General features: G+C 43.4%; 1 protein-coding gene and 1 long non-coding RNA gene across 9 annotated transcripts; both read left to right on the top strand.

Moving 5' to 3' along the window:
* Window positions 1–40896: 40896 nt before the first annotated feature.
* LOC115471837 (dimethylaniline monooxygenase [N-oxide-forming] 5-like) lies at window positions 40897–133132 on the top strand. Of its 8 annotated transcripts, XM_030205696.1 has the most exons (10): window positions 40897–41022; window positions 64666–64670; window positions 84409–84579; window positions 95521–95709; window positions 102567–102729; window positions 104171–104313; window positions 111736–111935; window positions 113886–114241; window positions 122427–122499; window positions 132023–133132. In XM_030205696.1, the coding sequence occupies exons 3-10, from the start codon at window positions 84439–84441 to the stop codon at window positions 132372–132374; spliced, it is 1617 nt and encodes a 538-aa protein (XP_030061556.1). In that variant the 5' UTR covers window positions 40897–41022; window positions 64666–64670; window positions 84409–84438; the 3' UTR covers window positions 132375–133132. The 8 variants fall into 8 exon arrangements, with proteins under 8 accessions (XP_030061556.1, XP_030061557.1, XP_030061553.1 ...); XM_030205697.1 differs by lacking the exon at window positions 64666–64670 and having other exon boundaries at window positions 40897–41005; window positions 84406–84579; XM_030205693.1 differs by lacking the exons at window positions 40897–41022; window positions 64666–64670 and adding an exon at window positions 41036–41319 and having other exon boundaries at window positions 84406–84579.
* Window positions 133133–134152: 1020 nt separating this feature from the next.
* LOC115472327 lies at window positions 134153–136696 on the top strand. The gene is made up of 2 exons (XR_003942505.1): window positions 134153–135912; window positions 136364–136696. It is a non-coding gene; the product is annotated as an uncharacterized LOC115472327 (long non-coding RNA).
* The last annotated feature ends 7483 nt before the right edge of the window (window positions 136697–144179 follow it).

Below are 144179 nucleotides of genomic sequence, written 5' to 3'. Positions count from 1 at the left end.
CCATTATGTAGGTGGTAAGGACTCACGCACTAAGCAAATGCTAATTGGTTAGCATACAGCAATGTAGCTGTGCTAACCAATTAGTGCACAACAAGCTCACTCTCTGCTCCCAGACAAGTCCACACCACACAAAAAAAATGTTTTATATTTTAGAGTTTGAGTAGCATACACACATCCTGAAATTTCCACAGGATGCTTCAGGGTGCCCTACGGTATGCAATTGTTTTGCTTCAGTAAGCACGTGTTACTTAAAGGAGGGTAATATAATGTAATGCATCTCGCCAACTCCCACTATTAGTGGTTTAAAGCGGGTAACAAAATGTCAGAAAACAGTAAAAGAGAAAAAAAATTACAATAAATCTACTGAGCTAGAAAATGTTTAAACAAATAAGTTTTAAGATTCTTGAAAAATTGCTAATAATTGAAAGAGCTTCGAAGTGTAATAGGAAGAGTAAATCAAAACTGAGGAGCCTGATAGAAAAAAAGACATCTCTAAAATTTTCTTATATTTAACTCCTAAAAGAGATGGCATTAGCAAATGCAAAGGGTCTCTAGAATTAGAAGAGCCACAGACATTGGGAAATTAGATTAAATTTAAAAGGTAGTCTGGAGCTAAACCATCAAACATATAAAAAAACAAGCTACCTTGAAAAGGACTCTACAATGAATGGTAAGCCAATGCAAAGATGTCAGAGCAGCAGTTGAACTATCATGTCTCTTAAGTCCCAAAACAAGTTTAGCTCATGTGTTCTTTAACAATTGCAATTTAGACTTGAATTTAACAGAAATAGAAGCATATAGAATGTTACAGTAATCGAGATGACTCAGAACACATGCCTGAACCAGGGTGGCAAAAGTGAGCTATCAAAATATCATCTAATGTGGCGAAGCCGACGTAATTTAAAAAAAATTGAGTTAAGTGATTTACTTGTGGTTCCATTGTAAGTGAGAAATCAAGTATAATTCCAAGAATCTTAGAAGTCAAATCACATCTCAACAGAAGCTCTTCAGATCACCTTTCTTAGCTAACCACAATAATTTGGTTTTATCAGCATTTAACTTAAAACCATGAACTGAGCTATGATATTCAACCAACTCAGTACATTAAACTACCTTAGACGTCACTGGAGGCTGTTACAGAAAGGACCACTATGATAGTGACGTTTGCACTTGAACTGGACCGAAATAATATATTCAAATTGTTTTTCAGCCATATCAAAGATAGCTTTCTAGGAGCAAGAATTCAAATGTTCCCAGACCTTTCTAGGGATACACAAAAGAGAAGGAAGGAATTTTTACAATTGAAATTAAGACTCCTAAACATAGGTGGAACCTTTCTTCTCATGTATCCCTGTAGATGTGTCGTTTCGTTAAATTCCTCTAATTATATGTTTTTTGAACCTAGTAAACTATTAGAATTTATCCAGTCTAAGGAGTAGAATAAGACTTTCTGTTATGAAGTACTATGTATCGGCTGCATCTTTTGAGGAAACCCTTCCGTTTCTTTCTTTTTTTCTCTTTTTCCTTATATTTCAAATGTATTTGAATTTTATTTACTTAGAGCTTGGATCTAATTGTGGACAAAAATTAATAAGGTTTCTCTTATGATAGAATTACTTTAGGTTTTTTCTGAATTCCTTTATGTTTATGTTATTACATGAATGTATCTTAAAATTCATAAATAAAAAAATAAAAAAAAACTACCTTAGAGGTAGTATCAGACCAGTTCTCACTAACTGGAACCAGAAGTAACATATCATCTGCATATGAATAAAGCAGCAACAGGATTTGAACCAGGCTTCTCTGGTTATCAACCCAGTATTCTAACTACTAGGCTACTCCTCCACGCCAAACATTTTCTTTACTTAGGTTTAGATTTTGCTCACACCTTTTTCAGTAGTAGCTCACGGTGAGTTACATTCAGGTACACTGGGTATTTCTCTGTCCCTGGAAGGCTCACAATCTAAGTTTGAACCTGAGGCAATGTAGGGTTAAGTGATTTGCCCAAGATCACAAGGAGCAGCAGTGGGATTTGAACTGGTCACTTCTGGATGTCAAGACTGGTGCTCTAACCACTAAGCCACTCCTCCACTCCACCATATTTTCTTCTCTTCTAGAGTAAACTGCTTCTTTTCTTTCTTTGCATGGGAAACTTGGACTAGAATGTTCCACTGCTGAGATCAGCTCAAGAATCATCATTCTTTTATTCTGTCCCATTCTATTGCACAAGGACCACAAAAAGTGGAAAGGACACAGAGATCCCACGGGGCGGATAAAATAAAAAAACAAGGAGTGGGAACTGGATCAGGCTCTTCCGGTACTATGTAAGCCACAATGAGCCTACAAATATGTGGGAAAATGTGGGATACAAATGTAACAACTAACTAAATAAATAAATAAAAACAGACTCAGGACGCCGAAATGGAATTATAGATGTTCAGCCGACTCAACACAGTACTATGTTTTGGCACATGCTGGCCTGCCTCAGGAGTCTTGATGCGTATACTTCATAAAGTGAAAATACTTACCTGTTGCAGGTATTCTCCAAGGACAGCAGGCTGATTGTTCTCACGTGTGGGTCGACATCCACGTCCAAAGCCACATCTGGATGGCTTCCTGACACAGAGGGCAAGATCCGGTGCCCCCCTGCTTGTTGGTGTAATACATGGCAACCTGATTGTCCGTCTGAATCAAAATGGTTTGGTTGGACAGCCAATCTTTGAAAGCCTTTAGAGTGTTCCAGATCGCTCGCAATTCCAGGAGATTGATCTAAAGACCTTTTTCCTGAAAGGACCAGGCTCCATGGGTGTGAAGATCATTTACATGAGCTCCCCATCCCAGGAAGGATGCATCCGTCATCAGCACTTTTTGTGACTGAGGAATTTGGAATGGACATCCCAAGGTCAAGTTGGATCGAATTGTCCACCACTGAAGGGAATTCCGAAAGTTGGTGGACAGTTGGATCACATCCTCTAGACTCCCCGCAGCTTGAAACCACTGGGAAGTTAGGGTCCATTGAGCTGATCTCATGTGTAGATGTGCCATGGGAGTTACATGAACTGTGGAGGCCATGTGCCCCAGAAGTCTCAACATCTGCCGAGCCATGATCTGTTGAGACGCTCGAACTATGGACAGTAGGGACAGGAGGTTGTCTGCCCTTGCCTCGGGAAAATAAGCTTGAGCTGTCTTTCTGTTCAACAGAGCCCCAATGAATTCTGATTCTTGTACTGGGGTGAGATGGGACTTGGGGTAATTGATCACGAAGCCCAGTAGCTCTAGCACCTGAATAGTCATTCGCATGGACTGTAGAGCACTTGCCTCCGAGGTGCTCTTCACTAGCCAATCGTTGAGATAAGGGAAAATGTGCACTCCCAGTCTGCGTACCTCCAGGCACTTTGTGAACACTCTGGGCGCAGACGCCAGAACAAAGGGCAGTACACAGTATTGAAAGTGTTGTGTTCCCCATCGAAATCTTAGATACTTCCTGTAAGCTGGAAGTATTGGGATGTGTGTGTAAGCATCCTTTAAGTCCAGAGAGCACAGCCAATTGTTCTCCTGAATCATGGGAAGAAGGGTGCCCAGGGAAACCATCCTGAACTTTTCTCGGACAAGGATTTTGTTTAGGGCCCTTAGGTCTAGGATGGGACGCATCCCCCCTGTCTTTTTCTGCACAAGGAAGTACCTGGAATAGAATCCCAGCCCTTCTTCCCCTGGTGGAAGGTTATGAGAGGCCACCTTTGGTGAAAAAATATCAACCTCCTCCCAACCGGCAAGTTGTCTGGTATGGACACTTTTACTGAGGCTATGCTTAACTGGAGCCAGTCAAAAGCCCATCCCTTGTGGCAGCACGGGCCTTAGACACACGCTGTTGACGAGAACAAGCGCGCTGGGATTGAGCCTGTGCAGGCTGCTGAGAAGCAGGAGTGTACCTACGCCTAGGATAGGAATAGGCAGCACTCCTCTTCCCTCCAAAAAACCTCCTAGATGAGGAGGCAGTAGCAGAAGACGCTCAGTGGGAGAGAGAATCCATAGCATCATTATGCTTCTTGATCTGATCAACAAGATCCTCTACATTTTCACCAAAAAGGTTGTCCCCCCAGGAAGGAACATCCGCCATTTGCTGCTGGACCGAATGATCCAGGTCAGAGACACGCCGCCATGAGAGTCTGAGCATCACTATACCTTGAGCAGCGATCCTGGATGCTACATCAAAAGTGTCAAACATACCCCTGGCCAGGAATTTTCGACACGCCTTCTGCTGCCTGACCACCTGGCGAAAAGGCTCGGCCTGCTCCAGAGAGAGTGCATCAACCAAGCTAGACAGTTGCCTTATCGAGTCCCGCAAGTGAACGCTCGTGAAGAGCTGATATGATTGAATCTTGACGGCGAACATAGTGGCCTGATACGTCTTTCTCCCAAAAGAGTCAAGAGTCCTAGCTTCTCTGCCTGGGGGTGCTGAAGCATAGTCTCTAGTACTCCTGGCTCTCTTGAGGGCGGAATCCACCACCCTAGAATTATGGAGTAACTGAGACCTCATCAATCCAGGTTCACCGTGGATCTGATACTGGGATTCAGCTTTTTTCGGGATCACAGAGCCAGACAGAGGGGCTGACCAGTTTTGCATAAGGACTTCTTTCAGTACCTTATGCAGAGGGACTGTCACAGCCTCTTTAAGTGGAGAAGAATAGTCCAAGACTTTGAGCATCTCAGTCCTGGGCTCATCCTCAACCTCCACAGGGAAAGGAATAGCCGTAGTCATTTCCCGGACAAAAGAGGAAAAGGAAAGACTCTCCGGTGAAGATAGTCTCCTCTCTGGTGGAGGGGAAGGTTCAGAGGGAATCCCATAAGACTCATCAGAAGAAAAGTACCTGGGATCTTCCTCTGATTCCCACGAACGCTTCTGCTCAGTATCAGATAAAACCTCCTGTAAGGTACTCTGACACTGAACCTGCCTCGACGCCGAGGAACGATGTCCTCGATGGCGATGTTGAGAGGCTGACACCTGCTTGGACTGCGGCAAAGCTCCCTCCACTGACGTCGAAGAGGAGTCGACCTGGGTGGCAGCTGACGCTGATACCGCAGGCGGCATCGCAGTCGGGGACCTCACCGCAGGAGAAGGGCCAGGCACAGCTGCAGCAGACGGTACAGAAGGCGCAAGCACCCTTGACACCGAAGCTGTCTGACATAGCAGTCCCTCCAGAAGTTCTGGAAACAAGGCCCGGATGCGCTCGTCGAGAGTCGCCATAGGAGAAGGCTGAGGTGTTGGTGGAACAGGCGGTGTCAGAATCTGTGGAGGTTCGGGAGCAGGTACCGGGCTGCTAGAAGACCGACGCATCGGCACCTCCTGTATAGAGGAAGAGCGATCCTCTCGGTGCTGATGCTTCTCGGGTGCCGACTCTCTCAACGCCCCAGAGCTTCCGGCACCGTGCAATGAAGGAGAATGATGATGTGCTTCTTCGCCTTCGCTCGACGCCCGTCGAGACTTCTCAGTCACGATGAGGAGGACATGGAATCCCCATGTCTCCTCGGGGCCGGGGCCGGGTCCGACGATGGTCGGTCCCGGGGGGGGGGCCTGCATAACAGGAGGCCTCGAGGCAGGTGGAGACCCACTCGATGCCTCACTGCTCCCAGTGCAATTGGTCTACCAGCAGCCATTACCTCTGCTCCCGACATTGATGCTTCTTTCAATGTCGCCGCCACCGACCTCGGTACCAATGTCAACATCGAAGGACCGGATGAAGCCCCAAAATGTTTCTCTCATTGGGCTTCTCGAGACACTTGGGTCCGTTTCTTCATATGAAGACACAGACTACAAGCGGCTGGGCTATGGTCGGGCCCAAGGCACTGGATACACCAGGCGTGGGTATCGGTACCTGAGATGGTCCACCGAGTACACCGAGTACAATGTTTGAAGCCGCTGGGTGTCTTCGATGACATGGAAGGAAAAACAGCTTCGGCGAAATCAAATGACGTGATTGTGCCAAAAAAGGGAAGGCACAAAAAGGGAGAAACCCAACCACGCGGCCTAAAGACCGACCGCGTCGAAAAGAAAGTAAACTTAAAAACTGGGGAAAAAATACTAAAAGAAACCATGGGTAGTATTTGTTTTTTAAGAAAATGACTAATAAACAGGAGAAATAGAAAAAATAGTCATTAAACTCTCGTTCATAGGCCAAAAACGAGGAGAGCAGCAAAATCCTGTCACCTCGTTGTGGACAAAAAAAGACCTAAGGGGACACACTCGCGCGACAGGCGGGAAGTCATCGGCACATGTGCAGTGCACACTGTTTGCGCACCAGAAGACTCTGGCAAAACATTTGTTAGTTTTACTGGGAAAAATTTGCCGTTTCATGGGCCGACGCAGATTTCGACCCACATGTGAGAACAAGCAGCCTGCTTGTCCTCGGAGAATCACATTTATTTTTGATGATGCATCTTGTGAAAAGAAATCAAGCTGGTCTTTAGAAAGGCCGTTGGTGAAAGAAACAATTGTTGAGTAGCACATAAAATACCAATATCGTCGGTATTTTACATGCTACTCAACAATTGTTTCTTTCACCAATGGTCTTTCTAAAGAGCAGCTTGAGTTCTTTTCACAAGATACATCATCAATGATAAATGTGATTATCAAGTATATGCATCAAGATTCCTGAGAGGAAATCCGCCAAAAAAGCGGAGAACTCAAACGCCCCACGGTAAAAACAATAGTCTAAAAAAAGTGGGAGAGCAACCAAGGATACCAGAAACTGGAGGATGTTCGGTAATAAACAACTTTATTAATAATTTGAAGACTCGACACAACGTCGTGTTTCGGCTGTCAGGCCTGCATCAGGAGTCTATAAAAACATACATATATAAAACAATAGAAAAGACAAAATATAGTGCACACAAATAAGTTAAAACAATGAATATGCAAATTATATGAACTTATAAACTATAAAAATATATGTGTAACGATTCAGTCAGGGGATTTAAAAATACACACAAAAGATAAATAATAAACTGATGAGAATAATGTACTATATGTAAAATGGTGATGCAATAATGTATTTAGAAAGCAAAAACCATACAGATGTTATATAAATAAAAACATATATGCACACATATATATAAATGTATGTTTTTATAGACTTCTGATGCAGGCCTGATGGCCGAAACACGACGTTGTGTCGAGTCTTCAAATTATTAATAAAGTTGTTTATTACCGAACATCCTCCAGTTTCTGGTATCCTTGGTCGCTCTCCCACTTTTTTTACACTCAAGATTCCTGAGGCAGACACACTTGTGCCAAAACATGGTACTGTGTCGAGTCAGCTTAAATAAACATCTATAATTCCATTTCGGCATCCTGAGTCTGTTTTTGAAGAGCCTGATCCAGTTCCCACTCCTTGTTTTTTGATTCCATTCTCCTGCACACCAGCTTCTTCATAGTCTATGGGAATCTAAACCAATCCCTATACGCACTTATTGGTGAAGAAGGCAAGGCTGTGACACTCTGTACCAAGTAACATTTTTGTACTTTGTCAGTAAGAGGTCTTATATATTTAATACTGAAAAATGTAGTATAGATACAGTTAGAAAATAGAATTGATTTAGAGGATGAGTAATTGTGGACAACTAGGATATGATAAGCAGCAGTATGATACTTTAAAGGGCAACAGACAAAAAAATACTGAAATGGAAATGTGGAAGAAGGACTGAAAAACAAAATTAATGTTGGGAGGAGAGAATTTGAAATGAGGGCTAGAAATGAATTGCTGTACCCCCTGGATAACCTCTTAGAGATCAAAATAACCAGGATCTTGCAGTGTCAGTGTTTAATATTTAAGTGCCAAAGAAGGATATTGTTAAAATCTAGAACTCTGCTTCACTAATTTTAAGTCTGTATACTGCTAAGCCTTACATAATCAGAATTTGTTTTTAGAATTTTCAAAGTACACAGTGTCCATCTGTACTTAGAAAAGCAGATGGTTGAAGGCTCAAGAGAGTTTTCAATTATCATGAACATATTTGAATATTCTTTTTAAATTCTAAACCCCGTTTACTAAAGCTTAGCTCGAGTTATCTGCAGCAGGGCTCCTAAATCCCTTTTGAGTTTCCGTTTAAGAGCTATAACTAATACTAAATCTTGTCTGACTATTCTTGGCTCCAGAATGTTAAAATATAAAGTCCTAAACAGACCAGCATCAAATAGTAATTCCTATATAAAGAGTGGAAGACAGACTCAGAGAAACTCAGCTTTAATGAAACAATCCTATGCTAGCTTCTACACACTGACTATTATGTGACCTGCCGTCTAAGTGGCATTTACCGTAAATAACATAACTCACATATGTATATGTTTTCTTCCTTTCCAATAGCAAACACAGCTATAAACTATAACAGTTACTATGTCCCACCAAAAAACAGCAGTGGGGAATGCAATAATTAAAGCAATATAATATCTATAAAGCCCCTTAACATAAGGAGATTGTGAAGTCTTTATTTATTTATAGCATTTCTATCCCACATTAGCCCAAGCCAAACTCAGGTTCAATGTGGCTTATAATATACACATAAAAGAAAATAAATAAAATAGAGTTACATTTAAAGAATATATCATAAAAATATTATATAAGACGTGATGGGGTAAATTCAGTGGGACATCAGGAAAAAGTGAAATATAAGGAACTAAGGGCCCTGTTTACTAAGCTGCGCTGTAGGTTTGTTAATTTTTTAGCGCATGCTAATGATAGAGACATCCATTATATTCCTATGGGTGTCTCTAGCATTAGTGCATGCTAATTTTTAGCATGCACAAAAAAGTTTGCGCGCCTACAGCACAGCTTAGTCAGGGCCGCCGAGAGACTGGGCTGGGCCCGGGCCCCCCCCCCCCACCGCTCCCCCTTCACCCCCCAAGGTCGCCGCCACCGCCGCCGCTCTCCCCTACACCCCCCCCCCAAGTTTGTCGCCGCTCCCCCTCCACCTGCCTCTCTCTGTCCGCCACCGGGCCGGGCCTCCTGCATTGAAATCACAGTGCCTCTCACCTCCGTGTGAAAGCGCTGCAGGCAGCAGGGCAGCAGATCACCTCCCTTCGGCCCTCCTTCCCTCCTCGTGTCCCGCCCTCGCGGAAGTTACAGCAGACGAGGGTGGGACACAGGGAGGGAAGGAGGCCCGAAGGGAGGCGATCTGCTGCCCTGCTGCCTGCAGCGCTTTCACACGGAGGTGAGAGGCGCTGTGATTTCAATGCAGGGGGCCTGGCCCGGTAGCAGACGGTCAACAACGGAGGGCGGGTGGGACTGTGATGCCAGGCCCCCCTTGGAGGCCCAGACCCGGGGAATTTTGTCCCCCCCTGCCCCCCCCCTTGGCGGCTATGAGCTTAGTAAACAGAGCCCTTAATAACATTCAGCACTGAGTTCTAACATTGTTGAAGATTGAGCTAAAGAACTAAGTTTTCAACAAATTACAAAATAACCCATAATCACTAGTATATCTAATTTGTTTAGGAAGAGAATTCCAGACTTTGGTGCATTGATAAGAAAAGTTAGCATTGTGGATTGTTTTGTAAGATACATTTCTGCAGCTGGGGAAATGTAAAATGAGATATTCTCTGGATGACATGGAAGCATTGCATGGACGTAAATCAATGAGTTCACTCATAGAGGATGGTGACATACCAAATAAAATTTGATATGGCCAATGCACATAGCTTGAATGAAATTCTGCTCTTTATAGGTAACCAGTGTAAAATATGAAGGAGTAGGGTAGCTTTTTGCAAAGCGCGGTGATTTACAAAATAGATGGGCAGCCGTGTTTTCAACAGTTTGTAATTTTTTAAGAAGGCCACATTTAATTCCAGCATAATTAATTTTCTATCTGTAGCTCAAAAACTGCTCAACTTCACTCTGAAGTTTCAGGTATCTGTGTCAATGGCTCAAATGTTCCCGCTGTCAGCTAATGCAACCTGTTGATGTCACTGCTTTTCTCTCAATATATAGTCATTCATTCATGGCTAATGCCACATAGATAACAGGACACACAGTCAGTGTGTAGCTGTCAGAATGACATTGCTTCAATTAAACTGAGTTTCTCTGAGCCTCTGTTTCATTTTTCATGTAAAAGTTACTATTTGGAGTTGGCTTATTAGGATGTTATATATTGACATTCTAATATTCATTATTGTCCTGTATTTTTGGATTGTTGGTAGGGGTCTTTTTGGCCTTAGACATATTTGTGTAATATACTGGGTTACCACCTTATTCGGTTGCTTTGTCTATATTGCAGCCAAGATACAGAAACCTCTATAATCTTTTTACCAAATAAATGACTTTAAAAAAAACTTTAATATATAATATAGTTGTGATGAGTGCTCAGTTTTTGGTGCATTACACAGACCAGAGTTTTGTCTTTTGTAATATCACCAATCCACCGTCGTAGCACCATTGTCTGTCCCTACCTCCCTAAGCTGTTGTTATCTTATCTCATTATTCACTAGCTGAATTTTCTATTCATTCTAGAATGTTATAATTTGTAAACAGTTCGCTTATCTTTAATTGCTGTACTATTCTTGGTACAGTGATATGCTGCTCCCGGTCCAAGATCAATACAGTATAACGCTTTTCAGTATTAAAATTCCCTCATTCCATTATGAGTCTCCATTGTGACTCATTCTCTGTGACTTTGTGATTCTTTTGTCCTGATGTCTTATAATCCACAAATTTAATTTCTTATGTTCCCGGTCCAGGTTTCGCCATAAATTGACGTCCTCAGGAAAACTTATATTTTGACTAACCAGTGATGGAACTCAATTCCAACCGAGGCAACAAGTGAACTGTCTGTGTAATGCACCAAAAACTGAGCACTCATCACAACTATATTATATAGTAAAATTTTATTAACTCATTTAGGGGTTGTTCTACTAAGGTGCGCCGAAAAGTGGCCTGCGCTGATGTACACGCACGTACTGGATGTGCACAGGTTCATTTTCAGTGCACCTGCAAAAACGGTCATTTTTTTTGGCCAAAGATAAAAGTGCTGCAAAATGAAAATTAGCACACGTCCATTTTGGGCCTGAGACCTTACCGCCACCCATTGACTTCGCAGTAGGGTCTCATACGTTAACCGGGTGGTAATTGTCAGCACACATACAATGCTAATTACCGCCTGGTTAGTGCCATGTGCCAGAACTTTCTGGCATGCGTAAAAATGAAATTACCACCCGGACCACGCAGTAGCCGGGTGGTAGTTCCGAACTGGCATGCATTGGGCGCACATAGGCACCTACGCAGCTTAGTAAAAGGGCCCATGTTTGGTAAAAAGGAGTGGCCTAGTGGTTAGGGTGGTGGACTTTGGTCCTGGGGAACTGAGGAACTGAGTTCAATTCCCAGCACAGGCAGCTCCTTGTGACTCTGGGCAAGTCACTTAACCCTCCATTGCCTGCCGCATTGAGCCTGCCATGAGTGGGAAAACGCAGGGTACAAATGTAACAAAAGATAAAAAAAATAAAATACATGGCTGCAGCTTAGACATACTTATCCAGACTCTACAAACAGTGCACAAATTTCCCACGCTATCCTGAGATGTGTGTGCAACTAAATTGGCTAATGATCCAATTAGTGCCAATAATTGTACGCTATCAATTATAGGTGTAAATTGGCAACACTTTGGTTTTGCACGTGCATCTTGCTAGGTGTTATTCTCTAAAGATCCATGCACAGATCTTATAGTGTGCAACTCAAAAAGAGGTGTGGCTATGGGAGGGGCATTGGAGGGTCAGTGACATTCACAAAGATGCACGCACTATTACTGAATGTGGGGATCCACTCCTAACTTACACGCTAGGATTTACACCGGGTTTTCAGTTGGTATAATTCCTCACACCCAAAATTTGGCACAGAAATCAGCTTTAAATACCTATGTGACATAAATGCACAGGAGATAAGTCTCTTTCAAGTGAAAGGAAGTTCTGGAATGAGGAGGCATAGGATGAAAAGAGATAGACTCAGATGAAACCTGCGGAAATACTTCTTCAAAGAAAGAGTGGTGAATTCATGGAATGGCCTCCTCGTGTAGGTGGGCAAGACAAAAACAGTATCTGAATTCAAGAAAGCTTGGGACAAGTACCTAGGATCTCTACGGGAAAGTAGGTGGCATAGATAGGTCATATGGTCTTTTCCTGTCTTCATTTTTCTCTGTTTCTATGATTGTAACCACAGAAAGACAGTACTGTATATCAAATGCATAGGATCTAACTTTTCAAAATGATTGGGGATGCTATACCAATGGAAATGATCCCTTCCTGGACACAGTCAGGGAATTTGCTCATTATTGGGGGTGCTTAAGCACCCACAGAGCTGGTAGCTATGATCAAATCCCACCTCCTTTCCCTTTTCCCTTTGTGCAAACCAGCTAAGTTAGGAGTAGTCTTGGGGCATAGTTTGGGTAGAGCGTCTACTTAGTCAGTTAGCAATGATATTCAGTCTGCAAACCAGCTAAGTAAGCAGATAAATTTAGAACAGCAAAAAGGCTGTCCTAACTTTATCCGCCAAGTTATCCAGTCACCAGTCTGAATATCAGCTGGTGCCCAGTTAACTTCCAGGTTACTACACTAACCCAGATATTCAATGCCAGAGGCCGGACATGCCTTGGCATTAAATATCCAAGGTTAATTCAGCCCATGGCCTACAGCTGTGGGCTGAATATCGGCCCCTAGTGTTTTGTCTTCAAAGGTGGTCTGTCAAACCAAATAAACTAAACTGAAGCTCAATCATTTCCATATTGTGTAATCCAAAACAAACAGCAAAGCAGTCTTACATGCAGCTCTGTGGACCATCGGGACATGCCCGTTGTTTGGGTCATCACCAGTCTTCAATTTATTGCTTGTGTAAATTGAAAATGTTTTGTCTTCTGTCTTTTAATTTAAATAAAACGTGAAGGTGAGAGCACCACAGCCAATAACAATCTGATCTTAATCAGACCATTTATGTCAAGTAGAACTAAATATTAACTTTGTACAAGGCAAAAGGTTACTGAACGTAGGTATCATCGATGCAATCTTTGTCTTTCAAAGCCATTCCTAGTACACCCCTCTCCCCTCCCCACTCCCACACATGGACATGGCTACAGAGAGGGAGAGGGAGACACACACACACACGTGTGTGCACAAACACACATGCACAGGCACACATGCACACACAGACATACATACTGCACATACACAGACATAGACACACATACACACACACATATACACACACACACATGCACACAGACACAGATATACAAACACACACACATGCACACAAACATGCGTGCTCACAAACACACATTTTCACACACACACAATACACATATGCACACACACACTCATGCACACACACACACAGATGCACACACATGTGCACACACACATGTGCATACACACACACACACACACATGCACACACACATGTACACACAGATACACTCACACAGACACACACTCACACACACATACAGACAGACACACACACACACACACACACACATGCATGCAGATATATGGATGTTAAATGAGTATCCTTTTTAAAGGAAGCTCACTTTCTATGCATTATCAACATCTCAGAGGTTTGCCTTATTGTACTTGTAAGTATTGAAATGTTGGCGGTAAATATTCAGCTACTGGTGTTATGCTCATATAGTCAATGCAAGCCATGTCTGGGCACCAGCACTGAATATCCAGGTTTATGTAGCCAGCTATCTGTTATCCAGTCGTGTGATATTCAGCATTATGGAGCCCTTTTACAAAGGCTAATGAACGGGTAGCGCATGCCCAATCAGCACTCCCACTGGGGTAGTGTGTGTGCCTGGCGGTAATTCCGAGTTTGGTGCACGACGAATCCCGTGGTAGAAAATAATTTTCTATATTTACCGCGGAGGGCATTCCTTTGGTGACCGGCACGCAGCGTGCCCATGTTGGTGTGTGCTGCATGGTTACCGTGTGGGTAGCACATGAGCCCTTACTGCTAGGTCAGTGGGTGGTGGTAAGGGCTCAGGCTGTATATAGGTGCGCGCTAGTTTTAATATTAGCACACACCCATTTCCCAGCCCATTAAAAAATAGCCTTTTTCCCAGCCACGGTAAAAAATGGCCCAGTGCGCACCTAAAAGACGTGCCCACACTACCGCAGACCAAATTTTTACCCCGGCTTTGTAAAAGGACCCCTTAACTACCTAAGTGAAACCAGATAAAGACAGGACTGTGTTTTATGTGGTCCAATTTGTCTGGTTAGCTTGGGTGGTTAAGTGCTGATTAGTGGCACTTAACTGCATAAGTACCAACTCCTCCCCCGGAACACTCACAAAATAGCCAGTTTTTCAGTTTAGCAGTTAGTGCTTATATTCAACTCAGTCATGCAGCCAGACAGCCAATTCTCCCCCTCCCCCCTCCCCAACGACTCCAGCCTCCGCCCTCCGCCCTCAGCTCCTAAAAATATAAATACCTAAGCTGGCAGGAATACCAAGCCTTGTCAGCCAAAGAACTTTCCTGCCTGAGTCCCACCTACAGCAGCCCTTACTCAGCAGATGAACTTTGCCGCTAATGCTGGCTCTCCCGTGCATGCTCAGTTAGACCACAGCTAAGCAGGCGCAAGAGAGCCAGCATTAGCGGCGAAGAGCGCCTACTGAATAAGGGCTGCTGCAGACATGACTCACGCAGGCTTTGGCTGGTGGGGCTTGGCCAGACAGGAAAGCAAAAGGGTCCTGAGCCAAAAGAGAAGAGGCCCAGCCCCCCCCCCCCCCCCCCATGGCTACGCCACTGATTCAACTCCACCAACTGGTTAAATGCCACTGAATATACTACAAATCGTTTTTATAGTACTACTAAATATCTGGGGCAATGGAGGGTTAAGTGACTTGCCCAAGGTCACAAGGAGCTGCAGTGGGAATCAAACCCAGGTCACCAGCCTGCTTATTTTCGAACGAGAAGGTCAGCATCTTCCGACACAAATCGGGAGATGGCCGGCCTTCTCCTAAAGCCGGCCAAATCGGTATAATCGAAAGCTGATTTTGGCTGGCTTCAACTGCTTTCCGTCGCAGGGCCAGCCAAAGTTCAAGGGGGCGTGTCGGCAGGGTAGCGAAGGCGGGATGGGGGCGTCATTAAGAGATGGCCAGCCTCGGCCGATAATGGAAAAAAGAAGGCTGGCCCTGATGAGCATTTGGCCTTCTTTACTTGGTCCCTTTTTGTTCATGACCAAGCCTTAAAAAGGTGCCCCAACTGACTAGATGACAACCGGAGGGAATGGGGGATGACCTCCCCTTACTCCCCCAGTGGTCATCAACCCCCTCCCACCCAAAAAAAAAACAACATTTTTTTGCCAGCCTCTATGCCAGCCTCAAATGTCATACCCAGCTCCATGACAGCACTATGCAGGTCCCTGGAGCAGTTTTAGTGGGTACTGCAGTGCACTTCAGGCAGGCGGACCCAGGCCCATACCCCCCTATCTGTTACACGTGTGGTGGTAAATGGGAGCCCTCCAACCCCCCCCCCCAAAACCCAGTGTACCCACATCTAGGTGCCCCCCTTCACCCATAAGGGCTATGGTAGTGGTGTACAGTTGTGGGTAGTGGGTTTTGGGGGGATTTGGGGGGGGGGGCTCAGCACACAAGGTAAGGGAGCTGTGTACCTGGGATCATTTTGTGAAGTCCACTGCAGTGCCCCCTAGGGTGCCCAATTGCTGTCCTGGCATGTCAGGGGGATCAGTGCACTACAAATGCTGGCTCCTCCCCGACCAAATGCCTTGGATTTGGCTGGGTTTGAGATGACCACCATTAGTTTCCATTATCGGCAAAAACCAATGGCAGCCATCTCTAACGCCGGTGCTCTCTAAGAGATTTGGCCAGCCCCAACCATATTATCGAAACAAAAGATGGCCGGCCATCTTGTTTCAATAATACAGTTGGGTATGCCGCTTGACGGGGCCGGCGTTAGAGATGGCCGGCCCTGTTCGATTATGGCCCTCCAGGATCACTAGGCATTAGGCTACTCCTCCTATCAGTGCACAAGCAATTTAACAGGGCTAAAGTCTCTCCAGGCCAGTTCAATTGCTTTGAATAGTTACCCCTTTGAGTTTCTGACTTGTGTCATTGTCTCACAAAGTGCATCAGAGATTGCAATGCATGTGTGGTTGCCAGTTGATGACAGTTATTTTTAGGGAAAATAGGTTCTGACAGAGGAATGTTTTTGAGGGAAAAATGTAAGCTGCATGTCATTATGCCATTTCATTTCACAGTTATGATGTGCTAATCATTCCATTTTCAAATATATATTGTTGTATTTTTACAGAGCACTACATTATTTCTATAACATAACTACTCTATGAGTAGTATGTGCTGAATAAGTTAACTGCTTTCTAAAACACGTTAGAGCATGGAAAAACAACATAATGGCACAAAACAAAATGTCATTAGTTTTTGGTATCAGATGGAAAATGACACAAAAGAATATAACTAATGTTGTTGATATTTAAAGTACATTCACATCCCCAATCATTTTTCTTCTGGCTCAGGTAAAAAACTGGTTCCCTAGTGTGGGGAAGAAGTCAGCTCTGTGGTTCCAGGCAGATGTTTCTAGACATGTGAATAATACCATTTGTAATATCACAACCATTAGAGTACTGTTGGATTATAGTGATAGAATGTAATATGAATTATGAAACTGGATAACTCAGAGCCGCCGAGATACTAAGCCGGGCCCGGGGCAGGGCCACCAGCAGTGCCGGGCTTGGGGCAGGGATGCTGCCCCCCCACCATGATCACCGCCAGCCCCCCAGGATCACCCCCCCGGCTGCAACTGCAAATACCTTGGCTGGTGGGGATGCTGCTTCCCCCCCCCCCATGATCACCGCCAGCCCCCCAGGATCACCCCCCCCCCCCCCCCCGGCTGCAACTGCAAATACCTTGGCTGGTGGGGATCCCAAGGTCTTCCTTCAGTGCTGCTCTTCACTTCCCCCGTGGCTGCTTTTTCTCTCACGTTGCGCATGTTCGGTTGCCAGAGCCTGGGGGGAACCTCCCCAGCCGAACCAGAGGCCCTGGCCCGAAGTCCTGCAGTGTCTGCTCCTCCCCAGCCTCCAAGGGGGGCCCAGCACTGGAGTTTTCTCTCTCCTGCTCTTGTCAGAATGCAATCACCCGGGTCCCGACAGGAGCAGGAGAGAGAGAAAACCCCCGGCCCCGGGCCCCCCTTTGAGACCCGGGGCCGGGGAATTTTACCCCCCCCCCCCCCTTGGTGTCCCTGGGTTAAATTGTCTTCTGCTGAGAAATAGCAACTTAAGGATTTTCCTGGGTAATGGTTCAAAGTATAAACATCAGTTTATTGTTGGGTGAAAGTTGCTACTTGCTCTTGCTATTTGGAAATATTGTAGAGAATCTAATGTATAAAAAAGGTGGTTTGGCCAGGCTTGGATGTTTCTGCCTCTTTTTATTGTTGAATTTTTGCTGACTCCTGCTGAGATCATCATGAGTTGCCTATATACGATGGTCTGCCCCAGGTTAAGCAGGTTGCCACCTGGCACAGGGTGAACCAAAGGGGTCATTTTTTGAGGCACTTCTTAGAGAGCAACTGGAAGGTATGGGGTAAAATTACATTGGCTATCCATAAGAATATTATGACAAATGTTGCAGTGAGGGTGGGGGTCGTGGGGTGAATTTAATAATCTTTGTGCCAGCTTTCTGTGTTTTTGAATTCTTATGCTACATGGATCTATATTGTGGAGTGGAGGAGGAGCCTAGTGGTTAATGCAGCAGACTTTGATCCTGGGTAACTGGATTCAATTCGCACTGCAGCTCCTTGTGACTCTGGGCAAGTCACTTAACCCTTCATTGGCCAGGTACAAAATAAGCACCTGTATATAATATGTAAACTGCTTTGATTGCAACCACGGAAAGTCCCATCTCCCCTTAGCGGTAACAGGGGTAGATGCCAAGTCATGCACTAGAAACACTATGTTATTGTATTCTTTTGCTCATCAATATATTATTTTACTTAGAAGAGTTACCTTCAAAAGCTAATCAAAAAATGTTTTGTTAGTCCAATAAAAAAGGTATCATCTTATTTTCTTTTCTTTTTTGTTTTGTTTTATTTTATTTCTATTGATTACCTTTAAAAGTGGACTAACACGGCTACCACATCACTCTACTTATTTTACTTAGATATTGGAAATCACTTTGGGGCATTTGCTTGCAGAAGGCAGTCTATAAATACAAGAATAAATATCAAACATCATGAAAGTGCATCATACCACCCTGTCTAAAATAGAACATTCTAGAACCTCAAAGTCAATCATAATACCTTGTATACTTTATTTTTGACTTAGCTACTGAAATGCCCCACCAGAGATGTTTTGTTTAGAGAGGGTCAGTGCTTTTTTTGTGCCGGTACGCAACGGTACGGCGTACCGGCACCTTTTTTTTTTTTTTGCTCCCCCCGCCCCGTGAGTCCATTTCCGGCCGCTGCTGCTTCTCCTGTTGAGCAGCAGCGGCCGCTACACAAAGAAAAAGATTTTTTTAAAAATTGAAACCTGGCTGAAACGCGGCACCCCGGCACTGTAGACAGCCATTAGCCATTGGCTGTTGCCCCGCAGCCGCTCCTCCTCTTGCCTCTACGTCACTGCGCTCCTCCGGGGTCTTCCTCCAGGGGCAGTGACGTAGAGGCAAGAGGAGGAGCGGTTGCGGGGCAACAGCCAATGCCTAATGGCTGTCTGTCTACAGTGCCGGGGTGCCGCGTTTCAGCCAGGTTTCAATTTTTTTTCAATCTTCTTTTTCTTTGTGTAGCGGCCGCTGCTGCTCAACAACAGGAGAAGCAGCAGCGGCCGGAAATAGGGGCTGGTGCCGCGTGCGTCGCGTCTTCGCGCCGTTCGCGTCAAACTTGGCAGGGAGAGGGAATCCAACAGAGGGAAGGATTGGGGAGAGAGAGAAAGAGGGAAAACAACAGAGGGAAGGATTGGGGAGAGAGAGAAAGAGGGAAAACAACAGAGGGAAGGATTGGGGAGAGAGAGAAAGAGGGAAAACAACAGAGGGAAGGATTGGGGGGAGAGAGAGAAAGAGGGAAACCAACAGAGGGAAGGATTGGGGAGAGAGAGAAAGAGGGAAAACAACAGAGGGAAGGATTGGGGAGAGAGAGGGAATCCAACAGAGGGAAGGATTGGGGAGAGAGAGAAAGAGGGAAAACAACAGAGGGAAGGATTGGGGAGAGAGAGAAAGAGGGAAAACAACAGAGGGAAGGATTTGGGAGAGAGAGGGAAAACAACAGAGGGAAGGATTGGGGGAGAGAGAGAAAGAGGGAAACCAACAGAGGGAAGGATTGGGGAGAGAGGGAAACCAACAGAGGGAAGGATTGGAGAAAGAGGGAAAACAACAGAGGGAAGGATTGGGGAGAGAGAGGGAAAACAACAGAGGGAAGGATTGGGGAGAGAGAGAAAGAGGGAAAACAACAGAGGGAAGGATTTGGGAGAGAGAGGGAAAACAACAGAGGGAAGGATTGGGGGGAGAGAGAGAAAGAGGGAAACCAACAGAGGGAAGGATTGGGGAGAGAGAGAAAGAGGGAAAACAACAGAGGGAAGGATTGGGGAGAGAGAGAAAGAGGGAAACCAACAGAGGGAAGGATTTGGGAGAGAGAGGGAAAACAACAGAGGGAAGGATTGGGGGAGAGAGAGAAAGAGGGAAACCAACAGAGGGAAGGATTGGGGGAGAGAGAGAAAGAGGGAAACCAACAGAGGGAAGGATTGGAGAAAGAGGGAAAACAACAGAGGGAAGGATTGGGGAGAGAGAGGGAAAACAACAGAGGGAAGGATTGGGGAGAGAGAGAAAGAGGGAAAACAACAGAGGGAAGGATTTGGGAGAGAGAGGGAAAACAACAGAGGGAAGGATTGGTGAAAGAGGGAAACCAACAGAGGGAAGGATTGGGGGGAGAGAGAGAAAGAGGGAAACCAACAGAGGGAAGGATTGGGGAGAGAGAGAAAGAGGGAAAACAACAGAGGGAAGGATTGGGGAGAGAGAGAAAGAGGGAAAACAACAGAGGGAAGGATTGGGGAGAGAGAGGGAAAACAACAGAGGGAAGGATTGGGGAGAGAGAGGGAAAACAATAGAGGGAAGGATTGGGGAGAGAGAGAAAGAGGGAAAACAACAGAGGGAAGGATTTGGGAGAGAGAGGGAAAACAACAGAGGGAAGGATTGGGGGGGAGAGAGAAAGAGGGAAACCAACAGAGGGAAGGATTGGGGGAGAGAGAGAAAGAGGGAAACCAACAGAGGGAAGGATTGGGGAGAGAGGGAAACCAACAGAGGGAAGGATTGGAGAAAGAGGGAAAACAACAGAGGGAAGGATTGGGGAGAGAGAGAAAGGGAAAACAACAGGGAAGGATTGGGGAGAGAGAGGGAAAAACAGATGGAAGGATGGGGAGAGAGGGAAAAACAGATGGAAGGATTGGGGAGAGAGGGAAAAACAGATGGAAGAATTGGGGAAAGAGAGAGGGAAAACAGATGGAAGGATGGGGAGAGAGAGGGGGAAAACAGATGGAAGGATGGGGAGAGAGAGAGGGAAGATGCTGGATGGAAGAATGCAGAAAGAAATAGGGGAGACACTGGAAGGATGGGGAGAGAAAGCAGAGCTGCTGGATGGAAAAGGGGAATAGAGAAAGACTGGAGAATAAGAGGAAGGGGCATGGGGAGAACAAGGGTGAGGAAAAGATGAAAAGCCACAGGTAGATGAAGGACATTAAAGAATGGATAGTAAGAATGAATTAAATCTGGACAGAGAGAGAGCCTGAAAAATATTGAAGAAAGCAAAGAAAAAGGAGACAAAAATGACAAATGGCACAGAAGAGTTAAGCGAAAAGAAAAGAAAGCAGAATCACAGACTGGGACCAATATGGAAAGAAAAACAGTCACCAGACAACAAAGGTAGAAAAAAATCATTTATTTTCATTTTAGTGTTTGTAATTATGTCCAATTTGAGAATTTACATTGGCTGTCTTATTTTGCACTGGGTATACTGGAGCTGTAAGAGCTTACAGAGATTATTTATAATGAAAAAAATCACGTTATTTTTTTCTCCTATAGTACTATAATATTTTCAATGATGTCTGTTTATATGCGCCATGGCTGGTATAGGGGGTGTGGTTAATGTGGGTGTGGCTATCATAGGGGTGGAGCCATATGTGGTGACCCCGCCCATAATGAGTACCGGCACCTTTTTTTCTACAAAAAAAGCACTGGAGAGGGTTAATCATTGCAGGCACCCAGGTCTCCTTTATCTGTTTGCATACAGCAGACCCTGTTGTATATTTTATTTTTGACTTAGCTACATAAATTCCCCACTAGAGATGTTTTCTTTTGTTTAGAGAGAGTTAATCATTGCAGGCACCCAGGTCTCTTTTATCTGTTTGCATACAGCAGACCCTCACAGGATGTTACATTTATCAGTCACACAGCATTACAAAAGACAGATGTGGATATTTGAGACCAACATTCGGCTGGATGGCAGGACAAAGTTAATCAGATAATTTTACCCAGTTCATTTTTATTCAGATATTAAGCATGGATGTGTTTGGGCTAAATACCAAATCTAAAGGTAGCCAGAAACAGTTGTCCAGTTCACCTTAGGATGACTGTTTGGCTGACCAATGCCATTAGGGCAACTTCAACAAGGAAGTCTTACATATTGTACCACAGAAATTACCCCTGAATTGTCTTTTTAAAATTGTGTAATTTTTTTTTGAGGGGGGGGGGGGGGAAGGGCAGAATAATTTGCTCAGTGAACAGGGGTGTTTGAAAATTTAGTTTGTCCAGTGAACTTCCAAAGACAGCTAGAAAAAAACTTGTAATAAAGACCTTTTGGTGTCGGTCAGTTTGTGCTGTCAAACTACCAGCTAGACTTTATTTTAAGGGGTAGCAATGTACACAGTGAAGAGACCCCTTATCTTTAGCAGCACCAGTTGGTGACTAGTGTCTACAAATTAAAGGCCTCTTTAATCAAGCCGCGCTATCGGCTCCTGGTGCGATAATGCCGACAAAGCCCATTCACTTTGAATAGGCTTCGTCGGCATCGCCATGGGAGAACCACTAACATGGCTTGATAAAAGAGGCCCTAAATCTTATATAAATCCACTCAGAATATAGGTAACCAATACTGTAATATTCCTTGTATGGAGATAAAGAGTGAGTTCAACACTTTGCAGTAATATTTGAGTCACAGCTATTTAACACATGTTTAATAGTGCAAACCCTATTAGTCTTGATGGGGTCTTTATAACTGTGAGGGTAACTTTATAAAAATAAAATCTATGTGTGAAGGGCAAGAAGGCACCTGTCTGTAGCCTATGCAATAAAGACACAGAGGTGCCTTCTTGATGGAAGGCAAAATGAACTATGGAAGTCAGCCCCTACCACACTCTTTTCTTTTATACCACTAGAATGAAAGCCTACAAAGGATTCTGGACAAAGTCTTGTCTCGGCATTGTTTCTTGCTTAACTGTAAAAAGCATCTCCGCCTACCCGCTAACCACATATGCTCCCCTCTGCCTTCATTTTCTCTTCCTGATCATAATCACTTTCACAAGTACACACCAAAATGTGCACGGTTGGTTTGTAAATTTCACACATATAAAAGAGTGCATGCAAAGTTAAATTAATGCATATCATCCTATGAACTAATGGGCATAAAAGTTGATTTTGCACATAAAAATGTTTACAGGCACTAAGAAGTTCTTAAACTGGAAAAAGTTTGGGATAAACTGAAAACAATGTCCCTATAAATGGTCAAAATGATCAAAAATGATTCAAATGTGAACTCAAATATTTTTCATGCACATCTCTGGTGCGCGCTACTGGGGCCTACCCTCCATGGAGGCTTTCACACCCAAAATCCAAGTACACATTAAGTGATGAAGTTTAGTCCCTAATTTTATAAAAGTCGCCAAAAATTGCATGTGCCAAATTTGGTGCACTATTTAATTGAATAATAAGCCAATTAGTGCCAATAATTGGCTTTTAACAAGTAATCATTGGCAATAATTATATTTAATTGGTATTTACGCTCAGTCCAAAAAAGGGGGGCATGGAAATGGAAGGGTCATGGGTGTTTTGGGGTGGAGCATAGCCATGGTTTTCAGTTCAATGTGCAACTGGGGCAATGCTCCGGGTATTTGTACCACATTTTCATTGGTGCAAATGGTGGGACCTAAATTTATGCATGACTCCTGCGCTTATGTGGTATTCTATAAACCAGGCCTAACTTTAAGCATGACTTATAGAATAGCACTTTTCTCGGTGACAATTTTTTAGGTGCCATATATAGAATTCATTCCCAAATGAGCATGTTAAGGGGCTTTTGATGCACACAAACAATAGCACATTAAGCATAATACTTTGATGTGCATGTTAAGAAGTTCTGTCAGTACAAGCGATAAAATACTTGTTTATCTTAAGTAAATTTTTATTTTATTTTTGTTACATTTGTACCCCGCGCTTTCCCACTCATGGCAGGCTCAATGCGGCTTACATGGGGCAATGGAGGGTTAAGTGACTTGCCCAGAGTCACAAGGAGCTGCCTGTGCCTGAAGTGGGAATTGAACTCAGTTCCTCAGTTCCCCAGGACCAAAGTCCACCACCCTAACCACTAGGCCACTCCTCCACTCAAAGGAGGGAGTATCATATGATTAGGTTTTACAGAGCCCACATGAAATCTATCTACTTATCATTTCTATAGCGCTACAAGGCATACGCAGCGCTGTACACTATACACAGAAGACAGTCCCTGCTCAAAGAGCTTATAATCTAGATAAGACAGGTAAACAGACAGAACAATTAAGGGTAAGGGAATAAAGAGGTGAGGATAAAGGAGAGGGTAAGTGAGTTAGGAGTCAAAAGCAGTGGTAAAGAGGTGGGCTTTGAGTTTGGACTTGAAAACAGTTAAAGACGGGGCTAGACGTACAGGCTAGGGAAGTCTATACCAGGCGTGAGGTGCAGCGAGATAAAAGGAACGGGGTCTTGAATTAGCAGTAGAGGAGAAAGGGATGGATAAGAGAGATTTATCAACAGAACAGAGTACTCGAGGGGGAACGTAGGGGGAGACAAGAGTGGAGAAGTACTGGGGAGCGGCAGAGTGAATGCACTTATAGGTCAATAGGAGAAGTTTGAATAGAATACGGAAACAGATAGGGAGCCAGTGAAGTGACTTAAGGAGAGGGCTAATGTGGGCATAGCGACTTTGGTGGAAAATGAGTTGCACAGCAGAGTTTTGAAATAGTGTGTCATATTGCTTATATGCAATCCCAAGGATTCTATATATTATGCCAAGATTTCCATACGGAAATCAAAGCGTATTCCATAACAATGTGCATAAGCTAATTGGTTAACAAGCTAATCAGCGCTGATAATTGGAAGTTAACAACCATCAGCACTAATTGGCATTAATTAGAATTTACACGCACTGCTTTCTTTTTTTTTTTTTTAATGTTTTTATTATGAAGAGAAACAAACCATACAAGAGTATAAGGAAAGCACATATTACCAAAGGTACAGACAGCAAAATCAATTTCCATATTCCAAATACACAAATGCAAAACTGTGGTATACATTGGTAAATACCTCTTACTGTAAACAAACCTAACCAGTTTGGCATCTTTGGGGAATTCTTATCCGGAGTGCGTGCTCTCTATAGCAGGCCTACAGCCCAGATTTTGATCAATGGTATCTTGTCTCAATCTGGCACTGCTTTCTAAGCACTGTGGTTTTACATGGTGTAATTGGCCATGACCAAATTTAGTCTCATGGAAAGGCACTCGGTGTATTCTATAAACAGCATGGAAATTTAGGCTTATTCTATAAAGTATGTCAAAATGAAGGCATACTTCATAGAATACACTTAAGTGAATTTCATTTCAGTGCTGAATTTTTTGATGTGATCAAGTCCAATATTTTGGGGGAACAGTAAATGGCATTGGACCAGGTGTTCAATTTTTGCCATGCACTGAAGTCTTCAGATGCCCCATGCCAACTGGCCAAAAAAGAATGGACTTTTTAGTACAGAGAATTTTCCCACATACACAGTGAAGGAGCCGCTGTAAAACTTCCTCCCAGCACAAAAGGACAAAAGGCCTCTAAGGCTTGACCCAGTCTCCCCTGCTGAGAAACAATTAGGGATATTCAGTAGCCTGATCCCTTCCCCCACCCTGGAGAACAAGGAACCTCCATTAGTCCCTCTCAGGTCAACCTAACAGACTGAGCCAGTTCTGATTTAGCCAAATTGGATGTATGGAAATGTAGTTCCGATTATACAAGAGATATCAATAGGACAATCAGAACTACATCTACATGCGTATGAAAGGGCAAAACCAGGATCAGCCTGTTCAATTGAGAAATAGAAGCTAGTTGTACAGTACTGACCTTCACCAAATCTACTCTTTCTAGATTCCCTGGCCAGGCTACATATTCTTCAGAAAGGTGTAAATCAAACAAGGCAGTTGTTTTTCTCATTAGCACTATACTTCTCTGTAGCTGTGTTCTGCGGTGCTGCAATCTTAGCTCTGTGGGGCCCAGTCAGATTGTTCTGCTTTGTACCCTTGCTAGTGGAGGGGCCTGCATTGCTGTTTTATACGTAAGAACATAACCTAAGACCAATGGTAGGGTTACCATATGGCTCCAGAAAAAGGAGGACATATGGATCCAGTCCGGGTTTTGCTTCCATTGAAAGCAATGGAAGTAAAACCCAGACTGGCTCAATCTTCTGGATCCATTTGGTAACCCTAACCAGTGGTCCATCTAGCCCACTATCCTGTTTCTAGCAGTGGCCAGTCCAGGTCACAAGTACCTGACAGAAACCCAAATAATAGCAACATTCCATGCTACCAATTCTGGGGACTGCTTCCCCATGTCTGTCTCAATAGCAGACTATGGACTTTTCCTCCAGGAACTTGTCCAAACCTTTTATAAACCCAGATACGCTAACCGCTGTTACTACATCCTCCAGCATAGAGTTCCAGAGCTTAACTATTTGTTGGTGAAAAAATATTTCCTCCTATTCGTTTTAAATGTATTTCCATGTAACTTCCTTGAGTGTCCTCTAGTCTTTGTACTTTTGGAATAAGTAAAAAATCAGTTCATGTCCTCTAGTCTTTGTACTTTTGGAATAAGTAAAAAATCAGTTCTACTTGTTCTACACCATTCAGGATTTTGTAGACCGCAATCATATCTCTCATCATTTGTCTATTTTCCAAGCTGAAAAGCCCTAACCTCTTTAGCCTTTCCTCATACAAAAGGAGTTCAATCCCCTTTATCATTTTGGTCACCCTTCTTTGACCCTTTTCTAATTCTGCTATATCTTTTTTGAGATACGGCAGCTAGAACTGAACGCAAAACTCAAGGTGTGGTTGCACCATGGAGCGATACAGAGGCATTATAGTATTTTCAGTCTTATTCACCATCCCTTTTCTAATAATTCCTAGCATCCTGTAGACCTGGATCCAGATAATTCTGTGCTCCTCTCGTGCTCTGGAGGAAAGGTATGGATGACAGTATCTATTGCTCCTGTAGGGCCTGACCCAGACTGGTCAAGCCAGCCTTGTTACTGTGTTTCTCTCCAGAGCTCTGGCAGAGACACTAGAAGGGTAAGTCAACCAGGTCCAAATTGACTGTTGTGCATATGCTACTATCTCCAAGTGAGTAGGGTTGGAATAAATCAGCCATCAACTGTTTTCTTTTGTGGCCTCAGAGGGAGAGAGAAAAGCAGAATCAAAGGCATGACTACTGGTGATGTGGCCTGTGCATCTGCAGAGAGTCATCAGGTCAGCATGAGTGATTCCTGATCACAGCACAGCGTTGCTCCCTTTCATCAACGTTCATGCTACGACCTGCCTCATAATGCATCAGGATAGTGTTGTCAGAAATCTGGACTTGCTTAAAATCTTCCTACTGGAACTCTTCAATGTAGCAGCTCTTCCAATTGGCCTTGGGATTTAAGCTTAACATTTGCATGGGCCATTTACTGGCACAATAGCACACTAGGAATTTTTTTCCAGGGAGTCTGTTTGGCCTACTTTTTTCTGAACTTCTCATTTAGATTTCCTGTCTAGTATTTTGTCAGACCCTTGATCTCATTGGACTCCTGGCTCTGGATCCTGAACCAGTTGATTAGATCCTTTGATTGGGTCTTCCCAAATTTGGCTTGTGTCAGGTACTTTCAAAGCATGAAGTTTGTCAAGGGAACTTGCATATACTTCACCAGCAATGTGCTGGTGAAGTATATGCAAGTTCCCTTGACAAAGGGAGGCACCGCGAAACATGTTCCTGTCGGGACAAAGCATTCACCAGCTGTTTAATGGAATGCTGACAAGTGAGATCTAAGCAATGCAGGACAGCTGAATCCACAGCATGAGCTACAGATAATAAAGCAGCAGGGGGTTTTTCAGCCAGATAAGTCTAAACATTGATCCTGCTTGACAAGTATAAACATTGTTTCTGCACGGGTTTAAGCTCTGTATATAAGCTACAAATGATAGTGCATAAAAATTTACAAAAAAATGATATGAACCAAAGCAGAATTTTTTGTTATATAAGCACAGTTGAAATATGGATTAATTTATTGTAGAACACTTATTTTGAGGTGATTGACAGCATTATCCGTGGTTGGGGGTAGTCGATGATTATAACTGAGTCACTAAAGCTGAGGCTTTAAGGAAGCACAAAAAAGAAGTGCCTGTGTGACAGTATGAGACATCCCCTCATTAAAGCATAAATAAGTGTGAGCTGCTCCACTGTCAGTTTGTTGTGTATGGTTCAAATTATAAGTGGTGGAGGGTTGCCATTTTTTGTTATATTTTTTGATTATTTTTTAAAGGGATATAGCCAATGTGTAGCCAATATGCTACATTTTTTGCAGGCATGAATAAACATCTGGATAAAGGTAAGCCAGTTGATATAAAGTCTAATTTTATATAGAAGATAGAGATCAGAATTGAGGTGCCCAGGTTAGGATGTGCTTAGTTTTGGTGGTGTTAAAGAAAAGGATCTGCCAATGCAAAGCCCTTCTTAAATCATCTACAGGAGTAATTCTGTATTTGCTGGTGTAGGCAACTAGAGTAGCCATTTTTTTTCCAAATATACACATAAAAAAAATAAATAAATAGCATGGACCTGGTAGCTTACATATATAACTGCCCCATTTTACAAACCCACATGTGTAACAGCTACCAATTAAGAAGAGAAGCCACAATTTTAACTTGGGTTCATTTTGGAGGAGGAAATAAACTACATGGGATAAAAGAAGAATGACTCAATCTCTCATGTAAAGCTCTGGCGAAAACAAATATTTTTTAAAAATCTATGCATGTAAAGCTCATCAGGGAAATGTCCTCCCATACTCATGTATTCAATTTATTAAAGGGTGAATATATGTGAACATTTTGATCCCACCCAAGCCTTGTCCTAAGCATGTGCCTTTGAAATCTCTGCATGGTAAGGATCTCCATGTGAAAGTAATGGCTTTCTGAAATCAATATTTAAGCATGTGTGTGATGTAAATGCTACTTTATATAATGACCATGGTGTATCTGAATTTTCAGAAAGCATTTTCCAAAGTCCCTCATGAAAGAATCTCAAGGAAATTAAAAAGTCATGGGATAGGAGGGGATATTCTCTTGTGGATTGGGAGCTGGTTAAAAGACATAGGAACATAAGAATAACCATACTGGGTCAGACCAATGGTCCATTTAGCCTAGTATCCTGCTTCCAAAAGTGGCCAATCCATTTCACAAGTACCAGTCAGAAACCCAAATAGAAGCAACATTCCATACTACTAATCCCAGGGCAAGCAGTGGCTTCCCCCCTATCTCAATACCAGATATGAACTTTTCATCCAGGAAGTTGTCCAAACCTTTTTTAAACCCAGATACACTAACCGCTTTTACTACATTCACTGGCAACGAGTTCCAGAGCTTAACTATTCTTTAAGTGAAAAAATATTTCTTCCTATTTGTTTTAAAAGTATTTCCACATAATTTCATTGAGTATCCCGTAGTCTTTGTACTTTTTGAAAGACTATAATATCGATTCACCTGTACCCATTCTACACCATGCGGGATTTTGTAGACCTCAATCATATCCCCCTCAGCTGTCTCTTTTCCAAGATGAAGAGCCCTAGTCTTTCTTCAGATAAGGGAGTTCCATTCCCTTTGTCATTTTGGTTGCTCTTCTTTGAATCTTTTCTAATTCCGCTATATTTATTTTAGATACAGTGACTAGAATTGAACTCAATATTCAAGGTGAGGTTGCACCATGGAGTGAAACAGAGGCATTATAATATTCTTGATCTTATGCTGCATCTCTTTCCTAATAATTCCTAACATCCTATTTGCTTTTTTTTTTGCTGCTGCCGCACACTGGGCAGAAGATTTGAGCGTATTGTCTGCAATGACACCTAAATATTTTTCTTGGGTGCTGTCTCCTAAGGTGGAGCCTAGCATCAGGTAACTATGATTTGGATTATTCTTCCCAATGTGCATCACTTTGCATTTGTCTACATTAAATGTTATCTGCCATTTGGATGCCCAGTCTTCCAATTTCTTAAGGTCTTCCTGCAATTGTTTACAGTCCACATGTGTTTTGACAACTTTGATTTTGTGTCATCTGCAAATTTAATCACCTCACTTGTCATTCTGGTTTTCAGATCATTTATAAATATGTTAAATAGCACTGGTTCCAGGACAGATCGCTGCGGCACTGCACTGTTCACTCTCCTCCATTGAGAAAAATTATCATTTAACCCTTCCCTCTATTTTCTGTCTGATAACCAATTCCTAATCCACAACAGAACAGTCTCTCATGAGGAACTTTGTCAAAAGCATTGTGAAAATCTAGATGTACTACCTCAACAGGCTCAGCGAGTTTTTCCATAGAGATATGCATTAGTTTGAAATGACATTTTTCATGTTGTTTCATGTTGTTTTTCACAGAGTCCAAGACAAAAAAAAAAACCCAGGAGATAAACCTCTGCAAAAACAACAAGTGAAAAAAAACAGCAGGAAAGTTGGTCCAAGGAAGAAGGAACATCCAATAAAGCTTAAAAAATGTTACTGAAGAAAGACCCGGCTTGGCCAAGTTTTGGCAATTGCCTGCATCAGGGCATCAGATTCTTCAAAGTACAATAAATTAATCAGATACACAGGAAAAACTCGTTTTTCGAAGTAACAGTCCCATCACTTATAGTCATTGTTGAGAAAGAGTGTTTATGACTAACGATATTGCTCCTGTGATGAAAAATATTTTCAAAAGAAATGAACAATATGAATATTCACACAGGAAACAGCGAAGGGACTCAAAAAGCAAGACTGGACAAATCTCTTGAATACCGAGTTTATTTAACAATCTATAGACTCGACACGGCCATGTTTCAGTCTACGGGCCTGCTTCAGGAGTCTCTCAATGCTGTTAACGTAGCATATGTCTCAACTCAGGTTAGGATTGTAGAATCAATCAGTACTGGTTGCGGGTCTTGGCGAGAAGATAAAATAGCCGCTGTTACTTACTGAACTGTAATACTCAGGAAAAATAATCAACAATTCGCAGGACTGGCCCGCAAAGTGTCTCCGGTCTGAAAAGAGAAAACGGTCGTGTCAAGTCTATAGTCAAGAGTACTGTCCAGTCTTACTTTTTTTGAGTCATCTTCTCTGTTTCCTGTCTGATTGCAAGCCTGCAAGGGTTTTTGTTCTGTGAATATATCAAAATGAGAATTCCCCATAAACAAAGCAGGAAACAGTCCGAAATGAAACTTTTTAGATTGCACACCCATAGTTCTCCACTCCTATAAGACCCATGTACAGCCCAGCTGCAGAGCTAAATAGTACCCCCTAGTGATGAGGGAGTACCTTTCTAATATCAAGTGCAGGTGGGGTCCTTTCTGAAGGTGCATCAAGGCAGGATAGTCATTACATCAGGGAAGCTTTGGTACCAGATTGGGAAGGAAAGGGGGCAATGTGCTAGAGGTACACTGATATGCCCCTCTGGCTTGGTGCCCCATTCTACTGCTCATCTTATTCAACCCCTTCTGACAGCCTTTGTTATAAGTATTTCTTTCCAATAATTGTAAAAGTAATTGGAAAAACTTCATGGATTTATTGACTCAATGCAAATTATTATTCAGATTAAGAAGCTGGACACAATTAAGGGGGGGGGGGGGGTCATCTGATAAAGTATATGTTGACTATGGAGGCCTTTAAAGATAGGCTGTACAATTATTAAAACAGGACAGTTTCATCCTAATTAACCAAGAATAGTTTGGGGAGTCAGACAGTGTACTGCTTGCAGAGAAGCCTCATACATTTAAAACAAGAAACACAGATATTGGCAGGTTGTACTGTGGAAGTACTTTTTGCTTATATTTCAGAGTAAGAGGAGAAGAGGATTGGCAAGATCTGGAATCATTTATTACTTTACACATCAGGATTGATTGCTTTCTGGAAGAAAGTTGTAAGGAAAAAGTAGAAGAACATTTCACAATAGAGGCAGCTTTTTGGCATTTTTCAAGGCGGTATTCCTGACTTTGTACATTGACTTGATTTCCCAATCTGTGTGCATTCCCAGTGAAAACCTGCTCAGACAAAAACATGTCGAAAGGCTGCAGGACCTTTGTACTGTGTGGCAGGTCCAGCCCTGCCAATCAGCCACTGTGTTTTTCAAACTTGGCCCCAATTTTTGTCCCTGGTTTTTGACCCCTACTGACTTATGCAAATGAGGCCCCACAATGATTCTTTGCACATGACCCTGCACCCCACCCCCCAATTCTTCCATAGGCCACCCCGGTCATGTAGAAAATTTTCAAAAGGAAAAGCTTCTGTTTGTATTAAAAATTCCCGGTGGATATTTCATGTATTCTCTGTTAGAACATTGAGTTTACTCTAAAAACAGCGTATTTTTATAAGTATCACTTCAAGGAAACTCTTTAATTAATGTTTCATTTTTAAATTGTTTTCATTCTTTTAAGTAAGCAATCCCATGAAGCAAATATTTCTTGCCTTAACCATGTACAGCTGATTTTAGAGAAGGCAATTTGAAAGGGCATTTTCAAGAAGAAAGCAGGGTTTTATCCAAGAAATCTGCTTTTATAAAGTTGCAGTATTCATAGTGGGTAAAAGTCACGTGGCCACTTTCACTTGCATTCACGAGTGGCATTCCAGACTAAAGCCTAGGTAGAGTTTTCATTTATGTGTATTTTCATAGACATATGTTTGCTTTGAAAATGTGGAAAAGGAAGTTCCTGTCAAGTCTCAATGTTGGTAGACAATTGCTGAGTGTCCTGGAAGAGACTTGTTTGTTATGTTCTCTTTTTTATGTTTTATGGCCAGCTCTGCCAGTTACTTTAGATTTTTTTTAAATTAATATTACGAAAGTCATGTCTGTTGCACATATGCAGAACTATCCGGCTTTTCAGTGCCTAGAATATATCTTCCTTATTTAGTTAGTTAGTTATTTGAAAGGCTTATATACCACTATCTGAATGCTCATTCAATGAAGACAGAAACACAAGAAAACAAACATACACATGTGTAAGTCATTGAACCGATTATCCTACAAACAAAGAGATCAGTCAAAACAGGAACATTCTTATGTTACAGTGACTTTAACTGCTTATTTCCCAAAAGTTTTCATTCTGCTGGAAACAGGAACGCTTTGCATTTCTTAATAAAATCTATCAAATACAATCCACTTCTTATCTCTAATGGAATTTTATTCTAAAGGCCTGATGCTATCACAGAAAAAGCTCTGCCGCTCCAGCATTGAAGATGCACCTGCAAACCACAAATTCAAACCACCTTCAAAAATTGTCTCTTTGTCACCTATGGCAACTATGAAATCTCTTGTGACCTGGCTTCGCTACTGTTGTAAACAGGATACTGGATTAGATGGACCATTGGTCTGACCCAGTATGGCTATTCTTATGCTCTTAACTGTTCATCAATATCCTGTTTCCAGTGATTTCCTGCTGTCTACAGCCAGGGATAAGCAACAGCTTTTCCCAAATCTACCTGGTTAATAACAGTTTATGCATGTTCCTCTGGGAATTTGTCCAAACCTTTTTCAAATCCAGCTATGCTAACTGCTTTTATAACAACCTCCGGCAATGAATTCCAGAGCTTAATTGTGTGTTAAATGAAAAAATATATATTCTCCACTTTTTTAAAAATATACTACTTAGTTACTTCATGACATATCTCCTGGTCTTTTTGCTGTTTGAAAAAGTAAACCACTCTGAGTTTACCTTTGCCCTCCATTCATGATTTTATAGACCTTTTTCATATCATCCCTCAGCCATCTCCTCTCCAAGTTGAAGTGCCCTAACCACCTTGGCCTTTTCTCATAGGGGAGCCATTTTATATTGTGGAACTGGGAAAGTTAAACTTATATCTTTAAAAGAAATGCAAAAAATTGTCTTATTTGCAAATGCTGTCTTAGCAGACCTAGGGGAAGGCCAATAAGCACAAATAGAAATGTTTTTTAAAGACCTTTGTCTATATTGACAAAGAAAGGCTATTTGATAAGAGAGATTAAAAGTAGGTCTGAACTGACCAGTATTTGTGATAGATGTCTTCTTTTAGAAAGGTAAAACATATTCTGTAGAAAAACAAGTAATAAATGTCAGTCTGTTATTAAAAATAGTTGAGAAATGCTATGTAGGTTTTCCATCGACCTATGTCCTTATACTTAAGACTTTTAACATACTTGCTTAGATCAAGTTCAACCTTCTAAAAGAGATGTTTTGCTGATACTATGGAAGCCTGTATAGATGAAACAATTAATTCATTTGTGTTTAAGGGGTATAAATGTAAGCACTGGAAAGTCATACTTCAGGGAGGCTTAGAAGGAGAGAGAGCTTTCTCTCAGTCTTCCCTCCTTATTGCAATAAGATATATTATGCTGCTCTAATAAAGAGACCAATTTTACTGATCCTGTGTGGGACAGGTGCGGTCCATGGTGCGACTGCACCTCAAATATTGTGTTCAGTTCTGGTCACTGCATCTCAAAAAAGATATAGTGGAATTAGAAAAGGTACAGAGAAGGTGACGAAAATGAAAAAGGGATGGGTGACTTCCCTATGAAGAAAGGCTGAAACGGCTAGGGCTCTTCAGCTTGGAGAAAAGACGGCTGAGGGGAGATATGATAGAGGTCTATAAAATAATGAGTGGAGTAGAATGGGTAGACATGAATTGTTTGTTTACTCTCAAAAAACACTAGGACTAGGGGGCATAAGATGAAGCTACGAAGTAGTAAATTTAATACAAATTGGAGTAAAGTTTTCTTCACTCAATGTTTAATTAAACTCTGGAATTCATTGCCAGAGAATGTGGTAAAGGCGGTTAGGTTAGCAGGGTTTACAAAAGGTCTTGACAGCTTCCTAAAGGAAAAGTCCATAGACCATTATTAAATTGACTTGGGGAAAATACACAGCTTATTTCTGGGAAAAGCAGCATCTTGCCAGGTATTTGTGACCTGGATTGGCCACTGTTGGAAACAGAATGCTGGGCTTGATGGACCTTTGGTCTGTCCCAGTGTGGCAATACTTATGTATTTATGACAATATATTTTATTTTCTCAAATATGTGTACACCTTCTACAATATCTTTTATCATGGGGGATTGGAGAGGTTTAGATAGGGATTGGAAACTGGTAAAAAATATATCTTATGTTATAGAAGTCATGTTGATTGTTGTCTTATTCACTATAGTTGCAAATTGTGCTGCAGAGTGTGCTGGAAAAAGAGCTACTATTTTATCACATAGGTGATACCTATATGTAACACCCAACGGGATAAGAGATGCTACAGTTATTTCTTTATTCAGACCTATTGACTGTTATTCTGATATTATACTAGACTGAATTTTGTTTGACTTCTGAGGCAGGCACTTTTTGCGTTAAAACACAGGACTACGTTTAGTCTTTTTCAGTCATACCTACAAGAGAGTACTTTTTGTTTTATTGTCATTAAAGTTATACTCCATTGAGCTGGAATTTCATTGGTCATCCCCCAATTTCTTTTTTCCTGGTTGGTGTGCTTGGGGGCCCTCCTCTTTTTTTTATAGTCTGTACATGTGGAACACAGAGAAACAATTAACAGGTTAGGATACTGACTTTTTATGCTTAAATGTTCTTCATGATTATGCTGTAATGTGGAACTTCGAGTATGTTTGGATTCTATTGTTTAATAAAAAGATTTAAACATACCTTTTATCATTTTAATCATCCTTCTCTATGTCTTTTCTAGTTCCATTATCAGGCTTATTTTTGAAAGAGAAGGGCGCCCATCTTTTGACACAAATCGGAAGATGGGTGTCCTTCTCCCAGGGTCACCCAAATCGGCATAATCGAAAGCCAGTTTTGGGCATGCTCAACTGCTTTCCATCGCGGGGACGACCAAAGTTCACAGGGGCGTGTCGGAAGCATAGCGAAAGCGGGACTGGGATGTGCTTAACACATGGGCATCCTTGGCCGATAATGGAAAAAAGAAGGGCGTCCCTGACGAACACTTGGCCGACTTTACTTGGTCCTTTTTTTTTTTTATGACCAAGTCACAAAAATGTGCCCTAAATGACCAGCCTGCTTATTTTTCGAAGGAGAAGGCAAATCGGGAGATGGCCGGCCTTCTCCTAATGCCGGCCAAATCGATATAATCAAAAGCCGATTTTGGCAGGCTTCAACTGCTTTCCATCGCAGGGCCAGCCAAAGTTCAAGGGGGCGTGTTGGCAGTGTACCGAAGGTGGGACCGGGGCGTGGTTAACACATGGCCGGCCTCGGCCGATAATGGAAAAAAGAAGGCCGGCCCTGACGAGCATTTGGCCGACTTTACTTGGTCCCTTTTTGTTCACGACCAAACCTCGAAAAGGTGGCCGAACTGACCAGATGGCCACCGGAGGGAATCGGGGATCACCTCCCTGCAGTGCACTTCAGGCAGGCGGACCCAGGCCCATCCCCCCCTACCTGCTATACTTGTGGTGGTAAATGTGAGCCCTCCAAAACCCACCAGAAACCCACTGTACCCACATCTAGGTGCCCCCTTCATCCCTAAGGGCTATGATAGTGGTGTACAGTTGTGGGGAGTGGGTTTTGGGGGGGGGGTTGGGGGGCTCAGCACACAAGGTAATGGAGCTATGCACCTGGGAGCTTTTTCTGAAGTCCACTGCAGTGCCCCCTAGGGTGCCTAGTTGGTGTCGTGGCATGTGAGGGGGACCAGTGCACTAAGAATGCTGGCTCCTCCCACGACCAAATGGCTTGGATTTGGTCGTTTCTGAGATGGGCGTCCTCGGTTTCCATTATCACAAAAAATCAGGAACGACCATCTCTAAGGTCGACTTAAATGTTGAGATTTGGGCGTCCCCGACTGTATTATTGAAATGAAATATGGCTGCCCATCTTGTTTCGATAATACGGGTTTCCCCACCCCTTTCTCCAGGCTCCAGCAATAACTCTGCAACAAAAAGACTTTTTTTTTTCCAGGAAGGACCTCCTTCACCACTCCAACCAGCAGCCTCCATCAAAGCTCCAGCAACAACTCTGCAACAGAAAGACTTTTTTTCCAGCAAGGACCTCCTTTACCACTCCAACCAGCAGCCTCTATCAAAGTGAGTTACTATTAATCCAGTCTAATTAATAATTCAGACTTTCTAACAATATTTATATTTGTGGCACATTTCCTTTGTGTGAAATCCTTAAAAACTGCTTTTTAACATTATTGCATTACCTATATTGTAAATAAACATTTTAAAGGTAAATATCTGGTCTTTATGTTCTAAGCACAAGGCCTTAAACATACAGTGCAGGTTAATGTAATTCTCCAAATTTATCCTTTCATATCCCTTCCATTTTTTTTTACAATGGAAAGTTGCAGGTACAACTGACTATAAAATAATCTATGAACCCCAAGACACATACTGCACAACCAATCTACAACTGATGTTTTGACAAATGTTTTCTTCTGCTCTGAAACCTTTTGCCCATTCCCTCTGGAAAAAAAAAACAGGGTAGTGGTGTACCAAACTGAAAAAGGAATTTACACTACACTCTGAAGGGATGCAGTGTTTACAAAGTTGACTCTACATACATTTCAAACGTAGGACTCAACCGAGGATTATGTATCATATTCTAAGATACTGAACACAACAAAATGACTACACTACCAAAGCCGCACTACCAATTCTCGGTGCAGCAAATGAGAGAAAGTCCACTCAATTCCTATGGGCTTCCTCTCATTTGCTGCATGGGAATCGCTAGCATGGTTTTGTAAAAGAAGAACTAAACCACTACACTTATAAAGAAGGGTCAAAAAGAAGTGACAAGGAGTTAAGGGGGTCTTTTACTATGCGTCGGTAAGCCCAATGCGGGCTTACAGCTCACTAAATTGGAAGTACCGCCAGGCTACCGCAGCAGTCTGGCAGTAGTTCCCACCCCCAGCACGCACCATTTCCGGTGCTACAAAACTATTTAAAATTTTGTAGTGCCGGTGTTTCCCCAATGGTAATTGGGCAGTGCCGCACACTGCCTGGTTATGCTGAGTTAGCATAACCAGGCCACACTGTTGAAATGGCCATACGGCATGTGCTTCACTTGCCATATGGCCATTTCTTTTTTAAAAAACAGCCTTTTACCTGCTAAAAGAATAATTTATTTTTTCTGGTATATCAACAGTGACTGAAAATCCCCAAATCAGTCCCTTCCCTGTTTCTTTCCTGGAAGAAGGCAGAAACCCTCCCCCCTCAACTTATCATCCATAGCATTTGCCCCCTTCCCTCCAAGGGCTCTTACACTTCCCTTTTCCCCAACCCCCTCCCCTCCACTTCCTCATTCTCTCGAAGAATGTCTCTCTCCCCTTCCTCCCTGTCTTTCCTTCCATTCCCCTCCCCAGGGTCCAGTCTACCTTAGTGTCTCCCCTCATATTCCTCCTCCCCATTTTGTCTGCCACTTCTCCATGCCTTTTTTCCCTACCTGCTCTTATTAGATTGTAAGCTCTTTGAGCAGGGACTATCTTTCTTCTATGTTTGTGCAGCGCTGCGTATGCCTTGTAGCGCTATAGAAATGCTAAATTGTAGTAGTAGTAGTAGTAGTATTCTTCTTGGCAGCTTCCTCGGACTCCAACTCCCAGTTCACATGAACCTTCTCAGATAGGCCCACTTGAGATCCCTCCTTTTCCTCTTTTCTGGACACTGCCGGGGAGAGTGAGATGATGATGAGAGACGAGTCAGAGCCAGATGAGACGATGAGTCTTTGTGCCCGGGGGGGAGAGAAACATTTTAAAAGTCGGTTGGATCCTGCCTCCCTCGCCCTTCTATTAGTAAAATTTGACCAATAGGAGGGCGAGGGGAAAAACACACCAACCTGTGGGCCCTGGTCGCTACTCGGTGACTTTTGAAAAATTCCCAAGGGGGCGATTCCACACTTTCCTGCGCACATGGCAACTCTGGTTATAACTGCCATTACCCAGGCAACAGGTTGTCAGCTGGGGCCACATGACCCTCCAAAGCCAATCAGGCACAAGTGCATGGAATGTTTACTGTTTTTTCACTCATGGACCCTTAGCAAAATTGCCATCTTTAAACTCATTTTTTTATTGATTTCAATGGGAAAAGTACTTTTCTTCACACAACATAGTCAAAATTATACAAAATTTAAATAAAAATCACACAGATGCCCAAGTCATGTAGAGTACAATCTAGACCATGTTTTAAATTTTAAAAATCACTTTCTGTTATCATCTTACACAATTTCACTCAAAAACCAACACTGAAATTTAACAAAGCTTTCCAAACTTTCAGCAAGGGTTAAATTAATTTTACGCTTGTGGGTGTCACCATTGGATTCCAAAAATCTGCATCCTAAACGGCGTTAGGCACTCTGTACGTAGAATAACAAAAATAACCGTTAAAAATAAATTTTAAAACTCTTAAACACCCAAGCCCATCTAAAGAGGACACCCCGACCATAAAAAGAAGATTTTAGATTTTCCAAAGCCCAAACATTTACCACCAAAAATGACCCCCCAAAAATTAAATTTAATTAACCTGAGGTCAGAGACATAAGTACATAAGTACATGCCATACTGGGAAAAGATCAAAGGTCCATAGAGCCCAGCATCCTGTCCCCGGCAGCGGCCAATTCAGGTCAAGGGCACCTGGCAAGCTACTCAAACGTACAAACATTTTATACAAGTTATTTCCGAAATTGTGGATTTTTCCCAAGTCCATTTAGTAGCGGTCTATGGAATTGTCCTTTAGGAAACCGTCCAACCCCTTTTTAAACTCTGTCAAGCTAACCGCCTTCACTACATTCTCCGGCAACGAATTTCTGAGTTTAATTACGCGTTGGGTGAAGAAAACTTTTCTCCTATTTGTTTTAAATTTACTACACTGTAGTTTCATAGCATGCCCCCTAGTCCTGATATTTTTGGAAAGCATGAACAGACGCTTCACATCCACCTGTTCCACTTCACTCATTATTTTATATACCTCTATCATGTCTCACCTCAGCCGTCTCTTCTCCAAACTGAAAAGCCCTAGCCTCCTTAGTCTTTCTTCATAGGGAAGTCATCCCATCCCCACTATCATTTTTGTCGCCCTTCGCTGCACCTTTTCCAGTTTTACTTTTGTCTAGAGATCCTCTTCAGGCTGTCCCTGTCCATCCCTGATTCTCTCTGGTGGTCATCTGGTCATTTCAGGCACCTTTTTGTGCCTTAGTCGTAAGAAAAACAGGTCCAGGTGAAAACGTCCAAGTGTTCGTCAGGAACGTCCTTGTTTTTTTCAATTATGGGTCAATGACGTCCAAATGTTAGGCACGCCCAAGTCCTGCCTTCGCTATGCCTCCGACATGCCCCCTTGAACTTTGGCTGTCCTTGCGACGGAATGCAGTTGGAGACGTCCTAAATCGAGTTTTGATTATACCGATTTGGACGTCTCTGGGAGAAGGACGTCCATCTTCCGATTTATGTCGAAAGATGGACGTCCTTCTCTTTCGAAAATGAGCCCAAAAGTCCTCCAAAATTGGGTAAAATTTTATTATTAACACCCCTTTACAATTTGCTGAAAACCCGGACCATTTGTGGTACACTGAAAATGAATACCTTTGTACTGGTTGCAGATCCAGCTTCTTGTATTAGTAGTTGTATAATAAGCTTGTGCAGTTTATTAATGAAGGGGAAATTTTCTTGGATCTCACAAAATGTACTTCCATACAGCTTAAAACTTTCTACTTAGTAATTTACAACTTTCTAGTTATTAGAAAAAAGCAACCAAGCCCATAGTACATCACAGTTAACATGGGATGATTCAGCAGGACAATATATTGGAGTCTGATTTATCTCATGCACTTTCAGTGGCAGCCTCAAGGGGGTGTTATTTTCAGGCACAGTAAAAAATTTCCCTGCCTCTAGGAAAGGGGTGGGGGGGAGGGAAAATGACTTGTACAAGGCCACAAGAGTACCAGTGGAATTTGAACCCTGGCTTGCTATGGGTCTCACCCAGTCTTATGGTCTAACCACAAGGCTACTCTTTTACTCTTTGCTTAATAAATTATCCATTTAATTGGATGAACACATTAATATTTAATCCACAAACTGCTCACAAAAAATGTGTGAATTTGTGTTTCTCTTAATGCCGTAAAATTCAAAAAGCAAAAACCCAGCAAAATTTAGAAAGGTTCTGAAGAGATCTGAGGGGGTAGAGAACATCCTCCCCTTCTCTGACTTCTTAAGGCCAGCTGTATTTGCTGTTAAAACAAAAACAGCTCCAGAGCCTGATTTATGGCTGGTATAGCCTTCCCCTCCCTCCCTCCCTCCTTCCCTCCTCCTCCCCCCCCCCCCCCCCAATTCATTACAATCATAGGCCAGTAAGGATACATTTTTGGAAACCATTCAGAGTTCTTCCTATTGGTTTAGCAGTAACTGACTTGCTGGAAGTGAAGTACATGAAATAAGATTTTCTGAGGACAGGGTATGCGCATTCAGAGAAGCCAGCCCAGAACAAACTTAGGCAAGTGCCCTACTGTGGTATGAGACAGATACAGCTCTGAGATTCTTATTGCATAATGAGTTACTGAACAATATCAGTTTCATTTTTTTTTCTTTGTTGTGGAATATGAAACACTGTATTTCTCTCCTTTTCTGCAAGTGGGATGAGTTTTTAAAGCTTGAAAATACAGCGGAAGTCCATAAGAATTGAGCCAGAAGAATCATTTTCTATTAATATGGAACAGTGACAAGAACAGAACGACTTACCTTGGTGACAGAAAACTACTACAAGGAGAAATTGTGCATTTCTTTCTCAGTGAATGGAAAAATAATCAGGTGAAATCTACTTCAAGAAAGTGGATTCCATTTACACTTCTATAAAATAGATTCTTCAACAGATTTTCACGTTGGATTGGAGCCATGTAAATTCTTGAAGCTTTCTTCCATAAGTACAAAATGGGGAGGGTTGGGTGCTATATATACTGTAGAGTACCATGTACTATAGCCTTCTATACATGACAAAATTAAGGAGAAGTCAGTACTGTATGATAAACTTCAGTATAGTATTATATAGGAAGAGAGAGATGTTACATATTATCAACTACTATATACTTATGTACAATATAGCGTTGAGTAGGAAGGGGGCAGAATACTACATGACATATACTTTGGTATAGTATTGTACGGGCAGGGATGGGTGATGTGTACTAATATAAAAATATAGTAAACAGTAGTCCATAATATATATTACCCATCCTTCTCCAAAGTTTATGTCAAAACGAATTGTCACGCTCTAATCAATTTGACATATACTTTGATATAGCATTGTATAGGGAAGGGTGGGTAATGTACTAGAGACTACAGTACAGTATATGTAAGTTATCCCTCCTAGTGCAGTACAGTACTGAACTGCATGTTATACATTATTCTAACCTGTATAATTAGACTATACTCTACAATACTATATTGAACTATATGTCATGCATGAACATTAAGGAGGGGTCAGAATACTGTATAATATATACTTTGACATAGTATTGTATGGGTGATAAATAATATAGACTAATCCCCCCCCCCCCCAACCCCGACAATATTCAAAACTGTTTAACCGGTCAGGAATGGCTCCTGGCCGGTTAAATAGGGTTTAAGCGCCAAACCGCAAATATTCAGCAGGAGATAACCGGTTATCTCTTGCTGAATATTCCGCTAACTGGCTATATCACGTGATATAGCCAGTTAGGTGAGGATATTTAGCACCTAACCGGTTATGTTGAGCGGTCAAAACAAGCTTCTTAAATAGCTAAAAAGTTAACTGGTTATATCAGTGTAGCCAGTTAACTTTTTAGCAACCAAAATAAACCCGGATATTCAATGGCAGTCATTGTATAGGGCAAACACGCTGCCCACTGCTGGCAGAATATTGGGCCCTAATATGTACTACCCATTTCCAAATAAATACTTGCAGCTGTGCACATTATGGCAGACTGCTTGTTTGAGATGTAGATGCTGTTACTCTGAAGGAGAAATTGCTGATCTGCTGTGTGGAAATAATATGGCTAATAGGGGAGAGTTGGTTTACAACCCCTACTGGTGTTACCCTAATGCAGCCTTGGTGTGAAACGTGGCCATGTTGGGGTTATTTTTAAATAAATATTTGCTGTGTGACCTTCATCTGGCCTAATGTTCTTTGGCCTAATATGTACTATACTTTTATACAGAGCAGTGATTAGGGAGGGGTCAGAGTATTGTGTCACACGTATTTAATATAGTATTGTATAGGGAGGATCAGGTGATATAATGAATAATGTATACTATATCCTTCTACACAGGAGGAGTCACAGTGTGGTACGACATATACTTCAGTGTACTTTTGTTTGGAGATGGAGGAGTTCTATATACTGTAGTATAGGCCAGTGCTACTGCTTATTCATTGTAGAGCTCCTGAAAATCCATTTGTCTAGGTGGTCCCTGAGGACTTTGAAAACCACTGCTACAGATTACTGTGTACTATAAATTTCTATACAGCATATTGTGATTAAATAGGGCTTTGAATATTATATAATGCATACTTCTCTACAACAGTGGCCCTCAACCTGGAGTCCTTTTACTAAGCCATGGTAAAAAGTGGCCTGCGGCAGTATAGGTGCGTGTTTTGGGCGTGCGCTGGGCCAGTTTTTAATGCATCTGCAAAAAAGGGCTTTTTGATAGGAAAAGGGCATGCGGTAAAACTGAAACCAGCATGCGTCCAAAACCAGTCTGAGCCCTTAATGCCACCCATTGATCTAGTGGTAAGGGCTCACGTGGTACACGTGCAGTGACTGGTCGGCACGCGCCAACTGCTGATTACCTCCAGAAATGGCACTCATGGGAGGAAATAAATAAAAAATCAGCCAGGCATTACGGGCGCATGCCAAATCTGAAATTACCACTAGGGGGCACACTGGGCTGGCTGTAGTCTAGTTTTGGCACACGCTGCACATGCGTAGAGCCTACTGTGGCTTGGTAAGAGGGCCCCCCTGTTTGTTGGTCCACCTTGGTGTGTTCCCGAGATATATTAGGGATGTTACAAACAATTTGTCAGGTCTGCGCTTTCTTTAGCAACCATCTGTGCCTGCAAACTGAGGAGCCCCCGGGGCACAGAGAGCAAGGAACCAGCGAGGCGCTGACACCCCCCAGCGGCGTGCACCCGGGGCGGACCGCCCCACCGCCCCCCCCTTCCTACGCCACTGGGTTTTAGATACATTGGAGGTGGGGCAATACATGAAGAAGCAAAAGGCTATACTGTAATGATGGCCTACATCTCTCTTTGGCAGGATAGAGGATCTTTGGTGAGAAATTCAGTCAATATATTTCCAAATATTTAAGCTAGAGGGTTGGGGTGGCAAACAGAACCAGGTGAGTTCAAGAAGTCATCAGTAGCAAAAACAAGACTTGGACAACAGTGGGGAAAACAATAAATTTAAAGCATTTTAGCAAATCATTTATCAGCAATCAAGCAGAAGGGGAAACTAGGCAAAAAGCTATGAAAAAAGGTGAGAGCGTCAATAAACTATAGCTGGAAAGTAATGAGCACAAATGCTCGCAGTCTGAGCAACAAAATGCAGGATCTTCAAGCCCTGATGTTAGAGGCAGACTTAGATCTTGTTGTTATCAGAGAGATATAGTTTAATGCCTCCCATGCAACCATACTTGGCTATAACCCAGTGGCATTCCTAGGGGGGGCTGACACCCGGGGCAGATCGCCAATGCACCCTGCCCCCTCCGGGAGCAGCGCGCCCCCCCTCTGGCGAAGGAAACCCCCCCTGGGTGCACGCCGCTGGGGGGGGGTGCCACGCGCCTGTCCGCTTTGTTTGTTTCCATGCTCCCTCTGCCCCAGAACAGGAAGTAACCTGTTCCGGGGCAGAGGGAACACAGAACGAACCTAGCGGACAGGTGTGCAGCACCTCCCCAGCGGCGTGCACCCGGGGCGGACCGCACCCACCGCCCCCCCCCCCTAGGAACGCCACTGCTATAACCTCTTTAGGAAGGATAGAGCTGGCTGAAAAGGTAGCACTGTACGTGAAAAACAACATAAAGGCAGCTGAAATTCAGGGCAACTTCGGAAAGGAGGAAATGATATGGATTATCTTGGAGAGCGAAGATGGAACTTGTTGTCTTCAGACCTCCGACACAAGCAGAAAATCTGGACAAAGATCTAGTTATAGATATCCAAAGACTGGGCATGAAAGGTGAGATTGGGGTGTTCCATCTGCAGAATCGGAGAGAAGTAGATTGGTAGTGGATGCCTTTCAAAGTACCTTCCTCAGGCAAATTGTGATAGAACTCACCAAAGAGTCAACGCTGGATTTCATTCTCACAAATAGGGAAAATGTGTCTAAAGTCCGGGTGGGTGCTCCCCTAGGCAGAAGTGATCATACATCATATGGTTTGATATAGGAGCTAAAGAAGAGTGTAGACACACAAAACTCAAAGTCCTGGATTTCAAACATGCTTACTGTAGTAAAATGAGACAGTACTTGAGGAAAGAACTATCAGAATGGGAGGATATAAGAAGTGGAAAGTCAATGGCCCAAGCTGAGAGGAGCAATAAAAATGACAAGGGATCTTTTTGTAAGGAAAGTAAACAAAAGCAAGAGGAAAAGGAACCTAAATGTTTTACCAAACAAGTGTCTGAAAGAATAATGGCAAAACGGGTCGTATCTATGAAGTACAGAAGAACACAGAAAAGAATACTGCATAAAACTCAAAGTGAAGAGAGAAATATAGCTGGCATAAGTGCAAGCAGAAGAAAAACAACTAGAGGCATAAAAAGAGGTGACAAGACTTTTTCAGGTACATTGGGGAAAGAAGGAAGGCTAGAAATGGAATTGGAAGCTGCTGAGAACAGATAAGTGGAGAATGATGAGGAAAAGGTGGCCATACTAAACAAATACTTTCACAAGAGAAAATCCTAGAGAAGGACTTCTGTTGGTTGACAAATACATATATGGGAGTGGAGTAGATATTGCATAACATTGACATTCACACATCAGTCAGTCTATTACCCTTCAAATCCTAATATATTTAAATAACACAACAACACTTTATTTGGAATAAAATTTGGCTGCAGCTTTATTCACCACATAGCAATATAAAACTCAATTCCACAACTTAACCTTTCCTTAACAACATACAAATCCTTTATCACCCTGTTAAACTTCCCAGAGCGATTTAATAGTGCTAAGCCATTCGGTAACGAAACTGGCTCAAACTTTCCCCACATTACCCCCTTTAACCCATGTGACTTACGGTGCCGTCAAGCCACATTTTACTCGTGGTGGTTCCGCCCACGAGTTATTTTCCATCCAATATCGTTAACAAATATTCACTTAACCGCCTCTGGTGCCTCTTTATTCCCATAGAACAGGCCCAATCACCTACAAGCTGCTACTGATCTCCCATCCTCCACCTCCACTCCCTCCCACCCCTCCCCTTGTAAAACCCATATCTAACTAAACCTTCTCCTTAAAATTAAAACACCTACCACCAAAATGGGTGGGCAGGGAGGGATCAAAAACCTTAAACCTTATCCACCCTCACCCACTCCTACCCACCCACCTAATAATTCTAAACTGCCAAAACCTTTTTCCACATCTATTCCACTCTATATTTCCACCAATCCTCATCACCCTTAACTAGCCAATCACCTTTCTTCACCTTCTTGCTAGCCTGCCTAAACCTTACCATTCACCTAGTCACTCTTCCCCCCTCCCACCCTTACTTTCCATATCACCTTCTCCTTTCCATACCTTTACTGCCCTCAACCTCAATGTTATTACCCCCCCCCCCCCCACACACACACACACAGTTTAGACTGTGAGGGTCTCCCTATTCATGGAAGAAAGTGTTTATGAAAAACTGGAAAAACTGAAAGTGGAAAAAGCATGAACCGGATAAGATACATCCAAGGCTACTGAAGGAGCTCAAAGAGGTTCTGGTGGGCCCTCTTAAAGATTTCTATAATAGATCCTTGGAGACAGGGGGGGTTCCATGGAATTTGAGATGGGCAGATATTTTCCTCTCCATAATAATGGTGAAAGAGAAGAAGTAGAAAGCTACAGAACAGTAGGCCTTACTTTGGTGGCAGGAACAATTATGGAGGCGCTGCTGAAGTACAATTCCTAGAATCCAGTGGCTTATAAGATTTGTGGAAACATGGTTTTACCAAAGGAATATTGGGGTCAATGTACAGACTGCAGGAGGCAGCCCAGCTAACTCTCACAGTTGGCAGTGAGACTACATATTCAATGGGTGTTTCCGGTGACCAGCATTGAAAATCCAGTTAATTTTTATTTTTGGCCAGTTTAAACTATGATAAAATTAGAAGAACAGTGGGAAAAAACTTAGAGGAGCAGCTGCTAAGGCCAAAAATTTACATCGGGCATGGTTGCTGTTCAAAAATACCATCCTGGAAGCCTAGGCCAAATATATTCTGTCTATTAAAAAAGGAGGAAGAAAGACCAAATGACAGCAGGTATGGTTAAAAAGTGAGGTGAAGAAAGTTATTAGAGCTAAAAGAAAATCCTTCAGAACATGGAAGAAGGATCCAACTAAAAATAATAGGAAACTACATTAAGAATGGCAAATCAAATGCAAAGTGCTGATAAGGAAGGCAAAGAGAGACTTTGAAAAGAAGATTGCGTTGGAGGGAAAAATATATAGTAAAAACATTTTTAGGTATATTAAAAGCAAGAAGCTGGCAAAAGAATCGGTTGGACTGCTAGATGACCTAGGGGTAAAAGGGGCACTCAGGGAAGACAAGGCCATAGCAGAGAGATTAAATGAATTCTTTGCTTCTATCTTCACTGAGGAAGATGTGGGAGAGATACTGGTGACAAAAATGGTATTCAGTGCTGATGAGTCAGAGAAACTGAATCAAATCTCTGTAAATCTGGAAGGTATAATGGGGCAATTTGACAAATTGAAGAGTAGCAAATCACCAGGACCAGATGATATACATCCCAGAGTATTGATAGAATTGAAAAATGAACTTGCAGAACTATTGTTAGTAATATGTAATTTATCTTTAAAATCAAGCATGGTATTAGAAGATTGGAGGGTGGCCAATGTAACGCCAATTTTTTAAAAGGGTTCCAGAGGTGATCTGGGAAATTAGAGACCAGTGAACTTGATGTCAGTGCTGGGAAAAATGGTAGAGACTATTATAAAGAACAAAATTACAGAGCATATTCAAAAGCATGGATTAATGGAGCCAACATGGATTTAGAGAAGGGAACTCTTGCCTCACCAATCTATTACATTTCTTTGAAAGGGTGAATGAACATGTGCATAAAGGTGAGCCAATCAATATTGTGTGTCTGGATTTTCAAAAGGCATTTGACAAAATACCTCATGAAAGACTCCAGGGGAAATTGAGTAGAGAGATGTGGTAGCCTTGTTAGTCCACTTTTAAAGGTGATCAATAGAAATAAAATAAAACAAAGAAAAGAAAATAAGATGATACTTTTTTTTATTGGACTAACAGTACATTTTTTGATTAGCTTTCGAAGGTAACCCTTCTTCATCGGATCAGAAATCAAAAATAGTGACGGAATTCAAGAATGCATGGGATAAACATATAGGAACACTATATAATAAAGGATAGAATCCAATTAAAGCAAAACTTAAATGACCTCATAACTGGAATGAGCTTTGGTGAAAGCTTCAGAGGTTGGGAAGTGGGAAGTTTGACCAATGCTGGGCAGACTGCTATGATCTGGGTCCTGTAAATGACAAAAACAGATCAGGATCAAGGCTGGAGACTGGTGCTGGCCAAACTTCTATAGTTTGTGCCCCAAAATTAGCAAGGAGAGACAGAGATTAAGTATGCCAGTGTTAAATCATGGAACCTGTGTTGAGTGCCAGATTCAACTCTGGCCACCTTGTTGAGCGGACTAGATGGACCGTGCAGGCCTTTATCTGCTGACATTTATTATGTTACTATGTTCTCTCTGTACAGTATAATTAGCAGAGTGACTTGAAGTGAGTGCTGCTTGGCATCTTTCTGTACAACATACTTTTGTTATAGATGGGATAGAGTGCTATGTAATATATACTTCTGTGTAGTCCAGGGGAAGTTTTCAGCTGAGGAATGGGACTCAGCTTTGGTCCAACCCAGTATGGTGGTTCTTATGTTCTTAGTTCAGGCAGTTGCTGTATTTATATGATAAGCCTTAAAATTTGGAGGAGAAATGGAACAGAGTGCTGAATGTATCATGTATGTTTTGGGGGTGGGGGGAGTGGGGAGGGGGGTTGACCCTGTAATTTTGTCCTGTTTCTTTGGGCCTCCAATTTAATCAGAACCAGGCCATCTTCTACTACAGCACCATCGACCTTCTTTAATATCTACCTAGGATATTTCACCTCTCCTACCTCAACCTAACTTTCTCAGTCTTAGCCAAGGGTCGCAATCCAGACTGCTTCCAGAACCTGTTAATATTGATGCTAAAGCCTGGTCACTGAAAATTCCCTGCCCCTCTCTTCTCCCTGCAGTAAAAGCATGGCATCGGAGGTAACCCTGGCCAGCCTGGGACTGAGAGTCAAATACAGGTTTTCAGCATAGCAGTGCATATGACTCAAACAAATGGGTGCCCCTACAGGACTTACTTGGAAAAAAAAAAAGCTTTTAGACTATAAACCATTAACTTAAAAAACTGAAAAAAGTTATCAGGAAGGAGAAAGACAAGGATCTTGCCAGGTACTTGTGACTCGGATTGGCCACTCTTGGAAACAGGACACTGAGCATGATGGACCTTTGGTCTGTCTCACTATGGCAACCCTTATGTTCTTATGAAACGTGATCACTGTGTCCCAAAAAACAATTTTGAAGGCGTTAGGAATTCCTTTAGCATGCAACAATCTATTACTGTTTCTAATGTCAAAATAACATACCAAAAACATCATCTGGTGCATAAATCTGCACTTAACTTGTATATCCTTCAAGATGACTGAGAATTCTCCAAAAATTAACTGAGAAAATGGATGCTAACAGGACAGAAATCTTTTTTTTTTTGGGGGGGGGAGGTAATCTATAAAGTAAGCACCAATTAAATAAATTTGCTGATGACACAAAGTTATTCAAAGTTGTTAAGTCCCGGGAGGATTGTGAAAAATTACAAGCGGACCTTACGAGACTGGGAGACTGGGCGTCTAAATGGCAGATGACGTTTAATGTGAGCAAGTGCAAAGTGATGCATGTGGGGAAGAGGAACCCGAATTATAGCCACATCATGCAAGGTTCCACGTTAGGAGTCACGGACCAAGAAAGGGATCTAGGTGTCGTCGTTCATGATACGTTGAAACCTTCCACTCAGTGTGCTGCTGCGGCTAAGAAAGCAAATAGAATGTTAGGTATTATTAGGAAAGGAATGGAAAACAAAAATGAGGATGTTATAATGCCTTTGTATTGCTCCATGGTGCGACCGCACCTCGAATATTGTGTTCAATTCTGGTCGCCGCATCTCAAAAAAGATATAGTGGAATTAGAAAAGGTGCAGAGAAGGGCGACAAAAATGATAAAGGGGATGGGACGACTTCCCTATGAGGAAAGGCTAAAGAGGCTAGGGCTCTTCAGCTTGGAGAAAAGGTGGTTGAGAGGAGATATGATAGAGGTCTATAAAATAATAAGTGAACGAGTAGATGTGAAGTGTCTGTTCACACTTTCCAAAAATACTAGGACTAGGGGGCATGAGATGAAGCTACAATGTAGTAAATTTAAAATGAATAGGAGAAAATATTTCTTCATTCAACATGTAATTAAATTCTGGAATTAATTGCCAGAGAATGTGGTAAAGGCGGTTAGCTTAGCGGAGTTTAAAAAAGGTTTGGACAGCTTCCTAAAGGAAAAGTCCATAGACCGTTATTAAATGGACTTGGGGATAATCCACTATTTCTGGGATAAGCAATATAAAATGTTTTGTACATTTTTGGTATCTTGCTGGGTATTTGTGACCTGGATTGGCCACTGTTGGAAACAGGATGCTGGGCTCAATAGACCTTTGGTCTTTCCTAGTATGGCAATACCTATGTACTTATGTAACTACAATTGTAGAATAAACAACATAGGCAATTGGTCTGAATGCAGATGTTTTCTAAATGTGCCAATGAATTCTCCCCTCCACCTCCCAGTGAACATTTAAGGTTCTTCTATACCTACTATTTTGGCAGGCCTTGAAACTTTTGGGGTTTGATTCAGATCAAAGCTCCCATGAAGACGGAGCTAGCAAAAAAAACGTTTTCTCATAATTGAGCGCCCTAGAAAAATGAGGCATAACCATTCTGTGGTCTTGTATCAATCTGAGTGTTCTGGCTAGAACATAAGGAATGGTCATTGCACTTAAATAGACAGGCTGTTGTTCATTATACGCTTTGTGTGAAAGGCTGAGAACTTTAAATTTTATCCAGCACTCAACGGGCAACCAGTGATAAAATCTATAAAGTGGAGAGATGTGGTTACTCTTAGGTAAACCTGCATAGACACCATTCCTATAATCTAATCAACAGTCAAGGAGTGCAAGCAATAAAGTGTGTAAAGATGCTTCGTCAAAAAGGTATCTGATGACTGGAATTTGCCTCAAAATTAAAAAAAAAACAAACTCTTTTTTAAGAACTGTCCATATGTCCTTGAAACTTAGTCAAACAACAAGTCCCAATGTTCCAGGACACAACCTTCTCTTAAGGTGACATGTTAGCTCTGCAGTGTTTTGTCTGGTGACAACCAAAAGGAAACAAGCAATAATTGCCTTGGTATTCTCATCCAGGCTAGTATGGAGAAAAGGAAATAGTGATATAGAATGCCAGGAATAAGTCTTCCGAAACTTCCAGCTGAAGCTACTCAGCTTCATTCAAGGTCAACAGTCTCATGCTCATTTTTCATTAATAAGAAGTCTGTCCAACACAACTAAAAACACAGCTCAGTCTTCTCTGAACAGCCCCTTGCAGTGTTAATCCACACAGTGGCCTGCCAATTCTGTACAAAAGAAAAAGACAAGAAAATACAGATCTATTAATTTTATGTTGCTTATCCTAAAAATAAACATAAAAAGACCAAACAAATATTACCAAGAAGTTATCTCCATCATGAGAGAGGCACTTAAAATACTGCAAGGTGGGACACCTAGGTTTGGGAGCATCTATCTATAATGTAATCATGCTAGTTGGCTTGGGGACCTCACAGATGTCAGTGGCTGCAAATTACTCCATGACTCGTGGACATGCTCTTGGGGTGACCAGGAGAAGGAGGAGTACACATAGGTGGTACTTTACTTAAGGAGGAGTTTGTGTCCCACTATCATGTAGAGCTTTCAAGGGCCCACAGCTTGGGTCTTGAGGGATGTTTCACAGGGCAGCATACCTTACTTGGACTTCACAATGGTATAGACAATCAGTGTGGGCTCTGAGCCAGGAGAGGCCATCCATTTGGATAACAACTTGTGCTCTCACAGCCCTCTGTGGTCAGTGCACTGACCTCCTTGAATACTCCTTTGTCAGGTACATGTGTGTTATAGGGGTTAGGGCTATGGCCCCACAATACAGAGGGACATGGGTTTGATTCCTGCTGAGAGTGTTGCTGGTTACTGTTTTGTTTACCCCACTGTAGCTGCTGCAATGTGCTAGGTCGGTCTGTGTGATATGCTAGCCACTTTTCTATTGGTCACAGAAGGGTGCTGTTTAAATCCTTTCCCCCCTTTCTTTCCATGTCATCTCATATGTTTGGGGTTGACTGCACACTGTTATGAGGGTAGATGCATACTCAGGCCTTGATATAGGACAGAGCTGTTATCGGTGTGCAGTGTTAGTGGTACTTACGTCAAGCACTGAGGCTCTCCGTCATGTGCCAGATGAAGCCTGGGACTTTCCATCTTATTTGCCTGTACCAGTGCCTGAGTGCCTCAAGGTCATGGTGGATGCCAACTGTCTCCTTCATGAGCATGGTGCCAATAAAATGCTTTGAACAAGTCAATTTCCATGACACAGCTTGAAGCGAAAATATAGCACTATGTCAGACTGACTTGCTGTGAATGCTTGAATGCTATGGAGTTATATACAAAGCACATGGAGACATAATCTGCAACAGATAAGTGATGATTTTATTGAAATGGAATAATTTAAAGATTCTTTGACGATATGATAAATTTGGGAAGAATTCATTCTGAGAATATACCTGCTAATTGAGCAAACATCAAAATATATATATAAAAATAAGGACTGATGAGGAATATAGATGTTGGCTAGAGAACACTGCGTTGGTGAATATTTCCAAATATATTCAACAATTATAATAACAGCTCCAGGGAAGAGTTAATCTCAATTTACATTTGGCAGATGTCAGCATCTACATGCTTATTTTCCAGCAAAAGAACACACCTCATTAAGATTCTTATCATAAACTTTTCTTACTGATCTGCAAGTTCATTCATTCTGCAGCTCCTCATTATCTCTCTACTCTTATCACTCCCTACACCTCTGCTGGAGAACTCTCCTCATCAGGTAAGTCACTTTTATCTCCACTGCCAACTCTGGACTCCATTCCGTCCACCTTAATGTGCTGAAAGCCTCGATCTGAGAATCACTTTGATCGTGTATGAGTAATCTTTGTGTTGGAAGGCTTCTGTATACACAAATCCTATAAGAACATAAGAACAGCCATACTGGGCCAGACCAATGGTCCATCCAGCCCAGTATCATGCTTCCAGCAGTGGCCAATCCAGTTCACAAGTGCCTGGCAGAAACATGATCAGTAACACCGTTGCAGGCTACCAATCCCAAGGCAAGCAATGGCTTCCCCCATGTCCATCTCAATAACAGGCTATGGACGTTTGTTCCAGAAACTTGTCCAAACCTTTTTTAAACCCAGATACACTAACTGCCATTACTACATCCTCCAGCAATGAGTTCGAGAGCTTAACTATTCTTTGAGAGAAAAAAATATTTCCTCCTATTTGTTTTTAAAGTATTTCCATGCAATTTCATTGAGTATCCCCTGGTCTTTGTACTTTTTGAATGAGAGAAAAACCGATTCACCTCCATCCGTTCCACTCCACTAAGGATTTTATAGACCTCAATCATATCCCCCTTCAGCCATCTCTTTTCCAAGCTGAAGACCCCTAACTTCTTTTGCCTTTCCTCATATGGGAGCAGTTCCATCCCCTCTATCATTTTGGTCGCTCTTCTTTGAACCTTTTCTAATTCCGCTATATCTTTTTTGAGATACGGTGACCAGAATCCTAATGTTCTTCTCCCATTTGCATGGAGGCAGGCTGTTTGTTGTTTATGTATATATTTATTTATTTGTTTGCTGCATTTGTATCCCATGTTTTCCCACCTATTTGCAGGCTCAATGTGGCTTACATAGTACCGTGATGGTGATCGCCAATTCCGGTAAGAGAAATACAGAGTGGTCTTGCGTTAAAGTTCATAAGTGACAGAGTAAATTAAGTATTCAAGGAGAGAGAGTTAAGTTTTGTCCAGTTCTGGTATGAGTTTCGATTGTGTTGCAGGGTTCATATGTTAAGCATTATCTGTAACAGATTATATTGCCTGTACCTTTAATTAAGTTTCTGCCTTTGAACACCAGATCTCTGTAATCGTAATAAGGTGGAGGGCCAGAGTGCATGGAGTAGACATTAATATGGCGCCATGATGTAGAAGGGGGTTGCTGGAAAGTGTCAGGGAATCCTGGTGACCGGAAGACAACTTTTGCACCAATGCCAGGCTCCCTGGTGGGAAGGGAGGGACCTGAGGCAAGAACTTAAAAGCCTAAGAGTTTCCTGGAAGATCCCTCTTTTGTCCCTGAGGACACGAAGGAGAGCTGCCTATTTTGGAATCAGATTAGATCGCAGCTTCGCTTGGCTCCTGGTAACCTTCCCAGAGGAGCAGTTGCCTTGTCGGGATATGGGGGGGGGGGGGGGGGACTGAGCACCACATCATGCACTGTTGGAGTAATGAGTTAATAAATTCCTCAATGGAGGCTCTCCCCTATGAGTTGCATACTTGCACGGAAGAAGGAGGGCCTGGTGATCCCTCCCGTGCACTGGCTCATGTTGGAGCTCGCTTAGTGGGGTGCGCCTGTGGACCCCACTAAGGCACAGTTGGGTGAAGTGAAAATCAAAATGGGTTGGATGCCTCCTATGACATTTTCTGGGCTTAAGTGGTGGGTTTCTCCTTGCAGTCTTTGTGAGGCCGAGGAGTTCGTCCCTCTCAATGCGGCATCCGGACCCTCTCCCCTCCCTCGGTCACGGCTCTGAGTTTTTGTATTGCTATGCTGGGGAGTTCACCTCCTGTGGGAAAGTTACCCGCTGGCATTTCACGGGCTTGCCTAATTTGGTCCAGGTATGAGCGTGGACAGCCTCATTCCAGGGGTTTTCCCCCATGTCTCCCTTGCATTTTATTGAGAGGTTTAGATAAGTGTCACAGGGAAAAGATGCAGTCAATGCAAAGTTAACTGCCATCTAGTTATCTGCAGTCTTTGCTACTGTGTCCTCATGATAAGACATTTATTAAGCGAACAATATTAAATGCCTACAGATCACTTTCAGAAGCCTCAAAAAACAAAGAAATAAAATAAAATATAGACTTTACCTACCCCCCTGTTTACAAAGTCGTGTGGCAATGTCGACATAGCCCATTCAAAGTGAATGGGCTGAGTCAGTATTAGCATGCGGCTTTGTAAACAAGGGGGCTAGTCTGCTAGATATTGTGTACAGTTTCTTGATAGTAACATAGTAGATGACGGCAGAAAAAGATCTGCGCGGTCCATCCAGTCTGCTCAACAAGATAAACTCACGTGTGCTACTTTTTGTGTATACCTTACCTTGATTTGTACCTGTCCTTTTCCGGGCACAGACCGTATAAGTCTGCCCAGCACTATCCCCGCCTCCCAACCACCAGCCCCGCCTCCCACCACCGGTTCTGGCACAGACCGTATAAGTCTGCCCAGCACTATCCCCGCCTCCAAACCACCAGTCCTGCCTCCCACCATCGGCGCTGGCACAGACCGTATAAGTCTGCCCAGCACCATCTCCGTCTCCCGCCACCGGCTTTGCCACCCAATCTCGTCTAAGCTCCTTAGGATCCATTCCTTCTGAGCAGGATTCCTTTATGTTTATCCCACGCATGTTTGAATTCCGTTACCGTTTTCGTTTCCACCACCTCCCGCGGGAGGGCATTCCAAGCATCCACTACTCTCTCCGTGAAAAAATACTTCCTGACATTTTTCTTGAGTCTGCCCCCCTTCAATCTCATTTCATGTCCTCTCGTTCTACTGCCTTCGCATCTCCGGAAAAGGTTCATTTGCAGATTAATACCTTTCAAATATTTGAACGTCTGTATCATATCACCCCTGTTTCTCCTTTCCTCCAGAGTATACATGTTCAGGTCCGCAAGTCTCTCCTCATACGTCTTGTAACGCAAATCCCATACCATTCTCGTAGCTTTTCTTGATGTTTTACGTTGAGAAAACAGAAGCAGAAAATATACTCCCTTAATTAATCAAAACTTAGCCTTTTATCTATGGGACGCCAGATTGTCGTTCATGTTGTCAGGAACCATCTATGTGTCAAGGAGGTAGTGAATTAATTATCCCTACAGTGCACCCAGTTAAAATATGGCCTCAGGATACCTCGAGGCCTTAGGTAAACAATACTGTTAGGAGTTGGTACAGAAAGAGCGGGAACTGGAAGGGCGGGGGTTGCCAGAGAGCCAAGACCGACCTTCATCTCGCCTTTCTGGAGCTGGGGGACCTCATTCCTCCCACAATGATCAGTCCCTTATGGGAGGCTCACGATGAGATTTAAAGTAATAGAGGCCCTTTAACAAAGGCATATAAGGGCCTATGCGAGTGCAGTGCACATCAAATCGGTATTACTGCCCAGCTAGTGCATGCTCCTGGTGGTAATTCCAAGTTTGGCACACACCAAAAACACAGTAGAAAATAATTATCTAGTTTCTACCGCGGGGCATTCTCGGTGGTAATCAGTAGTGTACTCCTAAGAGAAAATTGATTTTATTCCTGTATACTCTATTGGTAAGTTAATAAATTACTTTTCTCATACGTTACGTGGCCTGGTCTTTTATCATTCCAATCTTTTCCCGGGATATGTATGAATATTGGGATGGTGGTAAAAAGGCTGAATTCTTAATTACATTGGTGACTCCCGACGTCGATTACCGGGGAGCTTTATGGTGTTCAGATTCAAGCTGCAGGAATCCCAACACGACATTGGCAAGTGACATCTCTAAATTATTACTTGTTATTACTGCTAGGTCCTAGGTCTGAATTTTGCATGCAGCTAGGTGTTTTAAAATAGCATTGCTAGGTCCTATGTCACTTTTGTCTGACTAGGTGTTTTAAAATAGCAGAAACCTCTGGTACGTCCTAGGGACTGATCAGCCTTAGGTGTAAATAATATACCAGGTTTAGAATGGGTGTTTTAAAATACTAGGTTTTTAATATACGTAATGGCCACGCCCATTGAAAAGTGATTATTTACTTTCCTTTACAGAAGAAAGAACTTATCAAATTTAACCAAAAATGGTACAAGTGAAACCAGAAACAAACTTCTTTTTGTTGGCCAGCAGATGGCTCTTTTCAGGGTTTCCTCCTGAAACAATTAATTGGTTATAATGAGAAAAATAAAATCCCGTTTGAAACATTTACCAGCTATTAATAAATGGATTTTGGTGAGTGAAAAAGTGCTTGAATCCCAGAGTCTTCCGGACTCCTCTAAATTTCCACCACCCCCACTAACCAACCCCTCATGCCCTCCTCCCTATAAGCAGGCATCAGCAGATCCCGTGTCCAGGGAATTATCGGAATTATCCCAAACAAAACAAACTAAGCTGCTTCTCTGTGGTACAGCTGTAAGATATAAATAACTTTCTCCTGATTGGCTCAATATGTCTGACACTTTAATTAAACCTAATCTATCGGTTCTGCTTAACAAGACTTGTAAAACAGTTAAAATAGAAGGCATGGTTGACTTAAACATCTGTTTGTTTTGTTTTGGGTCCTATATTCTCTTCCATCGTGGAGTGGGAAGATTGAAGGGGGACTCATTTGCTGCTAATGTTTTGCTGCTAACTTAATCTCTAGTCATTTATAATAAAATAAAAAAATAAAAAAGCTCTTTCTTTTTGAGCAGGGGCTGCTTCGCTTCTGGGCAGAGATACATTCTTTCTTTTGTTCTCCTTTACAAGCATGGCCTTGGCACAAATGATTTATGGCTGTTCTGTTTTGGCAGAGGTTGTCTAGATTTTAAGCAAACACTGAGGGGCATAATCGAATGAAAACGTCTATCTCCATGGGCGTTTATCTCCGAGAATGGGTCCGTGAAGGGGCAGACCGAACCATATTTTCACAAAAAATAGACGTCCATGTTTTATTCGACAATTTGTGAGCTGGGCGTTTTTGTTCTTCAGCGATAATGGAAAATGAAAGCGCCCAGCTCAAAAACAAATAAATCCAAGGCATTTGTTCATGGGAGGGGTCAGGATTCGTAGTGCACTGGTCCCCCTCACAGGCCAGGACACCAACCGGGCACCCTAGGAGGCACTTTTACAAAAAAAAAAAAAAAAAAGGTAAAAGAGCTCCCAGGTGCATAGCACCCTTCCCTTGTGTGTTGAGCCCCCCAAATCCCCCTCAAAACCCACTGCCCACAAGTCTACACCATTACTATAGCCCTAAGGGGTGAAGGGGGGGGGGTGGACGACTAAGCATTAAGCAGCACAATTGTAACAGGTAGGGGGGGATGGGCCTGGGTCCACCTGCCTGAAGTCCACTGCACCCCCTAACAACTGCTCCAGGGACCTGCATACTGCTGCCAGGAAGGTGGGTATGACATTTGAGGATGAAAATAAAAAGTTGTGAAACATCATTTTTTGTGGTGGGAGGGGGTTAGTGACCACTGGGGGAGTCAGGGGAGGTCATCCCCCAATTCCCTCTGGTGGTAATCTGGTCATTTAGGGCACTTTTTGGGGCCTTATTCGTGAAAAAACAGGGTCCAGGAAAAGTGCCCTAAATTCTAGCTACAAACGCATACTTTTTTTCCATGATCGGCGAAAGGCGCCATCTCTGTTCGGGTGATAACCATGCCCCATTTCCGCCTTCACCACGCCTCTAACATGCCCTCGTCAACTTTGTACACTTCCGCGATGGAGTGCAGTTGAAAACGTCCAAGTTCGGCTTTCGATTATACCGCGTTATTCGTTTTTGTGAGATAAACGTCCATCTCCCGATTTAGGTCAGAACTTGGGCGTTTTTCTCGTTCGATTATAAGCAGGACTGTATTCCTTTGCTATGTGTGGGTATAGACTTTGGTAGTAAATGTATTAGTTACAGCTAAAGTGTAATGTTTTCACATTCCGTACAGAATTGCAGTCTCTTTTTCTTTAAGAATACACTTTTCCTTAAAGATGACTTTTATTTTGAAGCCCCATCTTGATTATGTGACTCTTTGTAAAGGATTGACTGTACTTTGCACGTGAGAGTCATCAACACAGGATTTACAACAGTCCTGTTGACATCTTTGTTTTGCTAATAATGCAAGGTAACATTTGTATCCTGTTTTACTTAATATGTTTAGTTCATTAATATCTGTGTCACTCTACCTCAGGTAGCTGAGATTCTAGAGAAACTGCCTCACAGGAAAAGTAAATCTAGATGAATGTTTAGATTAAGAAGAAGTTAAGATATCTTGTGTACCTTGAAAGAAAATGTTTTGTACTGCCCCAGAAAATTGGTTTAAATTACCTTCTCTTTCACCGCATAAGACATACCTTGTTAGCTTTCTTATTTGGGGGCATTATCTGAGTGCAAGCTTTCACAATTTATTGTTTTATATTACCTGAATTTGAAAACTTTTTTCCTCTACCTTACAAATAACTACTGTTTTCCTCCTTATTTCAGCCACAAGAGGGATGCTTCTATATCACATATCTACCATTTAGATACTCATTGTAAACAGTTGGAATGTTACTTTTTTCTCTCTCTCACTTTCTGTGTCTTTTCTCAGCTTTGTTTTCTATGCATGGAGACACTGTGCTCTTATTTGATTACTTGCTGCCCTAATCTTCTTTGTTATGCAAGCTATTAATTAGTTTTCTTAGGACAAGTGTAGAACTTTCTTTTTACTAATTTGCATTGTTAAAATTTAGATGCTGATGTTATTTTTATTTTTCCAAAATATGTTTTTCTATAAATGAAATGTGCCTATCTAATGATTTTAAGCAGAGGCTTAAACCTGGTTACCCAATGAAGAGAAAACTACCATGCTAAAGATTTACAGTTATGTTTTGAATTGTAGAGAGTAAAAATATTCAAACAATAATACAAAGTATGGCATAGTATGTTACATTACAATGTCAACACAATACACAATAAAACATTTTAATAGACAGCAGATGGTGTAAGAAAATGAGGAACTAGTTTAAAGAAAGTTGCTTGAACATTATTTTAGCTAGGGTAGGAGTGGATAAACATGTCCTGCTATAGTATGTGCAGCTGGTGTCATTTACTTCTTCCGTTAAAGGCCTGGTTGAAGATCCAAGCTTTCACCTGCTTCCTGATGTAGAAAGTCTTGTGTTAAGCAAGCCTTTCAGGAGTGCATTCCAGAGCATGGGGGCTACTCAGGGGCATAGCCACAGGCAGTCCTGGACGGGCCCAGGCCCAGCCACTTTCCCTCCAGGCCCACCCGCCCAACATCCTCTCGCCTGGGGTTTAAATCTTTTTTTACCTCCGTCAAAGCAGCCACGTCATTGAAAGCCCTGCCCATCGAGCCTTCCCATCGTGAGTTCGTTCCCTCAGTCCCACCTTCTGACATCATTTCTTCTTTCCTCGAGGGCGGGACTCTGAGGGAACGAACTCAGGAAGGGAAGGCTAAGACGGGCAGGGCTTTAAATGGTGTGGCCGCTTCGACGGAGGCAATAAAAAAGATTTAAACCACGCAGGGCGCTGTGGCAGGAAGAAAAAGGGGGATGTTGGGGGGAGAAGAGGGAAGGCAGGTGGAATGGAATGGGAGGGGAGGATGGGGGTGAAGGAGAATCGCTGGACATGGATGGGAGTGGGAGGGGAGGGCAGGGGAGAGAGGAGAATCACTGGGTATGGATGGATGGATGGAGGAGGGCAGGGGAGAGAAGAGAATCATTGGGTATGGATGGCTGGAGGGAGTTAGGGGCGAGAAGAGAATTGCTGTGTATGGATGGATGGAGATGGGCAGGGGAGAGAATTGCTGGGTATGGATAGATAGAGGGAGGCAGGGGAGAGATGAGAATTGCTGGGTATGGGTGGATGGAGGGGGGAAGGGGAGAGAAGAGAATAGCTGGGTATGGATAGATAGAGGGGGCAGGGGAGAGAAGAGAATTGCTGGATATGGATGGATGGAGGGAGGGCAGGGGAGAGGAGAGTTGCTGGACATGGGTGGATGGAGGGGAGGGCAGGGGAGAGGAGAGTTGGTGGACATCTGTGGATAGAGGGGAGGGGAGAGTTGCTGGACATGGGTGGATGGAGGGGAGGGGAGAGGAGAGTTGCTGGACATGGGTAGATGGAGGGGGCAGGGGAGAGAGGAAGGTTGCTGGACATGGGAGGATGGAGGGCAGGGGAGAGGAGGGTTGCTGGACATGGATGGAGGAGAGGGAAGGGAGAGAGAAGAAATGCTGGACATGGATGGGGGGAGGGAAGGGAAGAGTGAGGAAGGAGATGAGATGAGGGAAAAGGAAGAGAGGAGAAAAACTGCACATGGATGAACAAAATAGGCAGAAGCTGGATCCACTGGTCAGTCAAGTCAGCGGAGGACCCAGCTTTTACTTACGGATGTAGGGCAAGAAATGAAGAAGAAAGGCGGAAAGTAAAGAAATAACTGGAAAGGAAGCCCTGGAAATGGAGTTAAGAGGACAGATAGCAGCAGAATCAGATATTGGGCCAGCATGATCAGAAAAACAAAGTCACCAAACTACAAAGGTAGAAAAAATCATTTTATTTTCATTATAGTGTTTGGAATATGTCCACTTTGAGAATCAGGTGCTCAACATTAAAAGTTTATATTTATTTACTTTTTTTATGGCATTTGATCCCACTTTAAACAAGAATTAGATTGGAACCTGGGATCATTTAATTTTTTTTTCCTGGAGAGAGTAATGCATTGCCCCCCCCCCCCCCACCCCAGGCTCTCTCCCCAGCTATAGCCAGCTCTGCAATTTTGAGGGGAGGCGCAGAGGTGGATGGGGGAGGGGGCGCAGAGGTGGATCGGGGAGAGAGCCTGTTGTTAAACATTTACCAGCACACCACTATCTAGTGCCCACCCATCCAACCTGTTGGCCCACCCAAAAATTGCCTTCTGGCTATGCCACTGGGGCTACTCCGGAGACTTTGAAGGTGTGTAAAGGGAGATCTTGTTCTTTAAGTACTCTGGGCCATTTCCTTTAAGGGCCTTGAAGGTCAGTTTTAAATTTGGCTCTGTATTGTATTGCAGAGCTGCCAAGGGGTCCTGATTCTTGAGAGGGAGATTTTAGTACACGCCCACTCTGCCTTGACTCCACCCACTCTGGCTAATGTCATCTTGAATTTCTTTTGATGTAGGCATAGGAAACAAACAAAAAAAAGATTTTAAATGCTCCTAGGTTTCAACACAATTTGTGTTTAATATGGGATGTAAATTATATAAATAAATAAATAGAAAATCTGAATGTTGAACACCTGATTCTCATAACATGATGTCTGTTTTAGAGACTGTTTACCTTGAGAATAAAAAAATCTCTGCACAAATATAACAGTGCTAGGGTGTCCCTATAACCAGCCCCTCCAAATGATACACTGATTACACTTTCTAACAAATTACTACTCTACCTATGAAAAGTTATTCCCTTATTATACTTCCTCTGTGTACATCTGTATACTGCACAAGCCAGCAATGTTTGAAAATACAAGTGAGATTAAAAAAAAATGCTACCAACAATATAACAATGACAAAGTGGATGCAGCAGCTCAGAGGTTACCGTTTGCTTACTTTCTTGAAGGAGAAACAAAGACCAACCATTGGCTTCAACTTTTCATCCCGACGGTCTCCTTCCACGATGCAACCTCTGCTCTGTGCAGCAACCGTGACAAAAAAAAAAGAAGCAAATGTGGGGCTGCAGCAGCCTTCAGGCATGCACTGTCGGCTCTGCTGGTCCTCTGCCCATCCTCTGCCCCCGCTGACGTCAACTTCGAGTTCCGGGGGCAGAGGACTGGCAGAACTGACAGCGCATGCCTGAAGGCAGTGATGCGGCTCCGCGTTTGCCTTTTTTTGTTTGTTTGTTTTTCCACCGCTGCTGCATTGGGAGAAGCAGCAGCAGCGGCAGTGGTAAGAAAAAACAATTACATCTTCAGCAGGAGGCTTTCCCACTTTGGCGAGAGGGCGGGAGATGGCCCGCCAAAGTAGGAGACTCCTGCTGAATGCGAGAGACTTGGCAGGCCTGGTACTGGTAGCCAGTGAAGTTTATGTAAAAATGGTGTGATATGGTCACGTCGCTTACAACCTTCTATTCGTTTTTCCTGCAGCATTCTGAATCAATTGGAGCTGGTGTAAACCCTTTGTAGTCAGACCAGTAAAGAGTGCATTACCCATTTCCTATATGAGTGACTGTGGGGTCCTGTGATATATGTTGGCAAAGTTTGCAACTTGATATCTTGTAGGGACATGTGCCATTCTCTTTTTCAGTTTCTATTGGGAGTTTTGTTTTCACTAATTTTTATTTCAGATTTGGTGGTTGTCAGAAGGCCAGCATTGGTGGAACTGGTAATATCTCCTTCAATAATTCATCTCCTGGAGTACTGGCTGTAGATTTTTTATGATTCTTCTCAGTTGTTAGCTCTGGATTATATGTCACTACAAGTGGCACTCACTCTGTGATTTTCTTTTGTTTGTACTGCAGTAAGTTTTCTCTGGGTTTTTAAGGGAAGAGGTAATCTTCTTGGAGATTATTTTGGGGTGGTATCCTTTTTAAGTGAAGGATTCAGTCAGGGGTTTCAGGGGTTTATTTCTGTCTTTAGGGTCAGAATAGATGTGGTGGTATCTTGTGGCTTGGGTGTTTATAATGGATTTTTTTGTATGTGAAGGGTGGAAGCTAGAATTGTGGAAATAGCTGCATCTGTCAGTCTGTTTCCTGTATATAGATGTTTTTCTAGCCATTGTTGATAGAGACTATGGTATCTAGAAAGTTTACTTTTTCTGTGGGGTAATCAATTTTGAATTTGATTGAGGGATGGTATCCATTGAAAAAAGTGTAAAATTGTTTGAGAGTCTCTTCTCCCTCAGTCCAAATCATAAAAATGTCATCAATATACCGGTAATATTTTAGGGGTTTAGCTGGATATGTGTTTAAGAATGTCTCCTCCAGTTCTGCCATGAAAAGGTTTGCATATTCTGGTGCCATCCTGGTGCCCATGATTTGCAGATAAATGTTATTGAAACGCAAATAGCTGTGAGTTAGAATGAATCTGATTAATTTTGTAATAGTTTCTGGTGTGTATTGTTAGTCCAGGGTGGATGTTTTTAGAAATTTGTCACATGGAGCTATGTCATCTGCATAGGGAATGTTGCTGTGTAGAGATTCTACATCCATTGTAACCAGAAGAGCAAGATATTGGAAAAACAATTAGAGAAAGATCACCAACTTTGTGGCATTAACCCTAGATCACATAATAAATCCCAATTGTTTCCTACTCAAACAGCGCTCAATCAGTTAATTCATCAAAGGGCTCAGTCTGCAAAATATTATCTATATCAGCTATATAAATTAGGTAACGTGAGCAGCAAACTTTTGGTCAGGATGGTTAGAACATGGAATGGCCCTCTGTACATTAAAAATCAGCAAGGTCGTACTTTACATCAGCACAATGATATATATCAAGTTTGTAAAGAGCATTATGCAGATTTTTATTCTCAAGGGTTCTGCCCATGATTTAGAGTGATATGTTATCTAGAGTTTTATTTATTCTCAGAGTTCTGCCCATGATTTACAGAGTGATTTGTTATCTACCTAGTACAGATTTGTCAACCTTGAGGAATGCTGACCGACAGCTACTTAATGTACCTATTAGGGAGGAGCTCGCTTTGGCTATCCAGGAAAACTCCCTTTATAAAGCTCCAGGATATGATGGTTACCGAGCAGAATTTTATGTTAATGATCACAGAAAGAGTGTCCCCCCGGTGGCAGCTCTAAATAAAATTATATTAGTGAGATCTATTGCTGTTTTCCTGTAAATTTATCCTAGGCCTGATATCATTACTACAGTCGATGGCTTCTCATGTTGCCATCACTCATGCTATGTAGTAATCAAAGGAAGGCCGGTGTTTCAAGGTTTCGTAGGTATCTATTTGCCCATGATAAGGTATAATAAGTGAGGTCATAACTCTTCTGAGGGGTATTGATGGACTTCTATGCAATGGGCTTCTCTGGTAGTTTTCTTTAAACCTGTCATGGGAATTTGGAGACTTAACCCTGTGGATTTAGCATGCATACAACACTGTTTACTATATGCTCAGTAGGTTTACCTTGAGTGTTGTCCCGATGTTCTCTTCTTTATAGGTCGATTGGCGGCATGTGGGCAGGCTCGAAAATCCTTGATTTGGTTCTTCAGTAATGGGAGGTCATTGCCTCAGGTAACGGATGCAAGGCTATAAATTTGTGCCATTGCATATGAATATTAGACGTCAGATGAAGCATCCGGATGCATGAGTAAGATACCTATTACTCTTTCTTTCTTTAGTTAAGCTACTAATTGCGTTGTTAGGCTATCCAGGACCACAGAATCTTAATTTCAGTGGATGCTTACTTTCCTATTGGGGAGTTGCAACAGCACTGCTGCGGTATGTCATTCAGGGGTTCTAAGGTATTTATGTTGGCACTCTCACCTTGCCTGCATCGCAAGTTCAACAATTTCACCTATGTCTGCTGGAATGGAGTATCACTAGGCTCGATTGCTGGTGGGTTTCATCCTGTTATATGAGCCATGCGGCCAGCGTCTGACAAGGAACTGGAGCAGCTCTCCTGACATTGCCCATTTGGTTTGCTGGGCACAGCATATGATTTTGCATGCTCTAGTTTTGGTTTCCTGTGGCTTTGTTGCTCATCATATTTGAAATCTCCATTGTCAGGTATGGCTTTTGTGTTCTCCCTCTTTGCCATTACTGTTGAGCTTTGACTGGGGTAGTTAGATGTTTCTCATGTGGGTTCACCTCGCTGAACTTCCCCTGTTGTGAGGTTGTGTCCCCTTGCTGGGGCAGATTCATCAGCCAGACTAGTGTCCTGCATATGCATCTTTGATCCTCAGATAAGCTACAGAGTTTGTGAATCCTTCAGTCGCATTAATCCCCCCCCCCCCCCCTAAAAAAAACAGAAATTAAGGGCACTCAAAGACACCTTGCAATTTTCATTTACGGTGGTCAGTTGTGGAAATGGAGGGGCTGGTGATATGTGGTAGCATCTGGCTCTAGCATGGCAATGGAGGAGCTGGTAGTACCTGTTAGGGTCTGTGTCTAGCATGGGGTAATTTAATTTGCTCCAATGGGGCATCCCATTAGCCTGTCTCTGTTTTGAAAGTTCTCTGCAAGGTCTTTCAGAGGGCCCAGTAAAGCAAATGTATTTCTTGCAGCCTCTTCAGGTCTGAATTCACACAGCTACTGATTTCCAATCGAGGTGTATGTGCTTTCAAAACAGTAGCACTACAAGAATCTTGAGTAGGTTGTATCTTTCACCAAGAATAAACAGGAGGGTATCTGTTGCTGGTCGCTGGGATGGGGTGGCCTATTTTTCCTCAGTAGATCACAAGTCCTTACAGGCTGCTGGCTGTGTCAGGGCTACTGAATAATACATGGCTCCATGATTTGATTGGAATGTTTTTGATGAGCGTTAAACACCACAATATGGAAGTTCCAGCTTTCTCTGTCCAAAAGGGGTAGTTGGGGGTTCCCCCAGGTCTACAAAGTCAAAATGGGCAGAAGAGTCTCCTGTTGATTGGAAGGGTCTGTGTAGGCATATATCGGTTTTGCGATACAAGGATCTAGACACCGAGAGCAACCTCTTCAGGATCAGACTTTTATATAACACCTCTTTCACAGTGCTATGGGTACTTTGTAAATTAAATGGGAACTTGGCTGCAGCTTTATTATAAAGACATGACTATATTTAACACAAACAGCCAAAACAGGATACCCAAGCCGAGATGCAAGGAACTGCCATAAGAAAGTGAATATGTCAGATATCAACTGGGGCAATTCAGTTGTTTGCTCAGTCCTTGGTTGTCAGGTCCAAAGTTATCCCTTGCTACTGGCATCAGTACCTTCAGTTCCGGGAGAGGGGATGCTGGAATGTACGCAGACAAATTGCTGCTTGGGTCTTGCGTTTCAAGGACTAGCAGATGAGACATCCATGGGCACAGATGAGGTGCAAAGAATCATATCGGGAAGAAGGAGTACATCCATCTGATGTAGGCTATAACCTACAATAAACTGCTTAACAATGATATACAGGAGGTGTTTGAGAACATTTTCTTCAGCCACAACTGGCTGCAGCTACTAGAGTTTGTCTGGAGCAAGTTATACCTAATTATCCCAGGCTGGTGGTGGTAATACCCGAGCCTGGGTGAGTATAATAAAGCTGTGGTCAAGTTGTTCCCATTTAATTTACAAAGTGTATGTGGTGTTATTTATTATTTGGGTTGAGTGGGAAAAGGGGCTGGGTTAGGGTGTCACAGTTGCCTATGTTTGTAATAAGGTGGAGGGCCAGATTGCACAGAGCCAAAATTAACATGACACCATGCATCCATGAACCCACGCCCCAGCTTTGGAGGGGGGTTGCAGTAAAGTGTCAGGAAATCCTGGTGGCCAGAAGACAACTTTCGTGCTGAAGCCAGGCTCCCTGGTGGGAATGGAGGGACCCGAGGCAAGGGCTTAAAAGCCTGCAAATTTTCTGGAAGATCCCTCTTTTGTCCCCGAGAACATGAAGGAGAGCTGCCTACCTTCCCACCTACCCATTGCTTTGCTTTAAATGTTCTACTTTGTGAATGTCGCAGCTTGGAGGGCGGGAATACCTGAGCCTGGGTGAGTGGAGTAGTGCTAATTCATCAAATTATGGCTGGTGTAGATGGGTTCATTGCACCTGGGTTGGGTGTGCCTTGCTGCATGGCGGGAGCATCCTGGATACAGTATGTAGCGCATTGGTCAGTCTTGCTTATGGCAGCAAACTAGATGCATTACTTGTAGCTTTTAAGAGCTTACAGTTTGGCTGTTTGTGTTAAATACAGTCATGTCTTTATAATAAAGCTGCAGCCAAGTTGTTCCCATTTAATTTACAAAGTGTATGTGTTATTATTTGGGTTGACTGGGAAAAGGGACTGGGTTAGGGTGTCATGGTTGCCTTGTTATTGTAGTTCTCTGTAATAGGCTGTTCCAGAGCAATCAGATGCCATGCCTGTGTCTTTCTATTGTCTTGTCTTGTTCTGTCTGCATGCTGGGCTATTTACTCTCCCCCACTTTCTCTCTCCATCAGGTCTGTAAGAGTTAGTCTGCAGCATTCTCCTCTGTGAACTGAAACTGCCTATGGTGTATTTTGCTCTATGACCCTCTTGACACTACTGTCAAGATTTCACCAGTGTAAAGTATAAACAGCTTCTCTATTCAGCATGTTGAATTACTCCCAGCTTCTCTCTTACATGGCGAGAGAGCTGGTGAAGAAGAGAATCCCAGTTTGCAAGACAAAAACTCTTGTCCAGCACATCTGAACTGAAAGTTATTTTTCCTTCTTTGATTACTGCGTTAAAGAAGATCTGAGTCTTCTCATAGTGATGTTCTATACTCTGGTATAAGCTGCATACCAATGACACTCAGTGAAATTACAAAGGGCAGGGCACCTAATATGTCCTTTAACTAGCCGTTAAGCCCGTTAAAACGGGCGAGATTTGTGTTTTGCAAAATGTAATAATTCTCACCTCCATCCATCCATGTCCAGCAAACCTCCTCTCTCCCCTGCCCTCCCCTCCCCCGATCCATGTCCAGCAACCCTGCTCTCTCCCCTGCCCTCCCCCCATATCCAGCAACCCTCCTCTTTCCCTTGGCCTCCCCCGTCCACCAACCCTGCTCTATCCCATGCCCTCCCCCCATGTCCAGCAACCCTCCTCTCTCCCCTGCCCTCCCCCCATGTCCAGCAACCCTCCTCTCTGCCCTGCTCTCTCCCCATGTCCAGCAACCCTCCTCTCTCCCCCCTGCCCTCCCACCATGTCCAGCTACCCTGCTCGCCGCCACTCCCTCCCCCCTCCGTGCCAGGCCCCCTGTACTGACATGAGAGTGCCTCTCACCTCTGTGTGAAAGCGCTGCAAGCAGCAGCAGATCGCTCTGCTGCTGCCTGCAGCGCTTCCACACAGAGGTGAGAGGCACTGTCATGTCAGTGCAGGGGGCCTGATATGGAGGGGGGCGGGAGCGGTGGCAGCGGCGACGATGTCGGGGATGGGGGGGTGGAGGTTGGTGCACCGGCAATGTTCCTTCATCTCCAGGCTCTAGCGGCAGCGGCAGCGTCCGTTTCCCTCTCTGTTCTGCCCTCTGACGTCATCACGTCTTGACACAAGGGCAGGACAGAGAGGGAAGTCTCTACTGCGCATTTGCGGGTGAGTTGGTCACTTGTCATTTATATGTGTGATGCCTGAAGGTATTATTTATGAAGTTTTATTGTTTTCTGAGCAACCTATAATTTCACAATATGTGGAATATAAATGTCAGGCCTCTCAAGACTTAATATCTATAAAGCCTTAATATCCTGGAGTATAACCTTGGTGTCACATCTGTGGTCGTGACCCCTCTCAGGCTTACCTTATTTCTGGCGGTCAGCTTCTAAGCTGGCTTCTGTCTGGTCTTTCTGAATTAGTTCTGTCTCTGTCTCTGTGTTCTGGCTACTTCCAGCATGGCTCTGATTACTCCACTATACTGCACCTGTGTGTGTTAAGCCTCTCTGTGCTTCAGTATTTTTATTTTATTTATTTATTGCATTTGTATCCCACATTTTCCCACCTTTTTGCGGGCTCAGTGTGGCTTATAATAAGATATGAATAATAGAAATACATTTGTTACAACTTGGTTATGGATTACATTGTACAGAGTTGTGCGAGACATTCGAATATCATTAGGAATATAACAATGGGACATCAACATAGAAACATTGGAAGGAGACAATGGGACGCTAAAAGGGCAGTGTTAGACACAAAGACATATGGTGTACATAGTTCCGTGAATAAATGTATGATTGACTGGATTACGGGATGAGGGATCAGAAGTGGATGTATGTTACATTGATGAACAATGAGTATGGACTCTATGTGTTTTGGCTCTTTCCGTAAGTTTGTTCAAACAGGTGAGTCTTCAATAGTTTACGGAAGGAAGCTTGATGGTTAATCATTCTTAGGTTGCACGGTAGTGTATTCCAAGACTGCGTGCTCGTGTGGGAAAAGGTTGACGCGTGTAGCGTCTTGTATTTCAGGCCCTTGCAAGTGGGGAAGTGGAGGTTGAGGTGTGTTCAGGATGATCTTTTAGCGTTTCTGGGTGGTAGGTCTATTAAGTCAGACATGTACGCTGGGGCTTCGCCGTAAATGATCTTATGGACTAATGTGCAGACTTTAAAAGTAACGCGTTCCTTAAGTGGAAGCCAATGTAATTTCTCTCGAAGTGGTTTTGCCCTTTCTTATCTTGGTTTTCCGAAGATGAGCCTGGCTGCTGTGTTCTGGGCTGTTTGAAGTTTCCTCAGTATTTGCTCTTTGCAGCCTGCGTATAGTGAGTTGCAGTAATCCAGATGGCTGAGGACGAGGGATTGCACTAGGTTGCGGAAGACGAATCTTGGGAAGAATGGTCTTATCCTTTTCAATTTCCACATGCAGTAGAACATCTTCTTGGTTATGTTGTTTGCGTGGGTTTCGAGTGTTAGGTGGCGGTCGATAGTGACTCCAAGGATTTTTAGTGTTTCTGAGATTGGGAGGTTTAGGTTTGGTGTGTTTATCGCGTTGAATTCATTTGTGTTGTATTGGGAGGTGAGTATCAGGCATTGGGTTTTTTCTGCGTTTAATTTCAGGCGGAATGCATCTGCCCATGTGTTCATGATGTGTAGACTTTGATTGATTTCGTTGGAGATTTCTTTGGTGTCTTGTTTGAATGGGATGTATATTGTCACATCATCGGCGTATATATATGGGTTGAGGTTATGGTTTGATAGGAGTTTTGCTAAAGGGATCATCATTAGGTTGAATATAGTTGGTGAGAGAGGTGATCCTTGTGGGACTCCACATTCAGGTGTCCATGCCTTGGACGTGGTTGAATTTGATGTGACTTGATACGAACGCAGGGTTAGGAACCCCTTGAACCAGTTCAGGACATTTCCTCCTATGCCAAAGTATTCAAGTATGTGTAGTAGGATTCCATGGTCAACCATGTCGAAGGCGCTTGACATGTCAAATTGTAGGAGGAGTATATTGTGCTTTCTGACTGTGTTTTGGTTTGTGTTCCTCTTGCCCTCTGGTGGCCAGACCTGGTGGCTGCATTGGACTGTCTGTGTGCTGTTTCCCGTTCCAGACTTCAGCCCAGTCCAGTCCGGATCTTCCGGCCTGCCAGCTTGTCTTGTTTGAGCCTGCACAGCACTCGTAGCTGCCTGGTGATTGCTGCAGTGAATCTCAGCTGCTGCTGGGCTTATTAGCCATTTGGAAACTCTCTGCTTTGCTTTTGCATCACCTAAGGCCCTGGTTTGTTGGTGCTTGCTGCACTTCTGCCTAGTCCAGTTTATAGTCTGTATTCTTGCCTGATTCTAGTTTAGTCTTTGTGTAGCTTCTTGTACTTTATTGCTTGTTTCCCAGTCTTGTTTCTTGTTTGTATGTCTTTGTCTAGTTCTAGGTTGTCTGTGTTTCTTGTTCAGTGGCTGCCTGGCAGCTTTCAGTTCTGTCTCTTGTCTACCAGTGTTTGTTCCCTGCTTCAGTGGCTGCTTGCAGCTTTCAGTTCTGTCCCTTGTCTGTCTGAGAGGCCTAGTCTAGTATTCTGCCTAGCCTCCCTGTGTGCTCTAGTCCCTGAGTGTATCCTGCTGGTATCCAGTTCTGGCCCTGTCCGGCAAGTCCTGCCGGCCACCTGCACCCAGGGGCTCAACTCCTGAGGAACGGTGGTCAAGTGCAGGTGAAGTCTAGCTGGCCCTGTCAGAGTTCTGCCTTATCCCTGTGTGGGGGGTTTTGCCTGCCACTGCTGCTCCTCAGCAGTGGCCCAAGGGCTCACAAACCTATTTCCTGCTTTTTGAAAACGTGACAGAATGCAAAGGAAATGAGCTCAGCAAGATCACCTGACCTGCTGGGCCTGCAGCCTAGAACTTCTGCTCCTGTTTCCCTTGTGAAGTTCGGTTCTGGCCTTATGGTTGTTTTTGATCTTTTCATGACACTGGAGGAATATCGTAGAGAACTTTTATCTGATCTACGCGCCAGGGGCGTAGCCAGACAACAGATTTTGGGTGGGCCTAGGCAAGAATTGGGTGGGCACCAAGAGTTCTCCCCCCCGCCCCCCCAAAAAAAAACAATTCTCAGCTGGTGGGAAAACGCTTCATTTCACCTTGGCAGCAGGCATGCACTGAAATTTGAGCATGCGCAGGTGTCATGGAGAGTAGCATTTTCGTTACCATCAGGGGAAAATCTTCAGCTGGCGGAGCTTGGGATTCCCACCAGTTGCCACTAAAGATGTGCTACTGTTGGGTGGGCCTGAGCCATAAATGGATGGGCCCTGGCCCATCCAAGCCCACCTGTGGCTACGCCACTGCTACGCGTGAGGAAGCTGCATGAAGCTTCAGTGGAGAGGAAGCATGTCCGGCGGCTTGGGCGCATGGTGAACCCAGTTTCTGCCATTGATCCTAGGACCCCGATCTGGGAATACCGTCACCTACTTGTCTCCGACCCAGCCCTGCTGGATACTCTGGAAGCTGCCGTTGAGAGAGAGCGTGTTGCGAAGCCTGAGGTCCAGGCATTCCATCAGTCCATCCTGAGGGACGCTCTCAGCTGAATGGTACCGGAGTCCAAGCCGAGTTCCAGTTCCAGCCAAGCCGCTGAGTCCATGCTAAGTTCCAGGTCCAGCCCAGCTCTGAGTCCTGTCCGAGCGACGCTTCTAACCAAGCCTTCAATCCCAGTTCAAGTGGCGCATCCACTCAAGCCTCGGAAGCCAGTCCGAGTGACGCTTCTAACCGAGCCTCCAATTCCAGTCCGGGTGGCGCTTCGAACCGAGCCTCAAATCCCAGGTTAAGTGGCGCTCCCACTCAAGCCTCAGAGTCCAGGCCGAGTCGCACTTTGAACCGAGCCTCTGATTCCAGTCCGAGTGACGCTTCCAGTCAAGCCTCTGAGTCCAGTTCGAATGGCGCTTCTAACTGAGCCTTCGATTCCTGTTCAAGTAGCACTCCTAGCCGAGCCTTTGCCGAGTTTGACTCCCAGCCAAGATGATGCTGAGCCCACTCTGAGTTCCAGTTCCAGCCAAGCTGCTGAGTCCAAGCCGAGTTTCAGCTCCAGCCAAGCTGCTGAGTTCAAGCCGAGTTCCAGTTCCGGCCAAGCTGCTGAGTCCAGGCCAAGTTCCAGTTCCAGCCTAGATGCTGAGCCTAAGCCAAGTTCCAGTTCCAGCCCAGATGCTGAGTCCAAGTCAATTTTCAGTTCCAGCCAAGTTGCTCAGTCCCAGTCGAGTTCAAGCTCCAGCCCAGCTACCCCTGGTCATGTTTTGAAGCTCCTCCGCAGGTTTCACCATTGTTACCCATGAAAATCTGAGTGCTCCCGTGGGTACACGGGAGCCTTGAGGGGGAGGTACTGTCACGTCTGTGGTCGTGACCCCTCTCAGGCTTACCTTATTTCTGTCTCTGTCTCTGTGTGCTGGCTGCTTCCAGCATGGCTCTGATTACTCCACTATACTGCACCTGTGTGTGTTAAGCCTCTCTGTGCTTCAGTATGCTTTCTGCCTGTGTTTTGGTTTGTGTTCCTCTTGCCCTCTGGTGGCCAGACCTGGTGGCTGCATTGGACTGTCTGTGCGCTGTTTCCCGTTCCAGCACCCATAGCTGCCTGGTGATTGCTGTAGCTCAATCTCAGCTGCTGCTGGGCTTATTAGCCATTTGGAAACTCTCTGCTTTGCCTTTGCATCGCCCAAGGCCCTGGTTTGTTGGTGCTTGTTCAGTGGCTGCCTGGCAGCTTTCAGTTCTGTCTCTTATCTATCAGTGTTTTTCCCTGTTTCAGTGGCTGCTTGCAGCTTTCAGTTCTGTCCCTTGCCTGTCTGAGAGTCCTAGTCTAGTATTCTTCCCTGTGTGCTCTAGTCCCTGAGTGTATCCTGCTGGTATCCATTTCCAGCCCTGTCCGGCAAGTCCTGCCGGCCACCTGCACCCAGGGGCTCAAGTCCTGAGGAACGGTGGTCAAGTGCAGGTGAAGTCTAGCTGGCCCTGTCAGAGTTCTGCCTTATCCCTGTGTGGGGGTTTTGCCTGCCACTGCCGCTCCTCGGCAGTGGCCCAAGAGCTCACAAACCTAGTTCCTGCTTTTTGAAATCGTGACACTTGGCACACCAGCACACACCTGAAGCCTCTTTATTTTCTGAACTTTCCTTTATTGAATAAATATAGATAGTTTACTCACAGTCAGATGTTCAGAACTGTCGCCCCAAGGCAACAGAGACTCTGTAATTCTGAGAGTGATTGGAGATACAAATCTGAAGAAAGGCAGCTTATTGCAGAGGTGAGAAAATAGTTAGATGCCAGTAGTTCAGAGCTGGGTGGCTGGAATGTGCAATATCTTATTAGAGAGATATTACAAGGTTAAAAAAAAAGTGCATTACAAGGGGTTTAGCAGGACAAGTGCTGTCTGAAGCAAGATGGAGAATGCCTCATGGAGAAGGAGAGGCCAAGAAGGGGTTCACACAGGCCCAGGGAGGAGGAGGTAAAGGGATCAATAGGGACAGAGCCTGCCATCAGGTAGCAGGGGTGGTCCCAGAGGGCAGCCTTCGATTGGAGGGACAGGTCATATCTGGTTGACCTCTCAGGACAGAGATAGTAAGAATGACCAGGAAATGATAGCAGGTAGACAAAGGAGCCAAGCTTCAATGAGAAAGAGAAGAGATCTTTGTAGCAGAATAGACCAATAGTAACGGTCCTTATACAGACAGACAGGGGTGACTGCATTACATGTGAGACTACATTACACACAAAGCATTGCTCATATATCTCTTTGCAGTGAGGACTGCAGCAGTAAAAATCCTTAGAAGTGAGAATAACAGTAAAAGCATTAAACACATTTTAGGGTCACACTATAAACTAGTGCAAGGCTATCGGAGGACAGAACAATAAATCAAAATAAATAAATAATACCTCTGCAAGGGCAATCAAGGGTGCTCTGAGCCAATATTGTCATTCTCCCTCTCTAGTCCTATTCAAATCCATACTCAAAGCCACCTTTTTGAGGCTGCTTTTAAATCTTAACCTCTTATTCTTCTGCTTATTCCCATGTTGTTTTAATTATTTCCCATAATAAATGAAACTTCCTTGTCTCACATTTGTCCTGTTTGTCTTGAATAGATTGTAAGCTCTGTGGAGCAAGAATTGTTTCTTACTGTCACGTCTCCTACCTCAGCGGCATCCTCGAGCGACGCAGGACTCCGTTGCAGCGCCACCTTGATCAGTGCAACGTGCTGCCAGTCATTGGCTCGTTCCCATTGGCTCCTGCTTTTTCCCGCCTCCTGTTTTCTTCCTATGGCTGCTCTCCCTTCCCCCGCTGGGCTCCTGCTATCGTCAGATGCCAGCACTATCTGCTGATCCTTTCTTGGGTTCCATGCTTCGACTTCTACTCCAGTAGGTGATTGTTTGCGCTAGTTGCTCTCTGTCTACTTGTTTCCTCATTGCTGGCCTCTGTCTGTATCTTGACTATTCTTTGTGCCTGCTGCCTGCCTATCCAACCCAGCAGTATCCCGTCTACTCTCTGTGCCTGCTGCCTGTCTATTGACCCAGCATGTATCCCATCTACCCACTGTGCCTGCTGCCTGCCTATTGACCCAGTGCTTCCCCTGACTACTTCCAGTGCTTGTTATCTAAGTCCTGTTGGCCACCCGCACTTGGGGGCTCAACCTCCGGGGAACAGCGGTGATCGCAAGTGAAGCCTCAGGTTTGTCTGACCACTGAGGCAGGACCTGGGTTCGGCCCTTCTCCAGGAAACATCAGGGTTCTACTCAGCACAAGGACTCACGGGTCTGACACTTACCTGTATGTGTACAGTGCTCTGTACATATAAGAGCCCTACAGATATGATCATTACAAGAGTAGTAGCACCCAGAACCAATAATGTGCAAATAGTTATCTGTGTACATATTTACATATGTGCACATGTACTTGCGTATTTTATAAAATGCATATGTACAATGTGATTCCGCCTCTGCTCAATCCAAGCCACTTCCCTAGGAGTACCTTCATGCAGATTATATAAAAGAACTTTGCGGAATACGGTTCTGCAATTTCACAAAAGCCCTTTTGCTGTACAAAATAGGCCAATAGAATTACTCTCTCTTGGCCCTGTTTACTAAGCCAAGTTATAGGTATGTTAACATTTTCAACATGCATTAACCATGTACGCGCGTTAACTGTGTACCCGCCTACAATATCCCTATAGGCGCCTACACAGTTAGCATGAACGCTAATTGTAGGTGCATTAAAAACACTAACACACCTTAGTAAACAGGGCCCTCTGTGTGGATACATTTAAACATCACTCCCAAAATGCCCCTGAACCCTCTTATAAATATATGGATTAATATTGACTTTTACACTCAAAATGTATTGGTTTCCTGGCATGTTATTTAAAAACACATGTGGTTAGTACCTAATTCTTGATCGCATAAGTTGTTTTCAGGTCTGACCTGAGGCAATATACTGTCCCTGCAAGCAGTGGCTTTTTTAGGTGCTTCACTAATTACACATGAATCACTTGTATTATGTGGAGGGTCATTTTCAATATGACTAAGTCTGACATAAATCGGAAGATGGACGTCCTTCTCCCAGGGACGTCCAAATCACAACTTGGACGTCCCTTTCGATAATGCCCCTCATAGTAACCTATGGAACTTTGTAAGTCTACGTGCTTTGAAAATTAGCCCTATAGTAACCTATAGAACTTTGTAAGTCTAAGTGCTTTGAAAATGAGCCCCATAGTGGATCTTCTAGTTCTTTCCATTTTGCTCATCGTATTAGCCTTTCCATCATTTGTAAATATGCTAGCAACTCTTTCGTTTGATTGTTTATGAAGTGTGAGAAAGCAGTAGTTTCCTTAACTTCTGGAGAATGCAGATTTGAGAATCGCTTTGATTGTGTAAGAATAATCTTCATGGGTCTACAGAAACTGGAAGGCTCCAGTATACACAAATCCTAACAGATCTTGTAGGACTAAATTCTATAAATGATGCTGACAAATCAGCGCCAAAAAAAGCGCACTTAGAGCTATTTTATAAACAGCGCTGAAAGTTAGGCACCGTGTATAAAATAGTGTTTATGACCAGGAACCACAACTACCTTTAGGCGTGTGCATTTACAGCAACTCATCCCTGGTGTAAATCCATGCGCCTAAATCAGGCGTCGATCCCCCTAATTCTGTAATAGCAAGCATAAATTGTGGGAATCCCCCTGTCCACCCACAACCCTCCCATAGCTGCGCTCCCTTTTTGGAGCTGCATATAAAGTTTATGCATGGATCCATGCACGTAAATCCAAATTGAAGCCAATTAGCACCATTAATTGTTAGAGCCAAATGATCAGCAATAATTGGGTCGTTATTGCGTACACAGTTTTTAACTCTGTTTATAGACTTCGTGGGTTAATGTCTGAAGGTGTTATTTCTTATATTTTGTTTTTCTGAGCAACCTATAATTTCACAATATCTGGAATATAAATCAGAATAAATAAATAATGCCACTGAATGGACAAATGTGGGTAACAGACTGTACTTCTAGAAACTTTACAAAGGCCTAATGATGATTGGTGAAAAGAATGTGGCTATGCCAAGACCCTTTAAACAGGAGTTATATCAGGACATATGATCTTTGTGAAAAATATACTCTAAATAAGTGTTGGTGGTGGGTTGACGGATGGATGAATGGTCTGACCTTCTCCCCCTCCCCTCTCCCGTGAGCCTACCATAGCGCGCTCTGGTAGTCTAGTGGCCTCTTCAGGGCAGGAAAGAACTTCACTCTTTCCTGCCCTCTGCCGCTGACCTCTCAGCTACTGCCGCTTCTTGAAAATGGCTGCTGAGACTTCAAGCGGAGGCCTCGTGAGACATCACAGAAGTCTTGAGAAGCCACCGCTTGAAGTCTCAGCACCCATTTTCAAGAAGCAGCGGCAGCAAGGACGTCAGCAGCAGCAGGCAGGGAAGAGTGGAGTTCTTTCCTGCCCCAAAGATGCCACTAGACCACCAGGGCTGCAAAGTAGGCCCAAAAGGGGAGGGGAAAAGCTGCTCATGGATAGGAGGGAGAGAAGGAGGCAAGATGCATGTGGGTGGGAGGGAGAAAACGGAGCAGGCTGCTCGTGGATGGGAGGGAAGAGAGAGGAAAGGGGGACATGCTGTACATGGAGGGGAGGGAAGGGAAAAGGGGGATTGCAGCACATGGATAGAAGGGGATGGAGAGAAAGGGGAACATGCTGCTCATGGATGCACATCTTTTCTAATTTTGCATTTAGACTATGGAAGAAAATGCATTTCTTTTACCTTTACCAGTATTTTCACTGCATATAGAATATGACTTTCTTGGGGGATCAAGGTGACTGTGTGGTGGGGCGGGGTGGGCAAGGCGGCATTTTATTTTTTGTGTCCTCATTTTTTGTCTCCACAAATATGGTAACGCTATATTTGCCCTTTGGACAAGACCCTTTGGTGATAATTTTATAGGGAACTTAAGCGCATAGAACAACATTTTAAACGCTCTGGTAGGCTTTTATAAAAATTGCACAGGGGTATATATGCATAAAAACCAGGTGCACAGAAGCATAATGATTACTTTCATATGATATAGGTGTAAGCTATCCCAGAAGCAGAGAAGAAGCGGGGCTGGTGTTTGGGAGGCGGGGCTAGTGCTGGGCAAGACTTCTATGGTCTGTGCCCTGAAAATGGCAGATACAAATCAAGTTAAAATCCTCCCCTCTCCCCAGGTTCTTGCTCTAAATACTGTCTCTCTCACCTTCCCCCTTTTCCTCTATCTACCCTTGTGTAGTAAGTGTAAATAAACTATAAACTATTGGGGGGGGGGGGGGAGTCTGGGGTCAGGGGGGCTGGAATAAGGCAAACCATGGAAAGGTGATGAGTCATCATTAGTCCAGCTAGTCTAATTAACACATCAGCCCTGAAGACTGAGGAATTTAAAAAGAGGGGACAGGTTTTAGACTTCAGAGGATACAGAGACACACTCTAGGAAAGAAGAACTCCAATGGTAAGGAAGAGAGTTTCTAGGCAATAAGACTCTAATGCAGTAGCCTTTAACTGTGAAGAGAATTGGAGTAAAACTGGCCAAGGCAAAGGGGTGGAAATGGAAACCACAAGAAATAGGGTGAAAGCGTCCCTGTAACAAAAATCCTCTGCCAGGATACAGGCAGGTAAGGGTGGGGCTTTAGGGAAGCTCTGGGGAAGGAGATCTGTTCTTGGTATTTTCTCAGTAACCGGAGCCATCACCCAGGAGACAGGTGTGGGTAATGTAAGTACTGAAGGAGATAGTCAGTGCCTTGTATATGGGAGGGGAGTTCCCTGAGGCTAAAAAGAACCAACCCAGTGTCCAGGGTAGGACAGGCTCAGCCCTAACTGGGAAAAGTTTGCAGCTCTGAGTTGAAGGAAGGTGAAAACTTGGATTAGCTCCAGGACTAAGGGTGAGTCCCATACTTGTGGTGCATGTTTGTCCTGTTTATGAGGAAAAGGGAGGAAGGAGAAGAACTAAATGTATTTGTGTAGTATTGAGACATGAACTTTATAATATAGCTGGCTTGTAACTAATTAAGATTAATAACAAACTCATATTGCTTAAATTTTAATTTGATCCCATGTTTCTTCATATGGGGAGTCTGATAGTTGCAGGGTAGGGCCACATAATAGGAAAATTCCCACAGCTATAAAGTTGGAGCTGTGTGAGATGGAAAACCAGGCCTGGAATTGTGATCTGTTGTAGACCTGGATGAGAGTTTTTAGAAGCACTCATAAGCTATCACTGTATGTAACAGAATATTTTACTTGATAAAGAACTAGTATAGTCAAAGACAGTGCTCAGTGTTTGATTCATAAGGAAAGGCACATAAAGGTGCTGGAAATATCCAAAGCTGAAGGGAAGTTCCTGTCCCTGTGACCAGAGGGGGTGCTCTGGCAGTGGCCATGTTGTAATGGTGATCAGGATCATTACAATATATATATAATACATGCACATATGTGGCTATTCGTTCCAGATGTAAAAGTGTGTGTCTGCTTTCTTCTGGGTAATATTATAAGGCATATAGATCCATAGGCTGCTTTTATAAACCATGTGCAGCAGAGACACCTGTGTGCTTTGATAGCTCAAGGACACTGTTCCACTGATAAACCTTGATTTTGTACCCTCAAAGACCAATTAGCTAGAAAATTCATAAACACCCGAGAATAGAAGCTTTAACTCGAATTCAGTGCTGACAGGAATATATAATGCTGATTTACATCATACTTTCTTTCTCCCTTTTCCCATGTCAGAAGGTTTTGTACTACTCAGGCACCAGACATGACTTTGCATGAAACAAGACCACTGCTTTGAATCTGTACTGTTTGGATGCATGCTTAGGTGCGATTACTCTCTCTTTTAGGAATCTGTGCCTCAGCTGGTTTCTGTCTCTGGACTCAGTGCTTTTGCTCTCCCGTAAGATTGTGTGAGCCCGGAAATAGTAGCATCACTCTCTTGAAACACCTAGCCACCCGCCTGTGGCTACCACGTAGCCACTTAGAGGGTCTGCACTTCAAGAAATAATACAGTTTAGAGGCTTAAAACTCACTGTTTTGTCACACTCACTATATTAAGTTCTCGCTTGCTCTCACTCTATTGCTGGAATGGCATGTGCCACTATATTTCCTTCCTCTCTCTGCTGGTGTAAATCCTGTATGCTTATCTATCTGCCATTATGCCTTCCTTGTGACCCATCACCCTGATAAATTTACTCCTCCTGTCTTGGTGTTATAATGCTATCACTGCCTCGGCTCCCTCTCCCTTCACCACAAGTTTACCCATCCCTGTACTGTGGGGTAACCAACCTCCCCCTTTTGGTTCTCTCCCCTGGTCTTTCCTCTCCCATCTCTAGTTTTACCCCCTCAGCACCTTTGTTAACAAGCCTATCAATTTTTCACTTGGACTCCTGAACTGTAGATCACTTAGAAACAAGTCTTTTCTGATCCAAGACCTAATCATGAACCAGAGCTGCTCTTTGCTTTGCCTCACTGAGACCTGGATCAAGCCAGGCAGAGTCTCTTCCTTATGCCTGTCTTTCCCCTAATTTTTTTTTTTTTAGTTTAATATCTTTTATTGGATTTCAACATAATACAATAGAAGCAAGAGCTCACCACAGTTCAACAAGCAACAGTTACAAACATGGCAAAACTGGAGCTCACATTCAAGAAACAACTATCCACAACTAGAAACACATTAAGAAAAAGGGGGAAGAAAGAGGAGGTGGAGAAATAAAAAAAAAAAAGGAGGGGGTGCTGGAGGATACAAATCCAGACATGGAGCATGCATAGGCCACAAAATACATCAACCTCAGTGCTTATCTTTGTACCGAAGCAAAATAGGACACAAGTGGCAGCCATTTTTCCCTATAGGAAGTCTTTCCCCTAATTTTGATGCTCTTTCAGTCTCCCGTTTCTCAAAGGTTGGAGGTGGGGTAGCCATTATCTTCTCCACTGATCTTCAAGTATCCAAAATTTCTTCTCTCTTCACTTATCCTGAGCTTTTACTGGTTAAGGTAGGGCAGGTCCACCCCTTATATGTTCTCTTGTTTTACTGTCCTCCCTCTCTCCCTACAGAAAAGTGGGAATCTTACATATAGGCAATGACTAAAGCTGCTGTTCATTTTCCCAACCTACTTATCCTAGGAGACTTTAATGCGCATGTTGTTGATCCGCAATATAGTAAATCTAACCTTTTTCTAGATCTACCAGCAGACGTATCTTTCCATCTCTGAGTCTCTTTCCCTGCCCATGTTGCTGGCCATACCCTGGATATTCTCCTTACCCTAAAAGATTTCCCACCCTTTCTACATTCACTCTCTTCACACACTCTTTCTTAGTCTGATCACTTTCTTATTCACTGTAACCTTACTAGGCCCTGCCCTCCTCATCCTCCCCCAGTGACTCCTGGACGATGGGTCAGAGCTCTCTCCCATACTGAAATAGAATCCTTATTGCCCTCCCTTTTCATACCCTCTACTCCCTTTGCCTTGGACTCTCTTAATCTCCTAGTTGAGAACTGGCACTCTGCCTTAGAGCATGGTTTGGATACGGTTGCCCCCCAAATATTTGGCCAGGCTAAACCATCATGTGACCAACCATGGTTCTCCGCTGACCTTCATTAACTCAGGCATCAACTCTGGCATGCAGAGAGACTTCCAAATCACTTAACGATAAAGACAAATGTAGGGTACTCCACCGAGAAAACAATTCTAGGTTAAGAAAGGTGAGAAAATCTAACGTTTCTAATAAGCTTGTAAAGTCACTGAACCCATCCAAAGACCTCTACTTGATTTTTCTTTAAATGTCTTCACCACCCTCTCTACAAGAGGATTGTGAAAAACTGCAAGAGGACCTTAACATAATGGGCATCCAAATAGCAGATGACATTTAATGTGAGCAAGTGCAAAGTGATGCATGTGGGAAAGAGGAACCCAAACTATAGTTATGTGATGCAAGGTTCCATGTTGGGAGTCACCGTCCAGGAAAAGGAACTAGTTGTCATCGCTGATGATATATTGAAACCCTCTGCTCAGTGTGTAGCAGCATCTAACAAAGCAAATAGAATGTTAGGTATTATTAGGAAAGGAATGGAAAACAAAAATGAGAATGTTATAATGCCTTTGTATGGCTTCATGGTGCGACTGCACCTTGAATACTGTATGCAACTCTGGTCGCCGCATCTCAAAAAAGATATAATGGAATTAGAAAAGGTACAGAGAAGGATGATGGAAATGATAAAGGGGATGGAACAATTTCCCTATGAGGAAAGGCTAAAGTGGCTAGGGCTTTTTAACCTGGAGAACTGATGGCTGAAGGGAAATATGATAGAGGTCTATAAAATAAGTGGAATGGGTTGGCGTGTATCGCTTGTTTACTGTTTCCAAAAATACTAGGACTAGTGAAGTGGGCATGCAATGCAGCTATTAAGTAGTAAATTTAAAATACATTGGAGAAAATATTTCTTCACTCAATGCTTAATTAAATTCTGGAATTTGTTGCCAGTTAGCTTAGTGGGGTTTAAAAAAAGGTTTGGATAATTTCCTAAAAGAAAAGTGCATATTGTCCTTGCAGTCTCCCTAGATCTTTCTCTATCTTTCAATCTTGTTAACCACTCTCTCCTGATCTCCCGTCTGCCCTCATTAGGGATTTCTGGTGTAGTTCTTTCCTGGTTTGCCTCTTTTCTGTCTAACCAATCATGTCGGGTCATTACTTCAGCCTCCCAGGAAAGACAGCTTCACTGTGGTGTCCCTCAGGGTTCCATTTTGTCCCTACTTTTATTTAATTTGTATTTAAGTCCATTAGCAGCACTCATACAGTCTTTCATAATCTCGGCCTATTTCTATGCCAACGATATCCTTACTATCTGTCCCATGATCCACTCTGTCCCTCGCTTTCTCCTCTGCAGACTTGTTTAGACACAGTTGCAAAGTCACTTTTTGATCATCAACTTGTATTGAACACTGTTGGTTTTCGAGTTCTTACCAACCCCTTTCCTTGTTTATTAAGCTCTTTGGATCACTTTACTCAAGTCCCTCATTTCTATTACCTTGGGGTGATTCTTGATTCTTTTCTTTCCTTTCTTCCTCATATTTTGCACTTATCTGACAGAAAGCAAAAAACTGAGTTTTGTTAAGGACCATCTGCCATCTTTTCAACCATGATCAATTTCGTGCTCTTATTCTTTCATTCTTTACATCTCGATTAGATTATTGCAATATCATCTATGTCAGTCTGCGGTGCACTACACTTAAGAAATTACAAACACTCCAAAATACAGCTATTAGATTTCTCTGTCGTGCCTGTTACTTAGATCACACAACTCCATTACTCAAAGTCACCATTGGCTACCTGTAGAATACTGGATCATATATAAACTAGCGATGTGATACCTTTAAGGCTTTCAGGATAGGACCTCCGACTATCTCTCTAGGCTCATCATTCCCTACACACCTTCTAGGGTCCTTTGCTTACTGAATGATCACAGTCTAGTTCTTCCAGGCCCCAGATTCGCTCATCTTGATTCCACCAGGCACTGTGCTTGCTTTTCCTCTTCCCTACGTGTGGAATAATTTTTCCCTCTCCCTCCATAGTGAACTCTCTCTCAAAGATTTCAAATCTAACCTAAAGACCTGGCTTTTTAGACAAGCCTTTGGAGAGACATTATGACAAGAAGTACCAGCTTGAGTTCATAGAGCTTACTGTTTTTAATTCTATACCCCATCCCCTGTCTTCTCTATTGTTGTGTTCCCTTTCTCTTCTGGAATGAATGTCGCTCTTTCCTATCATTTTCCTACTTAGTTTTTATGTGTTAGCCTGTACACCGCTCTGCTCTGTCTTGGTATCTAGGACGGTCTAGTAAGTCCTAATAAACTATAACATATCATTTTATGAAATTTGTCTTTTCTATACAGAACAAAAAAATCTGAACATCACCAACCTTGGCAATGAAGACCATGGCAAAGAAGATTGCAGTGATTGGAGGTGGATCAAGTGGATTGACTGCCATTAAATGCTGCTTGGATGAGGGACTTGAACCCACCTGCTTTGAGAGAACCGATGATATTGGAGGCCTATGGAGGTTTAATGTAAGGGAAATACCCTGCAAGTATATTTTCTATGGGATCACTAACACTCAGGCTAGAATTGGGAAAATTAATTCTGCCAATATTTTTCCCTTTTTTAAATTATATTTCAACAGAATATAATTTTCAAACAAGTCGGGAAAGCATGCAGAGCACGGCAAATGGAATTCTTTCCAACCCCTCTGCGTGTAACTGCATGGGTGTGTGAGAGGAGGAGTGGAGTTGGGGTGTTCCCAATACAGTATTCATCAGTGAGTTAAACCACTTCAGCATTCACCAAAAGAAGAATTAGCCAGCTGCAGTCAGTGTTTTAGTGTTAACCACCTGCAGCTAATTTAGACCCTGTTATCCAATACCTGGGCCACTTGTAACTGAATTTTTTAAAAACATATTTTTGGGAGGGGGCATGCAGAGAGTGGGCATGAAATTATTAACCAGCTAGCATGTTATACATACTGCTTGCTAACTGACTACACAGAGTTAATGCAGGTGCACTTAGGTCTAGCTTCTATATATGTATGGTGCCTAAAAAAAATCGGTGCCAAAACATATCCGCGTAAACAGTATTCTATAAGTCCCTAAAGTTTGGTCTGGTTTACAGAATACACGCGCAAGTAGAGAGTTGCATGTAAATTTAGGCACGGTCATTTGTACCAATGAAAATGTGGGGCCAATGTCCAATTCTAAATTTGTGTGGAGCACTATTATTCTGTAATTATGTCCTTAACTCAAAGCCACGCCCCCATTCTGTTCCAAAACACCCATGGCCCTCCCCTTTCCACACCCCCCTTTTGGGACCATGCACCTAACTTTATGCACATTAGTCCCAATTCAAGCTAATTAGTTCCAATAATTGCTTGTCAAAAAGCCAATTATTGGCACTAAGTGGCATGTTCAATTACTTTGTGCTCGCAAATTGGGAACACGCCTAAATTTATGTGCATAATTTTTGGCGATCTTTATAGAACCAGGGTTAGCACCTTCTAAATAGGATGCAGAAAGTGCTCCCATATTAACACTATGCAGGTTCTGCTCGCTAATGACATTAGCATATGACCTCAAGAAAATATATTTTAAAAATCCCCCAAAAGTGCTGCATTCATTCTGGGCTTAGCACATGTTAAAATCCTGTGTTGCCACACAATAAGCCCAGATTCTAGTGCATTTTAGTAAAAGGGCCACTAAAGTAGTAGTTTCAAAGTTGAAAGTTTAAAAAAAATTATTTCTCACTTCAGTAAGCATCTATTCAGTCACTAGATGGCACTATAGACTAAATAATTATGAGATGAATATATTGCCTTCCAATAAATCTCTACACAGACATTTTATGCTGGCAAAACACCTTACCTTTGTTCTGCAACTATGACCAAGTGCCTCAACCAAATACAGAATAAATGACCAAACATTAAAAACAGAAATTCTCGGATGAAAGCTGGACTTTGAATGCAATACAACACAAATTTTAATTGTACACTTCTCTGATGTACTTGGTATTAAGGGTGGTACATTAAGAGACTCGTTTTCAAAATAAAATTGAAAACAAATGTCCTAAGGTGGCAGATGGATGTTTTTCTCTTAAAAACGTCCAAGTTGCAATTTTCGGCACTCCAGTTTTCTCCACAGTTCATCCAGATTTCAAGGGGGCATGTTGGGGGTGTGTTTTGGGAGGGACCTGGGCAGCACCAAAAAAGAGAGACCCTTTTTTGCAATAATGGAGCAAAATGAAAATGTCTAGGGCCAAAATTAAGATGTTTTTGGCTAGACCTGTTTCAATTATGAATAAGTAACCAGAAGATGCCTTAAATGACCACTGGAGGGATTAAGGCATCATCTCCCTTACTCTCCCAGTAGTCACAGACCCCTTTCACCCCTTCCCCACCCACCCCTAAGATGTGACAATACATACCAAGCTCTATAACAGCTTCAGATATGATGACTGTTCTTGTTAGAGCAGCAAGCAGACTCCAGGAGTAGCCTAGTTATCGGTGCAATGGACTGTAGAGAAGGGGACCCAGGCCCATATCCCACTCTTAACTGGTACACTTTTGATGGAACATGTGAGCCCTGCAAGCTTGAGGGCTATTGTAGTGGTGTACAGTAGGTTTTTCTTTTGGATTTTTTTTTCCGAAATGGTCCCAAAAGAAAAACACACTGAGCATAAAAAAGGTGATTTTTGAACCAAAAAGAGACCTTTTTCAGGATTGAAAGTCTCTGTTCATCACTTGATTTTGGGATGTTTTTACCAAGACGTCTAAAATTGTATGTAGCCATTTTATCGAAAATGCCTCTTCTCAAATAAGCCATAAAACATAAATGCATTTCCACCTATAGTCTGCAAAAAGCAAAGAATCAGAAATTCTACACATTCAGATTCCCACATCTGGTATATTCAAATCACTAAATCAATACTACAGATGTTAGGGTAAAGTAGTGCTTCTCAACCCAGTTCTTGAGGCACACCTAATCCCATCAGGTTTTCAGGATATCCATAATGAATACTTGTTTGAGAAGCACTGGGGTAAAGGGTCGTGGATTTGATATACCGCCTTTCTTTGTTACAACCAAAGCGGTTGACATACATTATAAATCAGAAGAGGCACTAAAAGCCTTCAAAATTGGGACAAGTCCTTCAATTACACAATATGGAGCTACAATACATCAATCTTGTACATCGTACACAGGCCGTGTTTCGGTGCACAGCACCTGCCTCAGGGGTCATTCATTATCTTTTGTCTAATGCAAGGAAGCCCAGCAGCAGAGCTTGATACACAAACAGGGCTTTGTCCAGTGGAGTACATGCTATGCTTGGCTTTAGCTGTGCTGGGACAAAGTCCCATTTATTTGTGTATTCAGCTCTGCAGCTGGATTTCCTTGCATTATACGACAGATATTGAATGACCCCTGAGGCAAGCGCTGTGTGCCAAAACATGGTCCGTGTCAGGTCTTTGATGTATAGGATTGATGTATTGTAGCTCCATATTGATCCATGTTGTGGAATTACTGGACTTGTCCCGATTTTCAAGGCTCCTAGTGCTTCTTCTGACTTGTTTTGGACTTTCCTTTGTGCTTTTAACTCTCTCTGTGCTGTTAACATATGCAGGTACTTTCTCTGTCCCTAATGGGCTCACAATCTAAGTTTTTGTACCTGGGGCAATGGAGGGTTAAATTACTTGCTCTGGGTCACAGGGAACTGCAGTGTTTCTACCTTTTGTTATCTGGGCATCTCACCCTCTGTAATTTTTGTCTCCCATACTGTATGTTGTGTAGGGTGTGTGCCTGCTGCAATATATGCATTGTCCTGTGGACCTGCCGTGATTGACTGAAGACACTGCATATCCTGGGGGGGGGGGGGGGGGGCACTCTGTATGTGTGTTTCGGGTGTGCAGAGCCTGGGTTCTTTCCAGGGCTGGTGTTAGATATTCAGGGGCTCAGGGCACAAACTGGGGAAGTGGGTCTTAAAGCTAGCCTTCAGCCTATGCCTCCTTCAGCATGAGAGAGGCTTGTGAGCCCCTTGTAGTAGGGGGCCTAGGGCAGTTTGTCCTTTTTGCCACCCCCTAACGTCAGCCCTGGTTCTTTCTTTAATACTTGAACACCATAGGTCAATTTTAGCAAGCAAAGGAAAAATTGCCAGTACTATTGGGTACTCCTGAAAAAAAAAAATGCCCTGGAATTGATGCTGTAAAAGTCTCTAGAGACCTGAGGTCTATTTTAAGTAGTCTCTCTCAGGGGCAGTGTTTCCAAGTAGATTAATGTTGTGCATACAATGACAGTAATGAACCTCATTCCTAAACCAAGGTATATGGCATATGATCTCAGTCTCTCAAATTTACTGCAAATGCTTGCCGCAGTATTTCCATTGTGCCAAAGAAAGTTTCCTTTGGGAGTTCATAAAATATAATCTGTATAGGCAACCTATCAAGGTGTGCTTGAAAATTCCTTTTTATCAAGCCTGTGACATCCAAAACAATGGGAACTATTTATTTCTGCTTCTTTCTGTCATGTTTTCTTGGTCTCAGACTGCATTACTTGGGACTTACGGATCTTCTCTCTCTCGCTCTTCACATAATTCACAGAGTAATTGCTTGAGACTGACGCCTCTATGATCAATGCCATTCTGATGTTTTTCTCTTTTACCACTTTGGCTTTCTTGCATCCAGTTTTTTATTGATTGGAATGTCCCAGGTGATCAAAGCCTTTCCATTTTCCAGAATTCTCTTATGCCCAGCTCACAAGAGCGCCAGAGAAATCCGCCCAAAAAGGGAGCTATTCATTTCCGCTGAATGCTAATGAAATGCAAATTTAAGCGTGGTCATAGTGTTGAGCATGAAGGAATTTTTGGAGTGTTAAAGGGAGGAAGTTGCTTGGCGTGTGTGTTGAAAAGTGCTTAACACACAACTTTTCAGCACATGCCCAGGACACTGGCTGTCGCTGTTGGCCCTGGGGATCCTATGGACCCCCCCCCCCCCCACACACACACACACACAAATACTAGAAACTCTGGTGGTCCAGTGAAACCCCTGTCAAGGTTCCCCCCCCCCCCCAAACACATGTACCTACGGTAGTTAGGCCCCACTCAATGTATCCCAGGATGCACCAGGCAGGGCAGGGTGCTTCCATTTTGAGATGCGCTCAGCGGAAGGAGGGACTCGGACTGCATCCCTCCTCCCTTTTCAGGTACAAGGGGTTTGGGGAGGGTCGCCGCTAGGCCACCGGGGGTGTCTTCAGGGGGACTTTGACAGGAGTCCCACTGGACTATCAGGGTTTCTAGCATACTACTAATTTTTATAGTGCTACTAGATGTAGTAGCAGCACTGTGCACATCATATGCAGGGTTTCTAGCATTTGGTTAGAGGTTCCAGGGGGTCTACTGGACCTCCGGGGCATTACCTATTGGGGGGGGGGGGGGGGGGAGTCCCAGGTTCCACTAGACCACCGAGGCCTTACCTATTGGAGGGGGGGGGGGGTTCGGGGGTCTCAGGCTCCAGCGATCACCAGGGTTATTTGGTCTCTCTATCCCTCCCCTGCTCAGCAGAACCCTAATGGCAGCTCCGAGGTGGCATAGGGTTTGCTGCGGGAGGAGCGCCCTTGTTTGTTTCTACCACATTTTTCTGGTCTTGGATTGCATTTCTTAGTACTTTAGGATCTTTTTTTTTTCTCTCCACATGATCACACGATTCAGAGTAGTAGCTTTGGATTGATATAGAGATAATCAACGCTGTTCTGGTGCTTTTCTCTTTTACTATTATGTCTGTTTTTCTTGGTCAGAATGGGGATGCCCCAGGTGACCGCAACTCCTTCATTCTCCACAATTCTCTTCTCCTGTAAGGGTAAGCTGTTGAATTTATACAGAGTCTACAGTTTAATCTAAATTGTCATTCCTTGTCATCAATACTAGACCAATGGATTATGTCCATCCACCAGCAGAAGGAGACAGAAAATAAGTACATAAGTACATAAGTAATGCCATACTGGGAAAAGACCAAGGGTCCATCGAGCCCAGCATCTTGTCCACGACAGCGGCCAATCCAGGCCAAGGGCACCTGGCAAGCTTCCCAAACGTACAAACATTCTATACATGTTATTCCTGGAATTGCGGATTTTTCCAAGTCCGTTTAGTAGCGGTTTATGGACTTGTCCTTTAGGAAACCGTCCAACCCCTTTTTAAACTCTCTAAGCTAACCGCCTTCACCACATTTTCCGGCAATGAATTCCAGAGTTTAATTACACGTTGGGTGAAGAAAAATTTTCTCCGATTTGTTTTAAATTTACTACACTGTAGTTTAATCGCATGCCCCCTAGTCCTAGTATTTTTGGAAAGCGTGAACAGACGCTTCACATCCACCTGTTCCACTCCACTCATTATTTTATATACCTCTATCATGTCTCCCCTCAGCCGTCTCTTCTCCAAGCTGAATAGCCCTAGCCTCCTTAGTCTTTCTTCATAGGGAAGTCGTCCCATCCCCGCTATCATTTTAGTCGCCCTTCGCTGCACCTTTTCCAATTCTACTATATCTTTCTTGAGATGCGGCGACCAGAATTGAACACAATACTCAAGGTGCGGTCGCACCATGGAGCGATACAAAGGCATTATAACTTCCTCACACCTGTTTTCCATACCTTTCCTAATAATACCCAACATTCTATTCAGTTTCCTAACCGCAGCAGCACACTGAGCAGAAGGTATCAGTGTGTTATCGACGACGACACCCAGATCCCTTTCTTGGTCCGTAACTCCTAACGTGGAACCTTGCATGACGTAGCTATAATTCGGGTTCTTTTTTCCCACATGCATCACCTTGCACTTGCTCACATTAAACGTCATCTGCCATTTAGCCGCCCAGTCTCCCAGTCTCGTAAGGTCCTCTTGTAATTTTTCACAATCCTGTCGCGAGTTAACGACTTTGAATAACTTTGTGTCATCAGCAAATTTAATTACCTCACTAGTTACTCCCATCTCTAAATCATTTATAAATATATTAAAAAGCAGCGGTCCTAGCACAGACCCCTGAGGACCCCCACTAACTACCCTTCTCCATTGTGAATACTGCCCATTTAACCCCACTCTCTGTTTCCTATCCTTTAACCAGTTTTTAATCCACAATAGGACATTTCCTCCTATCCCATGACCGTCCAGTTTCCTTTGTAGCCTTTCATGAGGTACCTTGTCAAACGCCTTTTGAAAATCCAGATACACAATATCAACCGGCTCCCCTTTGTCCACATGTTTGTTTACTCCTTCAAAGAATTGAAGTAAATTGGTCAGGCAAGATTTCCCCACACAAAAGCCGTGCTGACTCGGTCTCAGTAATCCATGTCCTCGGATGTGCTCTGTAATTTTGTTTTTAATAATAGCCTCTACCATTTTCCTTGACACCGACGTCAGACTCACCGGTCTATAATTTCCCGGATCTCCCCTGGAGCCTTTTTAAAAAATGGGAGTTACATTGGCCACCCTCCAATCTTCCGGTACCACGCTCGATTTTAAGGATAAGTTGCATATCACTAGCAGTAGCTCCGCAAGCTCATTTTTCAGTTCTATCAGTACTCTAGGGTGAATACCATCCGGTCCAGGAGATTTGCTACTCTTCAGTTTGCCGAACTGCCCCATTACGTCCTCCAGGTTTACCGTGAAGTCAGTAAGTTTCTCCGACTCGTCCGCTTGAAATACCATTTCCGACACCGGTATCCCACCCAAATCTTCCTCGGTGAAGACCGAAGCAAAGAATTCATTCAGTCTCTCCGCTACATCTTTGTCTTCCTTGATCGCCCCTTTTACCCCTCGGTCATCCAGCGGCCCAACCAATTCTTTTGCCGGCTTCCTGCTTTTAATATACTGAAAAAATTTTTTACTATGTTTTTTTGCCTCTAATGCTATCTTTTTTTCGTAATCCCTCTTGGCCTTCTTTATCTGCGCCTTGCATTTGCTTTGACACTCCTTATGCTGCTTCTTGTTATTTTCAGACGGTTCCTTCTTCCATTTTCTGAAGGCGTTTCTTTTAGCCCTAATAGCTTCCTTCACCTCACTTTTCAACCAGGCCGGCTGTCTTTTGGAGTTCCGTCTTTCTTTTCTAATTTGCGGAATGTGTATGGCCTGGGCCTCCAGGATGGTATTTTTGAACAGCGTCCACGCCTGTTGTACAGTTTTTACTCTCTCAGTTGCCCCCCTAAGTTGCCCCCCTAATAGTTCCAAGTACTTTACTCCTTAATGGAATCGTGCAGCCTGGAATGCTTTTTTTTTTAATCTCTCTCTCTCTCTCCAAGCAGATGGTGGATGGATGTGAAGCTCCTCTTAGTGCTTGCTGGCTAAGCTCCTGCCCCAGCTCTGCTGGGGGACGGTTGAGCAAAGGGGTGTACTGGTAACCCGGTCTTGGGTACTTTTACAGTGATTCTTAGTGGTCCTGGGTCACTCACCTGCCAGCTAGGGGATAACTAATGGTACTGTGTCCCCCTCCCTTGCCTGGGGCTTTGTGGCTTGGCAGGTTTGGATGTGGCATGGTACAGACCAGGGGTGTAGCCAGATTTTGGTGGGAGGGGGTCCAGAGCCCGAGGTGAGGAAGCACATTTTAGCACCCCAGCGCTGCCGCTGCCACCACTTTTGACCCTCCCCACCCCCACCCCCCCGGCGCCGCCACCGCCACCGCCGTCAGGTACCTGTGCTAGCGGGGGTCCCCAACCCCTGCCAGCTGAAGTCCTCTTCAGCGCTGGTCTCTGGGCCGGTGCATTGCTGCAGCTGATCTGGAAGGATTCTGTTTCTGTGTCCTCCTGGCATCTTGCACGTTCCTAGCAGGCTGCACGTAGGAACGTGCAGGACATCAGGACAACTGACACAGAAACAAAATCCTTCCAGATCAGCTGCAGTAATGCGCAGTGGGGGAGGGTTGGCGGGGGGCCAGGGCCAAATCTGGGGGGGGGGGGGCTATGCCCCTGTGGCCCCACGTAGCTACGCCCCTGGTACAGACAGTATGTTTCTAGGTCTCTGCTTGCAATATGAGCTGTGACAGGCTCTCTTTGCTTGAAAGGTAAGCTGTTCTTTTTCTCTTTTTCTGTCGCCTCCAGTTAAAACAAAAAAAAGCTTTCTCCCGGTGCTCAGCTGCTGTATTATTATTATTATTATTTTTTTTAGTCCCCGGGTTCCTGGTCAGTTAAAGCGGCAGTTTTTGTACCTCTTCATTTTGGTGGGCTTTGGGTGTGTGGAAAACCGGCTTGTTTTTTAAGCTGGCTGTGGTTCTGGTGCACTCTCTTCCTGGTGAAGCTGTTTGGGGCACCATTTTCTTTACAGTTCTCCTTTGTTTGGCGTGTTTTCTCCTTCACCCTTCCGGATGTTCCCAACTAAGCCGTTGTGCTGGTGGCATGCCTCCGTTCATGTCTTCCTGTTTAGGAGAGGATCTCCATTGCTCCCTGCAGTACTTCGGTCTCCTCGGCCATGTGGCTTCCTCAGATGTTTGTTTGCCTGGAGTCTCTAGGTCCAATTCTGGCCTAGGCCTGATTGCATGGTTCTCCTGCCTTCAGGAGTCCTAGTTTGCCTGGTGGTTTCCTGCTTGGATGGTTCTTTTGTGCTGGTGGTTTTCTGGCAATCCCTCTGAGGCACCGCTAGGGCTATGCTTGGGAGATCCAGTGTTCTGGTTCGCTAGAACAGTTTGAGCTCCAGCGTCAGTGCTTTCTTCTCCTCTGCAGGCCATGCACTCCTGTAGTTAATCTTGGGCCCCTGGCTCTTGTGCGGATGTCTTCTGAGAAATTCTGTAGCCCCGGTTCAGGTAGTGTACTTCTCTTTCTGCTGGCTGTGTTTTCTGCCTGTCTTCGGGTTCCTTTCCTCAGGTTATTCTTTGTAGCACAGTTTTGGGATCCTTGCCCTCTCTTCTAGGGCTGGGTGCACCTCTGTGTCTTACTGGGTGCCACCCCATTATGTGCTAGACATGGCTCTCTTTCTTTGGGGTTTCCAAGTTTCTTGGCCTTCTACACCAGCTGGCCTTGTTAGCTGTGGTGACCTTTTGGCCCAGGTAGAGGTTCAGGGCTACTTCTTGGAATGGTCCTTCTCAGTCTGGGTGGCTTTGTTTGCTCTAGAAGGTCAGCTGTTCCTTCCTCTATGCAGACTGAGGGGTGTGTGTGTCCCTCTCCCTCCTTGTGTTCCAGGGGTCATGGCTCACTTGCTGCTCTGGAGTTCTTTCTCTGGGGCACATCAGATGAGCATGCCTTCTGCTCTTCGTAGGCTGCAAGCAACTTGCAGTTTGTGTCTTCCCGGCCTCTTGGGTGGTGGTGTCTCCTGTTGCTCCATCTGTAGATGTCTGGCATCATCCAGTTTCCACAGGCTGGGCAGGGCTTCCGTCCTTGGGACAGGTGTACCTCCCTCTTGGTTGGATGGGCATGGCATATTCCCTGCCAGGCGGGCCTATCTCTTTCTGCTGGTCGGGCATTACCCCTTGCGCCTTTTCGGATGTAGCCTCTTGGCTTCATACCTGTCATAGCAGGTCAGGTGGAGCTCCCTTTTTATCTCTTCAGCCTGGCTCCTTTTCAGGCAGTGGAGCTTGGTTCCTTATCTGGAGATTGTGCCTTTCTCCACTGTCTTTGGATGTCGAGCCTCACTCTGACTTGGATGTGGAGTCTTGTTCTTTCTCTGGAGGTCAAACCTTGCTCCACTTCTAGGTGTTGAACCTTGCTACACCTCTGGGTGTTGAGCCTATCTTCATTTTGGCATGTCAAACCTTTCCCTCTCTGACGGTTGATCCTTGCATTCCAGCTATCTGAGTTTGACCAGTCTGTGGGTGGTGGTCCTTCATCCAAATCTTCCGGTCTCATGTTGCTCCTTCTTTGGATCTCAGGTTTTGCTCAAACATTTACTAATCAGGCTACTGCTTATATGCTGTTTCTACACAAAGCCTTTTCATAAGACATTACTTAATTCTTTTTGCTTATCATCTTTCTCTCTTATGTTCTTTAGCCAAAAACTCCCTGCTACTTTATCTATTACCTCATGTTCTGTTTCCTGAACTCCTGTGCACATACCATTCTAGCTACAGTCTTTGTCTGCTAGTTTGGTCGGCCTTCACCTTTAACAACATCCCTTTATCCATAACTGTGCTGCTATCTCTTCATTTCCTGCTGTTTCTGTTTGTAGCAGTTGAGAGAGCACCATTGCTTGGCTATTCAAAATACTTAGCATTCCATGCTGCACGATTCTCTTAAGGGGCAAAGTATTTGGAACTAATTTCTCTGTCTCCTGCTGGTGGATGGACATAACCCATTGGTCTGGAGTGGTCTGGTATGACTAAAGGAAAGAAAATTATCAGGTAAGAACATAATTTTTCCTTTTGTCATTCGCATTTAGAAATATTTTAGTACCCTTACTAACATGATTGAATACAGAAACACTGAGCATCCAGTATAATTTTAAGAAACTTCCTTTTTATTGTAGGATACCTTATGACTTTTCTTTGTCATTTGATGTAGGAAAATCCCGACGATGGTAGAGCCAGCATCTATAAATCTGTTATCATTAATACATCCAAGGAGATGATGTGCTTCAGTGACTTCCCCATTCCTGATGACTACCCAAATTACATGCACAATGCCAAAATAATGGACTATTTCCGGATGTACGCAAAGCACTTTGATCTTCTGAAACACATACAGTTCAAGGTAAGGCTTGAAGTCATTATTACTTTCCTTTTGTATGTATTTTATTTTTATGGATTTTTATGTGGATTTTTAATTCACTTGCCTCACTCATGAATATCAGGTGAACCATCAGATTAAATGAACTAAACTAAATTATGAGCAGATGCTTCGCCCTACTCAATATTGCCTATTTATTTTTATTTATTGCATTTGTATCCCACATTTTCCCACCTCTTTGCAGGCTCAATGTGGCTTACAATAACATCATGAGTGATGGAAATATATTAGAAAATAGACATTTAGTGTTACAGAAGAATCTTTGGTAACATGATAATGATAAGACATGATAGTAGCATTACAAGCAAGTATTATAAGATAATTCTGAATGTGTGCGGAGGAGTTGTGTATATTCATATTGGTTGATCTTTGTGGTCATAATCACCTGGATGAGACTCATGGTACAGAATTCCAGAAAGTTCAATTGGTAAGATGAACAAGTATCATATGTTCTGGAGATACAAGGGAGGCCAGATGTAATACACTGCAAATGCAAAATAGTATGGCAGAAATGAATTTTTATTGGTACTGGTGAACCCGATGTGGCCATGTTTCAGCATATGCCTGCATCAGGGTAACAATTCTTTAAACCAAAAGGTGCCAGGGTTTGACTGCAGCAATATTGCATGTGGTCATAAGTTTGGAGTGTAAAAATAAGGTTATCCAATGTGCACATTAGCTTCAGTATAAGGAAGTAGCACTGTTGAATGATGACTGGAATAAACAAACCTATTTACAGTCTATTACTTCTGGCCTCCCTGATATTTTAAGACCAGGTTGTACTCATTGATCCTATGGACTGATTTTGTTGCCTTTCCAGTGAAGGCTCAATTGGACCTGGCTCGGATAATGGACCTCTTCTTGCAGGTGAAGGCTGGCTAGTCGCACATGCCACAATATGTCTAGCTCAGGCGAAGGATCCAGGTGCTGTGAGAAAAAAAAAGGGAGGATAACTCCTGGATTTCTAAATCCATGAGAGGGTTTCACGATACCCTATTCTCGGCTCTGTTTTTTATTCACACCCACTCTACAGGCCTGATAGGGTCAACCTATTTGATGAAGGCCTAGGCATATAGATACATGACATTTTAAGAGGAGATCCTGTAGGTGTTGTGAGAACATGCCCACAGATGATAATGGGTGGAGGAAGTCTCCAACGAGAGAAGATTCAGTGGTGTAAAATGGGCACTCATCCATGTTTACATGTGTGGAGGAGTAGTCTAATTCGTAGTGCAGTGGGCTTTGATCTTAGCAACCTGGGTTAAATTCCCACTGCAGCTCCTTGTGACCCTGGGCAAATCACTTTTAATCTTCCATTACCCCAGGTATATTGTATATAATGTGTACAGCGCTGCGTATATCTAGTAGCACTATAGAAATGATTAGTAGCACATGTATTTTATAAAAACTTAAAATCTTATATCCAGCTCATTTACAATTCTGAACATTATGCAAAGCATTATGCTATTTTCTGTTACATATCTCATTAAGCTTGTTCAGCTCAGTCATGATGAGAGCTCAACTTTCTATTATGGTAAGGGCATATTCCTCCATACACCGCTAAAGTGAGTAAGGCAACAAAATTTCAAGTCTAGGTGGCTGAAGTTGGGCCACCCCTTGCCCTCACAGTGGAGGTGCGGCCTTGACAAACCCAGGCACAATCTTGAGTGAAGGAAGACCAAGCAAATCACAGCCCATATGGCTGAAATGGGACTTACTTACCCAAACAGCCAACATTGATAAGAATAGCTATACTGGGTCAGAGCAGTGGTCCATCCAGCCCAGTATCCTGTTTCTAACAGTGGCCAGTCCAGGTCACAGATTCCTGACAAAAAAACCCAAATAGTAGCAGCATTTCGTGCTGCCAATCCCAGATCAAGCAGTGGCTTCCCCATGTCTATCTCAATAGCATATGGACTTTTCCTCCAGGAACTTGTCCAAACCTTTTCTAAACCCAGATACACTAACCGCTGTTACCACATCCTCTGGCAAGTTCCAGAGCTTAACTGATCATTGTGTGAAAAATATGTGTCCTATTTGTTTTAAAAGTATTTCCATTTAACTTCATTGAGTGTCCCCTAGACTTTGTGATACAGTGACCAAAACTGAATGTAATATTGAAGGTGAGGTTGCACCATGGAGCGATAGAGGCATTATAGTAATCTTGGGGGTATGTTTACCAAGGTGTGTTAGCGTTTCTAACATGGCTTTAAATTTAAGGCGTGTTAAATGATAACGCGCCTATACACTTCTATGGGCGCATTAGCATTTTAATGCTCTTAAACCATTTACACGTGTTAAAAATGCTAACGCGTCCATAGTGCACCTTAGTAAACATAGGCGTTGGTCTTATTTCCATCCCTTTCCTAATAATTCCTATCATTCTGTTTGTTTTTTTTGCTGCCGCCACACACCGAACAAAAGATTTCAACGTATTGTCTACATTGACACCTAGATCTTTTCTTGAGTGCTGACTCCCAAGATGGGCCTTAGCATCAAGTAACTATGATTTGGATTATTTTTCCCAACGTGCATCACTTTGCATTTGTCCACATTAAATTTCATCTGCCATTTGGATACCCAGTCTTCCAATTTCCTAAGGTGTTCCTGCAGTTTTTCATGATCCACATGAGTTTTAACAATTTTAAATAGTTTTGTGTCATCTGCAAATTTAATCACCTCACTTGTTCAGATTTCCAGATAATTTATAAATATGCTAAATAGCACCAGTCCCAGTACAGATCTCTATGCGGCTTAGTAAAAGGGCCCCACTGTTTCTTCACAGGGTCCTTTTTTCCATTCTGTTCTTTTGGCTGTCTTTCACTTCAGCTTTTTAAACATGCTGACTGTCATTTTGTTGTTCTTTTCACCTTTCTTTGTAAATATGTGGAATACATCTGGTCTGGGCTTCCAAGACTGTATTTTCAAACAATGTCTGTGCCTAATTTAAAGTCCTAACCTTTGCAACCGATCCTTTTAGCTTTTATTTAACTATTTTCCTCATTCTATCATAGTTGTCCTTTCAAAAATTAAATGCTGCTACAATGAACCCATTTCCTCTCATACTATGTCTTGCATTCCACTAAGAACTAGATCTAAAATAGCTCCCCCTCTTGTCTGTTCCTGGACTAGTTGCTCCAAAACACAATTGGTTATTGCATCTAAGTATTTTACCTCCCTAGCATGCCCTGATGTAACATTTATCCAGTCAATATTGGGGTAATTGAAATCATCCATTATTATACTGCTGCCCAATTTGCCAGTTTTCCTAATTTCTGTAAACACTTCTCCATCTGTCTGTTCATTCTCTCCTGGTGGACAGTAGTACAGCCTTACCAGTATACTCCTTCCCTTCACACATGGAATTTGTAATCATAAGGGTTCCACCCTGCTATCTGTTTTATGTAGAACTAAAAAAGAGGCCTGTTTCGTAGAGGAATGAAACGGGCGCTAGCAAGGTTCCATGCCCCCCTCCCTATCTCCCTCTCTCCCTGTCGGTCGTCCGAATTCCAGCCCCCCTCCCCTCTGAGTTCCATGGCCCCCTCCCCCTTGAGTTGGAGGCCCCCCTCTCCTCCAAGTTCAACGTCCCCGCGCCTCCCTCCCTCCCTCGAAGTGCAAGCAGGACCTGTCCTCCGGCAGCCCCTCACCTTCCTGCGTGCCGGCTCTAATTTAAAAATTGTTACCTCGAGGTTCAGCGTCAGCATTGAAGGCGAGCGGCGATTCACACTGCTTTCCCATGCGTCTGAGCTCTGCCTCTGGTCCCGGCCTTCCGGAAACAGGAAATGAGGGCGGGACCAGAGGCAGAGCTCAGACACATAGGACGGCAGTGTGAATTCCTGCTTGCCTTCAATGCTGACGCTGAACCCCGAGGTAACAATTTTTAAATTAGAGCCGGCACGCAGGAAGGTGAGGGCCTGTTTCGTAAAGGAATGAAATGGGCGCTAGCAAGGTTCCATGCCCCCCTCCCTACCTCCCTCTCTCCCTGTCGGTCGTCCGAATTCCAGCCCCCCTCCCCTCTGAGTTAAATGCCCCCGCACCTCCCTCCCTGGAAGTGCAAGCAGGACTAAGCCTCCCCAGCCGCAAGCCCCAAGCGTCTCCTCTCTCTCATCCCCCCACCCCCCGATGCAGTGTCTATCCCTCTCACTCCCTCCCTGCAGTCCCTCTAGTTTAATCAGATTGCCGCTACTGACAGGCTCTCTCTTATCCCCTCACCCCCCGATGCAGCATCTATCCCTCTCACTCCCTCCCTGGCCGTGGTCCCTCTAATTTGATTTAGATCGCCCATCGCTGTCGGTAGCAGCGAGCACACCAACATCGAACTACAGCTTGCTTCGGCCTGACGGCATGAAGTGACCAGCCCCGCCTCCTCTGACCAGTCTTCCTTATGATGCGTCCAGCCCTCGCCGAAGCAGGAGGTTTGGTTAGAGGAGGCGGGGATGAGCAAGTCATGCCGTCAGGCCGAAGCCCCGAAGCAAGCTGTAGTTCGATGTTGGTGTGCTCGCTGCTACCGGCAGCGATGGGCAACCTAAATCAAATTAGAGGGACCACGGGCAGGGAGGGAGTGAGAGGGATAGATGCTGCATCGGGGGGTGGGGGGATGAGAGAGAGCCTGTCAGTAGCGGCGATCTGATTAAACTAGAGAGACTGCAGGGAGGGTGTGAGAGGGATAGACACTGCATCGGGGGGTGGGGGGATGAGAGAGCCTCCCCAAGCCTCTTATACTGGGCGCCTATGCCAAGCTAGTAGTTTATACAACACTATCCCAGTATCTATATGGACAATAACTAATTATTTGTTCCAAAAATCATTGAAAACTTATCTGTTTAGCAAATATTTAGAATGATTTTTGACAGGTAGATTTGTTTTATTTATTTGTGACCCGCTATCTTATGTAGATACAGGTGGGATATAAAAGAAAATATGGTATAGGGCTAGAGTCTATATATGGTGCCTGATGACAAATCTGTGTGGTAAAAAAATATGCTTAGGCTTATTCTCTCAAGTAAGCTTAAATGTTATAGATTCGGCTTAAATTTCTGCACAGTATATAGAATACGCAGTGCACCTCTCCACATGACCAAATTTGGTCATATTTATTTAGGCCATTTTTTTTACTTGGCGTAAATTATGATGCCAAAATTAGGTGCAGTGCGGGTGTGTTCTATTAATTGCATAGATTGTAGACATACACACACCCTCCCCTGGTCTTGCCACCTTTTCAACTATGCAACTTAGAATTTAGGCGCACCACATTACAGAATACGCTTAGTGAGTTGTGCACGTAAATTCTAATTAATGCCAATTAGTGCTGATAATTGCTTAGCTCCCAATTAACAGCGCTGATTAGCTAGTTAACCATTTAATATCTGTATTTTTATAAAATTTATATACACTACCCCCTGGATTTTATATAAAGTGAATGAGTAGCTTGCCCAATTTATTTGCACTACTTAGTTGAGTAACGAGCCAATCAGTGATAATTGGTCAATAAGAACCAATTATTGGCAATAAATGGAATTTATGCGTGCTTCTTATTAGGTGTATTCTAAAAAGAAGTGCACGTAAATTCTAACGTGTAGCAGAAAAGGGGGCACGGCTGTGGGAGAAGTGTGGGTGTGTCTGAGGCGTTACTCAAATTTACGCATATGTTAGTATTTGGGGGAATGCGCCTATATTTAGGCACGGGTATTTACACCAGGTTTTCAGTAGCATAAATGGACATGCCTAAATGTAGGCGCATTCCACAGCCCTATGTGCTGTTCTAACTTTGGGTGTGTAAGCATCTAGATTTTTACACACCAGTTACAGTTACAGAATCTGGCCCTATGTGTATGCTTGTCACATTGATCAACTTTGAATGCGTTTTTCTAAAAGTTGTATATGTTTTGTATGGATTATAGTTACAATTCTGACATTGGCAAAGATTTTTGTATATGCTATATTTGTTGCATTGTGATTAACCAGTTGTTTCTACGTGTATTTTTGTTATGGTCTTTTGGGATCCTTTTACAAAGGCATGCTAACATTTTTAGCGCATGCATTAAATATACGTGCACTAAATGCTAGAGAAGCCCATATATTCCTATGGGCATCTCTAGCGTTAGTGCACGCTAAAAATGCTAGCATTCCTTTCGCTAACATACCTTTGTAAAAGACCCCCTTTTTGATTAGTCCCCTGACGCAGTCACTTGAATCTGAAACACGGCCCGTGTCGGGTCTAATTAAGGACTCTTGATTTTCCCATACTTGAATAGTCCTTGGTGCTGATTTGTATTTTTATTGTCATGCTCACTTCAACCCTCTCCTCTGCTGTCACATTGTACTAATTCTAGGGGCAGTGAGAAATTCCCATCATGTAAGCTCACAAGGGGTTATTGCTGCAAAATGGCACACTCCCCCAACTGCTCTTATGACACTTCACTTTGTATTTTCCTGCTATATGCCATTTGTTTTCCCTTGTTTTCTGAACGGTTCCTTTAAAAAAAATTTTCTCTTGTTTTATATGGTATGTCATCTTTCTATTGGGTAACAGGGGTATTTGTCGGTCTCCAATGCCACTGCTTGTTCTAAATATTTTTCAGTTGTGCTTGACTTTGAGTCCTCTGTATGATAACATGCCATCGTTTTCATCTCTTTGAAATGCTAAAGTTAAAGACGAGCTTTAAATTCAGGGCTTTGACTGCCTGAGTACCCTTGTAGCTATTTTAACAGTACATATTATAGATTCATTCAGCTTCCATATTTTGAAGAGATATTTTAGGGTGACATGAGTCCTAAATCATTGGATAATTCTGTCTTGTGAATTTTCTCATTACTTCTAGACTAGTGTGTGTAGCATCAAAAAACGTCCAGATTTCTCCAGCAGCAGCCAGTGGGATGTCATTACAGAAAAGGATGGAAAGCAGGAGTCAGCCATCTTTGATGGCATTCTAGTTTGCAGTGGTCATCATACCTTCCCTCATTTACCACTCCACACTTTTCCAGGTAAATCAGGCAAGAAGTATTTAGCAGTTTGTGTGTGACATTGTGAGTCTATGGGTTTATTTTTTATGGGTATGCATTAAAACTAATGGTAAACCACAACAAATATGGCTATTTTTGGTCCAGTTCCTTTAAACAAGCTGAATTGCGCATTCTGTCCTTTGAAATCAATGCTGCAGGTTCCTTTTTGAATCGTAGGGTTGTTGGACATCCAGAGCTGGACTCATGGAACTGTGTAGCTTAGCAGCTCTGCTCTATTAGTCTACCACACTATCCCCTTTATTCTATACCATAAGAACATAAGTGTTGCCATACTGGGACAGACCAAGGGTCCATCAAGCCCAGTGTCCTGTTTCCAACTGTGGCCAATCCAGGTCTCAAATACCTGGCAAGATCCCAAAAGATTTTATGCTGTTTATTCTAGAAATAAATGGTGGATTTTCCCAAGTCCATCTGAATAATGGCTTATAGACCTCTTTTTTTCCTCAAGAAATTATCCAAACCTTTTTTAAACCCTGCTAAGCTAACTGCTTTTACTACATTTTCTGATGACGAATTCCAGAGTTTACCCACTGAATGAGGAAACATTTACTAGTTAGTAGCTTTATGGTGTGCCCCGTAGTTCTAGTATTTTTGGAAAGAGTAAACAAGTGATTCATGTCTACCCACTCCACGTCGCTCAGTATTTTATAGATCTCTATCATATCTCACCTTAGCTATCTCTTCTGCAAGCTGAAGAGTCCTAGCCATTTTTGCCTTTCCTCATCGGTAAGTTGTCGCATCCCATTTATCATTTTTGTCACCCTTCTATGTACCTCTTCTAATTCCGCTATATCTTTTTTTTATTTTTTATTTTTTGAGATGTGGTGACCAAAATTGTGCAAACTACATTCTCATTTTTGTTTTCCATTCCTTTCCTAATAGTTCCTAACATTCTATTTGCTGTCTTAGCCGCTGCTGCACACTGAGCAGAGGGTTTCAATGTATCATCAAAGATGACACCTAGATTATTTTCCTGGGCGGTGACTCCTAATGTGGAACCTTGTATTATGTAGCTATAATTTGGGTTCCTCTTTCCCACATGCATCACTTTGCACTTGCTCACGTTAAACGTCATCTGCCATTTAGATGCCCAGTATCCTAGTCTCGTAAGGTCTTCTTGTAATTTTTTCACAATCCTCTTGGAGGCTGTGGCAGGCATTCACCACCCTTACCATTAAGCCTGCAGTGAGTTTAGATGTTTTTCCTTTAGGAAGTGGCAGAAAATAAAGGCCCTGAGCCCCCCCACTGCTTCAAAATTGGACCAGCAAATTGACGTGCAGGGATTTTTTTCCCACTTTTCCTGTGCCTTATTCATAAATCTGACTATAAAGTAGCTAACGTAAAAGCATTCAGAATTAGTAGGTGTACTTTTTAAGCATGTAACATTCTTCTCTCTTCATAGGGATAGACAAGTTCAAAGGTCGGTATTACCACAGCCGGGATTACAAGCATCCATTTGAATTTGAGGGGAAACGGATCATTGTGATTGGCATTGGGAACTCTGGAGGGGATTTGGCAGTTGAACTGAGTGCATTCGCTAAGCAGGTATGCTGATGAAAGGCAGCAAGAAACTGTGTACAAGATTTACATTGGGACAACAGATCTCTGACCTTTTATAGCCAAGATTTGCTATATGGAGAGAGGCTGCTTGTTATCTGTGGTGCCTTAATCCAGCACGTGAGAATTTAACTTCTTAGTGACATATCACATTACAAGGTCCAGACTGATTTGGAAAACAGATGTAGAATCTTTGGGGTATGGAGTTTATGGTGGTAAATTTTGTTGTAAGACATCTTACTGCAAAATTCTATACACATTTGAAAGTGTGCACAGATAAGGTCATTTTTCAACACAAAATCCCAGACATTGAGTCTGAAAATTGTATTATGTGGGAATAATGGTTGGCTAACAGTGAAGATCACGTTTCTTTCCCGAGATGATATGGAAATGGGCTTGATGACAGTCATGCCAGTAGTATCAGATGCTACTGTACTAGAAGGTTCATAGTCAAACATGTAGAGAGAAGATACATAATATTGGACAGTAGACACTCAGGCTAGTATGAAAACAGATTACATTAGACACAAGTAGGCTGATATTCTAAAGTAGTTATACAGTTGGCATTCATTGACAAACACATACGTTTTTTTATTTATTTAAATTTTGTAGAGCAGGAAATGCATAACCTTTAGACAAGTTAAGAGTTCTCAACCCAGTCCTCAGGGAACACCTAGCATTTGGGTTTTCTGAATATCCACAATGAATGTACATGAGATAAATTTGCATGTTCTGCCTTCTTGTTTGTTTGTTTAAAACTTGATAAGCCCACCATATTCCAAACTGGGTCAAAGTGTTTACAATAAATAAAACAGTTTAAAACAAAATTAACAAGGAACTCCATTTGGTGATAGGACAGAACATATAACACATATACAGCCATTTTGTCCTAAGAAATAAAAACAAAACTCAATAGAGCTACTAGGACCAGTATGCTTGGGAACAGGTTGTCACGGCTCCACAGCAGATAAAAGTACTACCGAAAGCCAATTGGAAAAAGTAAGCTTTAAGTAAAGATTTGAATTTTACAAACAAAAGCTGGCTGGTAGACTATTCCACAAAGAGGGTTCCAAAAAGAAATAACACAGAGTGCCACGCGGATTCATAGTGAGCTTTTTTTTGTGGTGGGAGAACCAGTCTGTGAGAATCAGGGGAGCAAAGTGATTGGGTTAGAGTGTGTGGAAGTGTAACTGCTGACAGGTAAGACAGATGTGCAAGATGAAGGGCTTTATGTGCCAAGCAGAGAACTTTAAATGAACATCTGTGGTGAACTGGAAGCCAATATAATTGGATAAATAGAGGAGTGACATGGTCGTAACGTTTGGCACAGCATAAAAAAATGAGCAGCTGAATTTTGTAATATTTGGATCTAACGAAGAAGGAAGGCAGAAATTCCACATAACATCGTGTTACAATACATTTACTGCTGCTGATTGCAAGTATAATTTGAGACGTTTTCTCTGCAGTGTGTCCAGATCACAAGGGGGGCATGTTGGGGGTGGGATTTGGGCATTCCCATAACTTGAACGTTTTTCTGTCATAATGGAACAAAACAAAAACGTCCAGGGCTAAAACGTTAGATGCTTTTGGTCTACACCTGTTTCAATCACACCTAAATCACAAAAAGGTGCCTTAAATTATGAAATGACCACTGGAGGGAATAAGGTGTGATCCCCTCCCACCCCACCCCCCCCCCCCCCCCCAAAGATGTGAATGAAACAGTACATACCAGCCTCTATGACAGCTTCAGATGTTATGGCCAGTCCTTGTAGAGCAGCAAGCAGGACCCTCAAGTAGCCTAGTGGTTGGCGTAGAACAATGCAGAGAAGAGGACCCATGCCCACATCCCACTCTAACTGGTACACTTGTGGTGGAAAGCATGAGCCCTCCAAACCCACCAAAAACCCACTGTAACTACATGTAGGTGACACCTGCAGACATTAAGGCTATTCTAGTAGTGTACAGTTGGATTTTGTGGGTTTTGGAGGGCTTCACCATACAATATAAGGGTGTAAAAGTGAGATGTGTACCTGGGACCTTTTATGTGAAGTCCACTGCAGTGCCTCCTAGGGTGCCGTACTGCTCTGCTTCCCAATGGTTTGTTTTCGTGCGTTTTACTCCTGGATGTTTTTTTCCCCCCAAAAATGCTCTTAAAACATAGACACACTGAGCACAGAAATGTCTAGCAAATGGTCGTGGTTAGGTGTTTTTCTGGTTTGAAAATGGGCTACTGGATTTTTCGCAAAATGTCCAAAATCGGATTTAGACGTCATATCGAAAATGCCCCTCCACAGCACCTAGGGGGTAATTCTCTATAGCGTGCCTAAAGTTAGGCAACAGAACGATACGTGCTGAGCGCAAATTTTGTATCAACAATTCGACACACAATTGCTGTTATTGAAAACTAGCATTGTCCACAGTTACACACCTACATGCCAAACTTTAGATGTGTAACGTAAAGTAACACCCAAATCGCACACTGTGGGGACTCAAATTCACATTAAATAAACAATGTCCCAAACATTTATGTCATACGCAGGATATATCAACATACCAGTTGATACCCGGGGAAAATCAGATCAGCTGCTTCTCACAACCCTATGAACATTCTTGTTCTTTCGCACAGGCGAAATGGTGTGGAGCAAATCCTCATATATTCCCCTTATTTCTTTTATAGTAAATCTTATCTTATCTTATTCCTTAATTCTCCAAAGCTGTGCAAATATGCATAAAGCCTTATATTCATAATTCTTCTTTCATAATTATTCTTTTCAAACATTTACTTATCTGTAAGGCAGCAATCTAAAAGCAACAGGGAACCCCCGCCGACATGGCCAAGTTTCGCATAAAGCTTTATCAAGGAAGAGGCTCTCTGTAACAGAAACCATGTAAATAGTATTATTTGCACATAACCCGAATCACCATCTATTTTCTTACATTCAATATCAATAAAATAACATCATTACCTTTGCATCCTGCTTGTAACCCTGTCTACCAGAAAATGGCCGCGGCGTTTCAGCGCGAACCCAGCTTATAAATGAGCTACAGCTGATCGAAAAGCAAGCTATATGATTGGATATTCACCCCCAACCAAGCAGCCAATGAAATTGCCTCCCATACGATTACATCATAGACCACCAATCAATTTCTGAATTAAGCCCGTCCGGAACTAAAGTTTGTAGCTTAAATATCCATCTCTGCTCCCTGAAGTTTAAAAGTTGAGCAACATTTCCACCCTCCCATCCCATGCTAATTTGATCAATAATTCTCCATCTAACATCAGAGAGTAAATGCCCTTTCTCCAGCCAATGCTGTACCAGAGGTGCTGACAAGATAGAATTTTTTATACGAGATTTATGTTCATTCAACCTCGTTTTGATCGGTCTACTCGATCTACCTACATATAATTTGTTACAAGGGCAAACTATCATGTAAACCACATTCTGTGAGAGACAATTAGTGTTAGAATGGGCAGATATAGGTCTGGACCTCTCTGAATATCTCCAAGTCACCCCCTCTATAGTAGTTTCACACCATTGGCAAGATCCACATTTTGTATGACCCGTAAGAACAACACTATTGCTCTTACCCTCAATGTTTCTATAAGATAGTAATTCCCCCAAAGTTTTACCACGAGTATAAGCTCCAATGGGGTGTTGTGTAAAACATTCAAAAATTTGAAGAACATGCCAATGATGATGAATACTTGCCATAACTTGTAAACTTAAGGATGAGTAAGGGAGAACAGCAGTTAATCTATCCTCCTGCTCCTGGGATTGATACTGCAATAATAGATCCCTATTCGCAAATCTTGCTCTCAAGTATGCCTTTCTAATCACTGATCTAGGATAGCCCCTTTCCATAAATTTATTTGTCATCTTTTTAGCCTGCTCCTCAAACATGCATAGATCAGAGCAGATTCTCCTAATCCTTAAAAATTGACTGATGGGCAAACTCTTCTTTAGATGGTAAGGGTGAAAACTCGAAAAGTGTAGCAAGGTATTTCTAGAAGTGGGTTTTTGATACAAAGTCGTATGTACCCCAGTAGGGGTTCTAAATACCCATACATCTAAAAATTCAAGACCTTGACAGTGATGATGAAAAGTAAATTTCAAATTCCCTTGTAAGGAGTTCAATTTAGACATAAATTGTAAAAGAGATTCCTCCGAGCCCTCCCATATTAAAAATATATCATCCAAATATCTCTTCCAATACGCGATATTTCTGAATTCCTCCAAGGAATAAACCAGGCGCTCTTCAAATTTAGCTAAATACAATGTTGCAACCGAGGGAGCTAAAGCAGCCCCCATCGCTATACCTATTTTTTGTTCATAAAATTGCTGTTGAAACAAAAAATAATTATTTTCAATCACTAAGTGAGCCAATTTCATGAGGAATTCAGTGGACATACGGGAGGAACCCGGTCTTTGATCCAGAGTCTCTTTAATGATCTTTAAAGCCTCATCCTGCGGAATAACCGTGTATAGAGATGAAACATCCACAGTCACAAAAATGGAATTCTCCTTAAGTGTAATGTTTTGAAGGTTACATAGAAAGTCCGTCGTGTCCTTTAAATAGGATTTTACCTGTTGGGCAGCTGGCTTCAAAAAAATATCCAATAGAGTAGATAGAGGTTCCAATACAGTGTTGCATAATGTCACAATAGGACGACCAGGTGGTTTGTAAATATCTTTATGCACTTTTGGAAGAAAGTAAATACGAGGTGTCTTAGGGTATTCCACATATAAAAATCTTGCTTCCCGGGGAGTCAACATCCCCGCTGCAGTAAACTTTAGATGTGAGCATTTATACTAGCTGAATGGCTGGTAAAAAAAAAAATCATCATGCTTAACTGTAGGCAGTTAGGCACGTAACTGGAAGAATTTTATAAGATGTCCACACAAGTGTTAGGCACAGCCCTGATCACCCTTGCCCCTCCCAGGTCCACACCCCCTTGCAGTTGCATGCTTTTGGAAATCTCGTGTACATTTTGTAGAATACTGACTAAGAGCCAATAATTGGTTAAGGCCAATTAGTATCTAATTTTTCAATTAAGGTAACATGTAACTGATTTATTCTGTAACTTGGGCTCGCAACTTTGTGTACTAGCGCCCGAATTCTATAAAAATTACGTACACATTTGTGCATGCACCAAATTTACCTATGCAATTTAATTGCATAACAAGCCAATTAGTGCTCTTTTTAACAAGCAATCCTGGGCACTAATTAGATTTAATTAGAACTTGCGCATATACATTTAGGTGCAGGATCCGTGCCTAAATTTTACATGTGGCCCAAAAATGGTGTGAAATGGGAGGGTCATGGGTGTTTCAGGGCAGATCAGAGGCATGGTTTTGAGTTACACATGTAATTATAGAATATGGGGATTTGTGCATAAATGTAGGCACAGGCCTAACTTTAAGCGCAGTTTATAGAATAGCTCTTTTTTTGGCATCATAGAATTCATCCCTAAGCGTCAAGTTGGGCACACAAGTTTATAGAATGAGGTTCCCCCAAAACCTGCAGAAATTGAGGGTAAAATGAGACCACCTGCTCTGGAGTTAGGTGTAAATGTCATGTTTGAAATACATGCATATGCGTGCATTTTATAAACGATACATGTAAATTGCAACTCTGTGCTTTTCCCAAACTATGCTCTCAAGCTTATGCCTAGGTCGCATAAAAGTACAGGCCTACTTGTCATTTCATGTACTTTTATGGAGCAGATAATTTAATAAGAGGCATTTACTCATTAAAAATCCTTTCTAAAATTTAGAGCCCCTAAAGTATTATGATAATTTAGAGTCAAAGAAAACTCCTATCATTCTCAGATAGAGAGGCCCTTTTACTAAGCCGCATAGGCGCCTATGTGCGCCCAACGCTCGTCAGTTTTGAGTTACTGCCCGGCTACTATGTGGCCCTTGCGGTAATTTCATTTTTGACGCATGTGCACTACACGTTCCGGAAATATATTTTTGTTTTCTGGCACCCGGGCAGTAATCAGCATTTTACGCGCATAAATCATTAGTGCCTGGTTAGTGTGTGAGACCTTATCGCTAGGTCAATGGCCGGCAGTAAGGTCTCAACCCCAAAATGGACACGCGGCAATTTTCTGCAAAAATTTTTAAAAGGCATTTTTTTACAGGTGCGCTGAAAAATGATTCTGCGCACCCAAAACACGTGTACACTACCGCAGGTCATTTTTCAGCGTGCCTTAGTAAAAGGGCCCCACAATGACTAAAGAATTTTTCTTTAAATTACGTCAACTACGGCCTATTAGGTCATCTTTAAGCAAAGATAGTTTCAGGGTTATTTCTCAAGCTATGCTTCTTCCATTGTTGGATTAGTGTAACTCCTTGTATTATTCATTACCTTTGAAACTACAACTAAAGCTACAATATTTGCAGAACACTGTAGCTGGACTCATTTTTTTTGTAAAGGTAAATATGAAAGAGCTACTCCTTTTTTTAAATTCCATACTTTTATTTATTTATTTAATAGCATTTATCTTTCTAATTCTAGGCGGACTACATTGGCTTCCAGTTCACTCCCATATTGTATTCAAGATCTGTTTGATATTTAAATCCTTCTATGGACTAAATGCTGAAGACATTAAGATATTCAATATTCATTCTAATCATTTTACCGTGTGAGAACTGTATAAATTGAAGCTTGGTTTTCCTTCTTTAAATAAGTTAGATAGAGCTTTCTTTCCCTTTTCAGGCAGCCAAGGTCTGGAATTCGCTCCCAAGATGTAGAAGAGAACTACCATCTTATTTAGGGGCCCAACATGCGCCAAAATGGAGTTACCGCCCGGCTACCGTGTGGCTCATGCGGTAATTTCATTGTTGGCACACATCCAATACGTACAGCTGAAAAATCCATTTTTATTTTCGGCCGCACCTTTCGGACACGCGCCAAGTGGCATTTGGTGCGTGTAGGTCATTGCCGCCCGGTTACCATGTGAGCGTTTACTGCTAGGTCAATGGCTGATGGTAAGGTTGCAGACCCCCCCCATAAAAGGGCTTTTTTACAGGCGTGCTGAAAAATGGATCGGTGCGCGCCCCAAACCCATTCCTACACTACCACAAGCCATTTTTCAGCGCACCTTAGTAAAAGGACACCTTAGTTTTTCGACGAGTACTTAAAACATATTTGTTTTCAAATTAATATTTTATGTTTAATTTTTCTTTTAGATAATTGTACTTGCTGTGTAATTCCCCCTATCCCCCCCTTTCTATAAACTGCTTAGAATCTTTTTGATGAGCTAGCGACTGGAATGGAATTGTGATCTTACCAGCAATTTAGGATTTGGATTAAATCCTTGCTAGTACCCATAGACCTATCAGGCATCAGAAGTGTTAAGTTTGGGGATGTCACACGAATTTAATATTTATATATTTTTTGCAGGTCTTTCTTAGTACTAGGCGGGGTGCCTGGATCGTGAATCGTGTTTCTGACGAGGGCTTCCCTCTTGATGTGGTACTGTTTAGTCGGTTCAAACAGCTAATCAAACAGCTCTTGCCTGTATCTATGCTGAACAGCTGGGCAGAGAATAAAATGAATGCACGGTTTAACCATGACAACTATGGTTTAAAGCCCTGCCATAGGTGAGTTCCAGTGTACTGACATGCAATTTTTCAATGATTGTGTATGTAGGAAAGAGTAAGCTAGAACAAAGAAATAAATAGATCCTGGGATTGTTCACAGGCTGGAGAGAGAGAGCAAATTTCTTTGCCCATGTCTCACTGAATACCTTCACTGGAGCCCTTATTATATCAGATGTAGACCAAATCTCAGGAAGGTGACCACTATAAATAGAAGTATGGTAGTAATAGAAAAATCGAAATGCAACCTGATCCTGTTACCCAGGATAAAAATATGCTCACACTTCGATTAAAAATCGGGACAAAGGATGGTGGCAGCAAGAGTGCAGAACTTTGAAATGAGGATAATAACCTTGCTGAAACTGTTAGCTAGGGTGAAATCTGTTCATGGACTCGTTGCTAGGGATGTGCATTCATCTGAAATTACACTGGACATGTCAACATTTCCTATGTCATTTTAAACCTAAAACAAGAAACCCCCCACCCAAATTTCAGTTTTTTTTCTTGTCAATAATGTGCCCTCTTTTTTAAGAGTACCAAGAACTGGACTACTATCAGCTGCTCGGGAAAAGAGTGGGAGGGGTAAGAGCCAGCGAGGGAAGGGGAAGTAGGCAATTGCTGGGGTGGAACATGCTTGGGTGTGGGATGGGGTGTTGGTGTGCTAGGAATGAGGGAAGGGGTGGAGGGTGGAGGGAAGGAGTGTGATGGGGTGGGGGAGGGGAATATGCACAGAGTGGGTGATGGTGGTGGTGTGTTACTGGTGTGTCACTCAAATAAATGCTGTTCACTTACTGTCACTAAAAGTTTCTCGATAAGTCTTTGCCTGGCTCGGACACCCAGCTGGTAGGCACTCTGCTGTGTTCTGGGGATGGGGGGGGGGGGGGGGGTTTCCTTATCATCTTGGTCTTGGGCATACTGCTCTGGTTGCTGTAGAAGTAGCTTCTCTGGGAAGGCCTGTCCTCTGCACAAGGCCAGGCTATGCAGCATGCAGCAAGCCATAAAGATCTTGGCTACCTTTTTGGGGTTGTACAGGAGCTCCCCTCCAGAACGATCTAGACATTGGAACCAGTTTTTGAGCTGGCTGAAGTGCTCTGATGCCATATGTGGTCCAATGTCTGCTGTTGTATTCCTCCTTCACCCCTGTTTGGGGGTGCACTAGCGGGTTCATGAGCCAGATCTGCTATGGGTAGCCTCTGTCACCTTTGGGGGAAAACAGAATGAGAGCCATGGGTGTGTATTGTCTGTTCTGGGTACCTTGTGCAGGTGGGGTGGGAATTGTGGGTTGTTGGAGACACTTGGAGGACGACAGTGCTGAGGGTTAGTGGGTGGAGGGGCTATGGGTTTGGCAGATCCCTGTTGCACTTACCTAGGAGCCATCCATCGGTGATCTCCCTTCAGTCAAACCTGCCGAAGATTCCAGGGTGCTGTAGTATGTAGGCATCATAGGTTGAACCTGGGCATTGCACACAACTTGCATATTAATGGAGTGGAATGCTTTCCTATTCCTAGAGGTGGCCTCTCATGCTTGGAGGGTCTGAGTATGACGTGGGCTCAAGAAAAAGGAGGATAGATTGGGCCAGTCCGGATTTTACTTCCATTGAAAGCAATGGAAGTAAAATCCGGACTGGCTTAATCTATCATCTTTTTTTCTGGAGCCATATGGTAACCCTAGGTGAAGGTGAATTATAGGTTCGAGTATGCAAATAATTATTTCCCTGTCCAAATGGACTTACAATTTCAGAATGCAATTTTTAGACAGGTCAATTTGCACTGGTAAATCATTATTTAACCATGCAGTTGATTTGTCTAATAAACTTTTGCGAGGATTCTTGTGTTAATTTCTGGAGATATATAAATTGTGTAGCAAGGCCAAAGTAAATAAATAAGATACCACATGCATTGAAGTACCTCTTGAACCACAGTATTATAAAAATGATTTTCTTTACAATACAGAATTATTAGCCAGCACCCAACAATCAATGATGACCTGCCAAACCGTATCATAGCTGGTAAAATCCTGATAAAACCAAATGTGAAGATGTTTACTGAAACTGCAGCCGTCTTCGAAGATGGAACCATGGAGGAGAACATTGATGCTGTCTTCTTTGCCACAGGATACAGCTTCTCTTTTCCGTTCTTTGATGACCCTTCCTTAACAGTTCACAACAATAAGATCCCCCTGTATAAATTTGTCTTCCCTGCTGACCTGGAAAAGGTGACGGTGGCTTTCATTGGTCTTATCCAGCCTGTTGGTGCCATCATGCCCATATCTGAACTTCAGTCTCGCTGGGCTGCTCGAGTTCTTAAAGGTAAGACTGCAGAAGACTACAGGCACCTTTTGAAGCCAGAAAAAAAAAAATTCTGATAAGTTTGACTGAGTTGGTTTACAGAAATGCTTAGGTTTTGGTATAATAGGAGTGGTTTGATGTTTGTTTGTTTTTCATTTATTTAATATGCAAAGAAGAAATGTAATTTAATTTTTCAAAAGGAAAGAAAAACAGGACAAACTGAACAAAAAGAAAAGTCAGGTCTACTGCTCTAACCATGAAGACAAACAAAATAACTCTCCCAAGCCCGCTTTCACATTTTGTCCTAGCCCTGCCTTCTCCCTCAACCTCTTCCCCTTCTGTCAGACAGTAGGCTTACCCCCCCCCCCCCCCCATATGCTAGCGGCTGGCGGTGCACTAATGCCGACACAGCCCATTCACTTTGAATGGGCTATGTTGGCATTGCTACACGGCACCCTCAAGCGCAGTTTAGTAAACACATTTTTGTACCCACCTCAAACTTTGGGAAATGCAGAATATCAAGCTGAAAAATTAAGAGATAAATATTGGGGAAGCAAGTAGTGCTGGCCAGCCAGAGGCTGGAGTCAGTTTGAATATCACCACACACAAAATGGCACCAGCTGACCAAAAAGAGTCCAGTGTTTTGAATTTTTTAATAGCCCTATGCTATTTAAAATAAAAGGAAATGAAAACAAATATAATTTTGCTCATTCTTTTTTATTTCATTAAAAAAAAAGAAATATAACTACAAATTTCATAAAGATTTTTTCATGTCAAACAAAAGAATGTCCATACTCTATATAGTGTGAAGTTGTCATGTTAGTCTACTTTAAAGTTTAATAAATAGAAACAATGAAATGTAGGGTGATACCTTTTAATTGGCAATCCTATAACTGGGTGCCAAAAATTTGGTGCCTAGGTACACTATGCTGAGTGGTAATTCTAGAATGGAATGTGGGTGCTCAGAGTCCGTTATAGAATATTGGTTTAAGTTGGCATCTATCTCCCCAATGTTCAGGGCTACTTAACTGACCTGGAATGGCTCTTGGCTGGTTAAATAGCACTTAACTGGCTATCTGCAAATATTAACCGGCTATCTCCTGCTTGAATATTCCTGGTCAGCGCTTAGGACTAGATTCTATATATTGTGCCTATAAAATCAGTGCCGAAATGAAACTCCATATACTTTATAGAATAAACTTACATTTCTGCACGGTGTATAGAATACATCTGTGTGACTAAATTTGGTCACGGACAGTTACGCCAGGTAAAACTTGGGAGTAAATGCTGATGCCTAAATAAAGCATGAACCAGGTGTATTCTATAACCTCGCACATAGATTTTAGACACAACCTGCCCGCTCCACGTCCATGGCCGCTCCCCCTTTTCAACTACGTGACTTAGAATTTATGTGCATCACATTACAGAATATGCTACAGTTCGCGTAAATTCTAATTAATGCCAATTTGTATCACTTGCTTGTTAAGTGGCAATTATCAGCACTGATTGGCTTGTTAACTAAGTTGCATGCGCAAATCCAGAATATGACTGGATTTGCACACTTGCAACTTAAGTCGCGCTATATAGAATCCAATGGTTAGTGGCTAACTGGTTATATTATGCAGTATAACCAACAATCCGCTAATATTCAGCGCATTGCTGGCTTAGTTGGGTGGCCAAATCAGGCTGCCAAAATAGCAGGCCTATCTTTGGCTGGTTTAAACTTAACTGGCCAGTGCTGAATATTGACTTGGTCGGTTAAGTTTAAACTGACATAAATAAAGCGGATATTCCATGCCGGTCACTGGAAACAGCCTGGCATTGAATATCTGATCTCGCTGCCGACCGCAGGAGTTAGCCGGGCTACCTCCTGTAGGCCCCTATGTGCCTGATTTGTGCCCACTTACACCATTACAATAGCAGGTGTAAATACACAAACTTAAGCACTTAAGTATTCTGTAAATTATGCCTGTAAATGTTGGATACGCCCATGCCCTGCTCATGCACCTCCCCTGTGCATGTCCTTTTGCATATATGTCCTAAGTGAGTTCTATGCTAAAGTTATAGAACACTGCTACCACCCAGCTAGCATTTAGGTATGTAACTGTAATGGTCATGCATGTAAGCTAGTCCTACTATATAAATGAAGAGTGACCCACGTGCCGCGCATGCGCAGAACAGCGCAGCATGTCACACCTCTCCTGATGTTACAGGCAGGAACACAGCTGCGGATGACTGGCGAGCACTGGGCGGGGATCGTCGGACAACGGCTCCGAGGCACAGTCAGACAGGTCCAATCAGCTGTAGCCGGCGCTGCTGCTGTGACCTCAGGCCAGGCTGGTAGCCGGCACTTCCCTCTGCGACTTTCCTGGGCGGGGGCTCAGCTGCACCCGGCAGGACTCCGACTGCTTTCTTGATGGTGCTTCTTTTGCCTGTTTTAATGGGCTTAACGGCTTGTATTCTATAACTCAAGTGTGCACTTATTACAATCCCATGCGATATAGTAGTAAATCTTGTAAACAAATAAATGTGGGTGCCAAGATATAGAGGGGATAGGGAGCAATTCTACACCTGGACGCTTCCATTGAGGCACCCCAAGAAAGTGTGGTAGGAACCAATTCTATAATGGAACTTAGGTTATGGATACTAGCATATGAGATGGTATTGGCGCACCTAACATGCAACGCTGTTAAACTAGCCATAGGCCTGATATAATTGTGGTTGTGTAAATGTGGCAGGGCCACAAGTATCGTACTGCATTCTGTAAGTTACATGTGTAGCTGGAAGCCCATCTGTGCTATACAACGCCCCTTGCATTTTGATGTATACAAGTTCTGTGCCGTTACAGAATAGCGTTCATATCTTATGTAATGATTTTATCTTCTCGGGCAGACTGGATGGACCTTACAGGTCTTTATCTGCCGCCATCTACTATGTTGCTATGTTCAGGCATCCTGCTGGCACTTTTGCAAACAAGCGTACAGATACATGCGTAAGAGCTATCATTCTAGCCATTTATGGGTGTAAAAGGCTTCTAATCCTACCTATTTATGGTTTGGAATTTTAGGAGTTTATTTTTGAGGCAATTAGGTACTTCCTAGGACCAGAGAAATATTTCTTTAATGGTGTATTCACATCGCAACAATTGTTTTGTTTTTGTGGCTTTTTAGGTGAAGTTTAGTCAATGACCTAAAACACAATTGTGTAGTGCTAAAATGGCTTCATTTGTATCTTTTCTGTCATGGCCGCATGCTAATTTCCCCAATTAGCGAGTGGCAATTTCCACGGAAGGCCTTACCAACACCTATTTTGTGCCCACACTACCCGATTAGCACAGGGCATGCCTGATTTCTGCCATTGATATGCCTCCCATGCAGAAAAAAACCCCAAACCTTTTTGGGCACATGCTGAACAGCACACTACCACGGAACGCCTCTACATGTCCCATAGCAGTGCTTTTGGCACATGCTAGTGCCTATCACGGCTTAGTTAAAGGGCTCCTAACTGTCATACATATGTATAACTCATAGACCCTGTTTACTAAGCCATGCTAGCATTTTTAGCACGTGCTAAAATTAGCATGCGCTGAAAGCTAGAATCGCCCATATGTTCCTACAGGCAACTTAGCATTTAGCACGTGCTAATTATTACATTGCTAAAAACGCTAATGTGCCCATAGCACTGCTTAGTAAACAAGGCCCTAAGTATTCTATAAGTTTCATATGTAAATATGTGCTCCACGCGTGTGTGTTTATCTTGCAAATCCACGTTATCGGAAATAGTCACGTATTTATAGAATAGTGTTTATGCACATATTTTACTTTTATGTGTGTATACATGCAGATCTACATAACAGCACTCTAATCATTTATGCATGTATCATACAGGTAAATATTAGCACCTACCTTATAGAATGAGCCCCCTTTTTACTAGCTTTCGCAAGCCAAAATCGCAAATCAGGACACTATGAGCCAATTCTGTTGCTGCTCTTTGTGATCTTGGGCAAGTCACTTACCCTCCATTGCCTCAGGTACAAGTTACATTGCAAACCCTCAGGGGACAGTAAATACCTAGTGTACTTGAATGTAACTCACCTTGAGCTACTACTGAAAGAAGTGTGAGCTAAATTAAAATAAATAAACAATAATAATAATAAAAATATCAGAGTGTATAAGTGAAAATTAAAAGCATTCCAATGGCAGTTTCTAGGAGAAACTTCAGGATGGGAGGAGGAAGGCAGAATAGGTAAATATTAGTGAAAATTAAAAGCATTCCAATGGCAGTTTCTAGGAGAAACTTCAGGATGGGAGGAGGAAGGCAGAATAGGTAAATATTAGCACCTACCTTATAGAATGAGCCCCCTTTTTTACTAGCTTTCGCAAGCCAAAATCGCAAATCAGGACACTATGAGCCAATTCTGTTGCTGCTCTTTGTGATCTTGGGCAAGTCACTTACCCTCCATTGCCTCAGGTACAAGTTACATTGCAAACCCTCAGGGGACAGTAAATACCTAGTGTACTTGAATGTAACTCACCTTGAGCTACTACTGAAAGAAGTGTGAGCTAAATTAAAATAAATAAACAATAATAATAATAAAAATATCAGAGTGTATAAGTGAAAATTAAAAGCATTCCAATGGCAGTTTCTAGGAGAAACTTCAGGATGGGAGGAGGAAGGCAGAATAGAGTGGGGAAATGGGTAATCAGAAAGTGACAACACAGTAGAATTTTATGGTTTATGATAGAAAATTCATATTATAAATATGGGACTTTATTTATAATTTGGATTTAGCTCACACTTTTTTTTCCCCCAGTAGTAACTCAGATCTACATAACAGCACTCTAATCATTTATGCATGTATCATACAGGTAAATATTAGCACCTACCTTATAGAATGAGCCCCCTTTTTTACTAGCTTTCGCAAGCCAAAATCGCAAATCAGGACACTATGAGCCAATTCTGTTGCTGCTCTTTGTGATCTTGGGCAAGTCACTTACCCTCCATTGCCTCAGGTACAAGTTACATTGCAAACCCTCAGGGGACAGTAAATACCTAGTGTACTTGAATGTAACTCACCTTGAGCTACTACTGAAAGAAGTGTGAGCTAAATTAAAATAAATAAACAATAATAATAATAAAAATATCAGAGTGTATAAGTGAAAATTAAAAGCATTCCAATGGCAGTTTCTAGGAGAAACTTCAGGATGGGAGGAGGAAGGCAGAATAGGTAAATATTAGTGAAAATTAAAAGCATTCCAATGGCAGTTTCTAGGAGAAACTTCAGGATGGGAGGAGGAAGGCAGAATAGGTAAATATTAGCACCTACCTTATAGAATGAGCCCCCTTTTTTACTAGCTTTCGCAAGCCAAAATCGCAAATCAGGACACTATGAGCCAATTCTGTTGCTGCTCTTTGTGATCTTGGGCAAGTCACTTACCCTCCATTGCCTCAGGTACAAGTTACATTGCAAACCCTCAGGGGACAGTAAATACCTAGTGTACTTGAATGTAACTCACCTTGAGCTACTACTGAAAGAAGTGTGAGCTAAATTAAAATAAATAAACAATAATAATAATAAAAATATCAGAGTGTATAAGTGAAAATTAAAAGCATTCCAATGGCAGTTTCTAGGAGAAACTTCAGGATGGGAGGAGGAAGGCAGAATAGAGTGGGGAAATGGGTAATCAGAAAGTGACAACACAGTAGAATTTTATGGTTTATGATAGAAAATTCATATTATAAATATGGGACTTTATTTATAATTTGGATTTAGCTCACACTTTTTTTTCCCCCAGTAGTAACTCAAGATGAGTTATATTCGGGTACAATAGCCTGGTATTTCTATACTTGCGGTCTAATTTTGTACTTGAAGCAATGCAGATTTAAATGGCTTGCCCAGGATCACAAGAAATAGCAGTGGGATTTGAACTGGAACCCCTGGATGTCATGGTGCTTTAACCTGAAGGTCACACCTCCCCTTTTAGTTTAACCTCAAATACCTTGCCTTGAGTGGAATGGATCGGGTGGATGTGAAGCGACTGTTCACGCTATCCAAAAATACTAGGACTAGAGGGCATGAGTTGAAGCTACAGTGTGGTAAATTTAAAACGAATCGGAGAAAATTTTTCTTCACCCAACGTGTAATTAGACTCTGGAATTCATTGCCGGAGAACGTGGTACGGGCGGTTAGCTTGACGGAGTTTAAAAAGGGGTTAGATAGATTCCTAAAGGACAAGTCCATAGACCGCTATTAAATGGACTGGAAAAATTCCTCATTTTTAGGTATAACTTGTCTGGAATGTTTTTACGTTTGGGGAGCATGCCAGGTGCCCTTGACCTGGATTGGCCACTGTCGGTGACAGGATGCTGGGCTAGATGGACCTTTGGTCTTTCCCAGTATGGCACTACTTATGTACTTATGTACCTTAAAAAATATATAGTGGAATTAGAAAAGGTTCAAAGAAGAGCGACCAAAATGATAAAGGTGATGGAACTCTCGTAATAGGAAAGGCGAAAGATGTGCTGAGGGAAGATATGATTGAGGTATACAACATCCTGAGTGGTGTAGAATGGGTAAAAGTGAATCGATTTTTTTATTCTTTCAAAAAGTACAAAAACTAGGGGACACGGAATGAAGTTACAAGGTTTTAAAACAAATAGGAGGACATATTTTTTTACGCAACGAGTGGTTGGGCTCTGGAACTCTGTTGGAGGATCGTACTAACAGCGGTTAGCATATGTGGGTTTCAAAAAGGTTTAGACAAGTTCCTGGAGGAAAAAAAGTTTATAATCTGCAATTAAGACAGATATGGGGACATTACTGCTAGCCCTGGGATTGGTAGCATGGAATGTTGCCACTATTTGGGTTTCTGCCAGGTACTAGTGACCTGGATTGGCCTCTTTTGGAAACAGGATACTGGGCTAGATGGACCATTAATCTGACCCAGTATGGCTATTCTTATGTTCTTGCATTTATGCATTCCAGATTGTTTCAAAATGTTCTCTCATAATTCTTGTCATAAGGTCATTGATGCAGTGCTTTGGTCCCAAAAAGTGCACCCCCACAGATGTTGCCTTGGTTTGCTTGTGACATCTGATCGTATATCTGTGTGAATTGATTCTTGCTTCAACATCTGGCCTGTCTCTCCAACATAGCATCTTCTGCATTGAATGATATATAATACATTTGAGGATTAGCATGGGTGGGATCCCTTTGTGTTTGAATGTTTTTGCTACATTTTTTATAATTTTATATTTAATCAAGCTGTTTTTCCACATTTTCTGCATTGAATAATATATTCTATATTTGAGGAAGAGTATGAGTAGGATCCCCTTATGTTGAATGTTTTACCAACCACTGTGTGCCAGGTAATAGGGGCTGAATCTGAGCCAAGGGAAGAACATAAGAATAACCATACTAGGTCAGACCAATGGACCATCTAGCCCAGTATCCTGTTTCCAACAGTAGCCAATCCAAGTCACAAGTACCTGGCAGAAATCCAAATAGTAGCTGATGCTGTTCATGGGGATGGAAGAGGGGGGGGGGGGGGGCTTGGAGAAGGCTATTGCTAAGGTTTGGAGAAGGGGGACTGATGCTGTTGCTGGGCATGGGAGAAAGGTTGGCACTACAAAATTGTGCTTTGGGTCACTAAAAAGCCACAAAAAATGTGATGTGAATACAACATTACAGATATACTTTAGGAAGCACCTAATTACCTCAAAAATAAACTAAAATTCCAAACCACAAATAGGTAGGATTAGAAGCTCTAAACTTTTGGTACAATAAAATGAGGGGTAAGAAAGGGGGGTGAAGATTACTATATCAAAGACCCTGGTTCCCCATATTTGAACTATGGGATGGTTTATTTCCCACATAGCTTAGAGGAACCTGAGGATGTAACAGTTCTCTGCTTTTGATACCAAAGTCGTCCTACAGTGATCTCTTGCCCTTAACCAAGTTCAGTCCATTCAGGCAGAGCCATGGGTGAAGAATTCTCTTGCAGAAGTGTTAGTTTCTTCTGACCTAGTATTTACTAATATATGAGGGTTTATTAGGAGACCTTTCCAGACTGCCTGCTAAAAATCTCATTACCTCCCCCCCCCCAACAGAGTCATGTCAAGGAAACCAGATATACTTTTATGTTCAAATGTTCTTCACACAGTAAAATCCTGGTTTTAACCTTCTATTTTCAATTTTAATTTCTAGGTGTGATCAAGTTGCCCTCAATGTGTGACATGAAGGCTGATATTGCCATGACGAAAGAAGAAATGGAGAAACGGTATAAATATTTACATTCTGCATAACACGTTGAAGGTAGTACTGTAAGATAGACTATAAGTAACATAGTAAATGATGGCAGATAAAGACCTGTATGGTCCGTCCAGTCTGCCCAACAAGATAAACTCATTTTACACGGTATGTGATACTTTATACCCAAGTTTGATTTGTCCTTGCCATTCTCAGGGCACAGACCGTAGAAGTCTACCCAGTACTGTTCTTGTACTAAGTTCTGAAGCTAACGTCGAAACCCCTTAAAATTTACACTCCAGCCCATCCATATCTATTCAGTCACGATCAGGGCGTAGACCATAGAAGTCTGCCCAACACCAGTTTTGCTTCCCAATTACCGGTGTCACCACCTAATCTCTGCTAAGATTCCGTGGATCCATTCCTTCTAAACAGGATTCCTTTGTGTTTATCCCATGCATATTTGAATTCCATTACCGTTTTCATCTCCACCACCTCCCGTGGGAGGGCATTCCACATATTCACCACCCTGTGAAAAAATACTTCCTGACATTACTCCAGAGTCTTCCCCCCCCCCCCCCCCCCTTCAACCTCTATTCTTGTCCTCTAGTTCTACCGCCTTCCCGTCTCCGGAAAAAGTTTGTTTGTGGATTAACAATTTTCAAATATTTGAACGTCTGTACCATGTCACCCCTGTTTCTCCTTTCCTCCAAGGTGTACATGTTCAGGTCAGCAAGTCTCTCGTACGGTTTGCAACCATTTTTGTAGCTTTTCCTTGCACCGCTTCCAGTCTTTTTTTATCTTTAGCAAGATACAGCCTCCAAAACTGAACACAATACTCCAATGACTTGTAGAGGGGCATCAAAACCTCCTTTCTTCTGCTGGTTATACTCCTCTCTATGCAGCCTAGCATTCTTCTGGCCATGGCCGTCGTCTTCTTGCATTGCTTCTTCACCTTTAGATCCTCAGACACCAACACCCCAAGGTCTCTCTCCTGAGTCGAGCTTACTAATCTCTCCCCTCCTATCCAGTATCTCTCTTTTGGGTTTCTGCACCACAAGTGGATTACTCTACACTTCTTGGCATTAAATTTTAACAATTTAAATAAAAGGGGATATACTAATAGAAACCAGAGCACTCCTGTATAAATCACTTACTTAATGTGCTCCAGACCAACAAGTTTTTTTTTTGTTACATTTGTACCCTATGCTTTCCCACTCATGGCAGGCTCAATGTGGCTTACATATTGTATACAGGTACTTATTTGTACCTGGGGCAATGGAGGGTTAAGTGACTTGCCCAGAGTCATAAGGAGCTGCCTGTGCCTGAAGTGGGAATCGAACTCAGTTCCCCAGGATCAAAGTCCACCACCCTAACCACTAGGCCACTCCTCCACTCCAAGTTCTATTTATTGCATCAAAACACAAACCAACATACATACACCCCCTTTATGTCTGAACAAAGCTCATTTCTGCTTACATAACCTTTTTAATGAATGAATCACATTGTGCTGTGAAACTTCATCAGCATATGATGATATTTAAGCTAAATTGTCCATTCATAACATACAGGTGAGTTTATTTGTCCTTGATCAAAATGTGCGCCTTTGATCTCAATTGCACGCTAATCAGATTCTCCTCTTGTAACCCGGTTCCACAATTTCGTTTAAAAAAAGACAGTTGTGAAAACCTTTAATCCTCAATGAAATGGCACAATTTGCTCCTGTTGTATAAGTGCTCAATCATTGCAGAAGTGCTTCACTCAGTCCATGTGACATTAAACATATCCCCAAATGTTCCTCAGCTCCTCCTCACCTGTATGTTATGAATGGACAATTTAGCATAAATATCATCATATGCTGATGACGTTTCACAGCATGATGTGATTCATTCATTTTTAAAGATTATGTAAGCAGAATTAAGCTTTGTTCAGATATAAAGGGGGTGTATGTATGTTGGTTTGTGATAGGAGGGGAGTAATTAAATTTTAATTCCCAGACCCTCGACCATTCTTCTAACGTTTGGAGATCCCTTCTCATCGTTTCTACTCCTTTCAGGGTATCCACTCTATTGGCTATTTCCGTGTCATCCACAAAAAGGCAAACCTTTCCATCCAACCCTTCAGCAATATCTTCCAAAATTATATTAAACAGAATAGGCCCCAACACCGACCCCTGAGGAACTCCACTGCTCACCTTCCTTTCCTCTGAGCGGATTCCATTTACCACCACTCTCTGCCACCTGTCGGTTAACCATCCTATCCAGTTCACCACTTTCAGTCCTAAGTTCAACCTTTTCAGCTTATTCATGAGTTTTCTGTGGGGGACCGTATGAAAGGCTTTGCTGAAATCCAAGTAGATTACATCTAGTGCACGTCCTTCATCCAGTTCTTTGGTCACCCAGTCAAAGAAGTCAATAAGATTCATTTGGCAGGATTTGCCTCAGGTCCTGTAACCCATTGAGGGGCATTTTCGAAAGGGACGTCCAAGTTTTGATGAGGACGTCCTTGCAAAACGTCCCCATCCAGGGGCGGGAAAACCCATATTTTGGAAACAAGATGGACGTCCATCTTTTGTTTCTACAATACGGTCAGGGACGCCCAAATCCAGCTCCTTTTTCAGGTATTCCCCCATTTTATCAGAATCAGTATGTCTGGAATCCAGTACTTTGAGTTTTGTGCATCCACACTCCGTCATCGTCCTTATATCAAACCATATCGTGTGATGATCACTATTACATAGGTGGGCACCCACCTGGATATTAGAAACACTTCCCTGCATTTGTGAGCACTAGATCCAGCATCGACCCTTCCCTCGTGGGCTCCGTCAACATTTGTCTGAGCAAGGCACTTTGACAGGCGTCCACAATCTCCCTACTTCTTTCCAATTCTGCAGATGGGACATTCCAATCCACATCAGACAAGTTGAAATCTCTCAATAGTAGCACCTCCCCTTTCATACCAATCTTTTGAATATCCTCTATCAGATCCTTGTCTAGCTTCTCCATTTGTTCCGGAGGTCTGTAGATAACCCCCATGTGGATACAGGTTCCCTCTTCTCTTTCCAGGACGAATCATAAAGCTGCTTCTTTTCCCCAAGTCCCCCCACATTTCAGCGGCTCTGATAGTCTCTCACATACAGCACCACTCTTCCACCCCTTCGGCCCTCTCTATCCTTTATAAAAAGATTATAGCCCGGTATAGTCACATCCCATTCATGGGAGTCAATGAACCACGTCTCTGTAATAGCAACAATATCCAAGTTTTCTTCAAACATTAGGGCTTGCAAGTCTTGAACCTCTTTACCTAGACTATGAGCATTTGTGCTCATTGCTTTCCATCTGCATAGTGAGTTTAGGTGGTTTTCTATATTTAGATGACCTTTCCCTCTGCCATCGTTTATTCTGGGGGTGGCTTTACGAATTCCCTTGTTTCCTTTAGTCACCCCCACCTTCTAGTTTAAATGTCTAGAAACATACTGTCTGAATTTCTCCCCAAGGATCCTTTTTCCCATCACAGAAGATGTAGCCCATCATTACAGTATAGCCTGTTATTTTTCCACATATTACCCCACGCTCCTATGTATCTAAAACCTTCTTCTTTACACCAAGACTCAAGCCAGTTATTGAACTCCACTGTTTTGCGTAGTCTTTCCTTTCCATTTCCCCACGTGGGAATTACTTTAGAAAACGCCACAGTCTGAACCAAAGATTTCACTCCCTCCCCAAGCTTCTGGAATGCTCTCTGTGCTGTAAACTTGCTATTGTTGGCCAGGTCATTTGTCCCCAGGTGAATTACAACACCAGTATTTGAAGCCTCACTCTCTTCTTGGATCACTTTCAGTATTTGGTCGGTACATCATTTCAGTAGGTTGAAACCCTTGAACTGTATTCTAAGTTAATGCCTCTGATAATGGAGTCTCCAAGCAATAAGAGTTTGCTGCTTTTCACCAATTTTTAAACCCGACTAAGCTAACTGCTTTTACTACATTCTCTGGCAACCAGTTCCAGAGTTTAATTACATGTTAAGTGAAGAAATATTTTCTCGGATTTATTTTAAATTTACTACTTTGTAGCTTTGAGTGGCCCCTAGTCCTAGTATTTTTGGAAAGAGTAAACAAGTGATTCACTTCTACCGGTTCCATTCTACTCATTATTTTACTGACTTCTATCATACCTCCCCTCAGTCATCTCTTCTCCAAGCTGAAGAGCCCTAGCTGCTTTAGCCTTTTCTCACAGGGAAGTTGTCCCATCCCCTTTATCATTTTTATCACCCTTCTCTGTACCTTTTCTAATTCCACTATATCTTTTTTGAGACGCGGTGACCAGAACTGCACACAATATTCGAGGTCTGGTCGTACCATGGAGCAATTCAAAGGCATAATAACATCTTAATTTTGTTTTCCATTCCTTTTCTAATAATACCTAACATCCTATTTACTTTCTTAGCTGCCGCATATGCACACTGAACAGAGGATTTCAATGTATCATCAACGATGACGCCTAGATCCCTTTCTTGGTCGGTGACTCCTAATGTGGAACCTTGCATTATGTAGCTATAGTTCAGGTTCCTCTTTCACACATGCATCATTTTGCACTTGCTAACATTAAACGCTATCTGCCATTTGGATGCCCAGTCTTGTAAGGTCCTCTTATAATTTTGCATAATTCTCTAGCAATTTAACAACTTTGTGTCATTAGCAAATTTAATTACCTCACTAGTTACTCCCATCTCTTGTGAAGGGTGTTAAAAAAATGGAAGCGGTGCAAAGAAAAGCTACGAGAATGGTACGGGATTTGCGTTCCAAGACGTATGAGGAGAGACTTGCTGACCTGAACATGTATACCCTGGAGGAAAGGAGGAACAGGGGTGATATGATACAGACGTTCAAATATTTGAAAGGTATTAATCTGCAAACAAATCTTTTCCGGAAATGGGAAGGCGGTAGAACGAGAGGACATGAAATGAGGTTGAAGGGGGGCAGCCTCAGGAAGGATGTCAGGAAGTATTTTTTCACGGAGAGGGTGGTGGATGCTTGGAATGCCTTCCCGCGGGAGGTGGTGGAGATGAAAACGGTAACGGAATTCAAACATGCGTGGGATATGCATAAAGGAATCCTGTGCAGAAGGAATGGATCCTCCGAAGCCTAGCCAAAATTGGGTGGCGGAGCAGGTGGGGGGAAGAGGGGTTGGTGGTTGGGAGGCGAGGATAGTGGAGAGCAGACTTATACGGTCTGTGCCAAAGCCAGTGATGGGAGGTGGGACTGGTGGTTGGGAGGCGGGAAGTACTGCTGCACAGACTTGTACGGTCTGTGCCCTGAATAAGGCAGGTACAAATCAAGGTAAGGTTTACACATATGTTGTCTTGTTGGGCAGACTGGATGGACCGTGCAGGTCTTTTTCTGCTGTCATCTACTATGTTACTATTTATAAATATGTTTAAAAGCAACAGTCCTAGCACAGACCCTGGGGAACCCCACTATCTACCCTTCATCATTGAGAGTACTGAAAATACTGAACATTTAACCCTACTCTGTTTTCTATCTTTTAACCAGTTTTTAATCCATAATAGGACACTACCTCCTATCCCATGACTCTCCTGTTTCCTCTGGAGTCTTTCATGAGGCACTTTGTCTAATTGTCAGCTAACTCCTGCAGTTGGCACCAAATCTGGACATTCAATGCCGTACCATTTTTGGTGACTGGTATTGAATATCCAGTTTATTTTTGGCCAGTTAAAACTTAACTAGCTGAACCAATATTCAGCGCTGGCTGGTTAAGTTTGAATCGGCCAAACATAATCCAGGTATTCACGTAGCCAAATATGGCTGCCAAACTCACGCTGAAAATCAGTGGACAGCTGGTTATATTGTGTGATGTAATCAGCTATCCACTGGCCACTAACCAGCAATTTTCAGCAGGTTATGGCTGGCTATGTCCTGCTGAAGATTCACGGGTAGCCAGTTATGGGGCATTTAAGCTGCCAGGTGCTAAACCTGGCCAGTTAAATGCATTTGAATATCAGGGGGCATATGACCTATCCAGTCTTCCCATCCATGCCATCTAGTCTCCCTATCACTCCCTTACAGATCTTATGTACTTGTCCCAAAACAGATAATGTTTTCATCTTCACCACTTCCACTGGGAGGCTGTTCTACGAATTCACCACCCTTTCTGTGATGGAGCATTTCCTCAGGTTCTGTCCCCTTTCATCTTCACATAAATGCAGGAGGGATTCACATGGCGCTTACGGAATACTGTATGCTAGGTGAGCGCTCACCACATAGTTACGCCAGTGTATGGCTGGTATAACTGCGGGCATGTGAATGTATGGCGCGCTGGGTTACACTAGGATTCTGTCACAGAATCAGGGCACCCAGATGTTGTTATAGAAAAGGCTCTCATCACATGACATTGGGTCACCTAAAAGGAGGTGTGTTCCCAGTTATGTGTTCTGCAGTAAATATAAGCAGATATATACAATATCCCAACTCAAAACTTGATGAGTAATTATAGCACAGGTAATTCTATTAAAGTTTGAGTGTGCACACATATACTTAAGAACAGTTCAAACACTGATTAATTTATGCATTTATTATCTGCAGAAACCTCAGTGGTGACTCGTTTCACACATGGGATAACCAATCCAATGGCTCACCTTAATCATCATAGGTTTCACTCTTGACTATTTTTTTTTATTATAACAAGCAGAGTGTTTTTAGAAAACTTTTTTACTTAGCTTAGAAAAAAGGATCAATTAAAGACATTACACATACCAAGGTTTTGGAAGGTGGAATTATTTGATGGGATTGTGCACAGTTTACAGAAAAGAGTTTATAAACAGCTTGAGAATCTGAAGGTGGACAAAGCTATGGGGCTGGATGGGATACATCCCAGGATACTGAGGGAGCTCAGAGAGGTCCTGGCGGGACCTCTTAAAGATTTATTTAATAGATCTTTAGAGACGGAAGAGGTACCGCGAGATTGGAGTCAAGCGGATGTGGTCCCTCTCCACAAAAGTGGAGACGGGGAAAGAAGTGGGAAACTACGGACCGGTAAGTCTCACATCGGTGGTAGGAAAAATAATGGAGTCACTGCTGAAAGAAAGGATAGTTAACTTTCTAGAAGCCAATTGGGCTAATTTTCGAAAGAGGAGGACACCCATCTTTCGACATAAATCGGAAGATGGATGTCCTTCTCACAGGGTTGTCCAAATCGCTATAATGGAAATCCGATTTTGGACGTCCCCAACTGCTTTCCGTTGCAGGGATGGCCAAACTTCAAGGAGGCGTATCTGAGGCGTAGCAATGGCGGGGCGGTCCACTCCGGGTGCACGCTGCTGGAGGGATGCAGCGGGCAGCCGCGCACCTCTCTGCTCCGCTGGTTCCCTGCTCCCTCTGCCCCGGAACAGGTTACTTCCTGTTCTGGGGCAGAGGGAGCAAGGCGCCAGCGGAGCCAAGAGCCGCGCAGCTGCTCCCAGCAGCTAAGAATGCACCTGGGGTGGGTTTGATGCGCCGGGGAGGGGGGGGGGGGTGCGCATTGGCGATCCACCCCAGGAGGCAGCCGACCTAGGATCGTCACTGGGCGTAGCGAGGGCTGGAGTTGGGCATGCCTAACACTAGGACATCCTCGACCCATAATCAAAAGAAACAAGGACGTCCCTGACGAACACTTGGATGACTTTACCTGGTCGTATTTTCCTTACGACCAAGGCACAAAAAGGTGCCCGAAATGACCAGATGACCACCAGAGAGAATAGTGGATGATCTCCCCTTACTTCCCCAGTGGTCAATAACCCCCTCCCACCCTCAAAAAATACCTTTCAAAATATTGATTGCCAGCCTCAGCTGTCAAACTCGGCTCCATCACAGCAGTATGCAGGTCCCTAGAGCAGTTTTAGTGGATGCAGTGCACTTCAGGCAGGCGGATCCAGGCCCATCCCCCCCACCTGTTATGTTTGTGGAAGAAACAGCGAGCCCTCCAAAACCCACCAGAAACCCACTGTACCCACATCTAGGTGCCCCCCTTCACTCGTAAGGGCTATGGTAGTGGTGTACAGTTGTGGGTAGTGGGTTTTAGGGGGGGGTTGGGGGGCTCAGCACACAAGGTTATGGAGATATATACCTGGGAGCAATTTATGAAGTCCACTGCAGTGCCCCCTAGGGTGCCCGGTTGGTGTCCTGACACGTCAGGGGGACCAGTGCACTACAGATGCTAGCTCCTCCCATGACCAAATAGCTTGCATTTGGTCGTTTCTGAGATGGGTGTCCTTGGTTTCCATCATCGCCGAAAATCAGGGACGACCATCTCTAGGGACGACCAAATTTTAGGATTTGGGCATCCCTGACCATATTAACGAAACAAAAGATGGATGTCCATCTTGTTTCAAAAATATGGGTTTCCCCGCCCCTGGATGGGGATGTTTTGCGAGGACGTCCTCATTAAAACTTTTGAAAATGCCCCTCAATGGGTTACAGGACCCGAGGCAAATCCTGCCAAATGAATCTTATTGACTTCTTTGGCTGGGTGACCAAAGAACTGGATGAAGGACGTGCGCTAGATGTAATCTACTTTGATTTCAGCAAAGCTTTTCATGCGGTCCCCCACAGAAGACTCGTGAATAAGCTGAAAGGATTGAACTTAAGACTGAAAGTGGTGAACTAGATAGGATGGTTGACCGACAGGTGGCAGAGAGTGGTGGTAAATGGAATCCGCTCGGAGGAAAGGAAGGTGAGCAGTGGAGTTCCTCAGGGGTCGGTGTTGGGGCCTATTCTGTTTAATATAATTTTGGGAGATATTGCTGAAGGGTTGGAAGGAAAGGTTTGCCTTTTTGTGGATGACACGGAAATAGCCAATAGAGTGGATACCCTGGAAGGAGTAGAAATGATGAGAAGGGATCTCCAAACGTTAGAAGAATGGTCGAGGATCTGGCAATTAAAATTTAATTACTCCCCTCCTAACTGGTATCTCTTGTTTGAGGTGTTGGTGTTGGAGGATATGAAGGTGAAGAAACAATGTAACAAGATGATGGCCGTGGCCAGCAGGATGCTAGGCTGCATAGAGAGGGGTATAATCAGCAGAAGAAAGGAAGTGTTGATGCTCAGTTTCACTAAAAGGAGCGTATAGGACATGAGGGGAAGACAGGGCAGGCAACGCAGTGGCACCGGAGACCGGCGCTGGACAACGCTTCAGCTGGTGGGGGGGGGGGGGGTGGCAGACCAAAATGTGCCCTCCCACCATGAGGTCTGGCTACTCCCCTGCTTGCCAGGTCAAGGTCCAGAAATTAAATGAAGAATGGCATTAGTCTGATAGAAGAAATAGGAGGCTTGAGTATATATGAACTTAAAGTTCATTTTATTTTACCACTGTACTCTAAAGATGGATGAATTTATTATTTTTTAAAGTATTATTCTTTATAACTATAGAAGAACCAAAGTGAACTGGCAAACTGCCCCATGCTAATGTCCTCCTAGGAGTAGGAGAACCTACTCTTCTTACTGATCTCCAGTGTGCATTTATAAAGGACGTGCTAATTGCTGTTTTTCTTCCTCTTCCCAGTTATGTGGAGAGTCCACGTCACACTATACAAGTGGACTACATTCAATACATGGATGAACTTGCCATGCAGATAGGGGCGAAGCCCAACTTGCTGCCTCTTCTGGTTAAGGATCCAAAGCTAGCGAAAGAGGTGTTCTTTGGCCCATGTACACCTTACCAGTACCGCCTGAACGGACCAGGAGTGTGGAAAGGAGCCAGGCAAGCTCTCCTGACCCAAAGAGACCGGATTATCAAGCCCACCAGAACTCGAGTAGTGGATAAAAATATGATGGACCATTCCTCCTCTATGCCATTACTTCTTAAAGCAGCGGCTGTCCTCCTTGTCCTGGCTGCAGTTTTTCTTCATTTCTAGTTCATTTTCTGTCTCACAGATCTAAAACAGCTAAATGTTAACAGATCAGTTACATTTTTTTAACTTCTCACCATCAATTGTTCTCCTTCCTTTTCTTCTCCTTACCCATGAAATAGAACTAGCTTTCCTCCTCGTTTCCTATTCATGTTTAGTGTTTCACTGGCTTGGTGCAGTTTCTGGATACTTCTTTAGTGCTATACTGAAATCCTGACATCTGCATTTTCACCAGTGACTGAGAGATCCCAGTACTATGGCAGTTCAGTGCATTGGAGGGGGTGGGATGAGGTATGTGGAAAGGTGAGACAATCACAGCAGGATCTAAATTATCTAAAAAGGAATATGCTATAATTCCAGCAGATGGAGGATGCTGTACTCTATGCATCTGTATTGCATGTAAAAAAAAAAAAATCCAAATAGTTTGAAAAAGTAACTGCTTAGTCCTCACTGTGAAGTAAGGGATGTGATTGCCATGAGAAACAGCAGTCAAGTCCCCAGGCATATCTGAGAGAGCAGACCTAATCCGGCCAGAATTTAACCATTTAACTGACCAGGAACGGCACCTGGACGGTTAAATGGTACTTAACTGGCTATCCAGTGATATTCAACAGGAGATAGCCTGTTATCTCCCCCTGAATATTGTCATTTAGCGGACAGCTGGTTATATCAAATGATGCACATATATCATGTGCACCTTTCTTTAAATTACTACTACTACTATTTAGCATTTCTATAGCGCTACAAGGTGTACGCAGCGCTGCACAAACACAGAAATTAGTCACCTTACTTTCTAACTCCTCTTACTCTCTTACCTATCTATATGTTAACCATCTCTCTGACCTCATGTACATTCTTTAAATTAGTCACCTTACTTTCTAACTCCTCATACTCTCTTACCTATCTATATGTTCCATCTTTGCTTATACACTACACTGTCAATTAAAATGTTCTATATGTATTGTGTTGACACTGTAAGTAGTGTACTATGCCATATTTTCATTATTTTTACTGCTGTAATTGTTGCTCATATTTTGATTTATTCTTACTGTACACTGCCTTGAGTGAGTTCCTTCAAAAAGGCGGTAAATAAATCCAAATAAATAAATCCCGCTATCTGCCAATATTCAGTGCATCGCTGGCTAAGTTTGGTGCATTGAACAAGCAGAAGGCTCTCTGTTGAAGTTGGGGAAACAATAAAATACTCATTTACGTCAGCACTTTCAGTTACAACTGCTTCTGAAAAGCTCCTGTACTTGGGGAAAAAAAGAACAGCTCGATATTCAGCGCCACATAACTGGGTAGGAGAGTTAAGTAGTTTCTTATCGGGTCATACCTGGATTGAAAGTAACCATATACTGCTGCTGAAAATCTGGAAAGACCACTGCAGCGCTAACCAGTTAGTGCTGGGCAGTCTGGGTGGACTTGGGAGTTATCCAGCACCAAGAGAGGATCTTCAAGTCCTTGGCACGCAACAAGAAACAGAAACCAGGGCATACCCAGAGTCCAGCGAAATCTTTATTGAAATAGACCCATCACTGGGTGTTCAATAGAGAAAACTCTCTTATTAACTGGACAGATAGAACATCTTCCACCTGGGTAAGTGGCCTTTATTCAACACATCTTGTGATGCTGGTTTACTGTCAAAGGTGGATGATACAACCATGTCTTTTAAATTTTTACATCTTGTATAGTGGTTAGGGTGGTGGTCTTTGGTCCTGGGGAACTGAGTTCAATTCCCGGCACAGCCAGCTCCTTGTGACTCTGGGCAAGTCACTTAACCCTCCATTGCCTGCCGCATTGAGCCTGCCATGAGTGGGAAAGCACGGGGTACAAATGTAACAAAAAAAAAAAATCGTCAAATCTTTGCTTGAAAAAACCATCACTTGTTTGTACCAGATGCCAATGTTTCATCAAGATTCTAACAATATCACGTGAAAGGTGGTTACATTCCAATGCATAAACAATCTTGTCCTCATTCTTCATCTTGTCTGTAGTTCTCCAAAGTTCTTCTCTGTTCTTAGATTGGACTCTTCTATAATATTTATCATCATATGTGGCTTGATATCCTCTTTCCATATATCTATGCTAAGTTTTCTGCTCTTTGTTCATTTTGATTTTCTGAACACAATCTCTTCGTTCTCAAAAATTGACTTACAGTAGATTCTTTTTGAGAAATCTACTATGACAACTGTTAAAGTGGAGTAATCTATAGACCTCTGTAGGATATCTGTACAAAAATTCCCATTCTTCTTAAAAATAAGATGTCCCAAAAAAGAAATGCTCTCTTTACTGTAGTCCATTTTACATTTTAAATTCTGGTCTTGATCATTAATCCAACTCACAAAATCTTTTAGGTCTTCCTCTCTTCCTTTTGAAGTTAAAAACATGCCATCAATGTACCTTTTCCAAACAAGTAATTTTCCACTGAAGGGGTGTACAGTAAGAAAGACCTTCTCAAAATTGACCATGTACAAATTAGCTATTTGATGGTTGTATCATCTACCTGTGATAGTAAACCAACATCACAAGATATGTTGAATAAAGGCTACTACCCATGTGCAAGATGTCCTGTCTGTCCAGTTAATAAGAGAGTTTTCTCTAATGAATAGCCAGTGACAGGTCTATTTCAATAAAGGTTTCTCTGGACTCCAGGTCTGCTCTGCTTTTTGTTTCCTGGGAGTTACGCAGGCGCTGTTGAGGTTCATCAACTGTGCCCAGATAACGCTGATTAAATAAAGACAATAGAAAGGCTGTCCTAAGTTAACCCCAGACAGCTATCCAGGCCCCCATGTTCAAAGCTCTGACCCTATATTAAACAGCGCTTGCCCCATACTTCAGGAACAGTGCAACAAAATAGCCCCCCAATGCTCAAAGCTAATGGCATTCAAATTATATGTGCGCTGTAAGACCGAAAATAAGAGAGATATGCCTGGTGCGTGTGCACAGGAGTTTTGTGGTAAGCTCAGCTCTTGTGAGCATGCCCAGGCAAAACCTGAAGTGAAGCGCAATTGTCTCAATTTTTCTGCACCTTTAAATATAAGCTTTTCAATTTTTTTGTCACTTGAAAGGCTTATATTTAAGTGCAGAAAACAGGCGCTGATGTGTGCTTTCACTTTCTGGTTTGCTCGGACACGCACACATTTGTTTCTCAGTACTGGCGCTTGGAGGCTTGCATGGATTTCCTTCCACTTCCAATACAAATCAAAACCAGCAGATTTTAAACAGAAAATCATAAGACCTCTCATCAACCCCCCCAACCCCCCCCCCCCCCCCCCCCATGCCAGCTCCAAGCTGGCAGTAGGTTTCCAGAAGTAAGAGCATGGTTTGTTTGTGCACTGTTCTCTAAGCATTGGGAGGGCATAGCAAATTACCTCAGTTACATCCTTTTAACTACATTTATATACAATTTGCAGCCATCTTTGGCACACACGTTGTTTCCTGCGCTAAAGCACTCTGAGCATTCTATGCAGCTTAACACCGGCACTAGTCTAGCACAAATCAGCCCTAATGCTGGCATTATGTTCTCAGCATTGGCCCCCAGGTATCATCACTGAATATCAGAAATACTGTGGTAACACCTGGTGGCTGCCTTGTGCCCAGATTTTACAGTACTGGTACCCAGATAGAACCTGACACTGAACATCTGGCCACAATTCAGCCAGTGGTGATCAGTGTTTAACAAAACATTGACTGTTTCCGAATTAATATTACTCCCGAAAACCCTAGACTTGCCCGCGTCCTGGAAGAGATTATTCCAAGTCATAGTGAGCTATACAGAGGAACAATAGTTTTTCCTTATAAAAGAGTTTATTTTCTTAGTAGGGTCTGTACCCAAAATATTAACCAACATGTAGACTGTATTAACTTCATGATTAAGTAGCATTAGGACAGCTTGATTTGTCTGCTTCACTTTGGGATTAGATTCCCACATTCTAATCCTAGCAAAGATCTGCAAGCAGAAATAAGATTGCATTTGCCAGACTTTCAATGAGTTATGCAACATTTCACATATTTTAATTGTTCATATGATAGCACATTATAGCACGGCAGCTAAAGCTTGGGATCCCCACTGAATTCCCTCTCTCTATCACTTTCAGAGAGACTTTGCACAGCTTCGATTGTACGCTTTCTGGATAGGGACCTTGAACTCATGAATGATCTTGCACAATGCTGATGATGATCTATAAGCAATAATGAATACAAGATAGAGTTAGCATGAACAAATTTTCCCCTTACAGCCATCCAATAAGTACAAAGAAATGCCTTCCTCTTCAGTCACTGTTGCTTTGGTGGTTTATTAACAATAAAAGTCTTATAAGCAATTAGATGTGGTACAGATTGTTCTTTAACTGTAAAATCATTCTGTCATCATGTATTTTTGTCTCATTATTTTCAGTGGGTGCAGTTCCTTGAAATATAGGAGACAATTCTATGCAGGGCAATAAAAGTTAGTGCCCAAAATCTAGGCACTAAGGAAAATATTCTATATTTCATGCCTAAAAAATCTGTGCAGAAAAAAGTATGCCTAGGCATATTCTATAAAGTAAGATGTGAGGGAGAAAAGCAGCCACAGGGCAGGAAATGCGGTGGAGAACAACGCTGGAGGAAGGCTTCTGTTGACGGGGCTTTGGGACCCCCACCAACCAAACCAGAGGCCCTGAAGCTGCTCCTCCCCAGCCTCTAAGGGGGGTCCAGCGCCGGAGTTTTCTCTCTCCTGTCGGGATGCGATCACCCAGGTCCTGTCAGGAGCAGGAGACAAAAGCCGGGCCCCGAGGAATCTTGCTCCCCCTGCCTAGGGTTACTATATTTTGTCCTCTGAAAAAGAGGACACATGTCACGCCCCCCTGCCCCACCCACACCACATTCCTGCCCCGCCCACACCATGCCCCTTTCACATCCACGCCCCACCCCCTGTCACATACTCCCCTCCCCCCGGGTCACATATTCCCCTCCCCTCCCCCTGTTACCTCCCCTCCCACCATCACTAGACCACCAGGGCAGTAGATAGTAAGGAAGGGGAGGGGAGGCTATAATAGGTCTGCCGCCTGCCCACCCGTTTGTCCAGAAATCCGGACAAACGGGTGGACTGGCAAAACCCGCCCGGACGCCCAGATGTCCTCAAAAAGAGGACATGTCCAGGTAAATCCGGACGTATGGTAACCCTACCCCTGCCCCCCCCCCCCTTCTGCAGCCATGTATCCAGGTAATGCTGCTAAAAATCTGGGCAGACCAGAAGTGGAGTCTGAAAACTACCAGTATTCAGCAGCAGTACCTGGAAAGATGCCCAACTAGATTAAGACAGACAAAAGGCTGGGTTTAAAAAAGGTTTGGACAAATCCCTGGGGTTAAGTAGCATGGAATCATTTGACTTTTTGGGATTCTGATACTTGTGACCTGGACTGGCTGCTGTTGGAAACAGGATACTGGGCTAGATGGCCCCTTGCTCTTACCCAGTAGGGCAACTCTTATGTTCTTATAAGTTAACTGGTAGCTATCTGGGTAGACGCACTACTTGTTAAGCGTATTTTGTAGCATGGTACATGTAAATATAAGTCAGGCATGGCTATGGGTATGGAATAGGCGGGTAGTGGGCGTTTCTAAAATTTATGCGCATTGTTTGGGATTTACACCAAGTTTTACTTTGCGTAACTGACCATGATTAAATTTAGTCTTGTGGACCGGCACTTAGCGTATTCTATAAACCACATAGAAATTCAGGCTTATTGTATAAAGTATGCCTAAATTAAATCCTTGCATCTAAATTAGGCACAGATCCCCTTTATCCTATAACAGCACACATAAATTATAGGAACACCCCTGATCTACCTAGAACCCTATCATGGCTACACTCCTTTTGGAGCCACATGTAAAATTTATGGGGTCTTTTTACTAAAGGGGTGCCGTGCGGCATCCCTGAACTACCACCGGTCCAACGTGGCCACCGGCGGTAGTTCTGCTTTGAGCGTGCACCATTTCAGGCACTACGGAAAACAATTCCATAATTTCTAGTGCAGCGCTAACTTGGTGGTAATCGAGCAGCGCTCTGCGCTGCCCGGTTGCTGCAGTTCCCCTTACTGCCACCTCAATGCTCCCCCCCCCCCCCCCCCCGCATGGCCACAGGGTAGAATAATCTTACCTCATGACCATGTCTTTTTTTAGGGGCTTTTTACCTGCAGCGCTAAAACAGCCCCTGCTGCTACCGCAGGGCTCTTTTTACTGCAGCCTGATAAAAGGACCCCTGTGCGTGGATAAATAAATAAAGATGCACACATAAATTTCAAATTAATGCCAATTAGTGCCTATAATTGATTACTGGCACCCAATTATCAGTGCTCTTTTTTTTTTTTTTTGTTACATTTGTACCCTGTGCTTTCCCACTCATGGCAGGCTCAATGCGGCTTACATGGGGCAATGGAGGGTTAAGTGACTTGCCCAGAGTCACAAGGAGCTGCCTGTGCCTGAAGTGGGAATTGAACTCAGTTCCTCAGTACCAAAGCCCACCACTCTAACCACTAGGCCACTCCTCCACTTGGCTCAGTATTTACTTAAATGGCACACAGAAATTGGGTATGTGCCCAAGTTTGCATGCACCGTTCTAAGCACCATTTATGGAATTTCAGGGCTAGCGGCTACTGTTGCACCATTAATTTTCAAACAGAAATTTCCCACAGCTTCCATTTTAGACTTAGGTTTGACAAAACCCCTGAGTACAAATTCACTTTACCAGTGAGCAAACTCTGAAGGAGAAATGGAAAGTGGGGGATATGAAAATTCAGTTCCTTCATGCAAGTACCCTTCCTCTGCCCTCCCATGGCTGCTGGAGCCTGCAGCTCAATCTAACCAGCTTGTGAAACTCAGTGACTAAATTTAATCTCTTGAGGGCAAATGTGGGGAGTGCTACAATATTCAGATTCAGGTATTTACTCCAGGCCTAAGGCAAACTAAGAGGTCCTTTTATTAAGCTGTGGGGAAAAGGGTCCTGCAGTAGTGGCAGGGGCTGTCTTTCCTGTGTGCCAGGGCCCTTTTTAACGCAATGGGTAAAAAGCCCCTTTTAAAAATGGCTATGCGGAGAGAAGCACTTACCACCACCCACTGAGGTGGCAGTAAGGGCTCCTGCATGGGCGTAGTTTGACTGTTTCATTTGGGGGGGCAAAGGATGGGGTGGAGCATATTAGCAAATTCATTTGCATATATATATTTTTTGGGGAATAACCATAATGAATATGTATGAGACAGGGGAGTATCTGGAATCCGGCGGTAGGGGGGGCCAGAGCCAGAGAGGGGGGGCACATTTTTGCCTCCCCCCCCCCCCCGCCGCCTCTCTCCACCCCCTCCCCGCCGTCAACCCTCCCCCGCTGCTTACTTTTGCTGGCGGGGTCCGACCCGCAATCTCCATATTTCGGCTTCCTCCGTGGCCATGTGCTTCCAGGAAGTAACGCTGCAGCGCTGATTCGTTGAATCAGCGCTGCAGCGTTACTTCCTGGAAGCACATGGCCACGGAGGAAGCCGAAATATGGAGATTGCGGGTCGGACCCCGCCAGCAAAAGTAAGCAGCGGGGGAGGGTTGACGGCGGGGAGGGGGGCCAGGGCGAAATCTGCGGGGGCCCAGGCCCCTGTGGCCCCACGCAGATACGCCCCTGGTATGAGATATCAAGCCAGCTCTTTCTCCCTTCCTTCCTCCTTACCCAACACTCCCTCTTCATCTCCAGTAGTATTTCCCCACCCCCTTTCCCATACCATACCAGTGTTGACCTTAGAAATGCATAGGCTCTATATGTAGATCCTTCAAGAGGTAGTGTGTCATGATTTAGGCTCCACACCCTTTCTGATGTTTTGGTGCCACCTCAGTAAGGCCAACACACAATCTCTCCACTGCAAAACGCTATACACAAACATGTGCAAAAACACACTCATATTCTTACTAAACCATAACAGCACTAATTCCAAGGACACGACGAGCTACAACCTTATGCGTGAAAAGGCAGAACTGTAATTACACCAGGCTCTAAAACACCAATACACTACCTCGTGAAAAAAAGCAAAACAAAAAGGGCTGCAAATACTACACGCTAGCAGAATACTGCACCATAATCACACATGAAAAACACATGACAACAGACATGACACAAGGAACTAGAAATAAAAAAGTATGAAGGCAAATACTGAACTGGAAAGTTAACTCAAGAAGTCAGACTCAGCATGCAGCAATACCAGAAAAATTTTACATGCAAAATATCACAGATGCACATTTCAAAAAGCTGACATATTCCAATTAATAAATTCTGAATAAAATACTTTTTTCTACCTTTGTTGTCTGATCATTTAGTTTTTCTATTCGCTTTTGTCCCAATGTCTTCTGTTTTATGCAGTGTCTTCTTTCCAAGTAGGCTTCCCTCTGCTCCCCACCCTCCCAGTCCCATCCATCTCCTGCTCCTTCCCTCTGCTCCCCACCCCTCCCAGTCCCATCCATCTCCTGCTCCTTCCCTCTGTTCACCTCCTCTCCCAGTCCCATCCATCTCCTGCTCCTTCCCTCTGCTCACCTCCTCTCCCAGTTCCATCCATCTCCTGCTCCTTCCCTCTGCTCCCCACCCCTCTCAGTCCCATCCATCTCCTGCTCCTTCCCTCTGCTCACCCCCTCTCCCAGTTCCATCCATCTCCTGCTCCTTCCCTCTGCTCCACACCCCTCCCAGTACCATCCATCTCCTGCTCCTTCCCTCTGCTCCCCACCCCTCCCAGTCCCATCCATCTCCTGCTCCTTCCCTCTGCTCACCTCCTCTCCCAGTTCCATCCATCTCCTGCTCCTTCCCTCTGCTCCCCACCCCTCCCAGTCCCATCCATCTCCTGCTCCTTCCCTCTGCTCCCCACCCCTCCCAGTCCCATCCATCTCCTGCTCCTTCCCTCTGCTCACCTCCTCTCCCAGTTCCATCCCTGCTCCTTCCCTCTGATCCCCACCCCTCCCAGTCCCATCCATCTCCTGCTCCTTCCCTCTGCTCACCTCCTCTCCCAGTTCCATCCATCTCCTGCTCCTTCCCTCTGCTCCCCACCCCTCTGCTCCCATCCATCTCCTGCTCCTTCCCTCTGCTCACCTCCTCTCCCAGTTCCATCCATCTCCTGCTCCTTCCCTCTGCTCCCCACCCCTCTGCTCCCATCCATCTCCTGCTCCTTCCCTCTGCTCACCTCCTCTCCCAGTTCCATCCCTGCTCCTTCCCTCTGCTCCCCACCCCTCCCAGTCCCATCCATCTCCTGCTCCTTCCCTCTGCTCACCTCCTCTCCCAGTTCCATCCATCTCCTGCTCCTTCCCTCTGCTCCCCACCCCTCTGCTCCCATCCATCTCCTGCTCCTTCCCTCTGCTCCCCACCCCTCCCAGTCCCATCCATCTCCTGCTCCTTCCTTCTGCTCCCCACCCCTCCCAGTCCCATCCATCTTCCCTCTGCTGCCCTCCGCGAGGTCCAGGATCATGACTCCGTTTACCCCTTCTCTTCCTCCCTCCCTCCAGCGCAGCAGTCTTCAGCCTTTCTGTACTCCTGGCAGCGGTAGCGACGTATACACGCTGCCTTTGGTCTGCCCCGGAAGCCTTCTCTTCAAGTTCCTGTTCCCACCTATGCGGGAACAGGAACTTGAAGATAAGGCTTCGGGGCAGAGCCGAAGGCAGCGTGTATACGTCGCTACCGCTGCCAGGAGCACAGAAAGGCTGAAGAAGGCTGCTGCCTGCGCCGGAGGGAGGGAGGAAGAGAGGGGGTAGACAGACACGCACTCGTCTCCGTCCGCTTCGCTTCTCTGCCCTCTCTGTCTGCGTCCCGCCTTCCTCTGATGTCATTTCCTTTCAGCGGGACGCAGAGAGGGCAGGGAAACGAAGTGGACGGAGAGACGAGCGTGCCTGCTTGTTTTTTTTTGCTACTGGCAACAGTTGTCGTCGCCGTCGTTTGGGGGGGCATTGCCCCCCTCACCCCCCCAGTCTACGCCCATGGGCTCCTGCAGTAACCTGGCAGTGCATGGTGATGCCCGATCACCGCCAAATTAGTGCCACGCTATAAAAACAATTTTCCAGCGCGCCAATAAGGGCATTCGCTTGAGGAAGAACTATAGGTCCTGACAGCTACAGAACATACTTTTACCTTTAGGGGGTGGCACTGGGCATTTTCAAATAACCAATTTATCCACATAGATGACATTTGGAAATTGTCCACCCTATATTCAAAGTGATTTAACTGGGCAAGAGAAGCTCCTGCCTGGTTAAATCATCTATGTTCACCTAAGTGCTGATCAGGGCTGGTGTTAGGGAAGGGGGGGGGGGGGCAAATAAGGCAACTGCCCTGGGCTCCACGGTCCAGGCATCTCTTCCCTTTCTCCCCACCACAGTCAGCAGCGGCATACCAAGGGCGGGGCGGTGGGGGCGTGCAGAGAGCAGCCGTGCGTCTGTCGGCTCCGCTGGTTCCCTGCTTCCCCTGCCCCGGAACAGGTTACTTCCTGTTCCGGGGCAGAGGGAGCAGGGAGCCAGCGGAGCCGAGAGCCGCACGGCTGCTCCCAGCAGCCAAAAATGCACCCAGGGAGGGGGTTGATGCACCGGGGGGGGGGGGGGGGGTGCGCATCGGCGATCCGCCCCGGGTGGCAGCTGACCTGGGATCATCACTGACAGTCTCCTCCTCCCTTCCTGATCTTTTTTAAATCTTTTATTTCCCTTCTCATAGGGGTCCCGATACGGCAGCTGCCCCAAAGCTTTCCCTCTCTGCTACGATCTGCAAGCCTCTGACTCAATAAGCTTTCCCTCTCTGCTACGATCTGCAAGCCTCTGACTCAATTTCCTGTTTTCACCTGGGCGGATTGTGGTAGAAAGGAAAAGCTTCAGGGCAGACAGAGGCAGCTTGTGAGGATGGCTGCCATGCCGGGGCCCCTCTGAGAAGGGAAATAAAAATTTTAAAGAAAATAACAAGTTGAGGGGAAGGGAGGAAGATGGACTGTGGTGGGGGAGAAGGGGAAAAGATGCCTGGACTGTGTAGTAGCAACAGTGGCGTAGCCAGACTGCCAATTTTGGATGGGCCTGAACCTAAAGTGGGTGGGCACAAAATTTTCTCTCTATTCCCCCTTCCCCAGCAAAATTTAGTCACACTAATCAGATGCATTTGTCACATAGGGGTAAAGTGCTGCTTTTCAGTGCATCAGGTTTCAGAAAATTTATTTAAAAGCCTAACACCCTTTTCAATGAGCTTTCAGAGGCCAAAACCTCCTGCCTCAGGTCAGCATAACGCTGTTATGGTATCCTCTCCTGACCTAAGGAAGGAAGTATTGGTCTCTGAAACTTTATTAACACAGGTACCATATTACTTTATCCTAAATTAAAATAAAATTATTTTCTTTACCTTTGTTGTATGACCATTTACTTTTTCTCATTGTGTTGCTCCCAGTCTCTAGATTCTGCTTTCCTTCGTCTTTCTCTTGCCAGGGTTTCCTGTCCATTCACCACCTATGGCTTTTCATCTTTTCCTCACCATTGTTCTCCACATGCCCCTTCCTCTTATTCTCCAGTCTTTCCCTACTCTGTCCTCTCCCTCTTTCCATCCAGCAGCTCCCCTCTTTCTTTTGCATCCAGCGTCTCCTTTTTCTCCCTACCCTTCCATCCAGTGTCTTCCCTCTTTCTCTCCTCATCCTTTCACCCATCTACCCTCTCTCCTGATCCTTCCATCTAGTGTCTCTATCTCTCTACCCTTTTCTGTTCAATCTCCTCTCTCTCTCTCTCCACATCCTTCCAGTCTCTCCCCTTTCTCTCTGCATCCTTCCATCCATCTCCCCTCTTTCTCTCCCTATCCTCCC

This window comes from Microcaecilia unicolor, chromosome 6 (assembly GCF_901765095.1).
Source record: "Microcaecilia unicolor chromosome 6, aMicUni1.1, whole genome shotgun sequence".
NCBI classification, from domain to species: Eukaryota; Metazoa; Chordata; class Amphibia; order Gymnophiona; family Siphonopidae; genus Microcaecilia; species Microcaecilia unicolor.
This window is presented reverse-complemented; position numbering and strand designations above follow the sequence as displayed.

What these genes read in the sequence shown, in the direction of transcription:
- LOC115471837 (XM_030205697.1), top strand. Translation starts at nt 84,439, where the DNA reads ATGAAGACCATGGCAAAGAAGATTGCAGTGATTGGAGGTGGATCAAGT. An exon ending in GGTTTAAAGCCCTGCCATAG is followed by an intron (nt 111,936 to 113,885) that starts GTGAGTTCCAGT and finishes TTTACAATACAG; the next exon opens with AATTATTAGCCAGCACCCAA. An exon ending in GGCTGCTCGAGTTCTTAAAG is followed by an intron (nt 114,242 to 122,426) that starts GTAAGACTGCAG and finishes TTTAATTTCTAG; the next exon opens with GTGTGATCAAGTTGCCCTCA.